The 140,332-nt window shown below is 44.8% G+C and overlaps 11 protein-coding genes, 1 long non-coding RNA gene and 1 other non-coding gene across 23 annotated transcripts in view; 6 read left to right on the plus strand and 7 right to left on the minus strand.

The window, feature by feature from the left end:
* Positions 1–2,593: 2,593 nt before the first annotated feature.
* LOC134068782 (zinc finger protein 185-like) lies at positions 2,594–12,164 on the minus strand. Of its 3 annotated transcripts, XM_062524541.1 has the most exons (33): positions 12,010–12,164; positions 10,608–10,655; positions 10,144–10,258; positions 9,830–9,934; positions 9,673–9,705; positions 9,528–9,581; positions 9,257–9,313; positions 9,064–9,144; positions 8,870–8,953; positions 8,482–8,541; positions 8,129–8,284; positions 7,932–8,015; positions 7,775–7,834; positions 7,568–7,630; positions 7,281–7,334; positions 6,761–6,832; positions 6,364–6,441; positions 6,193–6,276; positions 6,070–6,096; positions 5,933–5,986; positions 5,694–5,759; positions 5,470–5,520; positions 5,331–5,375; positions 5,051–5,095; positions 4,856–4,921; positions 4,682–4,744; positions 4,521–4,583; positions 4,071–4,142; positions 3,765–3,815; positions 3,626–3,664; positions 3,470–3,517; positions 3,271–3,370; positions 2,594–3,150 (listed from the first exon to the last, which is right to left on the minus strand). In XM_062524541.1, exons 2-33 carry the CDS (start codon positions 10,615–10,617, stop codon positions 3,052–3,054), a joined length of 2,139 nt encoding a protein of 712 aa, XP_062380525.1. In that variant the 5' UTR covers positions 10,618–10,655; positions 12,010–12,164; the 3' UTR covers positions 2,594–3,051. The 3 variants fall into 3 exon arrangements, with proteins under 3 accessions (XP_062380525.1, XP_062380526.1, XP_062380527.1); XM_062524542.1 differs by lacking the exon at positions 8,482–8,541; XM_062524543.1 differs by lacking the exon at positions 7,568–7,630.
* Positions 12,165–13,614: 1,450 nt separating this feature from the next.
* nsdhl (NAD(P) dependent steroid dehydrogenase-like) lies at positions 13,615–17,332 on the minus strand. Of its 2 annotated transcripts, none has more exons than XM_062525106.1 (8): positions 17,280–17,332; positions 17,050–17,103; positions 16,631–16,792; positions 16,354–16,500; positions 16,047–16,175; positions 15,354–15,496; positions 14,911–15,013; positions 13,615–14,588 (listed from the first exon to the last, which is right to left on the minus strand). In XM_062525106.1, exons 2-8 carry the CDS (start codon positions 17,068–17,070, stop codon positions 14,256–14,258), a joined length of 1,038 nt encoding a protein of 345 aa, XP_062381090.1. In that variant the 5' UTR covers positions 17,071–17,103; positions 17,280–17,332; the 3' UTR covers positions 13,615–14,255. The 2 variants fall into 2 exon arrangements, with proteins under 2 accessions (XP_062381090.1, XP_062381089.1); XM_062525105.1 differs by lacking the exon at positions 17,280–17,332 and adding an exon at positions 17,220–17,252.
* A 582-nt stretch (positions 17,333–17,914) lies between these two features.
* On the plus strand, positions 17,915–20,212 carry cetn2 (centrin, EF-hand protein, 2). Its single transcript, XM_062524927.1, has 5 exons — positions 17,915–18,165; positions 18,489–18,647; positions 18,729–18,857; positions 18,951–19,088; positions 19,224–20,212. Exons 1-5 carry the CDS (start codon positions 18,163–18,165, stop codon positions 19,311–19,313), a joined length of 519 nt encoding a protein of 172 aa, XP_062380911.1. The 5' UTR covers positions 17,915–18,162; the 3' UTR covers positions 19,314–20,212.
* Positions 20,213–21,243: 1,031 nt separating this feature from the next.
* Positions 21,244–22,047, minus strand: LOC134068610 (olfactory receptor 6T1-like). The gene has a single exon (XM_062524295.1). The coding sequence runs from the start codon at positions 22,045–22,047 to the stop codon at positions 21,244–21,246; it is 804 nt and encodes a 267-aa protein (XP_062380279.1).
* Positions 22,048–26,831: 4,784 nt separating this feature from the next.
* LOC134068611 (C5a anaphylatoxin chemotactic receptor 2-like) lies at positions 26,832–29,074 on the minus strand. The gene is made up of 2 exons (XM_062524296.1): positions 28,388–29,074; positions 26,832–26,996 (listed from the first exon to the last, which is right to left on the minus strand). Exons 1-2 carry the CDS (start codon positions 29,072–29,074, stop codon positions 26,832–26,834), a joined length of 852 nt encoding a protein of 283 aa, XP_062380280.1.
* Positions 29,075–32,846: 3,772 nt separating this feature from the next.
* LOC134068784 (germ cell nuclear acidic protein-like) lies at positions 32,847–42,109 on the minus strand. 2 transcript variants are annotated; one of them, XM_062524544.1, is made up of 15 exons: positions 42,096–42,109; positions 41,427–41,589; positions 41,234–41,300; positions 41,071–41,114; positions 40,872–40,935; positions 40,712–40,788; positions 37,782–37,997; positions 36,260–36,323; positions 36,077–36,153; positions 34,900–35,241; positions 34,601–34,760; positions 34,353–34,497; positions 33,925–34,060; positions 33,602–33,806; positions 32,847–33,444 (listed from the first exon to the last, which is right to left on the minus strand). In XM_062524544.1, exons 2-15 carry the CDS (start codon positions 41,581–41,583, stop codon positions 33,213–33,215), a joined length of 1,986 nt encoding a protein of 661 aa, XP_062380528.1. In that variant the 5' UTR covers positions 41,584–41,589; positions 42,096–42,109; the 3' UTR covers positions 32,847–33,212. The 2 variants fall into 2 exon arrangements, with proteins under 2 accessions (XP_062380528.1, XP_062380529.1); XM_062524545.1 differs by lacking the exon at positions 37,782–37,997.
* Positions 42,110–42,387: 278 nt separating this feature from the next.
* Positions 42,388–44,954, plus strand: mcts1 (MCTS1 re-initiation and release factor). Its single transcript, XM_062524369.1, has 6 exons — positions 42,388–42,556; positions 43,269–43,421; positions 43,577–43,674; positions 43,782–43,915; positions 44,571–44,638; positions 44,729–44,954. Exons 1-6 carry the CDS (start codon positions 42,546–42,548, stop codon positions 44,808–44,810), a joined length of 546 nt encoding a protein of 181 aa, XP_062380353.1. The 5' UTR covers positions 42,388–42,545; the 3' UTR covers positions 44,811–44,954.
* Positions 44,955–45,047: 93 nt separating this feature from the next.
* Positions 45,048–48,868, minus strand: c1galt1c1 (C1GALT1-specific chaperone 1). Of its 2 annotated transcripts, none has more exons than XM_062524367.1 (2): positions 48,589–48,868; positions 45,048–47,585 (listed from the first exon to the last, which is right to left on the minus strand). In XM_062524367.1, exon 2 carries the CDS (start codon positions 47,571–47,573, stop codon positions 46,611–46,613), a length of 963 nt encoding a protein of 320 aa, XP_062380351.1. In that variant the 5' UTR covers positions 47,574–47,585; positions 48,589–48,868; the 3' UTR covers positions 45,048–46,610. The 2 variants fall into 2 exon arrangements, with proteins under 2 accessions (XP_062380351.1, XP_062380352.1); XM_062524368.1 differs by having other exon boundaries at positions 45,048–47,590.
* A 1,671-nt stretch (positions 48,869–50,539) lies between these two features.
* Positions 50,540–52,696, plus strand: LOC134068781 (uncharacterized). The gene is made up of 3 exons (XR_009936719.1): positions 50,540–50,595; positions 51,348–51,404; positions 51,649–52,696. It is a non-coding gene; the product is annotated as an uncharacterized LOC134068781 (long non-coding RNA).
* On the plus strand, positions 51,066–51,268 carry LOC134069521 (small nucleolar RNA SNORA74). The gene has a single exon (XR_009936822.1). It is a non-coding gene; the product is annotated as a small nucleolar RNA SNORA74 (small nucleolar RNA).
* Positions 52,697–55,598: 2,902 nt separating the features above from the next.
* On the plus strand, positions 55,599–80,189 carry fgfrl1b (fibroblast growth factor receptor like 1b). Of its 2 annotated transcripts, none has more exons than XM_062525200.1 (7): positions 55,599–55,798; positions 55,921–56,004; positions 67,993–68,265; positions 76,757–76,846; positions 77,524–77,799; positions 78,030–78,395; positions 78,673–80,189. In XM_062525200.1, exons 2-7 carry the CDS (start codon positions 55,932–55,934, stop codon positions 79,056–79,058), a joined length of 1,464 nt encoding a protein of 487 aa, XP_062381184.1. In that variant the 5' UTR covers positions 55,599–55,798; positions 55,921–55,931; the 3' UTR covers positions 79,059–80,189. The 2 variants fall into 2 exon arrangements, with proteins under 2 accessions (XP_062381184.1, XP_062381185.1); XM_062525201.1 differs by having other exon boundaries at positions 78,030–78,383.
* A 1,925-nt stretch (positions 80,190–82,114) lies between these two features.
* fbxo38 (F-box protein 38) lies at positions 82,115–99,634 on the plus strand. The gene is made up of 21 exons (XM_062524298.1): positions 82,115–82,451; positions 83,007–83,241; positions 83,369–83,502; positions 83,691–83,854; positions 85,517–85,682; positions 85,819–86,094; positions 86,561–86,654; positions 86,781–86,911; positions 88,018–88,188; positions 89,331–89,473; positions 89,907–90,123; positions 90,562–90,699; positions 90,920–91,108; positions 91,275–91,730; positions 92,603–92,703; positions 92,854–92,956; positions 93,703–93,869; positions 94,249–94,394; positions 94,970–95,073; positions 95,453–95,566; positions 97,347–99,634. Exons 2-21 carry the CDS (start codon positions 83,111–83,113, stop codon positions 97,523–97,525), a joined length of 3,324 nt encoding a protein of 1,107 aa, XP_062380282.1. The 5' UTR covers positions 82,115–82,451; positions 83,007–83,110; the 3' UTR covers positions 97,526–99,634.
* Positions 99,635–122,242: 22,608 nt separating this feature from the next.
* Positions 122,243–140,332, minus strand: part of csnk1a1 (casein kinase 1, alpha 1) — a 22,890-nt gene continuing 4,800 nt past the window's right edge. The window contains exons 3-11 of one of the 5 annotated variants that reach the window (XM_062524077.1): positions 138,380–138,506; positions 138,173–138,271; positions 135,439–135,522; positions 132,721–132,860; positions 131,777–131,857; positions 130,799–130,880; positions 129,901–130,007; positions 129,257–129,369; positions 122,243–124,256 (exon numbers count right to left, since the gene is read on the minus strand). In XM_062524077.1, the coding sequence (XP_062380061.1) occupies positions 124,249–124,256; positions 129,257–129,369; positions 129,901–130,007; positions 130,799–130,880; positions 131,777–131,857; positions 132,721–132,860; positions 135,439–135,522; positions 138,173–138,271; positions 138,380–138,506 (841 nt within the window). In that variant the 3' untranslated portion in view covers positions 122,243–124,248. Of the gene's footprint in view, positions 124,257–129,220; positions 129,370–129,900; positions 130,008–130,798; positions 130,881–131,776; positions 131,858–132,720; positions 132,861–135,438; positions 135,523–138,172; positions 138,272–138,379; positions 138,507–140,332 lie in introns of all 5 variants that reach the window. The other 4 variants (XM_062524075.1, XM_062524076.1, XM_062524078.1 and 1 more) reach the window with 4 other exon arrangements.

The raw sequence follows: 140,332 nt of genomic DNA on the forward strand, positions 1-140,332 counted from the left end.
GCAACCAAACTCTCTTCTTTGCAGATAGTTTCGATCCCTCAAAAAAGCACAACTGACCCCGCTTGCAACTGATCAGACTGGATGAGTGAGTGGATGTTCGTCTTTCTCTAAGCAGCACTCCAAATACTTGTCTTCTGTGAGCATCAGCGATTTGAAGAATATTGCGCCGTCGCTTGGTTTGTACTATACAACCATAGCTTGCTACTATACTTTTCTTGATAACGGGGAATTTTCGATCAGATTGTGGTTGGGAGGGGGGTGGGGGCTGTAAACTATCCTTTCTCTTGTCTTTTCAGCTTTCCCCGTTAGAAGGCAACGCACGTCTCACTTGAGTGTTGAACGAAGCGTCACTGAGCAGGCAATGCAATCCATTTCTAATTTGAAAGGTCTAATGTACTTCAAATGAAATTAAGAAGCAAAAGCAAATATGCCACCTGGCTGAGTTCTTGGGAGTCGCTGGGGATGGGGAAACCTGCTCTGTTTTCTGTAGTTCTAGGCTCAACGGAAAGCCAATTCACCAGCATTGAACACCGGTATGGCACTTGGGTGTGGTTTGTATTTTCACATAATTGGTTCCAAATAAGTTATTTTTGACTTTGTATGGTTTGGGGGTGGGGGGGCATGTAAACTTTTTCTCTCTTTGCCGTTCACAGCTTTTAGGAACATGCCTCAAACCAAGGGAGCAATTCAAATCTTGCTGATGAAACAAACGCGATAAGTGGCATTTTGATAGATGACTCAAGAGTTCCTAATTTAACATGGGAGAAAAAAAAATCTGTCCTTACAGTACTGGAGAAGTAGATGTGTGGGTTGTGCAAGGGATGGGGAAACCTGCAGTCTTTCTGTTTATAGTTTCAGGCCACTCGGGGAGCCAAGGCGAGTAGAGCAGCAGGTGCCAGGTTTTTCTTTTCCTGGAGGAACAATCTTTGCTTGTTCCTCCAGGTTTTGCTTTTTGTCCTGGTTAACAAAAAAAGCAAAAGACTCCGGTGGTGGCACTCCTGTTCTACAGGATGGGGTTCAATTCCCTGCGGTGTCTTTGCTTTCTACCTGCTGCTTAGTGTAGGGAGTTTAACTGACAATTGGGTTACAGCCAGATCATGCAGAGTACACAAATGCAATTAAACTGCTTTGTGAATGTTCCACAAGATATCCATTAGCACAGGGATTAAAGTTCTTCGTCGCAACAACAAATCCATCAATTCGTTTTCCCTATAGAAGTCATATCTTTTTAGATCATAAAAATATGCGTGTTTTCCAGTGCATGTTGAAGAAAATAAACTTCAGCTTCTATTTTCAAACTTGGATCATTGTCATTCATTCTCTTGGCGAGTGCAAGTAGCCTCCATTCTCTGAACCAAATGCTCAGGTTATTGAAAACTTTTTATATAAATAAACTTTCATCTAGTAAAACACAGTTGTCAGATCTCATTGACTTTTTTTGTATATATATATGTTATATACTATTCTCATGAAAAGCCACAAGTGGCAAAAGGTAAACAAGGAAAGCACAAATATATGTTAAATGTAATGCATTGATTGATCACACTTGTTTCAAATAATGTGATGCCACCAATTTAGTTTAGTGTGCAGATAAGATTTAGTGTGTTGCTGGTCCATAATGGACAGAAACGGTCCAGTGAAGCATTTAGAATGCACTATAGGCTCTCATTGACAGTACTGAATTTTACCTTCCAGTGCCCCTTGAATTTAAGTGAATGTACTTGGATCATGAATGTGTTTAAGTTAAACTGAATGACAAGTGAATATTTTACAGTTTCAAGTTCAGGGTAACGGTTCATTCGATTCCACATTAAGTTTTGTAATCAAGTCTACATTGTTGTATTATCATTACGAATATTTTATTCTTTAATTCATGGTATGGTGGTGTTTTGCATTAGTCTGGCTATAAACTCAATCTGTTTAGATTGAGCATTAGACTGGGGAGTCTGAGGTTTGCCCAGCCTAGTTTTGGTAGTGCTCTGTAGGATCTACGTATTTATCGTATATTAATATTGTGGATTAGTTTGAATGTCAAAATACTTTATGTTGCTAATGTCATATACCGAAGAGGAAACGCCCCAGAAATGGGCCTTTCAACTAGACAACTAGGAGATCCAGGTGTTGAAGTAACTACCTATGGCAAGTTGCATTGCAAGTTAGCTCTGAGGTAACAAAAACCCTAAGTTTGCTGTCTTAACGTACTGAGGATCACAATACCTGCTCGAAGCCAGAAGACAATAGTGTGTTGAGCAAAAGGTCTACAATTCAAACTTGTGAGTTGTGAAATCCCCATGTTATTTTCCCAAAGGGTAAAATTACAAGATTTGCGAGATACCAGATCGCAGCTTTTTTGTAGACAAATTTCAGAGATTGATTGCCAGTTATCAGATATTGCAGAAAGCATTCTGTGTTGAAACTGCCATCAGACCAATAATTAAATTATTTTTGGAGAGCAGTGATCGGTTAACTGAAGCATTAGGATTAGCTGAATCCTATGAAAATAAATCGGTCTGCCCTTAATGTCCCGCACATTCTCAGCCTATGATTCTCACATACTCAATGGGGTTATGTCTTTAAACATCTTCACCATACATTTTAGGTAATCATGCAAGGTTTATTAAGACATTGAGAAAAGGCATTACAAACAGAACAGCACATTATGCAGGAAGAAGACACAGGCAATGGGGATGAACACAGAGCTCATGTTCTTGTAACAAAAATCCTCACTTTTATGCAGTGACAGTTTTCCAAAGCCTTGCTGATGTTGCAGATACACTCCCACAACACATTTATAGGTCCTTCATTTACGTCAAATATACAGTAAGATCAGTACAGTAATATTTCAGTATTCCTCTATTAGTATGGGAGAATAAAAGCTTCATGTCATAAAGGATATCTTAACTTCATTCAAATGGAGTTGGAAAGTATATTTTTTGCACTTTGATGTTCTTACTGAGTATCAGTATAACAACTGTAATGTATCATTTGAAAAGTATCAAACTGTCCGAGTCTTGTTAGGATGATGGGTAATATCTTTTGGGGGAGGGGGTATCAAATCACATTGGCATAGCAGGACTCACAGTGCACCATTCCGTTGTGCAAAAACATGCTGAAGAGCAAGTCTCCCATTGGCCTGCTACATATGGCACACTGTTGGGGGAACAACAAATCTCAGTTTTAAGTATTTCTGAGATGATTTTAAGTATTTATTCATCCCAACAAAATAAAGGGTTATGTCAATAAATGATTTTAAAATGCTTGGCCGGTTACCTTGAAACACGATGGATGGCATGAGATATTGAGATGTTCAATAGTGATCTTTGCATCGCTGCCAACAAGCTCTCCACAGTATGTACAGGCAGACATATTACTGAGAAAAAAAGTTCCACAGGTTTATTGTGATTAATTTTTCACAGTGTCGCTAATAGTATAATCCAGGATGGTTTGCTTCAGTGTAAACAAGACTTACCTGGCGCGGTCGTAGTCATATGGGGTGGAGCGTGTTGTCGAATAGTCACTGTGGGGGATTAACCATATCAACTTGTCAACCATAATACAAAATTGTGCATACTTAGTTACTAACATAAAATAACATTATTGGTGGTTACATTGTTCATAGGCTTACCTTTTGTCATCAACATATTCCTTGAAGAGCACAATCCCTCTGTGAAAGAAAGTATGTGATTAGGGGGTGCCAATATGTGACAATTGGAGCAGAACCATAGTATTTTAAAATCTACTTTACACTCCTTTCTGTTACTTACTTCTTTGCCTCTGAATCTGATGAGGTGCTCTCCTGGTCAGCATCAACTGGGCTAAAAGAAAAAAAGTCACAGAAATCATGAAGTGACATTACTCAGAGGTATGGGATAAGGCATGTTATATTCAGATCCAATAACAATAACGAATGTTGTTTTGTGTAGTATGAGCATATATGTTTGGTCTTGACATGTGCTGGCTTCCCTTTCCACAAAAGTTGTGATGTTGGTAACTGTGTGTTCCTTGATCATCAGGTCTACCTGAACACTGATTTAATACGCATGAGCATATGGTGTAACAGTGGTCCATACCTTTCCTCTGTTTTAGTGGCATCAACAGTGGGGGAGGTCCATCTATCCCACGGGGAATCGTTGTCTGTGGACCTAAATATAAATCATAGATTACTCAAACAAATGACCAAGAAGACAGATAAGAGTCAATTCAGCCCTGAGAAACTCCAGAGATTTCAGTTGTGAATGTTGAGTTTATGGTAAGGAATAAAGGGTGAAGAGTACCTGAAATCACACTAATGAAAAGTGAGTGATTCTGAATTTAAATGTGTTTGTATGTCACTAGCTTGAAGTCTCCATGCCTCACCGAAGCCAACAAGCAGCAGCAACACAACAGGCAAAGTGAAATTGAAATGACGATGCCCTGGTGCCCTTTCCAGCACTCTACTTCAGTCAAACAATCCAATGGATGGATTTAAAAAAATTCCACCACATCCACTGGAGATTTTCTTAGGAGATGCCAATACTCACTTCCTCTCATATCGAACTGGGACCAGATCATCACTGCTAGCAGGTTCGTCCTCCTCCTCCTCACTGTGGCACACACACACGCACACACACGTGGAACATACAGTTAGTCAAAAGGTTCAGATATGATCTTTCCATCAAACCTACTTTGTTTTCTTTCCTACCTTTCAGGTGTGGTGTCCTGAGTTTGGGTGTCAAAGCGTTCCCAATTTCTGTTAGTAATGAGTCTGTGAGGGGGAGACAGGAATAAAGTCAACCACAATAGTTGGACTGTCACACGTCTGTCCATGTAATAGGAATAGAGAGACAAGGCTGCTTTAAGATCGCTGTTCTCATACCTTGTGGTGTTTGTGTCAATAGGGATGATGTCGTCAGCTAGGTCCACAAGCGCATCAGTAGGCATGCTGTCATTTGGTGTAACAAGAAACAAAAATACATCAGCAAGCAGCCTATCGTCATCTACATTGATACCAAAAGAGTAACTTTCAAAAGGATCCCTATTGAAATGCACCCATGGACTAGATAGGTCTCACCTGTCATCAGGAATGGGACTAGGAGGGGCGACAGGATCTGTGGAACTGTAGAGATGTCACATATTAAGAATGAGCTTTAATTTCATGGGCTTATAGCAACAATAGCATCGGTAAAACCATATAGGCCACAGTAGTCAACATGATTCAAACATTATGGTTCAAACACATTAGTAACGGTACCCAAGTAACTGCATTTTTAATATCATGTCAGGATCAGTGCTTACATTGTTTTTTTTTTTGTTTTTTTTATCGTACAGATAAGATTAACAAAGTTTCTTACCTGGTTTTTGTGTTGAGTACAAGAGGATCAAATAGCTCCACAGGGCTAGAAATTGAACAATGTGTTATTGCTGCTGTCACAATATTTGTTACTGAATATTAGTCCCTCTAAACTGTTACAACAAAAAGAACATATTTACCTCTTAATGGGTGTGGTCACTTTTGGAAAAGGATCAAATGGATCAACAGAGCTAAAAAAAGAAAAAAAGAAACAATTTCACAGATATAGGTCAAATATATTGAAATGAACATCAATGGTCAGCCTTAGCTGAAGTAGTTGAAACAGTACAGGGAAAAGGCTGGTTGTTATGCCAATGCTTATATTGGCATGTAGGGAGCACTGTGCTGACAACTGGAACCTTACTTGTCCTCGACAACAGTGGTGGTGACTGTTTTTGTGGTGGTGGTCTTGGGGTCAGTCTCATCATCACTGAAAAAGAGCACAGTTAGTGTCAGTTGTTTATGACTGTTATTTAACAGTGTAATCAATATGAGTGACCCAACACTTTGTATGTGAAGCTAATTTGAAAAGTTATTGTACAAGACACTAAACATACACCCGCACGTACAGTATATCAGAAATAGAAGACTGCCGTGCCATACCTGTCTTCAGTAATGACTGTAGTTTTGGTAGTTATGGTGACAGTTTCTGTGGGACTGATTAACAAAAGAGTAAATGAGAATGAAATTCTGTCTCTGCAAATAGCTCATGAAATAGAAAGGCTGCACATGTATCATACCTCAGTAGATCGTCTGTGTCAGAGAGGCTAGAGAGAGAGAAATGAAGAGAGATGTATGTTACTTAAGATAGCTGTAAACAAAAGATGAATAGAGAAATACACACAATATCTCATTCATCTCACCTGGTGCGTTTTGTATCAATTGGGATGATATCATCAGCAAGTAGATCAAGTGTTCCAGTAGTCTTCTTTGTCTGGACAGGAAAGCTGTGGAAAGTCCATTTCATTCACATTCAATTTCACTCTTTCCTCATGTCTTGAGCATCAGTGAATCGTGTATGGTGAAGCTCTTACCTCTCGGGCCCTGTCAGGAGATCGTGACTAAACGCCGGGGGGCTGCTAGGAGGAGTGTCCACCTGCTCCACGTCTCCGCTGACAAAACAGGCATCAACACGAAAGAGTTACACAATAGGAAGGTGTCGGGAGGCACATCATCTTGGCTGTCCTTCACAAATATCTCATGACAATTGCGATTTTACGAAAATTCCGCTTTTAAGAATAGAAGGCAGAGTCTCTGGATTTAAGAGATTTTCCCACCATGTGGATATGTGAAGATTAGTGTTGTTAGAAAGACAAAATGACAGCTAACAGTAGTGTAGCCATAACCATGCATGCATGTACCATGAACTCAATCTACAAAGAGAATATTCAGAATATTCACACTAGGATAAACATTACTCATCACACCAACCTCTGTGCAAGGTCAACAAGGTCATCATTATGGAGGTCGCTACTTGGCTCAGGGATGGGTTCAGGATCAACACTACAAAATGAAGCAAATCAAAACAAATCATAAGAGATTATAAACTTATTTTAAAACTTATTCAGAACGATTTAAAACGCACAGAAAGACTTGTTAAAAAGGGGGGGGAATTGTTTATGAACAAATCCGGCGAGTTAATCATATTGATTCGAGTACTGTCTCGGTATAAAACAAAATGAAAACAATAGATTTGATCTAGCTCGAGTTGCTACAGCAGCAACTAACGCAGCCAAGCAGCTACAGCGCTACACTCACTGTGGGAATGTACATGAGGGCTCACATGCCCGAGGAGCTGGTTGACGCAACTTGAGCCAGGTAAAACCAAATGCTTTCAGGGTTTTTTATACCGACAGTACTCGGTGACCTCAAGAAATGGAGATCTATGTGAAAACTCGCCGGATTTCTCCTTCAAGCCATTGAATAAAATGGTCTTCTTGGTTTTAATTACCTGGTTTCCACTGTCTTTGTTTCTTCAAGCAATACTGGCTTTGTGTGTGTTACGCTGTAAAGAGAATAACGCTCATTTTTTATCAACATGTAATCATGGACAGTGAAAAAAACGTATATGAACTACTAGCAGGAGAGCCACGAGACAAGTGATATTATCAATTCAATGTGCCTGTTTATGAGCAGACTAAGGTGGTCTGCTGTAGTCAGCAGAGGTGTGCAAACCCACAGTATCACAGCACACGGAGAACACAGAGCCAGGAGGTGCTGAGTGATGACAGTGCCTACCGTTCTTTAACAGGGCTGGAGATCAGATCAACCACAGGAGTGGCTTCTTGCTTCTTTTTTGGACTGTGGAAGATGAGAGATAAAAAAAATGAGGCTCTGACAACTCAGATGAAACATCCACAACGATGTTATCTGTGTTGTGTTTGTGTCCTTTGTGTTCACGCTTTTGTTTTTGTAGTCGTGGGTGTGTCGTTAAGGAAGTTTTACCTGGTATCTTCCGTGTTGAAAGATAAGAGGGTGTCTGACAAAGCACTTAGAGTTTCAGCACTGGGGGGAGACAAAACGAGCCAGTCGTTAAATACTTACACTTATGAAATGTATTAAAACACAATGCAGTGAATATACATGTACTATAGTGTATGACCTTTGTTCAGCAGGAGGCTCAGGAACACTCTCTTGGGGCACCGGCTCAGGGGTCACGACCTCTGGGGGAGATTCTTTCTTCACCCTGGTGACACACAAACACAGACACATGACCGCGCCGTCCACTGGACATTTGCATGTGTGGGAGTTCGGAGCAGCGGCGGCTCAGGCGTGGGTGGGTGGGTCTGCCTGTCTCACCTGGCCGGTAGAGTGGGCCGCGGCGGAGTGGGCTCTGGCGCGGGGACGCGTTTAACGGGAGTCGGAGCGGGAAGCACCGGAGCGGGATATGCCGGAGCGGGAGGGGCCGAGACGGGCTCCTCTGGAGTATCGGTCTCATCGTCGCTGATCTCCACCCTGTCCAAGTTCATCCAGCAGTTTAGTCATTTATGTCCACATTAAATCATTAGAGTAGATTATTATCACTATGGTTAGTGCCTTAGTAACTTAGGGACGAAGTGCAGACAGAACAACCACAGAAAGAGAATATTGAGAGCAACACACAGACACACAGACACATACACACACAAGAATGGATAGTTTAGATGTTCTACCTTTTAGCCACAAATGATGTGGCAGTGCTCTCTGGAGGAGATTCTGGTTGGCTTGGGGATCTGATTGAATAGAATGTGGAAATACCAACATTTTTGGAAACAGCATGACAACCATAATAATGGAAAATGCCACTGATGTCCAACATCCTTTCTAATATCAATGGGCTGAAAATATGCCCTTGTAAACTCATCCACTGCTAAGAAGTAGATATGCCTTAAGTCCTATTTCAGTCTCAAAGGCTGTACAGCATGCAGTTGTAGGCTACTGTCTTGCACCTCTACATCTGTCGGATAGATTGTGTGATCTGTGTGACTGTCCTAGTGATTCCCCTCCCCTGTAAGCAGCTAGTGTTACTGCACTCTTGGTGCAGTGACACCAGGAACTTACTCATATTTCTTGGCTGCAGAGAGGACGTAGGATCGTTGCCGGGCAGCTTTCGTGTTTTGTAGGACACCACTGGCTGCCTCCGTACTGAAACACAGGAATGCATTTTTTTGTTCTTGTCAATCAATTACATAAAGTAAAGGACATATTCAATAGAACATCCAGAGAACATTCAGAGAACTCTCTCTCTCTCTCACCGTTTCTCCACCTCCTCGGGGGAAAGCTGCGGTTCTGTCTGGACTGTGGGCTCTGTGGAGGACCGCACCGTATGAGGGGCTCTGGAGACACAGAACAGGTTGTGGTGAAACCGAGCGCTCCATACGATTAGCTGAGATGACATGTGTTACGCTAGCTGTAGATAGATGTATATACTGTATGGATGGCACTCACATTTTCTTGTATGCCTCGGACGGCTTCTTGGTGAAGGTGGAGGTTGGCGCAGGAGTACTGTGTGATGTAGATACAGATTCTTATATACTGGGCAGATTGGAACTGCTGAAGTGCTAGAGCTCTACTAAATAACTCTGTTCTGTTATGCTCACATAGCTCATCACGTTATGTCCTCTTTAAAAGACACAGTTATTGGCATGCGCAGCAGGGACAAGGAATACCTTGTGAGCTGAGACTACCACTGGTACTATCTATGACGTCTATTTCTCACCTGATGCCATTGGTTGAGGAAGCGGGCTTGGTGTCCGTCTTTTTGAAAACCCCTCTGTAAGAGCAGATCACGTCATGAGGTTAATCTGTCAATCAACTAGTCTGCGTTCAGTTGACTTCATATTCACAAAAGCACTTGGCCTTACCTGATTAGATATCCTGATGCTGGTGATTTTGTACTGTGGAGGTCAAACAAATAGTGACATTATGCATGTGACCAAAGAGAAAGTCTGTTAGAATGGAAAAAATGTGATTCATTTCTATCACATGTGGGTGGCCTAATCAGCCCGGTGGAATGTTTACCTTTCTGTGGTATCTGTGGAAGCTGGCGCTTTGGTTGTAGGCGAAGAGACCGGACTGGTCTCTATTGGGGCTCCATTCAGGCGGTTTGCCCGGACCTCAGCCATCCTGTAAGTCACCAAAATAATGAATTGAGATGGGGGGAGGGGGGGTGTGCTCATTCATCGTAAGATATGCCCTGTGTTTGAAACATCCACTCATCCACTATATACAGTACAGTGCACTATAAGTGAGTAACCACCATATAGTTATTCAATACATGGTGAATGAGTGGATGTTCCAGACCTTCCACCTCGCTCCTCTCCCCTGGTCCTCACCATGGCTTCTCCTCCTCCTCCTCAGGCTCAGGATCTTTGCGCCTCTGGATCCAACTGCAATCTCCCTTGAGAGCCGTCCGAACCTTAGTGGTCCGCATAACACTTGTTCTCTCATCTTTAGGGATGAAACACAAATCCTTGTCAGTAAAGCTATTAAAAACAGGTACACGCAGCAGGCTTTCAGTACTTTTCTTTTTTCGACATAAACAAACCCATGAAAAAAAGGACTTGATCAAACTAAAGGGATGTTGTCACGCATGCTTACTAATCAGTTTTTCAGTGTGTGTGTGCAACAAACTGCTGATGAGTCAGCTGAAGTCTCAACAGTGTCAACAGTGTGGATGTGCGCTGAACATGACAGGAATGTCATCCAATTGTGGCAACAATCCAGCAGCATTAATTCTTCAATGAAGCTAGACGTGAAAAGGATCAAAGCAGATTGGCCGTTGACACGGTTAGCTCACCCTTTGACATTGTGCGTGGATCACGTGTTGCTTTCTTTGCAGTGTCACCTGTGTAGAAAAGAGGGGAGTCTGTGATTTAGATCATTATGTTGGATAAATGTTCCAATAGCACAGAATACAGAAGTGGCTGTAGTTTCTGCATCACCAAAACAACATTGGACCTTCTTTAAATGTTGTTTACTTCTCAATTCATACTGTGAAAGTAAACACGACCCAGTGCTAACTGGTCGTGTAAGCTGCTTACATAAGTGAAGATCAGTGATGTGAACTGGTATTTTAAATGCTTCCTACTGCTACCATTTGACTTATGGTAAACTTACATCAATGGGAACAAATTAGAGCAACCCCATTTCATGACATGGGCCCTGCATTCCGGACTCTCACCACTGAACCATGTGGAAAGGCCTGTCCTACCACTTTCTACACAACGCATACTCACACAACAGACTCTCTCTCTCTCTCTCTTCTTTCTTTCTTTTTTTTCTCTCTCTCTCTCTCTCTCTCTATCTCACACACACACATACAAACACACCCTCACATTTCTCTCTCTCTTAAGAAAAGAGTTAAAGAGTAACCACCAGATCGAGCAATACACTCATACAAAGCCATTGCATACTGAGGTGGTTACAGTTATCAGGGGCCACAAAGATAAGTGTTCAGGTGAGCTAACCCTGCGATCAAGATGACAGATCAAGACATTTCTCCCAATTGTGTTTCTTAGGGGCCTAAAAGTACGGCTTGATTGAAATTAGATCAATCAACAACTCACTAATGATTATATAAGTTTAAACAAAACACTATGCCCGAAGCTAGAAGGGGGTTAAAGTACAGAACAGTTACATTCAACCCCGGCCAGGGAAAAGTCAGGTTAGGAGCTTATGCAAAACAATGGAGGACTGCCAGTTTATTACACAAATCTGTTCAGCGTTACAGGAAATTCTTTGCCTACAGATAGTGCAGCACAAAAACTAAGGCTGTGAGTCGTGACCCTTTGACTGAAGTGAACCGATAGCTACAGTATATGGTGAACTTTCCACACACTAAGACATATTATGAGAGGGAGAGAGCGCAAACACAGTGGCTCAATACAAGATGAACGGGAAGGGAGAGTCTTTCACACAGCAGACTAAGAAGAGCAAATACACGGGCAGCTAAATGGTTTTATGTTTGGCAAACAGTCCCAACGTGTCAGGGAGTAAGGAAGTGAACACCTGAAAACTATCCCTGCTTAAGTTTCAAAAGCTTTCCCCATGTGTCAAACTCACAAGCCCTCACATCAGGCATACACACTTAACATCCAAAGAAAATAACTTTCCGACACATTTCCCCTACCTTCCTATCTACCATATAGAGCCTAGAATCGTAAACAAATAAAGCTGGGCAAGTCATTATCTCGACCTACCTGTGCTAGAAGTCCTGAACAACAGCTGCTCCTTCGATCGCTCTTAACAGCCAACTGATGGCAAAGCCCAGATAGTGAGGCGAGGAGAGGAGAGGACTGCCGCTGTCACTGAGAGTGGAAACAAAGTCTCCACCCTCTGACAGGTGTCTCCCCTGAGTGAACAGGTCCGGGCGTTGGCACTGACAAGCCCAGCCAGTCAGGGTGGCCAAGTTACCCATGGTGGGAGTGTATGTCTGTGCTTGTTCTCCTTTGTGTGTGTGTGTGTGTGTGTGTGTGAGCGCGCGCATTGAGATATGAAAACAGGGGGGACTGGGAGTTTCTATTTACTTCTTTTCCCATTGTTTCAGCAAGGACGTACATTAGTGCAAATATGGCTGACAGGTGAAAGACTAATGGGGCATGTGGCACAAACAGCCTCTGTGCTCCTGAGGGAGATCCGGTCCTTGGGCTCACTGCACGGGGAGGCCCAGCTCAACTTCTTATGCGTTTTAATGAGACGGTTCGTCAGCGGATCTTTAATCACACCACCACTTACTTGCATGGCAAGGTGCCTCAGAATGATGTCCACTACACGTGGTATGTACGTAGGGTTCGACTTCGGTGCTCGGCCAAGATGAACATACTGTGTTATTACAGGCACATGAGAACAATGGAAAAGAGAGAGAAAGGGAGAGACAGAAATGGCAACTTCAAGGAGCTGATAACAGATTAGATTAATTGATGACATGCTTTCTCTGGTCTGAACCAGGGAAGATGAGTGGCGTGTGAACACAGACAACAAAAACCCTGTCTGCCTCCAGCAGAGCCCTCTCCTGAAAGACACCGTGAGTGACACCCATCCCACCTCGTTGGCAACAAAAACAATCACGTCGACGTGCATACCGCACATACGTCTAAAATGCTGTGCCTTTTCACAGAAGTTGGGTGGGGAGAGCGATGTCGCAACTTCATCAGTTAGGTTGACTCTTAGTCATCTTGCATTTGCACACACGAGTGGATGGAATCAGGATACAGCAAAGTGACACACAAAAAAATGTGAATGTGGCAACCACATTGGCATGACTACAACTCTGCCAGGTGGATTGCCAAAATTCATCCATAGATACCAACCCCGCCCCCACCCCCACCCCCACCCCCCAAACACATACACACTTCCCCCTTGAAGCCATGGTATAAACCTGTCAGGCGACTTTGCCCACTTGAGTCACTGTCACGGTTTCTCCAGCCTCCTGGCTCTCAAGGTTGCTCAGAGAATGTCTGGAATCTCTCCACCCCTTCACCACACCAACAACTGGAATGAAAACAACGCAGGACTGAGCCACCTTTATCTCAGTATCAGGCCCAAGTCATTTTGATTCATGCTCAACCCAACATTTACGAAGTGAGGGGAGAATGTTCCAGAGTGCAGAGTATACCGGATGATGAGGCAGTGGCACATGCACATACTGAACCAGCAGTGCGGAGTGCTGAACTGCTCACCTTGCTATGCAAATCTATGTGCTTGACCTTTCATGCAAATACAGAATCACAGTGTAACTACATCAACTCCATCAGTTTGTTGAAAGCTAAAAATATACTGGAAGCATGACATAAAGCAAGTCGAAAGGGTTTTGGAAACATCTTCATTTGGGAAAAGTGAAATATGTTCACAAGTTAAGTCATTCCAAAGTGCTATGCATACAAAGTGGCATGGTTATCATCATAACTATAAAATGAACTGCTTTAACTGCTGATTTTTATCATTTAACTGTTAGACAAATATTGATTTCAACAACAAAACTTTCCAGTTCTCAGGAATGTTGGTCCCAGTAGATGAGCCATATTCAAGTGTAACCCATTAAGGCATGATGAGTGAATTTCAAATGGGAATCTAGTATGGGCTTTGACAAACAAGTGAATTCCTAAATATCAGTCAGGCCTTTTGTTGTGAATGGCACACACCTACCCTGCTGAAGGGGAGTTGACAACACCACACACTCACATAGGAAGGTAACCATAGTTACAGTACATGCCTGGGGACGAGGTATCAGATCAGATGAGGTGGTAGTTGAAATGCACTCATTTATGCATACTATGCATATTATAGAGGAGAACATATAGATTTCAAGTTCAACACATACAATGGCTCACAATTAGCAGTTGTGTCCACACGTTTAGGCAGTCTTTTTCAAAACACTCTTACAAACAGACACCCAACCAGGCAGCGCAAGTGAGCGACTCGTGAACTAAACATGTCAGCAGCCGCGCTAGGCTCCCTTCCGCAGGTGCGGGTAACTCTCCACCGTTCGGGTGACGGCGTCTTTCAGGCTGACGGGCGGCCGGTAGCCCATGTCCTGCTTCGCCCGCGAGCAGCTGTAGTAGTGGTGGGTGCCCGCCAGCGCCACGCGCATGGGCGTGAAGGTGGGCTTGATGCGGACCAGCGGCCGGAGCAGCAGGGCCAGCAGCCACAGCAGCAGGGCGATGGCGTACACCAGCTGGTAGGGGAGGTGGTAGCGCGGCGCGTCGTAGCCCAGCCCCACCAGCACCTGGGACATGAAGTCCCAGAAGCGCACCGGCTCGTCGTTGGTGATGTGGTAGGCCTGGAGGTCGAAGGGATTACACGGGGAGATTAAGTGTGATAACACGGTGTGTGACTTCCAGGCTCATTCATCAATGGATGCATGTACATTACATATGTCACGGAGAGGGCAAAGGGTGTGTGTATGTTTTTTTTGTGTGAATGCCCATGCAGGTGAGGAGAGAGTAGTAATGAAGGTGTGTACTAATGAGAGAGGATGGAAGATGGCTAGAGCAAGCCAGCGGGAGAGAGAGAATGTGTGACAGAAAGAGACAGAGAGAGAGTGACAGAGTGAAGGATGGGGGTGAATGATCATTTAAGTTAATCTGTTAGCTGGTTCTGACCTTGCCACAGAGTGGTGAGTCTGGCTTCAGGTGCTCCGCAGCCAGAATGTGCCCGTGAACAACATTTTCCACAAAAGTGAAATCCACTAGGTTAGAGCCGTCACTGCCAGGACACAAATACAGTACAGTATGCCAACATGAACGTGTGAGCAAAACCTGACCAACTTGACCAACAATGCCGCTTAAAATACCGATCTAACAAGATATGCTAGTTTCTGTATTCATGTCTGAAATAAGGAATGTGAGAGTGTCTCTGGAAATCAAGAGGAAATGAGAAACACTACCCTGCTTTCTGAAGCATGCTTGTTCTCACTGCTACATTTCTAAATCACATTCTTTGCACCTGTTCAGGTGTCAAAGCATTTCATCATTACATTACATCATACATTTAGTAGTGAGATCTGTAGTCTTAGTGATGCCAGTCCTTAATCATAATCACTCACCCGATGATAAACTTCATCTTTCCGCGGCGGGCAGTGTCCACCAAGATGGGCACAAGCTGAGGGTCTCTGGGGCCAAAGATGCCATGGGGCCGAATGGCGACCGTGATGAGGCCTTTCTCCTTATTACAGGCCTCAAGCACCAGCTGAGAGCAACAGCAGAAGAAACCTTTGACTGCTTGTCCTTTAGCTGATGATATATGGGGCAAATCTTAGAGCAACGTTGCCTGGCAATGTTCTTCAATATTGTGGTTCTGGCATGTTCCCATTGAGATTTGGCTTTCTCTTCTTTTTTTTAGAACTTTAAATCACTGATAGTGTCAAATCGTCACAATCGTCCAATCAGAATAAATGGAACTGGTTATGTGGTTGCTCAGCAACATTGCTCAAAAAGTTGTCCCATGTGTCACCACCTTCTTGAATTTCCCCTAGGTGATCAATAAAGTATCTATCTATCTATCTATCTATCTATCTTTCTTTACATTCTACTGTCGCACTGGCATACATGCTAAAAACGTTCAAGTCCTTAGTCAAATATATAGATTGGAGGCCAGGTCAAACATCTGACTTTCTGAGACAAATGAAGAATGTTCTGGTATACTTACAGACTTACAGTAAAGGCACATCTTTAAAATCCTTAATTGTCACCTACAAACAATATTTCCCCTCCCCCCATTTCTATTGAATCTCTGTTACCTTCTCCTGTTGAATCTTGGTCTCGGTGTAGTAATCAATGGGTTTTTTCGCATATGGAAGGTCCTCCTTTCCATCTTTAATGTCAGTGCCCTCAAACACCACACTGGCACTACTCGTCAAAACCAGTTTCTGAAACAGCCGCCAGACACACATATTTCCATCATCATCATCATGTGTCATCAAAGAAATCAGATGAGCTTGTAATTGTTATGTCTTTCAGGTGAGCCAAGTATCTGTGTGTATACAGTACAATTCTTACATTGAGATACATAAAGTGACGAATGCTCTATGACACAGTGCCTCCTACCTGTACTCCACTCTCTTGACAGGCCTGTATGACAGTGCGGGTGCCGTCAACATTGACTTTTTGGAATAGTGCACGATCATCACTGGCAGGGGCTGGAGAGGCGCAGTGAAACACCAGGGGAACGTCCTGAAAAGCTTTAAGTAAAGCCTAGAGAAAGAGAGAAAACCTTTGATGCCATTGCTGTATCCAAAAATTCAATGGAATGTCATTCTCTTTTTAAATGTTTCTATGTCTCTGGACAAAACTTGTTTTTTTTTATTGCCGCAAATAAGCTCACCTGTTTGTCGCAAAGGTCCCCCTCATGAAACGCCACTCCAGGGAGGTCATAACTCTGCCGAATGTCAAACACTGTGACTGTGTAGCCTCTTTCCAGCAACTTCTCCACCAGGTGTCTCCCAAGGAACCCTGACCCACCGATGACAGCACACCTTTTGCTGCTCTGTGCACAATAAAGTAAACAGGCTTTCACAGAGGAAAATGATTATTTAGCACTAACTGTAAGGTGTAAGACACAGTAAGGCTGACGTTAAAACACGTAACAGATCTACAGTAAAAGTAGAGTTACAGTAAAAATAAAACAAAGTTAGTAGCTTAAATATTCGGCATATCTAGCAAATTGGTGCATGTAATTATGTTTCACAAATTGGCTATTCTAGAAAACGACTCTACAGTCAATGACTTCTTTTCAAAACTTACTGGTCGAATGCGTGTGGCCATCCTGAGCAGGATATTCCGAACCTGAGAGATAGGCTACAACATACAGCACGTGTTAACCTTTAGTCCTACTCAGTATTTTAAAAAAAATACATTAAAATACATAGCCTACATGCACTAACTACACATAGGCCGATTTACAAGTAGCTTACACTTTACAATCCATCAAACAGGCTACATAAGCAACAGAATTTCTGAATTCAACAACTCACTTGAAAGATGCTCAAACGCCACTAGTCGAGACAAGTTACGATACAAATATGAGACTGCATCAGCTGATGAGTTGGAAATAATCTCATTGGTGGGTGAAAACCGCCGACATCAAATTGACAAGTAAGATAAGCCAATGATACAAAGTAACGCAAAAGAACGCCATGCTCAGACCAATCAATGGTTATTTGTATCAGTCATCCGTCCTACCCATCCAACGACCCGCCTCTTTCCTCTTTACTTAGCCTAGCCCAGAGCCATAGCCTATGTGGGTAAACGGCATAGGTAAACGGTTGTAGGGTGATAATATAGAATGTTGTAACAGTCCCTGGAGAGTTTAGAGCCTGAGCTTGTTATATGGCTTGCTAAATGTAGGCATGGTAGCCTATGGATTCCTTTATTTCAAGAGATTGACGCTTTTATTTTCGATATAAAAACTGAAAAGAAAAATGATAAGCCTAATGTAAAATGCAAAGGAAAAAGAAATGGCTAAAGTGTACTGCTGTAACAAGATGCAATCGTGCACTGATAACACTGTTACAGAATGATTTGTGTAGATCTAATGCACACTATGCGACGCAAAGATCAGCCAATGATAATGCTCAATCTAATGTCACATGTGGCATATATCCAATCGATGTTGAGAGTGTTGTAGCCTTGCCGACCGCGGACCACCAACAAAACTGGTCTGATCATAATTTCTGGGCCGACGATGACGACCCCTTGAGCGAACGTAAACAAAATTGGCAATCTGGAAATGCATTAAATATTACAGTTGTCACGTGCTTGATCGTGCACATTTACCAACCACACGTCGCGTGTACGTGATTGTTTCGGTAGCAGAGGATCAGCTGGCTTTTGCATCGGTAGCCATCTAGATACATAATGGTAAGAACGCAGGACAGTTACTAGTGCTAGCTACCTTACTGAAATTTCAGCCCCGTTGCATAGTATTGATTTCTAATGTGTGTCGGCCGGTGTGGCTAGGCCATTTATCACTGTCACGATTTGCGCGTAACAACTTATTTGTACGTTTTTTCGTATGTAGCATGTCGTGTGGAAAAATGTCGTGTGTAACATTTGCACATGTAGGCAAATAAACCATACCGTTGGATTTTACAGTAGGCCTAGCCTAGCTTTTTGGAATATGAGTGAAAGCACAAGGCTACAGTTACCTGATTTTACCCTCCCACTCAACCTGTTGTCCACAGGCCACCAGTGCCAAGAGGCCATCACTCGGGGCGGTAGCTCCACGCAAGAAAACTAGCCCCAAACCTGAACTGACAGAGGAACAGCGGCAGGAGATACGGGAGGCATTTGAGCTCTTTGATACAGAAGGCTCTGGTCACATTGATGTGAAGGAACTGAAGGTGAGCTATTAATCTCTGATAGCTGTATCAGTGTGTGTTTAATCTAGATAGACCATGATGAAGTGCTTTTTTTTGTGGCAGGTGGCCATGCGAGCACTGGGGTTTGAGCCCAAGAAGGAGGAGATCAAGAAGATGATCACAGAAGTGGATAAGGAAGGCACTGGAAAAATCTCTTTCAATGATTTTCTCTCGGTTATGACTCAGAAGATGGTGAGGCTTTGGTCTGTCTGGAAAATGCCTTTTTCTTTGAGTCGTCTGTAGACTAACATTTCTGTTCTCTTAACTAATTTGTCCATTTTATAGGCTGAGAAGGATTCTAAGGAGGAAATCCTTAAAGCTTTCCGATTGTTTGATGATGACGAGACGGGTAAAATATCATTCCGCAACCTCAAGAGAGTGGCCAAAGAACTGGGAGAGAACCTCACAGATGAGGAACTGCAGGTAGGCTACATAATATTGATTGGTTAGTTCAAATTAAAAATGTGAGAATCTGTAACAGCAATTTGATAAACATATTGCATTATGTATGTGCAATGCATTGTTGTAACAGCTGTGTGTGATTCATCGCTCTTGTAGGAAATGATTGATGAGGCAGACAGAGATGGAGATGGGGAGGTGAACCAGCAGGAGTTCTTTCGCATCATGAAGAAAACGAGCCTGTACTGATCAGCCGAGTCTCTATCTTCAGTGGCAGGGGCAGGGGGCATGTAGTGTCATTAGTCCCCTGTGGTCACTACTACACCTGTGCTGTGCACTGAGGTCGTTTACAATGATAACATTACAAATTGTATTAAATCTGACATTCCCATTCAAAACTCATCAGTTATACAGTATGTTTGCATTTAGCCCCATATACTGTTTGCCAAGTACTGTTATGGGAAGCTCTGGTTAAATACATTGCAAGTCAGTGTATAAAACCATTTGCTTAATATCATGCCAAGTGTTGGTAAACAATATGTGTCATGATCTGGTTTGCTCAATGGCTGATGTTTAAAATTGCAAAGCACAGCTGTGTCATTTTCAGTGGACTTCACTCCCAGAAACATTTTGGGGTATCCTACAGTGCCTACATCTGCTCTGGAACAAAAGAAAACCTGTCTGTTGGTCCTAAACACAAAGATCTCATGCCATTCCTGATGTTCACAAATATATCCCAGTCTTATAGTAACATGAAAGACGATAGTTATATGATAAGAGATACAATAGTACTTTTTTCCCTCACTGAATTCTGGCTGCTTGAATTTGTATTTTTGCTTGCCGTTGTGTGTTCAGGGAGTAAGCTCTGTATTTTTACAGCTGACCTCATCCTTGTGCCTAAATTGTGCCAGAGGGTGTCTGTAAGCTTCAGGGAGGCCCCCATATCTCCTGTCCCTTAGCACTGGCCTCTACATACTTTAATCTGTAATGTTAAGTGATGCTGTGTGTGTGTTTTCTTATATGTACTGGATATTCTTGCACCCTCTTTGTATTTGTACACCTTTGCCCTTGAGTACTGAATGTTTTGTATTTGACTGCATAAGCAGTTAGAATTCTAAGTATAAATATAGCAGTTACTTAAGCAGTTACTTTTGTCTGTGTCTTTGCTTGTGTCAGCTGCGTAGCAAGATAAAACAGCTATATGCTGTGCAAAAGATACTCACGTTATTCAGGACCAAACAGAGGGCTGGGTGTAGATGAATGGGTAGATATTGTTATTGAAACAGACGGGACTGCTTCCTCTTTTGTGTTTACTCTGTTCACACCTTATCAGCATGATGGTGACTGGAGCTGGTTTTATCCAGGTGTTACATGCTTTAGTTTACACACAAAATCAAACAAACTATAGAACAACTATTATGTTATGCACACATTATAATCCTTATCATGTTGATGATCAAATATACAGGTAATATCATAAGGTATCCAGATGTACTAGCCAACAAGTTTGTTTTTAAAGTGGCATGTTTATTTACACATATCTGATAAAAGCACTGATGAAAGTATGATTTCCTTCAAAGACTGATGCTGATTGTCAGGATATTGTAGCATCATTAACACGTCATATAAGTACATTTGTGCATTTGCTAAAACAAGGCCTGGCTTTGTCTACCATGTAACCTTCATGATTGGTTATGGCAGATCTGAGTCAGTGGCTCTGGGCAGATCCAGTACTTTTTAACATCAACAGAGTATTGCATTCAAGGAAGTCCACGCTTGGCAATGGAAAGTGGCCAGTCTCAGTACATTAATGTACTACAAGTGTTTGATAGGACCAGGCTATTTATTTGTATAATGCTTCCTATGAAACCCTGTTAGGTTGCACTGATTATAGTCTAGGAATATCTGCTGAAACTTGTATTTGATGATGCCGATAATGCAATTCTTTAGCGATTATGTTCCAATATTGATGTCCTACCGATAATATCATGCATCTCTTTTCAATCTTTGAAACCACAAAAAGATAAAATATGCTATTGAACATGTTATCTTTGTGACTCAGTAACGGCTCAGTGCAAGGAGCTTGTGCTGAGAGAACTTCTATGTGTCCCTTGACTATGTAAAAGGGCCAGCAGAGGATCCTGAGGTTGAGCACAATATAATTGCTGTGAAAAGTTCACTAGCTGGTGCTGACTTGACTGCACACAAGGTGTTTCAGCAGTCTGCACCGCAGCTCTTGAGAGCGGTAGCCATAGACCAGTGAGATGAGCGAGATGCCCAGAGTATAAATGGTGTTGATGGCTAGCGACCACTGTTCACTCTCCTTCTTGGTGAGGATTCTGATGATAAACAGCACCAGTGACAAGGCGTGGATGACCATCTGCACGGCCTGCAAGGCCAGCGTGACAACGGCCCGGCGCTGCGTGCAGATCCTCCCCCGCGTTTGCCAGCAGAGCAGTGCGAAGCAGCCGAGGATGGTGAGGAGGGAGACAGGCAGCAGCAAGACGCTGATGGCCATGAGGAAAATAAACACAGGTCTGTTGTCTGACAGACAGAGCCCCAGCACAAAAGGGAGGCAGAGTGGGATGGCCGCATTCTGCACGCGGTCCAGCATCATCCACAAGGCCCCTGTGCTCACCAGCAGGGGCAGTGTCCAGGCGAGCACCACCACCACCCGACACCGTCCAGGGCTCAGCAGCATCTCGTAGTGCAGGGGCAGCAAGATGGCCACGCAGCGGTCCACCGACAGGACGGCACGCAGGAGGAGGGCCACTGTGGCCAAGAACTGGTTGGCAGACATGTGAACCACGCAGTGGGTCACTGGCATGGTGCGGCGTGAGGTGAGGAAGGCGTACCTGGCCACCAAGATGACCAGCTGCAGAGCGTCACAGAAGAGCAGGTGGAAGAGGAAGAGGAATCGGGGCTTGCCGAGGAGGGAGGGAGACCTACAGATGGCCACCAGCAGAGGAATGCTCAGGAGCATGTTGCCCACGCAGAAAAAGCTCACAATGCTTAGGCTGACAACGTTATATAGGTGGGGGTCCATGGACAACGTTTTGGTGCCATTACATATCTTCATGATGCCTGTCAAGGACAAATTGTACACTGTGTTGCACACCAAAAAAGAGCCTGTGTGAATTGGTATCATCAAGAACACCACGTCACATATCACATCATCACATATCCTTCACATGCCAAGAGATTGGCATAATTTTATTTCAGTTAACCTTTAACCTATTAGCTGGTTTGATTTGCATTGAGCTCAATGATAATGAAACCAGCTATTTGGGTTTAATTCCAAAGGCCAAGGGGACTTTATCAGAGGGATCCATGAAATAACTGGCATCTGTGGGGAGCACTGTGGCACAGCAGGCTACAGCGCTCATACTACATACGGGTCCGAGTGCCCACGGGGACCCAGGTTCGAGTCCGCAGTCTGCGGTCATTTCCCAGTCCCACCCCATCTCTCTCTCCCACTTACTTCCTGTCTTACCCTTCACTGTCCTATACAAATAAAGGCAAAAAATATACTTAAAAAAAATAATAATAAATAACTGGCATTTGCCTGCTTCATAGAGTTAAAGGAACACTTCACCGTTTTTTCATATTAAATGTTATTCCCTTAACTAAGACGAGTTGATACATACCTCTCACGTTTCAATGCGTGCACTCACTGGCTCTGGCGCGCGGATCTACTTTGATAGCACTTGGCTAGCCCAGTTCATTCATTAGGATCCAAAGAGAGATTAAGTTAGAAGAAACCAAACACCTCCATGTTTTCCCTAAAATACGTTACATGATAGTCACACGACCAAGTATGGTGAGACAAAATCAAACATGGTGTATTTCTAAGCGGGTAAGAGGAATAACTATGTTGTGTGGCGGAATAACACTTGGGAGCACTTCGACTGGGCGCAGTAATATCATCACTCTTGCACTTTCAGCTTCACTTCGGAGTGAGGATATTACCGCGCAAAGTGCTATCAAAGTAGCACCGCACGCCAAAGCCAGTGAGTGCACGCATTGAAACGTGAGAGGTATGTATCAACTCGTCTTAGTTAAGGGAATGACGTGGTTTAATATAAAAAAAAAAACAGTGAAGTGTTCCTTTAACATAGGCATTCCAATACTTATGACCCCTGTATTTTAAGGAAAACATTTATTTATTTATGATACATTATTCATTCACAAAGAAAATGTATGTCCTAAAAGGTTGGATATTTCCTCATCTTTTCATTTAAGGCATTAAGATCAATTTCCAAAAGATGGTTTTATATTCCTCTTTATAGTCCACTTTAACATGTCGTTCCAATACTTATGGAGGGGACTGTATATTTAAGTAAAATATATTCACTCACCTTTTAATCAGCACAAATTCATTGACGGTCAGGTTTAATTTTGAAATGTAAGCAATTTATCTTCAACATATACCCATTGTGTTGTTGTCACACGGGACATCTGAACTGAAATGTGTTGCCAAATACAGCACCAGTGACTTTTCACAAATCGCACCAGTTCTGCCATGTGCTTTCGTTAATAGGGTCCTGTCCGCTCATTTTAATATAATCAATGATGCTATCACCTCCTGCTTGCTTTTGTGCAGAGGCAAATGTCTTGTGCTGCCACAAAGGCCTAAAGCAAATAATATCATCATTTTATCAACAGTAGCCTATCTACATTTTACAGTATTTGAAAAAGCATTGTATTCAGTGACAAACAATTCACCTTGTTGGTGCACAAAAAGTCTTTACTGAGAAAGACAACAAATAAAACTAGAGAATGTAATTCCAAGGAAATTACATGGAGTGCATGAAAATGCAAAAATGTACAGATAAATCATGTATATGGTTACTAAGGTGTTGCTAGGGTAGACATGGTGGTTTCATAGTTTTTGAAAGTTGATAGTGTGAAGATAGACAGTTTAAAATTAAATATGGATAGCTTAAAAGCTGTTGATAAAAAGATTTAATGAATGTTGTCAGACTGATAGTTTAATTTATGTTGGTTGGTAAATCATTTTAAATGGATGGCGATAGGTATAGTTTAATTGATGTTTAATGTTTTGCTAATGTTTGCTAGCAGTTATGTTAAAGGGATATTCCGCCATTTTTGGAAATACGCTCATTTTCCACCTTCCCTCGAGCAAAACAATCGATATTTACCTTGATTATTACGCCAGATGAGAGTGTAGTTCCATGTCAAATCAGCCTAGAAAAACACCAGGTTTAATTTTCAGTTGGTCTTATTGCACTTTCTAACTTGAGAGGAGACACGTTTTAAATGGGAAAATTACCAGAAATCTTAGTCACTTTTAAACATGAAGCTAGCAGGCGAGAAGCTAATGGTCTAATCCGATTCAATGATCTATGCTAGGCTGAAGCTAAAAGTTGTATCTCCAGACTCACAGAATGGCTGGATGAACGGGAACAAGGTAAATATCGATTGTTTTGCTCGAGGGGAGGTGGAAAATGAGCGTATTTCCAAAAATGGTGGAATATCCCTTTAATAATGTTAACCAAGGTGATTAGCTAACTTGGCTAATGATTTTTAGCAGTTATGTAAAAAATGCTAACTATGCTAACAATGCTACCTATGCTAACAATGCTAACCATGTTGATTAGCTAACTTAGTTGATGATTTCTAACAGTTATGCTAAAAATGCTAACAATGCTAACCAGGTTGATTAGCTAACTTAGCTAATGATTTCTAGCAGTTATGCTAAAAATGTTAACTATGCTAACTATGCTAACTAGCTAACTTGCTAGTGAGGACTTTTATTTTGAAATATTTGTTGCTAGGGTATCCATGGTGGCCGCTATCAGGAGTAAAGAAGTTACTGCAGTAATCATGTTGGTTGCTATGGAAACTGTCATAAATGCTTAATTTTAATGGTTGCTATGTTGGTTGCTAGGTACATGAAGGTTTCATATAGCCTAGTTGACTGGAGGCATAATTGATGATAACTGACAGTTGCAATGGCTGAACAGTAAAATAGTTGAGTAGTTTCAATGGGTAAACGATTTAATAGTGTTTGCAGTGAGGACTTTTATTTTGAAACAGTTGTGGACAGAGGAAACAGTTTAACAGGATATGTAGTCTTCACAGAGAGATTGTATGCTTAAAGCCTGAGAGAGAGAGAGCTGCTGCAGGTGGACTGGCCACCTGGCGTAAGATTCTAATTGCCCTATTATGATGTCATAATCACAATGTTAAGTCTATGGGGAAATGTTAATATTTTTTATTTAATAGTTCGAAAAGTATAAAAGTTACAAAGTTGAACTAGAAATGCAATTCCCGAGGAATTACACGAGGGGATGCAATCTGTTGGGTAGACTTTTATTTTGACACACAGGAAACACTTCAATAGGATGTGTAGTTCAGGGAGAGAGAGAGATGCTTAAAGCCAAACATTCTAAAGTGGAACTCTGTTCTAGAATCTTTGATTAAAAGTGACAGTTGGATTCACAGGGCAGTGTTCTAACTAGACTGGGAACTGAGAGTTCTGGCTCATTATGACATCACATTCTCCATTAAAGTCTATGGGGGAAAAATACACTTTTAATTACAAATATCTCAAAAAGTATAAACTTCTCAAAAATGTCAAATAGATTGTCTAGTAGATATTTGGAAGATCTACAGAACGGTGTTTCAACCAAGTTTGTACATTAAGCGGTTCGGGCTGAATAGCGCGCACAAAAAGGTAAAAAGAATAATAATAAGAAGAAGCGACCGGATTTCAATAGAGGGGATGCATCCCCTCTAATAACTAGAAATGCAATTCCCGAGGAATTACACGAGGGGATGCAATCTGTTGGGTAGACTTTTATTTTGACACACAGGAAACACTTCAATAGGATGTGTAGTTCAGGGAGAGCCAGATTGTATGCTTAAAGGCAAACATTCTAAAGTGGAACTCTGTTCTAGAATCTTTGATTAAAAGTGACAGTTGGATTCACAGGGCAGTGTTCTAACTAGACTGGGAACTGAGAGTTCTGGCCCATTATGACATCACATTCTCCATTAAAGTCTATGGGGGAAAAATACACTTTTAATTACAAATATCTCAAAAAGTATAAACTTCTCAAAGATGTCAAATAGATTGTCTAGTAGATATTTGGAAGATCTACGGAACAGTGTTTCAACCAAGTTTGTACGTTAAGCGGTTTGGGCTGAATAGCGCGCACAAAAAGGTAAAAAGAATAATAATAATAAGAAGCGACCGGATTTCAATAGAGGGGATGCATCCCCTCTAATAAGAAGCGACCGGATTTCAATAGAGGGGATGCATCCCCTCTAAAAATATATAGCTGAAGTCACCTAAGTAAGACCTACGCAGCGCAGTTTGAATGCAGTTTCTACGTTCAATGGTTGAAGCTGAATTAGACGCACAAAAAGCGTACGAGAAGCAATCGGATAACAGTAGAATGCACTCTAATAAATCAAAAGACACATCACTGAGCACAGAAATTCTCAGAAACAATTTAAAACATTAAGATGACACAAATCATGACTAGTGAACTTGTCATAAGTGTATTAATTTGCCCAATAGGACTTCTCTATTGCTGTCACATATTAGAACATTTTTCAGCAGATTCTATATTGTCCCACTCCCTCACTAGTTGAGATTCTGAGTCCCTTTTCAGCTAACAAATAGTATGGCTGATTTTGTTGAAGCTGCCAAATTATTTCATCAGTGAGGTATGGATTATTTATGCACGTAAGAACCACAAATCTCTTGTTTTGTCCCGACTTTCCTCCAGCAGGCGCTCAGCTCTCGAGACGCGTCTTGCTGGCAAAGTCCGCGCTGAGTTTGCGCATGACGTCCCCGTGACTCTGGCCAGTCAGCTGCTGCCGGATGGTCTTGTAGTTCTCCTTCACGTAGATTGCAAAGGGCGTGGGTCCGCGGGAATTGGAGGGCGTGAGCAGCACCAGCTAACCCGTGCACAGAGCGCACACAAACCTCTGGGTGTCCATGTTCATTGGAGTGCCGTCCAATGCTGGAAAGTAGAAACAGCTAAATTAACTTTATCACTAAAACCATCAATGTCTTTGTATCTTGTTCACATGTAATCATCTGTATTAGACTTTTCACCAGGACTCTAATAGATAAGACTTTTCACCGGGACTAATAGATAAGACATTTCACTAGAACAAATAAAGGCAGACAGACAGACAGACAGACAGAATACTTTTTATCAGGACTAATAGATAGATACGATTTCACTAGGACAGACAGACAGACATACGTACAGATAGACAGATAGATAGATAGATAGATAGATAGATAGATATGATAGATAAGACTTTTTACCAGGACTGACGGATAGATGGACAGATAGACAGACAGAGAGACAGATAGTCAGATAGATAGATAGACAGATAAGACTTCACCAACACTATAGATAAGACTTTTCACAGGAAACTCCACCCTTCTTAGTCTATTGACTGACTCACGTATTCTTGCAGCGGTTGCACTGGTATTGGAACTTGTACTTGACGTCGTAACTGTGGCAGCAGCTGACCATGGGCAGCTCGGGATGGGCCTGGACTGGGCTTAAGTGTGTTAAATGTTAGGGATGCACGATATTGGGATTCTGCCGATATTCAATATTCCGATATTTCTACACTCATTTTGGTTGATTGCTGATGGTGATTCTGATTTACACATGTTTTTTTCTGGGTCTCTCCTGTTAGAGAGTTCACTGTGAAGATCTAGGCCTACTTGCAGATATAACTAAATATATATTTTAAGACATATAGACATTCACTGAAAAATAAGGGAATCATTGCAACATGGAATAGACGTAAAGTCTGCAATTAGATATTTTCAAAATATGAATGTATCTCATCCAATTTTAATTTATTTGTATGATGCTTCCCTAACAGGTTCTGCCGACTATATTTATCTCCCAAGAAAATCAAAAATATTATATTTGCTGATTCCGATAATAAGTGACTATGTGGCGATATTGATGTTTTACAGATAATATCATGCATCCCTTTTAAATCTTTGAAGTCAAATAAGAATGACAGAGAAAAAAAATACTATTAAAATATGTTGTTGAACATGTTATCTTTGTGACTCAATAACTGCTCAGTGCAAGGAGCTTGAGCTGAGAGAACTTCTTCTGTGTCCCTTGCATGTAAAAGGGCCAGCAGAGGATCCTGTGGTTGAGCACAATATAATTGCTGTGAAAAGTTCACTGACTGCTGCTGACTTGACTGCACACAAGGGGTTTCAGCAATCTGCACCGCAGCTCTTGAGAGCGGTAGCCATAGACCAGTGAGATGAGTGAGATGCCCAGGTTATAAAAAGCGCTGACAGCGAGGGACAACGGCTCATTCCTCTCTCTGCTGAGGATGTAGGTGGTATTCAGCACCAGTGACAAGGCGTGGATGGCAATCTGCACGGCCTGCATGGCCAGCGTGACCCCGGCGCGGCGTTGCGTGCAGATCCTCCCCCGCGTTTGCCAGCAGAGCAGTGCGAAGCAGCCGAGGATGGTGAGGAGGTAGGCGGGCAGCAGCAAGACGCTGACGGCCGTGTAGAAAATGATCACAGTTCCCTGGTCCGACAGATAGCACCCGACCGTGTAAGGGAGGCAGAGCGGGATGGGTGCGTTCTTATGCACAAGGTCCAGCATCATCCACAAGGCCCCTATGCTCACCAGCAGGGGCAAAGTCCAGACGAATGCCACCACCACCCGACGTCGCACCCTGTTCAGCAGCGTCTCGTAGTGCAGGGGCAGCCAGATGGCCACGCAGCAGTCCACCGACAGGGCAGCTCGCAGGAGGAGGGACACTGTGGCCAAGAACTCGTTGGCAGACATGAGAACCACGCAGTGGGTCACTGGCATGGTGCGGTGTGAGGTGAGGAAGGCGTACCTGGCCACCAAGATGACCAGCTGCAGGGCATTGCAGAGGAGCAGGTGCAGGAGGAAGAGGAATCGGGGCTTGCCGAGGAGGGAGGGAGACCTACAGATGGCCACCAGCAGAGGAATGCTCAGGAGCATGTTGCCCACGCAGACGACGCTCACAATGCTTAGGCTGACAACGTTATGTAGGTGGGGGTCCATGGACAACGTTTTGGTGCCATTACATATCTTCATGATGTCTGTCAAGGACAAATAGACACCCAAAAGAGCCTGTATGAATTGATCATGTGAAAATAAAATGTGGAAAAGAAGCCAAGAAGAATGGACAAATGTTTATATGTTTCCAAAGTGTTCCATTTCCAGGTTTATCTATTGTCATAGATAGCAAATTTGAAAATGGAACTTTCTTGCCCTTTGCATCAATCTGAGATAAATTTATGATCATGCCACATCAAAAACTTAATTGCCTCACTACAGCTCAACATTCACTATGTATTATAGTATTAGATTAGTCACTGTATATGCATTATATGTGATGATTGAATTAATATGTATTTAACAAAAATATATTCACTCACCTTTGAATCAGTCATTGAAGGTCAGGTTATGGGGATAATTCATCTTCAACTCATAACTCTTTGTGCTGTCATATACGACAGATCTGAACTGAAATACTGCAGAGACTTTCCACAAAGCACACAAGCTCTGCCACCTTCGTTATCAGGGTCCTGTCAGTTCATTTTGATCAATGATCAACACTTATTAATTAGTCGCCATGGATACATTACCATAATGTTTATACTACCCCCTGCTTGCTTTTATGCAGAGGCAGATGTCTGCTGTCACAAAGGCCTTAAGCAAATAGCACACTACCAATAGCACTATCCACACTACTAGTTTATCTACAGTATATTTAAATTGCATTGTATTCAATGACTAACAGTTCACCTTGTTCGCACACAAAACGTCTTTATTGAGAAAGACACAAAATAAATTAGATCATAAGACACATTACTGAACACAGAAATTCACAGAAACAATTTTAAACATTAAAACATTAAAACAAACATTAAAAAGACACAAAGCACGACTAGTGAACTTGTCATAACTGTATTTGCCCAATAGGACTTATCTATCACTGCCACATATTAGACAGTTAATTTTTTTCTGCAGATGAGTTTCACTCCCTATATTGTCCCACTCCTTTACTACTTCTGATTCTGAGCGCCTTTTCAGCTAACAAATAGTATGGCTGATTTTGTTGAAGCTGCCAAATTATTTCATCAGTGAGGTTCCTAGAAGTTATGCAGGAACCACAAATCCCTTGTTTTATCCCCGACATTCCTTCAGAAGGTGCTCAGCTTTTGCTGAGATGTGTCCTGCTGGCAAAGCCCTTACGAAAAAGTATTATAGGTTAAAGGATTTTGGGACAAAATAGTGATCATATATAGGAATCTTATAGGAATACTATAGTATTTTGGGACATGCTATAATAGGCCTACTAAGACTATAGAAATGCTATGGCGGCTATAGAATATTCTAGAATTAATATAGAACATCATCACAGAAGTATATCTTATATGTTCTGTAAAACCTTTATAATATCCTATAGCCACTATAGTATTTCTATTTAGTCTTTCAGTACTTCTATAGTAGGCCTATGTCCCAACATACTATAGTATTCCTATAAGATTCCTATATGATTACTAATATTCTGTCCTAAAATACTTCAAGATTCCTAGTACTTTTTCATAAGGGAGTCCACGCTGAGCTTGTGCATGACGTCCCTGTGACTCTGGCCAGTCAGCTGCTGTCGGATGGTCTTGTAGTTCTCCTTCACGTAGATTGCAAAGGGCGTAGGTCCGTGGGAATTGGAGGGCGTGAGCAGCACCAGCTGCCCCGTGCACAGAGCGCACACAAACCTCTGGGTGTCCAGCGACTTGGAGTGTGTGACTCAGTAACTGCTCAGTGCAAGGAGCTTGTGCTGAGAGAACTTCTTCTGTGTCCCTTGCCCATGTCAAAGGGCCAGCAGAGGACCCTGAGGTGGAGCACAATATAATGTGAAAAGTTCACTGACTGCTGCTGACTTGAATGCACACAAGGTGTTTCAGCAGTCTGCACCGCAGCTCTTGAGAGCGGTAGCCATAGACCAGTGAGATGAGCGAGATGCCCAGGGTATAAACAGCATTGAGAGCCAAGGCCCACTGCTCATTCCTCTCTCTGCTGAGGATGTAGGTGGTATTCAGCACCAGTGACAAGGCGTGGATGACCATCTGCACGGCCTGCAAGGCCAGCGTGACCCCGGCGCGGCGCTGCGTGCAGATCCTCCCCCGCGTTTGCCAGCAGAGCAGCGCGAAGCAGCCGAGGATGGTGAGGAGGGAGGCGGGCAGCAGCAAGACGCTGACGGCCGTGAGGAAAATAAGCACAGGTCTGTTGTCTGACAGACAGAGCCCCACCACGTAAGGGAGGCAGAGCGGGATGGCCGCGTCCATTTGCACGAGGTCCAGCATCATCCACAAGATTCCTATACTCACCAACAGGGGCAGTGTCCAGCCGAGAGCCACCACCACCCGACACCGTCCAGGGCTCAGCAGCATCTCGTAGTGCAGGGGCAGCAAGATGGCCACGCAGCAGTCCACCGACAGGGCAGCGCGCAGGAGGAGGGCCACTATGCTCAAGAACTGGTTGGCAGACATGTGAACCACGCAGTGGGTCACTGGCATGGTGCGGCGTGAGGTGAGGAAGACACTCCTGGCCAGCAAGATGACCAGCTGCAGGGCGTCACAGAGGAGCAGGTGGAAGAGGAAGAGGAATCGGGGCTTGCCGAGGAGGGAGGGAGACCTGCAGATGGCCACCAGCAGAGGAATGCTCAGGAGCATGTTGCCCACACAGACGACGCTCACAATGCTTAGGCTGACAACGTTATATAGGTGGGGGTCCATGGACAATGTTTTGGTGCCATTACATATCTTCATGATGCCTGTCAAGGACAAATGATACACTGTGGTATCATCAGCTTGGGTGATGAAAGGCTGTTTCATATCATGACAATGATCATGTGAAAATAAAACGTGGAAAAGAAGCTAAATGGACAATTTTTTTAGAGGGAATAGTCAGAGACAACAAAATTTGAAAATTTAACTTTCCTGCCCTTCACAATTCACATCAATCTGAAATACATTTATGATTAAAGTCTCGATTACCTCACTACAGCTCAGCATTCACTATGTATTAGTATTACATTATTCACTATACTGTAAATTCATTACATTTAATGATTGAATTAATATATATTTAAGAAAAATATATTCACTCACCTTCACTAAACCGCCATAAATTCATTGAAGGTCAGGTTTAATTTTAAAATGTAGGAAATTTATCTTTGACACATAACCCATTGTGTTGTTGTCACACGAGACATCTGAACTGAAATGTGTTGCTAAATACAGCACCAGAGACTTTCCAAAGCACACCAGCTTTGTCATGTGCCTTTATTATCAGGGTCCGTACATTATAATATAATCAATGATCCACACTTAATTAGTTGCCATGGATACCCTACCATAATATTTATACAATCACCTCCTGCTTGCTTTTGTGCAGTGGCAAATGTCTTGTGCTGTCAAAGGCCTTGAGCAAAAAGCATCATCATTTTATCAACAATGTCTACAGTTTATCTTTAAGCACAACGCCAGAGAGGCCGTCATTACGCTGATTTTATAACAGCTAAGCGGAGTTTAACAATGGCATCGAACACCGAACACGATTCAGCCATGATCATTATCCTCATTATCAAGGACCGGAACTATCAGTTTTAGAAACAGTCAGAGCCTTAGAGAGATCTGTATATCCATAAGGCTCTGGAAACAGTATTCTAAAAAGCATTGTATTCAGTGACAAACAATTCACCTTGTTGGTACACAAAAAAGTCTTTATTGAGAAAGACACAAAAGAAAATAGATCATAAGACACATCACTGAACACAGAAATTCACAGAAACAATCTAAAACATCAAAGAGACAGAAACATGACTTGCAAACTTTGCAACTCTACTAGAGTCACATATTAGATAGTTAAAATATTTCCAGCATTTGTCAGCAGCTGAATTATACTCCCTATATTGTCCCACTCCTTCACAAGTTGAGATTCAACTTCTGAGTCCCTGAGACTGATTTTGTTGAAGCTGCCAAATGATTTCATCAGTGAGGTATGGATTATTTATGCATGTAAGAACCACAAATCTCTTGTTTTATCCCGACGTTCCTCCAGCAGGCACTCAGCTCTCGCTGAGACGCGTCTTGCTGGCAAAGTCCGCGCTGAGTTTGCGCATGACGTCCCCGTGACTCTGGCCAGTCAGCTGCTGCCGGATGGTCTTGTAGTTCTCCTTCACGTAGATAGCAAAGGGCGTGGGTCCGCGGGAATTGGAGGGCGTGAGCAGCACCAGCTGCCCTGTGCACAGAGCGCACACAAACCTCTGGGTGTCCAGCGACTTGGAGTGCCGTCCAATGCTGGAAAGCAGAAATAACAATATATAACATAACTTCATCACTAAAACCATCGATGCCTTTAATGTGAACAAGATACAATCATTGGTATTAGACTTTTTACCAGGACTAATGGATAAGATTTTGCACCAGGACAAATAGATAGATAAGACTGACTCACGTATTCTTGCAGCGGTTGCACTGGTATTGGAACTTGTACTTGATGTCGTAACTGTGGCAGCGGCTGACCATGGGCAGCTCGGGATGGGCCAGTGTGGCTTTCCGGGCAAACATTTTCCAGATGGGTCCATGGCCGTCCCGCACATTGTGGATAAGCCAAGGGGCGGCGTGGCACATTTCATGGACCAGGGTGTCCCTCAGACGATCTACAAGGAACAGTTGAGCCCAGTATTACAGTCTGTGACTAACATGTTCATGTTAACAGTCCTTACAGCAGTTAGCTAAATGGAAAAAATCTCAAAAGGGAAGGAGGGGACAATTTACCTGCAGAGTCACAGACTTTGGTAGACAGTCGTATACGTGCATAGCGAACGCCTGTGCCACGCTCCTGGCCTGTGATGCAGAATCCTGCAGTCTTCCTCATCTTATTGCACCAAGTGACAGACATGTCGGCCGGGAGCTGAACGTTTGGGATAACATCAATGCATACAGTATCAGCCTCTGTGGTGTCACATGGGTCACCTGGTCTAATACAGCATTAACGAAAGTGGCTTTGTAGATCAGTGCTATTCTCTAAGGCTGAAGACTGAAAACGTTGCTTCATTTAGAGTGGAGTGGAGTACAGCAGTTGGCATAGGAGATCAGTTTGGTATCTATTGTGCTTTTTTGCTCCTTGCCCGTTCCCCTTGTCCTGCAGGGAAAGCGTGCAATGTTCTCTAAAGTTTCCCAGGATCCCACAGAGAAGACTTTACCTTGCTCTCAAAAACACTGGTGTTGTATAGACGATACAGTTTGCTGGTAAGTTCTTCCTTTTTCTGTTTGAAACTTCGGCAGTAAGATGATGTAGGGTCCGACAGAGACTGCAGGAAACAGCCTGGGACTTTACAGGCATTCACCCTGGTATGGAAGAGTTTACAGAGACTCGTTTGTTGATTTTCAAACAGCATATTTCAAAACGTCAACATTTTGACTCCAGAATGACAGAGACTGACAGACATACCTGCTTCCGCTGGTGGCTCTGGGCTCCGTCTGACTGACCAGTGGGATTTTTGGAGGTTGCACGGGTGTGTGGTTACCCTCAGATCCCTTCTCACGTCTGTGTTTTGGTTGGATTTTCCCCTTTACAGATGAATCAGAGAGGCATGGCTTCTGTTTAGGCTCTGCAATGGAAAAATAGAACAATGATCATTTTTTAAAAGCCAAACTTTGGGGGGAAAAAAGAAAATAAAGTCAATGCATCAGTATAGATAATAATTAACATTATCGGAAGAGATGACAACAACAACAACAACAAAATACCTGGCTTATTTTTAGGAATTTGGGCACGGTCACTATTTAGCCTTAAGTTCTTCTTGAGGCGGTCCATTAAAGACTCAACCTCCTCCTCATCATCTGAGCTGACCCAGCCACTCAGTTTAGTCTGACTGGACTTTGGAGGAGCAGAGGATGGGGCGGGAGCGGCGACTGAGCGAGGGGTCCCTGAAGTATACTTGGTGTGGCGGCTCCTCCAAGTGCTTGTGATGGCGACTCCATCGTCGTCATCATCATCATCAGTGAGGAAGACAGGGGAGTCATAGTTTGAAAGGAGTCGTCTCTCAACTTGTGGTGAAACTTCAGGAGGAGGTTTAGACTTGGTGCTACCTATTAAACCAGATTAAAAAAAAATATGAGTCTACTTGAGATACAAGAGAGTACTTTATTACAGTGCATGCAAATGCACTGTTCTGTCATCCAAAGTCTTCTTCTTCTTCTTCCCCTAACCAAAATGTCTGCGTCTAATTCAGCTTCAACTGTTTCACATAAAAACTTTGTTCAAACTTTGTTACGTAGGTCTTGAAAAGAAGACTTATAGCCTTTCAGTTCTGTAAACGTTATACTTTTTGAAATACCGGTATTAACAAAAAACAAGATAATTTTCCCCTATGGACTTTGCATTGGCACTATGACATCACAATGGACAAATTAAGCTGATTTGCACCTGTGTCAACTGCCAGCTGCTCAACTAGGCCCTATGAAGTTCAATTGACAGTTAAATTGATTGCACCTGCATCAACTGCTCTCTGATCAACTAGGCCAGCTCTCTGCGTCTCTCTATTCTACAATGATATAAGGCACATTCCTTCCAACTTTCTATCCATTTCTCTTTTTCAATCCATTCACTTATCCACCAATTAAATCTATTAACAACCATTAAATAATCTGCCTATCAACATTAGTTACATTATCTACATTCAACTTTTAAACTATGTACTCTATCTCAGGCTTTAAGCATACAATCTAACTCTCTTAAGACTCCAAATTCTGTTCAACTTCCTCTGTCCACAACTGCTTCTAAATGAAAGTTTGTTTCACATTTTATGTTAGTGTATGTATTGCTTTTGCATGCACTGGTAATTTCCTCGAAATTACATTTTCTAGTTGAAATTGACTCCTCATTATGTTAAGGTTACAGAGAGTGAGGTAAAATTTTTTTTACCATTGTTGGCTGGAGGCTTTCTTGACTCAAAAACAAAGTCATCATCATCTGAAGAATCCACAATGAAATTTTTCAAACTGTAAAAAGAAAATACATTTTACAAACAACATTTTACTTTACCCTCTAATCATAGACTGTAAAAAATAATCTCTAATGCAAGAAAAAAAAAATCCGTCCTCTTACCTGTCTTCACTCCCACTGACTGATTTTCTTAGTTGTGCCTTTGGCGTCTTCACCCTGTTCAAAACTATTGCATTTAGAGAGAAAGCAATGAATAGTCAGACGTTAACACCAAGAGAGAGGAAGGTCTAAAAGGCCAATGTTTGATCCCCATCCGCAGGCAAATTTGCTGCAGCAGGTGTTATTAGCCCCATTACATTCAGTGCCTTTACATGCACACTAAAAAAATGATTACTGGGAATGATCGGTTATCTGGAATAAACCATTTAAAGGGATATTCCGCCATTTTTGGAAATACGCTCATTTTCCACCTCCCCTCGAGCAAAACAATCGATATTTACCTTGTTCCCGTTCATCCAGCCATTCTGTGAGTCTGGCGATACAACTTTTAGCTTCAGCCTAGCATAGATCATTGAATCTGATTAGACCATTAGCTTCTCGCCTGCTAGCTTCATGTTTAAAAGTGACTAAGATTTCTGGTAATTTTCCCATTTAAAACGTGTCTCCTCTCAAGTTAAAAAGTGCAGTAAGACCAACTGAAAATGAAACCTGCCGTTTTTCTAGGCTGATTTGACATGGAACTACACTTTCATCTGGCGTAATAATCAAGGCAACTTGCAGACTACTGGCACTACTACTGCTTGTTGTCTATGGGGACTATTTTCAGGTGCTGCGTACGATATTACTGCGCCTATGGTACGTTTGCAAGTTGCCTTGATTATTACGCCAGATGAGAGTGTAGTTCCATGTCAAATCAGCCTAGAAAAACGCCAGGTTTCATTTTCAGTTGGTCTTACTGCACTTTCTAACTTGAGAGGAGACACATTTTAAATGGGAAAATTACCAGAAATCCTTGTCACTTTTAAACATGAAGCTAGCAGGCGAGAAGCTAATGGTCTAATCCGATTCAATGATCTATGCTAGGCTGAAGCTAAAAGTTGTATCGCCAGACTCACAGAATGGCTGGATGAACGGGAACAAGGTAAATATCGATTGTTTTGCTCGAGGGGAGGTGGAAAATGAGCGTATTTCCAAAAATGGCGGAATATCCCTTTAAGGTGTATACATGTCTCGAAGAAATCAGAATATTGACAGAAACCTAGGTGTGTTAAACGGATTTTGTATGAACTGATGATATCGGTTTATTCCGTTAACAAGAGCCATATAACTACAAAACCCCAATAATAATCAGTTTTTAGTGTGCATGTAAACACACTTGCTGAGTGACTGTTTGTCTTTGCCTGAAGAATATTCTGGGGGAACGAAAAAACGCAATTTAAGGGGAAACAATGTGTGGAACCACTATGTCCTTTCAACATGTACTTTGTCTAGCACCTGAAAATCTTTCCCTGATTTTTAACTCGGAAGAGAGAAGCGCATACACTGCCATGATACCTTAAAGTGAAACATTAGCATATCACATACAAGCTGGTGCCTCAAAATTGAGTTAGTGTTACATCACAAATACTGTAAAAAAAGTATTTTTGTGTCAATTGTAGTTACTTTTACTTCTTGCCAAACTTACATTCCTCAAAGCTCCCATCACTGTCTGAACTCGCAGATGGTTGTCTAGAAATGTTTATCTTCGGAGGAGCAGATGATTGGATGGGAGTTGTAACTGACATAACAGGATCATCGCAACGCTGCTTTGGTGTGGGGTGTAAATAGGTAGTCTTGATGGCATTTGTGAATGGAGAGTTTAATTGATGTGAGACTTGAAAAGGCTTGAGGTTTGACTTGGCTGTTGAGAACATGAAGCAGCAAATTATGTATGATCAGAGTAAAGTATGGTTCGAAACCATTTTACTGTAAGTCACAAAGAACTACGGGCAACAATTGCAAGAGGATGGGTTTGAGTTACATAAATAACTATAGAACAACATTTACATTTATTCATTTGGAGGGCACATTTGTCTAAAGTGACTTACAGCAACAGAATAACATCTACAGCAGACTACCATATTACATTTAGGCATTTTTAGATTTAAGCTAATAGGCCAGTCAATCTAGCGTTTGACCCATAACTAATTGCAATAGTAATCATTCAAAGTTTTTTGTGATCCCTTGGTATATCTAATTAACATATAAAAAATCTACCCATTTATATTTAGTGGAACATACTTTTTTTCAAGGTCAAAGGTAGCAATTTCCAATGCATTTTTCCATTGGGATTTACTACTGGTGAAATGGGTAAAATTTTAAACTATAGATATCAAATTGAAACTTTCACAGTTGTTTACTCACATTAAGGCAAAGATTTTTTGTATTGCAAGTTTTCTGAAATGTGATGTTTAGATATGCAAATGAGACCAGTTTTACCTAAATATGCAATAATTTGCATATATTTCTAGAAAACTAAATCTGAACAATAGGTACAGTCTGCTTCGAAATAATTGCTGCAATTTGCTTCTATATTGGATACCAAAAGCCTATGCAAAGGGAATATTAGATATTACTTCATATCACCTCAGAAATGAGGAAATCAAGTCAAGTCAAAATCAATGCGTTTCAATGGAAGTACATTATAGAACAAATGATTGTCAATGATATGGTATGATGGAAGTATCTCAGTGCATGCCAACTCACTTGATATGTTTATGTCTAAAGGTCAATATCTTCCTTATGTGACTTGGCATGCATTGAGATACTTTCATCATACCATATTATTGACAATCATTTGTTCTATAATGTACTTCCATTGAAACGCATTGATTTTGACTTGACTTGATTTCCTCATTTCTGAGGTGAAATGAAGTAATATCTAATATTCCCTTTGCATAGGCTTTTGGTATCCAATATAGAAGCAAAATGCAGCAATTATTTTGAAGCTGACTGTACCTATTGTTCAGATTTAGTTTTCTAGAAATATATGCAAATTATTGCATATTTAGGTAAAACTGGTCTCATTTGCATATCTAAACATCACATTTCATAAAACTTGCAATACAAAAAATATTTGCCTTAATGTGAGTAAACAACTGTGACATTTTCAATTTTATATCTATAGTTTAAAATTTTACCCATTTCACCTGTAGTAAATCCCAATGGCAAAATGCATTGGAAATTGCTACCTTTGACCTTGAATAAAAGCATGTTCCACTAAATATAAATGAGTAGATTTTTAATATGTGATGCAGGAGGGTTTAAGGATCAATAAAAAGTATGAACCATTACTATTGCAATTAGTTACAGGTTTGGCCCTTTTTTGAGCTAGATTGACTGGCCTATAAAGCTAATAAAGCTACAGCAATAGAATCAAATTTAAGCTAATAACATTTCAACATCTCAACAAACTACAGGGCTACAGGCACAGCGTTAGAATAATGCAGCACGGCGCAGAGGAGAATATGGCTAAGAGTACAGCCGGTCAATACTACTACTAGAGGATAGGCATGGCTACATATTAAGCACTAATAGAAGTATGTAAGAGGAGAAGTGGTAGAACAGGACATAGAAGAGAAAAGAGGGAAGTGGAGTTGGAGGAAGGAAGAGGGAGAAGAGTGTGGTAAGTGCGTATTAGGTGTAAGAGGTTGTCAAAAGTGCTAGGAGAGGAGGAATTCTTGGAAGAGTTGTATTGTCAAGAGAATTTGAAGATAGAATGATGCGCCTGCTCTGATGGAGCTTGGCAGATCAAGAACAGTTGCAAAGGGGAAGAGGGTATCAGTGCCAGACAACGTTCCAAGGAGGAAGGCAGCGGCTGAGGGATAACACAAGTTTCTATGAGAGCACTTAAAAAAGTGGGTGCTGACCCAGCAATCACTTAGTATGCAAGCATCAGTGACTTGAATTTCATGCAGGCGGCTAGGAGAAGTCAGTGGGGCTCAGTGAACAGCAGGATTTTTGTTGATTGAAAACCAGACGCCGGGCTGCAGAGTTGTAGCCGTCTGTAGCGTTTTTACAGCACAAGCTGGAAGGCCAGGGAGGAGGGCGTTGCAGTGGTCAAGGCATGATATAACCATGGTCTGTACTAGGAGCTGAGCAGCATGTTGGGTTTAGGAACAATCCGATTATCCTTATATTGAATAGTACAAACCTACACGACCGGGCGACAGAGGCAACATGGTCGGAGAAGGTCAGTTGGTCATCAATCATGACAACTATGTTTATTGCCACCTTGGTAGGTGCAAGCGAGAGTATGTCAGTTTTGATGTTAATGCTGTGATGATATGGTTTGTTTGGCTGGGAAGACCAGTAATTTTAGAGAAGTTTAGCTGGAGGTGATGTTTTTTGAGGCAGACATATCAAAGACAATTCAAGATTCGCACAGAAACTGTAGCATCATCAGGCGGGAAAGATAGATAAAGTTGGGCATCATCTGCATAACAGTGATATGAGAAGCTGTGTGAGTGGGCGATTAGACAAAATGAGGTAGTGCACACAGCAAAAACAAGGGGCCCCAGCACTGAGCCTTGGGGCACCCCAGTGGCAAGGCAATGACATGTGATATTACAGCACCTTGGGGAACCGTAGGTTTCTTGGTCTCAAGGACAGAGTCATCATCAGAAGACGAGTCCACATTGATTGCTTTCAAACTGTAGAAAGATGGACACACTTGATGTCAGTAAAAAAAGACAACTAAAATGTATTTAAGTTCAAGACCAAATGGCATACTAACCCATCATGTCTACTGACAGAGCCTTTTCTGGTTGCTGACTTAGGAGTCTTGACACGGGTCAATACTGAAAACATTTAAGAAAGAACATGTTAAACGGACTCAAAGCAGGTAAGCAAATGGAGATTTCAGTGAATATCCACATAGAATAATTTACAGCCACTCTGTAAACAAAACAAATTACAGCCACTCAACTACTCACATGACTCAAAGCTGTCATCACTGCATGGGTTTGAAATCTGTTTACTAGTAAAGAAATGGAACAATTATAATTGAATTGGCAACATCCTCAAAAGAGAGGCCATAATGGCATGCAGAAATATGGTGATTACTATTAAACAATAGTGAAAACGTTTCATTCTGACCTGATTTTCTTAGCAGATGATCGGCACTTTTTGGGAATAGTTGTTCGTGTTTTTAGTTTTTCCAAAACTGGTAAGAGTATAAAATAATAAAAAAAACAGTTGCTTATATTTTATACGCATGAAATGCATTGCAGCACCGGTATGGTCAACATTTTCGTTTTATTCTTGAATAAGTCTGGCAACATCAACTTACTTTTATCAAATTCTCCATCACTTGAGTCGATTACAACGCGATCTGGATGCCCTCCTCCTTTCCCAAAGTAATTCTCTTTTCCTGAGCTGTCCTCGTCAGAGAGTTCGAGCACATGAACCTGTTTCCTTAGGCAAGTGGAAACAATCTGCCTGTTCATCTTAGCCTGTGCATTAAATAATAAAATATGAAGAAGTGTTTAGTACGCAAAGTATTTGCAAATGTATATATATGCATGTTATGATGATGAAACTGTCCGTCAGTCAATGTCGAAACGAATGAACCGCACGCTATTCTGGATGCACGCTACCGTTAGTTGCACTTCGCCTCACAGGACTTCACTCGTTTAATGACATTATGTGAGTTCACTTGTTTAATAACATTATGTACTAAAAAATAAATGACACTATTGTTGACTGACACAGACTCTGATTGTATTTGGAGAGTGTGTGTAGCACAGACTCAATCGCGCAAGCCTGGCTGCAAATGCTATCAAGTTAGTCAGAGCTTCTTTTTTCGCTATGTTTTCTTACACCACTTACTTCCTCATCCATTTACTGCTTTCCCCTATTAAACGCGTGGCTGCTTCGAGAACAAGGTGCAAAAATGCTCAAATTTAGTCCTATTGTATTCATTATTTGTCAATTACATAATGGTTTAAAATACACCAACCTTTCTTCTTCCTTTCACACAGCAGAATTCAAATTTGGCAACGTGACCCTAACATGTATTACTTCCTTTGTTGTTATCGTTTAGCATATTTCAAAATAAAAGTTGTACCGTAAACATCATAATTGTTGATTTTGGAAAACAAATCTCGGTCTTGCATCATTTAACTTTTTTCACATAAAAATAGTTTTCATAAATCTACACCAAGAACTAGATTTATTTGTAATTTCAAACCAGCAAAATGTTTTAGTTCCACTATTTTGGTATCGAATAAAAAAACAAACCGGTAGTTGCATTGTACTTTGCCAGTCACTACCTACGAAGGGAGGAACATCGCATGCTTTTGAACATTTGCTAGTTTTTGTGATTTTTCTGGTTAGTGACAAAGGACAACAATACGAAATTGGATTGCCAAGTGAAAGAAAGACACAGATTTGACCATTATCTACAAGAATGTTTAAAAAGTAAGTTACAGATCGGTTGTTTTTACAATCGTCCATTCAGCTTGTTAGCCAACCAGCCTGGGCTAGCTAGCTAAGTTATACCGACGTTATACTTCACTTCCCAAAATAAACCAGCGTGCAGCCAGCTGCGAAACATCTGCTGAAATAACTGTATATGATAATATAATTACGTGACCAGATGAATGTGCCTGTACAAAAAGCTGCTCCCATGCCGTCAGAGTGACTAGCAATATCCCAGTTGAGCATGGTTGACAAGTTGACTTAAACGCTGCAACATAACGTTACAATCTGCTAGGATAGCTCGTTGTTTTGATAGCTGACAGCTTTACTCAGTCCACACACTAATGCAAATAGGCAAGCAAGGAGGAAGTCACCCACATATTTTAACTTCAGCTTGATAACATAATGTTGTGTTGGGGAACTTGCTGGGGAACTTATCATACCGTGTATGACTGCCTCCGTCGGTATTTGATGCATCGGCCTAGTCCTGTCACTGAAACCAGGGAATAAGCCTGTCTGATTCTGTCCATTCATTTGTGGTTGATTTATTGACATAATATGGCATCATTGCAACATTTTGGTTGTGCAAAACATCACATTTTGAAATGAATATACCAATGACATTTTAGTATGCTTGTTCAATCTTAAAATAAGTAAAGAGATAGCAGGAAGGAAATAACATTTGATTCATATTGTCTTTTTATTCTTGCAGATTTGATGAAAAGGAAAATGTTTCCAACTGCATTCAGCTGAAGACATCAGTCATCAAGGGAATCAAAAATCAGCTGTTGGACCAGTTTCCTGACATTGACGCATGGCTCAATCAAATCATGCCAAAAAAAGACCCGGTTAAAATCGTGAGATGGTATGTGATAGTTAATTTATCCCTCTCGAATGAAGGGCAAATAATGAATAATGATTTCCTTGTGGTGGAAGGAAGGTTCTAGGGCAGATACTCATTAACATAATATATCTGTTTTCTGTCTCCTTCCGGCTCGTGACAACATTCACCTGATGAAGTCATGAACATATTGAAATCCTCACAGTAAACGGAGAGCTCCTCTTCTTTAGACAAAGAGAGGGACCATTTTACCCAACTCTCAGACTGCTGCACAAATGTAAGACTTGTTCTGCTATTGGTTGCCGACTGCTATATATTGTACTTGAATGTACGGAAACATATATTGTTCTGTATCTTAATTTGCTTTAATGTGTATTTTTCTAGTTCCCTTTATTCTTCCTCATCAACAAGTTGACAAAGGGGCTATTAAGTTTGTCCTGAGTGGAGCTAATATCATGTGCCCAGGACTGACGTCTCCCGGAGCCAAACTTTACCCTGCTGATTCAGACAAAGTAGTTGTATCCTTTACATTTCTGGCTTTTACTCTTATGTTTGTGTGAATACTATTGTTTGAATATTTCTGTTTTCAGAGACGAGGGGCCACCATCAAAAGCAAGGTGTACACCACATATAGATTTGAAGAACCTTATTTACATTCTTTCTTTTATCTACGCCATTCTGTTTGTTTGCGATTTGTGATATGGATTTTGAATATCAATGAACTGATTCAGTTTAGTATTCCAAAAAGGCTCTAAGTTGTGCCACTTCTAGTTGATGAGCATGTCTAGTACAGCGCTCCTGATCGACTGTGAAACTCACCAGGCAGAAGTGCTGTGTTCTCATGTACCAGGCATGCACACTGTGCACAATTTGCGTAGTTAAGGAAGATGACGTGCATATAAAAAACCTTCAATGTGACCAGATTAACTGTGCATGATTATTTGTAACCTGTGCGATAACAGATAATTGCACTGGTTCATATTGTTATTGTCATAGTTGTGCAGCCCCAACTGATTTAGTATACCCTTTTGTCATAATACAGCCATAGATGCTGATATAGCATTAAACTACTGCTACTACTACCAATACTCAAAGCTGGTTGAGTGTGCCAAGTGTGTCTTGTGTGAGTGTGCATTGAGATCAAATTTGCCCTTGACCCTTTTAACCTCTAAGGCAATAATGGCAGAAGGCAAGCAGCATGCACTATGTGTTGGAGTGATGAAGATGTCTGCAGATGACATGTAAGTACAGCAGGAGGTTGGAGGGTGGGGCTTGTTACATATTCAACACTACTGTCCATCATGAATGTATCTTGCATCATTCCATTTCAGAGAACGAGTGAACAAAGGGATCGGAATTGAGAACGTTCACTATCTCAACGATGGACTGTGGCACATGAAGACGTATAAGTGACAACCCAATCAGACGAATGACACACACCCCTGAACCGTGAGCACCAGGCAACGCAAATACTGTCAAACCAATGGACTCTACCAAGCTGGAAGCTTTGAAACAAACCCTCACCGTCATGTACAAATAAAGCCTACATTCAAGTTATTTTAAATCTTCCTATATTTTGTTCTTGACATTGACACTGATTCTGGCATTTATGAAAATACCAGAATCAAATGTTATGAAATAGAAATTCAGAAGCCGCAAAATCAAGAAACACTTGAATTATCACAGGGTTTATTATCAAACTTTGTACAGATACTGCAGTAAGTGTGACCATATTTCTCTTTCTGTAGCACATACTTTAAAAACCATAAGAAAGTCATTATAAATAATCCCTCACATTTACTGTTCGACCAATGATTTTTCTTTTCCAGGAAGGGTTAGGTTTTGTGTAAGAGCTGGTGATGGGTGCACAGTCTTTGGTCTATGGGACTTTTTCCACAGCACAACCTTGCACTTATTACTTACATTCTGCAATTTCACAGCATGTGCCTCTGAATTATGTGTATTTAGCTTGACCTATGTGGTGATGCAACAGGTAATGTATGTGCCATTATCACTGGAAAGTTATGGTCAGATGTGACTACAAAACCCAATTACCCTACTTTAGAAAAACAGCTTGGTGACATGCACAATGTTTGGGAAAGAGTGGCTCATGATAATGAAAATATAACTGTCAATGAACAACAAAGTCAAGACTCCTATTGATTGTAAACTCATCCCACTGCTGTAAGTTACATTGATCAAGTAATTCCAGTTTAAAAAGGCGTTCATTTCACTCAATCATTGTTAAGGTAATGTTCAAAAAACACTAGAATATTTGTACATCTAAATGTATCTGAACAGCCTAGTTCAGCAATTTTGTTGGGACTATGTGTTTTGTTATGAGAGTGACTGGTGACTAGCAACAGGTGATCATTATGCAGAACACTGTACACCCCTAATGCGTTGTTGTTGTTTTTAAGTCATAGCAGTTTAAATATCTGCCTGTTGGTGAGTTCTATCCCTTTTACATACCACCAAACTATATTGCGTATTAAAAGGGAAACTTGACAATAAGACGAGTGACATTATGTAAAAAAAAAAAAAACAATCAATATGTTTGGAATAAACAAAATATATAATTCATTATTATCAACATTATGGTAACCTGGAAAGGTCTTCATTGTCCTGACATATTCTCATTTAACAATACTTCCTTGTGTAAATATTAAAGATCAAGTTGTGCAGTTTCAGGTAATTATAATTGTTGTAATTTGTCTCTCTACAAATAATTTATCAAATCACAGGTGATATCACAGACCTTGTTACAGTGTCATGAATGCTGAAAAGTTCACAGGTTTTGCACATATAAATGACAAGGGTTATGTGCCTCAGTTTCAGTACTAAGGGTGCTGAGTAAGCCTTAATGAAGTCGTTTCAAAGGGCAATATGAAAACGCGCTGATGATAAAATAATTACAGAAATAAAAGTACTTTAGATATAGGATTTGCCCACTCCCGACCCATTCTCATATTGGTCCCTTTAATTTGGTATGAAGAACTCCATTTTTTTCCCCAACCTCCAAATGTTACAATATTATACATTCCCCAAACAATCCCACCAGTTGATCAGTGTGGGTGCAACACTCAATCTGCAATCTGACTGCATCCCATCACGATGTGTGTAACAATCCCTCATGGCTCTACAGCATTCAGGCCTAATGTCACAGGGCCTGTCTTATTTTCTATCACACGTCTGAAGATAAAATAACATGAATCAGTCATTATCTGAGCCCTTGGGAGGCAGAAATATCATCGAGTCGTGGAAGTCGTGTCCATACGGCCGGAGCCTGTAGACGCCGTACATCATGACCTGCATCTGGCTGGGCGACATGCCGCTGAAGCTGACGGCCATGTCTGAGCAGCAGCTCTCCAGCACTTTTTCGGGGTGCTGCGCGATGCTCTCCGTGATGAGGGCGTTGATGCTCTGGCTGTTGAAGAGGCTCACGCCGTGGGCGTCCTCCCCGTTCTCGGCGAACACGCCGGCGTACTTGAGGCAGATGGCCAGCTGCTTCTCCTCGCTGACCTTCCAGAGGGCGCGACCCCGCTCTGGGCAGAGGTCGTCGTTCTTCAACACCTCCATCAGCCGCCGCAGCGCCTCGTAGCTGAACGCGATGCCGCTCTCGTACTCCACGTACTCCAGCTCCCCGGAGTTCTGCGAGCGCCCCAGGTAGAACGGCTGAGAGGGGTCCTTGTCAAGAATCAGATATTTCAGGTTCTCGATGATGGCAAATGTGGTAGGGCGAGCCATGAAGAACCAGCGCAGATTCCCAGCATTCTCGTACGCGTGCCTCAGGGCCTTTCGGATCCTTGCCCACTCATCCTGCTCCTGAAGATCAATGGCCTCCAGCGCTTTGGAGGATTCTGAGCTGTAGTAGGCCGTCTTATCACAATGCTTCGCCCAGGTCTCATTGGCTGCCGCCCAGTGAACCAGGACCTTGGGTGTGACCATGATGACACAGTACACCCGCACCTTCTGGCTGAGTTCCAGCATCTGTGCATCGCTCAGCAGCTGCATGTCCTTGTTGCTCGGGGCGATGACGTGGTGGTGGTGGTGCTCCTCTTCAGCATCTGGAGAGCTGGGCTGAATCGGGCTGAAGCTCCCCATTATGGCAAGCAACAAGCAAAATACAGCTCCCAGCACCATGCCCTTTATGAAGGAACTGCCTTCTGATATCATTGTGATAAAGTGCTGTACTAAAACAAAAACAAAAGGATTTTAACACAAGTTATCATGTGTAAAACCAGTTAAACTAGGTTATACAAGCCAGCCTTGACAGTTTTACAAAGTCCTTAATCTTTGCACGTCCTTGACCTTATAGTAGTACAGCCATTGTATAGATGAATGAGAGATGTTTTACTTGGTCTGCTAGTGTAAATTGCCATTCTGACTATTAATGTGAGTTGCCTATGGATAGAGATTCATAAGGTTGTAGGCCAGTATACTTGAACTTGTCCTACTTTTGGCCAAATGATTCTGAGACCACTTATTTCAAATCCCTCACCTTAACCATCCTTCTCCAGAGACACACACTGCATGAATGCACATGTAAAATTAACTTCAAGTTTAAGAAGACCACCTATCAATGCTGGCCAAACTGTAGTTTGAATCGTCGTAGTTCAAAGAAATAATTCAGTCAACTCAAATAATGTCAGTTATGCTTAATCCATCACAACTATTCCCACAATTACAGATTGAGACAAACTCAGAATGCTACTGTAAGATCATCAACCACACATTCAGAGGGATGTCACAGTTAAGTTCACAACTAGTCTAATCTTTAGCTCTTTAAAATATGGCACAGATATTTCTTTCTCTATATAAAAAGAAAGACGAAAAGTTAGGAATCAGCCAGTTTTAATTAGTCACTCAGTTATACACCTGTATCTGGAATTCTTCCCAGTGCACGGTAGAGTGCGATGTGTGTATCACGGTATCACTGCACGTGATTTTGTACAAGACGTTTCAAAGCTGTGTAATAATAGTCCGATTTTGGATTATGTCATGCAATTATTTAGGTATGTAAAGTAGACTACTATTTCCAAAGGATCACTCTAATAGCAAAACACATAGAGAAGAAGAAAAACGAAAAGTTGGAAAGAGTTCCTCGGACATTCGTCTTAACGACTATGAATAAACGAAGAAACACAAACAAAACAGTGCATGGACGTCTGATGGCGAGTAGCAACGTTACCTTATTTGAAGAAAGTAGAGAGAAACGCACAAACGTCCGATATAGCTGTCGGTGGTAGGTTGATGTTATGCTATCTAGCTGGCTAAATAGACTGCGAGATTACAACCATATGTCTAAGGTTAAATCAGCCAAAGCCAACGTCGTTTTACAAGTCATGTCATTATCACCGTGAAAGTACAATAACGCATTTATCTGATATATTCAGGAACAAACTGTCGTATTAATCTGCATAGAACCAAAAGTCCACCTCTCCTAGTTCAGTCGAGTTCAGTACTGTCACTTCCGGGTATCAATCCTTCTTGCTTTCCGTCAGCATGCTGCTCGTGAGAGACACGCGCCCCCTTGTGGTAGCATAATGCAAATGAATGAAACCGCAAATAGGTTGGCTTCTCCTTGTTCATAAACGGGCATTGCCCCTAGCCATAGTGTTAAATTAGCATGCCTATGGCATTAAATGGCTTTCTTCACATATGCATACTCTACAACGGTCATCTCCACCAATCAAACATTTCAGGATTTGGGTCATCTCATAATCCTATAGCCTATAGCCTACATTACCTGGAATTGTTACAACCAGTGCAGAGCCCGTAGATGTGGCATTTTTTGTTCGTATAACATAAAATTGGCCACTGCACACACTCGTGCCATTTGGATGACACCCACTAAATTGAGAGCAGTCGGATGAGTGGTTCGAGAGTTATGCGTGGAACAGACAGACAGAGTGGCACACAGACAGACGTTCCATGCATTAATAGATAGGCTGGATGAATAACACTTAATCCAAAAAAGAAACCAGATGATTGCGTTCTGTATAGTTAATATGTTATTCATTCATTAGGTTATGATGAGGTGTTTCTTTAATCCCTTCTGAAAATGAGAAATTGGACTGAAATTGTAGGATACTGTTTTTGTCATGTCCTGTCATGTTTAGGCCTACATAAAATGTCTAATGCACCTTTCAGGGGAGGAATCATTTGAGAAAAGTGACGGCCTAATGATTCTGTCTGAATGCTGGTTGAGTTCTGCCATGGAATTGTATTAATCTATTTATGGTCTTATTTTTTTTTTTGCATTTTCATATGAGCTAAAGAGTTAGGTTCTGTCACTCCTACTGATGTAAAAAAAAAAAAAAAAGTCAGATTTTTATAAGACAACACAAATCAGTTAAAAAGCTAAAATGGCTAACTGTCTGGCACCCTCACATCAAGCCCTGCCACTGCTGTATGTGACAGGGCCTGATAACCTATGATACAGCCAGACAAGTTGTTTTTACAACACAAAACAAGCTTCTTTAAAAAAGGGATTTCACATCATTGAAAGTCCTGCCAGAACGTTATGACGAATGGTAGGTTACTTAATCAACTGTATGTATCCATATCTCCTTTTGCATCAATCTGATCTCCTATATCTCCTTTTGCAACAACCTGATGATTATCCTTTCAAGATAGGCTAATCAAACTACTGGCTTATCATCTAATACATTTTCTTGTTAAATGTCTTATAGCAAGATGTGATCATAGTGTTTGTATCACAGATATTCATTAGGAAATCCAACATGGAATTGGCTCACCTTTTTAGGGTTAAATATGTCTAAAAAAAACCCTTAATGCAAGCTAAACACATCCTGAGATGGCACGATATGTTTCAGGTCAGTGTTCAGATTCAAGAATAAAAATGATTTCACAAAATATTTTTAGAGGTGATGTGAAATGTAGCTTACGAAACTGCCCCATTTGTAGTAATAGGCTAGTGCTACGTGCATCTGAAAGCAAAACGTGAAATTATTAAGTAAAAAAAAAACAATTTGAAGACTTGGGCGGACTAAGGGCTATACCGACATGCATTGCTTCTAATGCAGGATAGGAAGTAGCCCTTCATGGTACAGGTTGCACTCTATGGTATTTCCATCCATATAAATATCCTCGTGGCGCAGACAAGACATTCTCGTTGTGTCGTGGTCGAGCCTATGGGTCGAGCTGGAAAGGCTTCTTGTCGGCCTTACAAATGGTAAGACAATTCTTTCGTCCTTAGTCTTTTTATTACTGTTGCTATTTTAATGTCTTAAGTCCTGTGTCGTTTATCTTATTGACTAGGCAAAAACACGGTTAAGAACCATAGTGTTACCAAATGTGGGGTTCTGCTCCGTAGCACCTAGCAAAGTAAAAACGTTAACAATAGGCTAATATGATGCTTAATCAAAACCATACTCCAGTCTGGTATAACAAGCAGTTTTGTGTCTTAATGCTGAATGTTAGTCTCTCTTGGGGATTTAGTTTGGAGCATGTTAACCTACATTGAAGGACTGAAGACCACGTGGTGGATTGAGACCTAGTGAGGTTAGCTAGCCTAAACTGCTGCAGGGCGGGGGAGGACTTGTGGAGTGATTTGCACTCTATATGTAATCTGTTAAATATAATTGCGGTTGAATGGGTTGTGACTGCGTTTTATTTAAAACCTTAACACTTGACTTCGTGTCACCCAGCTATAGTCAGCTGTCCAGGCCTATACCATGCCTGAACCAGTGTTACTCTGCTGGGATAGGAAGGCACTGCCAGTTTGACTCTTCTTAGTTGCCACTGTTTTAGTGGTTTCTGATGTTGAGTTATGGCAGTGCTATGTCCCCTCTGAGAGTGGAGTGTCCTACATACACTGGGACTTTCCTAGTCTGGGGCCAAACATTAATTTATCTCACATCTGTAGCCTACTTTGATTAGTTCTGGTTGTGAATACATATTGATGTGTTTATATTTGTATTTCAGGAATCTGGTTGCAGGTTTACAATCACAGAACACATTCCTGCTCAGGACTTGTAACAGGTATGTTTTAACGGCACCCCATCTAGCCATAGAAGTTTGACCCAAGTTGATACAATCATGGCAACCGGTGATCTTCCTTGCTGTGATCTTTAAATCTTGGAACAATAAATCAGGGCTGGCACAGGTTGAAGCAAACTGTTTGCAATAATCTGACTTCAAGCGCTGAAACATTTAAACTGTTGATTAATGGCTTTGTATAGATATTCTACAGGCTCTGTCTTAAACTTCTTTTGTTCCTTCTTAGGTTTGTATTGGAAGCTTCTCGCTTGAAGTCATGGCGACTGCATCACTTGGAACAAGTATCATAATCTCAAATTACACTCAAAATTAGGGATATCTAGCTTTTGGGTGAAATACAGGAAGTGCTGAAGTACTTAAGCATTGAACTGTTGGACAGAAAGGTGTTTAGATGTCCAAGGTGTTTAGAGACAGTCACATTAATTTAACCTGTGAAGGTTATGGTTTTACTTAAGGTTAATCCTGAGATTTCACTGGAAAGCTAAATATCCCTGACTTTTGTGAGTAGTGTATGTAGTTTTGGATTAGTGGTGTAAGTTCTGCTGTTCTAACTGAATGCATTTAAATGGGTGTCTAGACAAGGTAGTTGACCAGTAATTGAGACATGATTATTTCAGTCAGGGAGATGTCAATTATGTAAATGTGAGCGGGTACCAGGGGTCAGGATTTAGAGGGTTAGCTACAGCCAGTTACCATTTCCACCTTAAAAATATGGTGTTGACAAGCGCTTCAGTAACCATATTCAAATACACCAATTACATGCCACGTTTCCGATGACTACAAATGATGCTATCTGTGTGGATTGGTGGTTGAGCTGGTAGCTTCCTTCTGGGAGGATCAACCAGTTCACATGGACGACATAAATTGCACAATTGTCCACAAATTATATTGTCCATGTGGATTGTCTTATCCTCCCTGAAGGAAATTCTCAGCTCAACCACCAATTTACTGCAACATACTGCGGTCTCCATCTGTAACTTGGCACTGAACTAACTCTAGATGGTGCTGTGAAGGAGGCCTGTGAAATGCCATTCTGAAAGACAGCTGAGGTGAATTGAGCTAAGATCAAGTGGTTAGTCTAGCATGGCCCAATCGAATTCATGGGGGTGGTTGTCCAATTCTGTATATTCCTCCATGGTGAACAGTTAGTGTTAGTTCAGTGCCTTCTGGAGTACAGGGAAGCGGTGGCAATTTAAACTTTTTTTTGTGTTGGGGCATCTGATCCATGTTGAATGTGCTTTGTTTTATGTTTTCCAATAAAAGGAGGAAATGTATGACTTGTGTGACCTTTACTTCTATTTACAAGTTCGTGAATGCTGAGTAAAATGCCACATGTTCTTGGTACATTCAGTTCATTTTTTGTTCAGACAAATTCTCATGTGGTATGTGTAGCTGTTGGTCAATATTTCAAATTTAACACATTTTTAGGCACACCGTGCAATCCAGGGTGCTCTCCACAGACAAAGTAAAAAATAAGACTTTGTTGGTACAAAAGTAGCATACGCCTCAATGCAGCCCTTTCAGAACACTTCAGAAGTGAAAAGGCTGATTTATGACCTTTGATTTACTTTGATCTTAATGTTTGCTGTTACTACTTATGAACCTGACCTTTCTGTCAATCTAAGCTCTACCACTACCACTACAGCAAGTGCGTGTGCTATTTTCCCAAAGCTATGCATTACACTTGAATTGCTGCTATTCTGATTCAATGGTTGTTCAAAAGTGGTCACTGAACTGTCTAGAAACAGTCAGCAAGTGCAGTTGTGGCTGAACTAATCTGTGTACAGTAATACTGCATTATAAGTCAGATGCTCTTGGTGAGCAGCTTACATGAACCTAACCCATTTACCATTAGTGATGCGCAAACCTACAGATCAATTTTTTTCCCTTGTCAGGGCAACTTCTCAAAATAACTGCAGGTGGATAGGATATGCTACAGATTCAAAGTGAGGGATATTTGCACTGTATATGTGAAGTTTGTTTAATTTGAAGACACTGCTTTACCATTAAATGATTACCTCACTCATTTTGATGGTACACACTGTAGAAAGGTGTATTTTTTCCTCCACACAACCTTGGTGTACTGTGAAGGAAAGTGACCCTGTTCATGATCTGTACAGTCTGATGTCAAAGTATGCAGAGGTAAGCCAAATACTATACTACCAATACTGTACTGCAATGTTGGTGGCGCATGCCACTCGCCTATCGTCTCATGCTACTTTGCCTACCGTTCCATGCCACGTGTTTACTGCCCTGCACCACTTGCCAACTGCTGGGTTAGAGCGAGGGTTATAGGATTGGAATAGAACAGTAGGCAAGTGGCTTAGTACCGTGGGCAAATGCTGTGGGTCTAGTTGAGTGGTGCAGGCCACCGACAGCAGGAGGCAGAGGAGTCATTGGGCAACCAGTAGATTGCTGGTCCGAGCCTGGCTCCTTGTGACCCTGTGAAAGTGCCTTTGAGCAAGACACTGAATCCCAAATTATGCAGGTTGGCCCTTTGTATGGTAGCCTTTGCCAGCACTGTATTTTGTGTTTGTGTCAATTGGTGAATGTAAAGCATGAAACTGTAAAGTGCCTTGAATGCTCGGAGGAGTAGAAACATTTTAATTTGGTCCAGTTACTATTTAGCATTGGGGGAAAAAAAAACGTTTTTGTTTATTTTTCAAGTTGGTCATGCGCACAAGATACCTTTGTTTGTGTGCACCAAAAACTTTTTTTGCTCGTCTCTTCAGGAGCTTTGTAAATTAACACTCTGGATATCAGTAACAGAATTCTAAAGACTTCTATTTCTGCAATCTGTCTCTTTTCTCATGATATCCAATATCCAGCTATACAAAGTAAAAAGCTAATATATTAGTAATGTAATTCTCAAAGCACTTATAAGAAATGTTTCAGACCCAGTGGATTTAAAAGCAACGGCTATAGCTCTCCTTCCCAACCTCAATAAAACTTTCATGAAAGAACAAAAACAAACAAAAACATGCGTAAGCTCTCAAGTTCATTAGGTGTACCATGACTTTGGTTTTTGCTGCTCATATCTTTCAGGCTTGTGATATACCTTAAAAGTTGTACATTTTGTGCAATAACTTTTAATAAGTGATGATTTTTACTGCTGATAATTTATTCAGGATTTGTGAGTCTACAATGTTATTTTACCTTTTGAGTATAGGGGGTTCTATGAGTTTTTGGGGAATGTGCAATACCAAGGGAAATGTGCAATATCAATATCAAGGGAGAGAGAGGGACTGTGCAATAGTGGAGATAAGGGAAATTATAAGAAGTGATGTTTTTTTACTGATGATAATTTATTCAGGATTCGTGATGAATTTGAAATGTTATTTTACTTTTTGAGTATAGGGGGTTCTATGAGTGTCTGTGGAATTATGCAATACAAAGGGAAATGTGCAATACCAATATCATTGAAGAAAGAGGGATTGCAATATGGTGGGAAAAAATGAAATTATGTCAAGTGTTTTTTTTATTGGTAAATTTAATTTAATTTATTTTTTTTTTACTTGAGTAGGGGGTTCTATGAGCTTTTGTGGAAATGTGCCATATCAGTGGCTTAGGTGTGTTTCCCTGCTTAGAGTTTGAGATAAGCTACTGATTACTAGGCTACAGTGCTCACTGTACTCTATTCTTGCTGTCGTTTATATGGAAGTACATGCGTTGAATTCGTAGGCCTACTGTGTTTTGTAGGGTAAGCAGCTGAAGGCTATAGCACTGTAATGTCCCATCTGGAACAATAAAGTTAATCTAATCTAATTTGAGGTGATTTAATAAAAATAAAATAAAAATTAAGATAAAATTATATGAATAAATTGAGTTGTAGATTCTGACCAGGGATTTTTGCCAAGTAGCGAATTGTATTGCCTTCTCATAGTTTTCTTTTCATGTCTGGCACACTAGAAGTGAAGTAGGCGTGAGGTGAACAACTGATTTATGTTGGCATTCTTTGTTGATTGTGTGTCATGCATCTATTGTCCTGATAAAAAAAGAGGACAATTCTGCAGTGTTAGCCAGATACCATAGGGGGGCGCTAGTACTTCAGTGGTTTTAGTACTTGGAGTCGAACAGCCATGGAACTTGCACGACTTTTTGATTGGCTATCACAGATGTCGAACTCCGTTTTTAAGGATGCTGAGACCATACTACGACGTAAAGGGATGAGGCGGACCGAAAGTCATTCTGGTGATGAACAGTTACATTACTTTTGAGAAGTTTTGCGTGTGGGCTGCTATTTCGACGAATTCTACAATCGTTTCCAAAGACGCACGGCTTTAAACGAACTGGTCTATACCCTACCCCTGTCTGGAAAATAATTTTGTCTTTTTCTGATTTCATTGGATTCCCGGACTTCCAGTTGCCATCAACACGTGAGTCGTAAACTACGAGGAAATACTGTTTAATACTGTAAAACCAAATAAGAGCTACTTATAGAACGGCTGTCAAATTCTGACCGGCACTTCATTTTTATCATTTTAACTGTTGCCGACAGGGTTTGAGGAAATGTACGCCACAGTGGACAGAGTGATATGTTACCTAGGAGTCCTGGTGCTTTTAATGTCATGTGAAGCAAGAGGTAAGCAAAACAACTGAATGGCATTTTACTGTGTGAATATGGTTATCATTACAGTAGCGTATCGGACTTTGACTGAAGTAACAAGAACATTTAAAATATCTTGCTCAGCAGTTGGCTGATAGTGAAACTCATTGAGAGGGCATTGCCTATGCTATTTTCGACGTTTGTGGAGATTATTTCTATAGTTTTTAATTACTGTGATGTTTTGTCGGCTATTAGTCTATACTATTTTGGGGGTTGACTAGTCTGAGACGACTCGTTTGAAGAACGTTTGTGCTTTGCATTGCACTTTAGTATTGCGACAGTTTAACGTGGAATAATTAATTTGCCCTATGCGCTATCGAACCATTTGGAGAGGTACGCTACTGCTTGGGTTAGAAGCTCGTAGAGCATCCACACTCCGCTTGACCTGAATGCCTGCAATGTTAAACCTGAGCTACGTTGCATGCAATACAGTCAATATTTGTTTGTACAGTCGTGAAAACCTTTTGCTAGACATCAGTCCTTCCAGAGTTAAACGGACCACCAACATTATACAGCATTCATTGTTTAATAGAAAGGAATGGTCAGCCGGTTTTAATGGTTGGTGTTAGGTCAAATGCAACCAAATGCAAGTAAATTTGCTTATCAAAGTACCTCTATGTGCCTGAAAGACTAGCCTGGTGTTGTGGTTACTGACAAAGCAGACAAACTGTCGGCAGCACATAAAAGTGGGTCCTTTCAGGGCATTTCTGTTGGCTTTTGCAGTCTGCAGACAAACAAGAGGGTCTTTTTCCCTGAGTGGCGACTGAAATTTAGAGGTTCACAAGTCTGAGTCTCCTGCCAAGTTTAAAAGTAATTTATTAAAATCAAAGCAGAGCTCATGACACCTACTGGGCTGTTAGCGTAAATCAGTGGACCGCTCTTGCTTTCTTCTGAGGAGAGCTCGTGCACCCGGGCCCCTCTGTCCCACCACCCCGCTGGCTTGGGCCATTGGAGATGCTGTAATGTCCCCGTGCAAAAGAAAGAAAACAATGTATTCAAAGCAACACACCAAGTTCAAAGTGAACGTGAAGAAAAGGGCCCTGTTTTACATTCAGCAGTTGCGCAACCTCGGCCTATCGGCCCTTCATCGTACACTATTTTGTTTGGCCCCTCTTTGAAAGTGTAAGAAATCAGGTTATGCAAATGAGGGGGATAAACGTCTAGCACAAAAACAACCTTAAATAGCCTCATCTCGGAGACCCTAACTTTTCTTGTGAATCACTACACTCAATGATGGCCAGTGAGTCAACACAGTTGATTATATGAGCGGCAATCAATCAGTGAGGTCAGGTGTGGAGCCGGTCACTGAATCACGTTAGAGTGCTGCGCAAACATGACTCACACACATGGACCTCTCCTTAAACAGTCCATTGTCTCCCTCTGTTGATTGAAACATCTGCTGCTCTCTCACATTGTGTGGTAAACTCGGTTTGTGTGTGTGTGTGTGTGTGTGTGTGTGTGTGTGTGTGTGTGTGTGTGTGTGTGTGTGTGTGTGAGTGTGTGTGTGTGTGTGTGTGTGCGCGCTTGTGCGTCTGTGTGGTGGCCTGGCTCGGAGCAGGAAGCGTACACATGCTTTGTTGTCCTTGGATTGCTCTTTTCCTCCCTGCCTCATCATAGTCATCCTTGGAATGCTGGAACCTAGGGCTCTTCCGCATGTGCAGGAAAATCCAGATAGGCAACGAGTGTGAGGCTTCCAAGACTTGGAATGGAAGGATGTTCATCTGACAACATCGCTTGGCATGTTATATTGAAGGGATGCAGAGCCCTTTGAATTCACGCAGGGCTAGGTGCCCTGGAATGTTATGTGGTCAGAATGCTCATACTGTATGTAACACCTGATACACAAGCTTCAGTTTAGTCTTACCCAGAGAAAGACAATGTGAAGACACTTGTGTCAACATCACAGTTATGGATTGCTATAATTGGATAATTCTCACAAGGTTTTTCCCCTGACTGGCTTGCCTCTCTCCCTCTCATGGGTAGACATGACTTTCACATAATGTGTGGCCAAGTCATCTAATTAAGTACTTTAATTCACCTTGTACACATCAAAAAAGTACCCCTAAGGACGTGGATTTCCCTGAGGTTTCACCGTCTCGATATGAGTGACAGGACAGAAGGTTTTGGCTTAATTCACCGAGGGTTTAGGTGAGGTTAAGTGTCTCCACTGTCACAGGAATGCTTCATGACCTGCGGTTAAACAATTACTGGATACTCTCACAATGGCAAGTCTGACACTCAGGATTTGATGGCACCATTCAGACTACTGTGTTTTGAAGTGCAAAAAAAACAAAAAAAACTGTCTATGTTAGCATGTCATGATTTGTGCTGCTTGGCACCGCAATCGAGGAGCAAGACGTAGAGAACACCAGGCAGATATCGGGACATGATCTGGAGATACACGCTCGCGCTGGGCTGGCGCACACCCTTGGAGATAAAATGCAAAGGCAGACAAAATGTTTTGGCTCTGCGCTCCGTGGTGTGGTCGGATGTTTCCTGTTTCGAGCTGTCGCTCGTCACCGCTGGCATGCCGTGGCCCGCATCTCTGCGGGTCTCCTTCCTGGGAGCGCGCCCCCCCGCTTCAGTCTGCCAGCTCTCAGCCTCCATGGGGCTGCTATCAGCCGCTCAGAGATACAGGGCCAGCTGCCCACCGGACATGCTTAGATCTGGCAGGAGATTGGGTTCAGGGCTCGTATTTAAACTCGGAGAGAAGCAGACCATACCCAAGCTAATAAACAGAGCTCTTTTGATTTATGTACTCCACTCTCCACAGAACCGCCCGAAAAAACAGCAATGGGATCACGGTCACAGCAGTCGGCACATGTTTTCCGAATGGCACACACATCAAAGCATTGCTCCAGGATTGAGCCGTGCTCTCTCTCTCTCTCTCTCTGTCTCTCTCTCTCTCCCTCACTCTCCCTATCAAAGAGTTTTGAAAAAAATCTATTTGGTTTTTAAGTGATACAGCATAACAAACTGGAGTCACAACAAATGCCTTGTCTCTCCGAGGACCTCTGTGATCCCAGCACAGTGACTTAAGGGTGAGGAAAAGGTCAGCGCCATATCTGTGATAGCTCTGTGATGCGTGCCACGGCATTGTCTGCCCAATCGGATGGATAGGTGAACTCCACACCGCTGAGCAAACAGGGTGGAAGGAGATAGCGCAGCTGCTGGAGTCCCGCCTGTTTGCTCAACTCAGCAGGTGTCAGACTCCTCCAGTCCATTAGGCAGATCATGTGACTCTACAGGTCATCACACCGCTTATCTGCTTATCACCCACACACAGAACTGGAGCCTGCGAAGGATTTGGGCTATACAAGCGTAGTGTTGGCACTATGTTGGGGTTGGGGCTTCCAAGCCATAAAATACGCTGGAGCACAATTTGAGCTTGGTATGGGCGCATGTTAAAGACATGCCTATAAATGACAGTAAAAGGCTGACCTGCGTCAGAAGAGAGCCTGATGCAACATCTGGACATCTCATGTCTTTTCTCTGGCGAATCTTTTGAAGGTACCTCTTTGACCTGTTAAAATATCTTCAAGCTGCTTTGTGTTTGGCAGGCCCGAGCCCATACGCATGCACACAGGGTTAAACAATGTCAGGTGCCCAAGCGTCACGTCGAAGAACTGACAATGCCTGAAGACAAAAAAAAAAAAAAAAACGCTGAAACCTGAGCTTCCCCAATAGCCTCTTCTGACTCGTTCAGGTCTCTGGCAGGGTTTGACCCAATCCCAGTGGCTAGAGGTACTCTGCCACATCCCGTCTCTTATAGCGTTCTAAAGACACTCTTCTAATTTCCAATGGAGGAAGGATTGTCAGATTCAAGAGACTTTTGATAGTGTTGTAAACATACATCTGTATTTTACTTGATTTATTACGGGATTACTCCAGCCGATTGTTAAAAGTATCCATGCAACAGTGGGATCTTTGCCAGAGTCAAGGGAAGCGAACATCTGGCCTGATACTCCGCATGAACAAAGGAAGTTCACCTATGCTCATGCCCGTGCTGAAGCTCTAGTTTTCCCTCTTATTTTTAGCCAAGGAACAGATTACTTGGCAGATGTGTCTGCCTGTGTGTGTTCCCTGGCATTGTAAACATAGTGCTAGTTAACAAACACATTTTCTATGGGAAATAACATTGTTTTTAGATTTGAACATGATGTTCGCAATGGCAGATCCCACAGTCTTTTCGAGCACGCGGGCTACAATCTTCCTGACCTTTGCAAGCCTGCACACATTAAATCTGGCACGTCTCACGCTGCATCTCAGGCCATATTTCTAATTGCAGATGAAAAACAGAAACTTGCTGTTTGAAGGTCCAAGAGCGTGTATGCCTTTGTAATTTTGTAACTGTGATCTATGTTGCACGTGCTCAAACTATGAAGCCCATAGATTTGGGGGGGGGGGGGGGGTGTTGGTGTGGGTAAAGAGCGGTTTACGTAAATAAGGCAGTTAATGAGCAACATTTGGTCGCATAGCTCCAGCACTACTATTTGCAAAGTGTTGGTATTTATAGAGGAGACATTAAAACACAAAGGAAGCCGCCTGCCCTTTGAACATTTTTTTTTCCCCTCCTTCCTTCCATCGTGGCTTAGTCAAAGATTCCCATGGTGAATGGCTCTCTGAGTTCACTGGTATGTCATTCTCCGTGCATCCTCATTGTCTTTCTACCTGTGTGAGCCGCCAGCCGGTGTGTTTGCACAGGTGGGAGCGAGGCCAGCGCCGAGTGAATGAGAGATTGAGGGCTGCCATGTCTTCCATTGTTCGCCGTCATTCCGGTGGACTGAGTCTGTCAGAGCGGCGCTCTCACACAAGACCGGGCGCACCTTTCGTCATGTGCAATTTGTCCTGTATAGCCAGGCCTCTCCCCTAGCTGGAGCAGGGCTTTTGTGGCGTTTTCTTTATCCTCCCATTTAAAGGTGGGATTACACAGCATTTCACTTGAGGGATTACAGGTGTCCCGTCTAACCAGCGCCCATCTCTTTACAACATCACCTTTTGAAAGACCACTTCTGCTTTTTAACGTGCCTCCCAAAGAGCTCTGAATACTTCTCTGCTCTGTGAATCCCACCCCCCACCCCAAAAAAAACCCTTTCCCGCCATCTGACTGAGGAGCGGAGGTCTTTTCTTTTAGAATCCTGCGGTTTTCCCTGAACACCGACATTCCAGGCATTTAGAACCTGTGGCTCAGCGGAAGGGCCTCCTTAATGGCTTTCATTCTCAAGTGCTCTACTGTTCAATGGAGGTTGGAAAGCGAGGGCCCACTTCTCCCCGGTTCACTACTACGGGTCAGTGGCGGGAGAGGCTCGGTAAACACCACAATGAACAAGTGACCCCTTCAGGCCTGGTGTCCTATGGGGGGGATGGGGGCAGTGAGGGACTACTGGTGGCGCACATCCTGTCTTAAAGACTCGCGGGCGGCCTCTGCTTTCAGGCTGGCGTGTTTGTTTTGAAGCGGCGGGGCGGGTGGGTGAGTGAGTGGGTGGGGGAGGGAGGCAGTGCAGGCGCAGAGTCGCTGATCGGTATCAGCACCTGCGTGGGCTGCTGCGCGGTCTTGTCTGGGCCTCTTGTGAAGGGCCGCCCTTCGCCCGTGCTCTGGCACGCACATCCGTCAGCGACAAAGCAGCAGCAGTAGCAGCGGCGGGCGGCGGGCGGCGGGCGGCGGCGGTAGCTGGCGCGCGAGACACAGCTGAAACACGTAAACACGCGGCAGTGCCCCATGCCAAAGCGGGATTACGCCGTTTGCGTGAGATAGTCTGTCGGCCCGGGCTGTTGACACAAAGGCGGCACGTAATAGGCAGGTGCTCATTATCTTGATGGGGCCCAGGTTACACAACATTAGCCCGAACCCCGTGGAGCTGCAGCTGCCTTTATGAGGCCGGAGTTGGCATCGCTGCCCCTCTCTGTGGTCTGAACCACTGGTGGTCCACACAATGAGGATACACACACTGGGGGTGGGGGAGCAGCCTAGTGTTGGGTGGTTCAGGAGCGCCTGCACTCCCAAGCCAGTGTGTCAGAAATATACAATCGGGCATTTAGAAAAATACAGCGAGAGAGGCAGATGGGAACCTGAGCCGCAGTGACTCCAGCCTGAACGCGGACACAAGAGGGCTGCTCCCCGCTGGGAGTTGTGAAGCCATGCCGACACTGAAATCAGATCTTTGGGGGTCTGCCGCCAAAGCATTTAGGAGCAAGGAGCTTGATCACTGACTTTGAGAGCCCTTGAAATGCCATATGTCCTGTCCATATAGTCCCCCCCCCCCCACACACACACACACTCAGTCACACACATACACACACAACACCCTACATCACAAAAACCTGACATCCCATGAAGCAGACCAGCAGCTGCAATAGGGAATGCCTGGCCGGTGTAAAGTTTTACACTAACATAATTGAGGAAGGATGGTGACCAGGGTGTGAAACTAAACATAAACAAGTGTGAATTTTCAGAACATACTGTTTCCCAACATGTCAGACCCGCAGGAGGATGTTTTAGTTATCTCAAGGTTAAGCTAACGAGAACATTTCACGTTGAATTACATTTAAAGTCACATTTAGTTTGACGACTCAGATCAGAAATTATAATTAGCAGAGCACAGATGTGTATTACAATGTAATGCCTAAAAGATTGTTTGTCAGTATATCTGTAGGTAAATCTCTTGTCGAGGAAAGTTTCCCCTCACACACACACACACACACACACACACACATACCAGCCCCACTACCACAAACACATACACTCATCACGTGGTGGCATTGCTCTCCATTCAGCATGTGGGTTTGTAAGACAGCTGTGTGACGGGCCGCCTCAAAGGCGACCGGCCGACCGCCAGGCAGCGGGACGGAGGACGCGGGGCGGAGCGGAGCAGAGGGCCAGCGTTAAAAGGCGAGCATGTCAGTGCGATGACAGACGCAGACACTCTGCGGAGCGTTTACTGCCACGGCTGCTGCCTGTATCTCATCTCCGGGCCTCTCAAAATATCCCCCCACTGAGTGGGGGCCTGGCCAGGGGTGGGGAGGGCTGGGGTGGGGTGGGGTGGGGTGGGGTGGGGTGAGGCCCAGCAGCCCAGGCAGGCAGAGAGGCACAGGGAGCAAATGCCAGACCAGCTGCTCCCCAAGATTACAACGCCACCTGAAACCGTCGGTCGGCTCGTCTCAAGTCCTGAAGTATGGTTAATTGGCCGGGCACAGGCCATGGCAGGCTTTTAAAAAAGTGTGTGGGTGTGGGGGGGAGAGTTGGAGAGATGAGAGCTGTATGCGGTGGGGGAGGAGAAGTGGGTCTCTTCACTGCTGTCCCTGATTATTCTCTTGGTGGTGGTGGTGATTGCGTTCAGCAGAGCCAGGTGCTGTCTGTCCACCACAGTCCAGCAGCTGGAGCCACACAGGGCAACAGGGCAGGGGGACAGCAGCCTGGGATGACCAGACATGGGACGAATGTGTGGGAAGCAAGCCCGCTTTGAAGGGCTGCGCTATGGAAGAGGAAACTCAAAATCTCTGAACAACAACAAGCATGGAGTTGGAGACTGTGATGGTACCACTGGTGCCACAGTGAGCCGACTTAAATGGAGCACAAAGAAGTAGATGAAAGATAGAGTGAGGGGGGGAGGGAGGGAGGGAGGGAGGGAGGGAGAGAGCCAGAGAGCCAGAGAGAGAGAGAGAGAGAGGGAGGGGGAGATGTGTACACAAACCCTCCTCCTTCTACCCAGCATGGGGTTTGGTACAGATCACATCAGAGGAGCATCCATCTGTGGCACTATTTCTCCCCCGTGATAAGAGACTAAATTCCACAGCAATGAACAAGGACCAGCAGTGTTTGGTCTAACGACCATATCAGTGAAAGTAAACAGTCATACAATAAGACTCCTCACAGTTCACATCTCCTATGGCAGGATATGGAGGGAGGGAGATAAGAGTTGCAAGTTGCTCCTCAAATCAGGCCATCAACCTCAGGAGACAGAAAGACTTGGTATGGATTACCTTGAGATTTGTTTTTGGTTTTCGGTTTATGGCATCTGTTTCAGAAGTATTTAAGTCTCCTGTCTTTTTAAGGGGAGGTAGTTTGCACCCAGCCAAGAACAACAAAATGTAAGCCCCACTCTTATTAACAAAGTGAGGTGTCAGATGTAGAGCTTAATGAAATGTTTCATCAAAGGGGTGGGGACTATTATTACTCATGACATGTGTTTTGAGACGATCCTTGAGATGGTTTCAGAAAAGGGCCAGGCCATGAGGTTTCCATCAGCCCTGTCTGGTGGCACAAGCGGGAATCCCAAGTTCTGCTCAACACATTTCAGCAGCTGCTCTGTGGATTTACTGCAGGGTTTCCCCCATAGCGCTCTTATGCTAACATGTGCTCCATGGGCTCGGTGGCGAGTGTAGAAAGCTCAACCGTGAGCTTACTGTTCTGGGACAAATGCTCTCCATCGCACTGAGCTTCATCAGTGTCCCACCTTTTCTCTGTCACTTTATTTCTCTTTTTTTTAATAGCTTTCTGCCTCCCGCCCCCTCCACTCACCCCTCTGTCCATCAAACCCTCCTGGCCTGTCTTTCTGTCCATCACTTCCTGCGTCATTCTTTTTAAAAGCCATGCCACTTCCTCGAGCATAATATCTTATCCATGTGGAGCACGGCAGAGGTTTGTTTGAAGCTCTCCCTGTGACACCAGCGCTGTTCATCTGATTCAGCCGTGGCAGCGCGAGCTTCAAAGCGCGTTCGGCGACTGCGGTCTGTGAGGCCCCTAACCCATAAATCCTCCCCCTCGAAATCAAAAACCTGTATCAAGATGTCTAAAACAAAGCAGGGCCAGAGGGGGACAAGTATGCGCTGTAGCTTTTAAGTGATCCCCCGGTAATCCATATGTCACAGACCCCCTGTCTTACACCACTCAGATCTATGGCGCAGGCCGAGCCACGCTTCGTCTCTCCTGACGGCACACAAATTCACAGCTCTCGGGCCACGCCGCTACCTTATGACTGGCGGCACGCAGTGTTCCGTCACTCGCCGTGGTGGACGTAGATTAAGTAGACGGTCATAACACTGAATCATAGGACTTCTGTGAGGCTGTGTGCTGTAGGTCTCGCTGACTTCTTTTTTCGTTCGTGCCGGGTCCCATGTGCACTGCGAATGTGGCCCCACTTCTGTTCTCTGTGTGCAGCATTTCTAGCGTGGGGCTGTCTGTGGCCGGGCCCGGGGGGATAAAAGCAGCGACTTCGAAGAAATGAGCGCGCCACACGATCAGTGACAGAGCAAAAAAAAATAACATTGAAAGAAAAAATCTGCCATTCATTTGGTACTGGCACGAGGAGCACATCTGCGTCCCTTGACTGTGTGTTTTGTGTCTGTGTGGGTGTGCGTATCTTGTGTAGCGGGCTAATGTGTGACTTATTCATCCTGTCTGCCTCTTCCGTGTCGCACGGACCCAGAGACACCCCCTCAGTGAGCCCTGGAAACTACTGAGGCGCGTTGCCTCTTTGAGGTTGCCTTTTATCTAACATCAGTGAGGGACAGAAGAGTCAGGGAGGGTCTGGTGAAAAGAGGACAGCGGAAACACCTCAGTGGGTCCAGCAATCCATGTCCGCTCCGAGCGTCTGGTTTGGTGTTGTCGGTAATGCGTGAAGGTAAGCAGACGGTTTTTTAACAGCGCTGGAAAGCAGGCAGCAGACACAGGCCAGTCAGAGAAACATCTGGAGCCTCATGTGGTGACTGACTGCCTGCCCCGCGCTCCGCACGGCCCTGCTCTCTGTCATTGCACCTCTCCCTGACCCTGAAACAGACACATACTGCAGACTCAACAGCGCCTGAAGTTCTCACTCCCCTGCGTCTCTCTCTCTCTCTCTCAGTCTCGCTCAGTACCCGACGGTCGGTGTCTGATAAAGGCTTCGTCACGGCCCTCTCTCCGGGCCATACTTCCTTCGGTATGACACACCGAAGCGTGGTCTGCCTGGCGCCTCGTCTGCCAACAGATCCACTCGTGCCGGGCGGGCAGGCGGGCGGGTAGCTGGCGCTGGGGTTTTCGGAGAGATGGGGGCGGGTAGAGGCGAGGTGAGGGGTGGCAGCGGAGGCGGAGGAGGAGGGCGGGGAGGCGGCGGCATGTGTTTGCCTCATCCTTCCAGCTCGTCTCTGCGCCGGCCCGGCGCGTCTGTCAGCACCCCTGCGTGGCCAAGAGCAGCACTCCCCGCACCACTTCAAAGGGCCGCGCTGTCGGCGTGCGGAGCGCTCGCGTGACAAATACACACCTCACGCTAGGGGGGGGGGCGGACAGGCTGACTGACTGACAGGCTCACATCTCTTCTCTCACACTCTCCTCCTGTCTCTGTCTCTCATTCGACCGGCGCAGGCTGTTTTGATGTGAACAAGGCATGGCATGTGCTCAGGAGCACGCAACTGCATAGAGGGGGGCCATTACTTACTCCAGCCCAGTGCACAGGTTGTTTTAATACACTCCGCTCCGTAAGCGGGGGAAAAAACCCACCGTTGTAAATCCATAACCCAACAAAGTCATGCAGTCCTTGTACCGGTCCATTCTAGGAAATGATGCCTCCCATCAATACTGGCTTTGTCCAGAGGTGTCTCTGTTAAAGAAGCAGTCTTTCACACACAGTTAAGTCGGCCTTGTCGTGTTTTTTTTATTTTATTATTTTGCTCCAACACGTCTTTATCCTCCACCCCCTGTTCATTTCGAGTGTGGTAGGAGGAAGTTCTAAGTTCTAAGGGTAGTTGGTATGGTGAGGTATATTCTCATGACATTGAGGAATGCACTGTAATTCAATTCCTGTACCAAAACAGCTTTTACTTTTTCATTCCCTCTGTTCTCCTGGCACTTTCCTGGATGGCAACCAGCAATTCCAGGTGAAAACACTTCACTCCAACAGAGAGATGTGAGGGTGACTGCAAAAGAGTGAGAGAGAAAGAGTGAGAGAAAGAGAGAGAGAGAGAGAAAGAGAGAGAGAGAGAGAGAGAGAAGGGGGATACATTTTGGGGGTAGTTTCATTTTTCAATTTCCATATTCTTGGCAGTTCTCACAGCAGCTGCTGGTACAGCAACAGGATGTTACAGTACCAGGCATGAATGAGAGGTACCTTCCAACACATACACTCTCCAGTGCTGAAACAGCTCAAGAGGGCCAAAGGAAATGGAAAGGGAGCTCTCATGGGAGTCTCCTTTGCTAAACGCAGCGGATGAAAAGGACCTTGTGCACGCAAGGAGGACCAGGGGGGGAGTGAGAGGGAAAAATGTCCCGTAAATACTTGAGCGAAAAATGCCCACCCTTCTCATTCCTTGTGAATAGCAGTATTTTTGTGAGCGTGAGAGGTGAACCTTGAGCAGCCAGGGCTTCTGATAGTACGTGTTGAGTTCTTTTCAAGTGTGTTCAACTCCCGACTCCCGTTCACCAGGGGGGTGAATTTCATTACTGGAAAGCTGGGTGGGTCTTGTGTGGAGAGGTACCAGCTCAGGGGTTGCAGACGTGGAAAGTCTGAGACTTGGTGACACTGAAGGGTCCTCCTCACTAGGACCGACCAACTGGCCAGAGTTTGAAAGCCACAAAATCCTAATTCTATTAAGTTTTCCACGGATTGTTTACCTGCCAAAAGGCCCACGGATAGCTGTCACCTGGTTTCCAGGAGGATGAATTAAGAGCCTTAAGCAAAACCTGTGAAGGAAAACGTCCCATTTGCCAACGTTTGAATAATTAGTTTACTCCAAGCAAATGATAAATACGGTCCATTAGTCGTGTATGAAAAGTGCAATTCATCTCTTTTACGTAACTGCCTACCTCTGTTCCCGTAAACAGGTACTAGGAAATTTAAAAATTCTGTTGTTGGGAACTGCTATGTTTGGCTATGTCAAGCGCCTGGTGTGGATTTGGTTTGGAACTCATGGCGAGTCCCAGTATGTGTCAGTGAAAAACTCTGGAGAAGTCGGTGAATAGCTTAACAGAACTGTTGCTGCTGTGTCTTCCAGGCCCTCCGTTCATGAGCCGGCAGGTGGAGGAGAGGCAGACGGCGAGGCTGGGGCGGACGGTGCGCCTGCCCTGTCCCGTGGAGGGCGACCCTCCGCCCCTCATCCTCTGGGTGAAGGACGGGCGGAACGTGAACCAGGGCTACAGCCGGTACCGGGTGCTGAAGCAGAGCCTGAAGATCAAGGAGGTCGAGCTGGAGGACGCCGGGGTCTACATCTGCCGTGTCACAAACGGCTTCGGCAGCATTGCACTAAATTTCACCCTCATCGTCATCGGTAAGCACGGCCCTGATCTCACGGATTACGGTTCAGATGCCATTTCATACACGCACTTGTGTTTCCTTCCCACTTATTATTTCTCTATATTCCTCTGGATGTTTTTACGGCTTCGCCTCTTCACCTCTGTCCCATCTATCACCTCCTGTATCATACACCTCCATTCCTGGGTCAATATAGCGTTCATGCTGTTTTACTGTTGTCAGCGGAAAGCCTGCCTCACATCAAACACGCCGGGTAAGGTAGGCTTTAACGCTAAGCTGGCCAGCGCTTGACAGATGACGTCCTAGCATCCAAAAAATTCGTCAACAGACGGGGAGCTTTCAAGCCCCATCCAACAGCAGCATTTGCAACAGCTCTTCACAAAAGAGGGATTGTGGGACAGGAAGAACTCTGGTTTCTTGTTAAACACGGCAGACAGAATTACATTCGACTTGACTGACATGACTGGCAGGCAACACACTATTAAATGAGCATGGTTTCATTTACGCCACATGAAATGAGCAAGCACAAGCGAGCATTGTGCTGATGGAAATTTATAACCTGTTAGCATGGAAGTGCTCTGCTCCAGCACCGGGTTGCATATCAAATCAAGAGAACAAAGGGGGGCTTCTTTACCTCGCACTTCTGTCACAGTATACACGCCGTTGTTTATGAACCCTGTAATCCAATACAGCGTTTCTCATTTTGCAGAAAATGTGAAAGGGAGGGATTGGAGTTAACCGAGCACTGACAGACGGGCTAAATGAATGACACAGACCTGAAATGCGAGTGAACTTTGGAAACATGTGTTTGGTGTAAGGGTGATTTGCACATTTGGGAGGTTGGGGGGCACGCTTTGGGGGCAGGTTTTTTTTCTCTCGTGCGAGGCTGCTGTTTGGAATGTGCGGTGCTCCTGATGAGTGTTTGGGGAGTGTGTACTGGGCATTTTCCGCCCAAGCTCTCCGCGCGGACAGCAGTGGCTGGAAGACCTGCCGCCTCGACCGCCATAAATCTGTGCCGGTTCAGTGCAACCGAAAAAGCCCGGGGAGCTCAGAGAACCTCAGAGCCTCGGGCTGTTCCTGTGTGCCTTGCTGCTCAGCGGCCCCAAGGAAGTCAGCAAGTCCGCGAGGAGAGGTGTGTGTTGATTACTCCACAGATTACATGATACGTGTGATTGGGTCTCCAGTCTCCTGGTCTTAAAGCCCCCCCTTCCTCCTTTCCCTTCCTCCACCTTAGTGTTTGCTCAGGGCCTCCAGAATGGGGAGTGAAGGTAGCCCTCTGTTTTCCTGATTCGGTGCTGGAGAGTTTGTGTGGAGCTTGTGAGTTATGGTGCATGGTTCCCTGTGGAATACACAGTAAAGGCTTACTGAAGTCATTAGCTGCAATGGCAAACAGTCCTCGTCCAAAAGGAACAGCAGATTTTTAGCTATGATGGTTGGTGCCATTGGCAGTTTCTCCTTTGCTAATAAGAGATAGTCTACATGTATAACAGTCTATTTAACCACATTTTCCTATAAACATTCCGTGCAGTTTATACATTTTTTGGGGAAACTGAACACTTTTCGGAGCTTCACGGTCTTATTATCAGTTTTTCTTGAGGGGTCCTTTGCTTTCGGAGACACCTTATGGAGTTACATAGCCACCCAGCAGGGAAACTCCAGCCAGACTTAATTAAGTCAGAGGAGAGGAATTTGGGTGACATTCAATAGCACCTGTTGTCGTCAAAACCCAGACCTAATCTGAATAGCTCCTCTCAGAGCAAGCATGGGCAAAGCTGCATGTCTAACCTCAAGTTCAGACCCCGTCTAATGGCTGCCACAACATTCCCCTCAAAACAGTACGCTTGTCATAAAATGGTAATTTTAGCTTTTAGATGATGTTCTATTCCTCATGCATGATGGCGTGGTGTAATCAGCCTGTAAACCTGAGTGAGGTAAGGTTGTAATTTAAGTCCCCTGTGTTTTGATTCGACTGCAGTCCACAGTGAACATTTTCTCCTGTTTTTCTGCGTAAGAATAAATACATGTCTGTATTTGGAAATCTCTTCCCACTCATACGCTCTAAACGGAAACTGATATTTGATCATTTTGGAAGCTGTCTGCTGTATTTTCATAATAGTATGAACTTGGGATTCTGTTGTGAACTCACTTCAGTGTGTGCACATGCATCTTGTGCAAAATAGGGCTTTTTTAACATGGGCCTTTTTCAACCACATACTAGTAAAAATGGTATTTAATGAGGGGATGTTTATGACATTTGGAGGCTGTCGAGGGCTTTGCAGAAAGACTGCTGTGACCTCCAAATCCCATGTTAACCCCCTCAACACTCAGTCTCAACTTCCTCTCTGGCATAAGGACAAGTCAGTCACCACATCATTAACTCTCACAGCCCCGGAGTCTCACAGCGCCGTGGCCTCTCTGCAACACCCTCCTCCCTTCCTTCAGCGCCCCCAATCACCCCCCCCCCCCCCCCCCAGCTGTATCCCTGGTGGTCCCTAAGTTCCCCAAAGTTTCCCCGAGAACGGTTACCCCTGCTGTTATAATTGTGTGCTGCATGCAGCCAACATTCTTACAGCCCAGCACTACCTAGCATGAGACCACCATTGTCACGAGAAAAGCGCTGGAGTCAGAGCTTCCATTGACTCTCTTAAAAAATAAATAAATAAATAATGATAATAAAAAAAAAAAACATTATTTTATATGTCCTTCCCCCAAACTGCAAGAATGCAGCATTACTAGCGCAGGGTCTGAGTCATGAATACCTGAGGGCAGAAGGCGTGGGCTGGCCCGAGCTCGGCTGGCCCAATAAGCACACATGGCCAGACGTGACCTTGGCCCAGTGTCCACGCTCATTCATCCAGCAGCGCGCTGCTCAGCGCTGGAATTTATAACCACCATCGGGTCATGAGCCTTCTATTCTTAGCATGTCCCAGTCGCTGGCATCCATACGGCTCCATCCGTCGCCACTCCCTCTCGTCTTCGCGGCCGCACACCTACAGCGACTCGCAGGGCTGTGCATGTACACCGCCCCCCATCACCACCACCACCACCCGACCCCCCCTCCCCAGTGTCACTGTGGGAGAGACTGTGGCTTCTGGTCAGACGGCGGTTTGGGCAGGCTGTTTTATGGAGGGACTGGTGGACCTGTTCCAGCGATTGCTTTTTGTTCTTTGTTTGCGAGCGGAGGGCTACATATGTTGCAGTTTAGCACACGTCCTCCTCACCTAAATGGATAATTGTATCAAAATTACACTAGCAGGCCAATTTGAGCCTGCTGAGGGACACAGGAGAGTATCGGAGAGGGCGGGGGGGGGGGAGCCAGAGGCCTGAGGAGGCCGGGGGCCCAGGCTGGAGCCACAGGAGTCCCCCCGTCCTGCAGGTCCTGTTTGGACTAAAGCACACATACCAGGGGGTGAGGAGCTGGCAGGAGTGGAGGCAGCACAGCTAATAAAAATAAATGATTCAGTGTGGTCAATGCCTTAGCAGCTCAAACCCTCCCTGCCCCCCCGCGCGCCCTCCTTACCATTACCCACCCACCCACGCACGCACCCATCCACCCACCCCCTTCCCAGACAGCACAGAACAGCACCTCCACACCTACCTGTGCACTTTCTCAGAAACGCTGCCTTGGAACGAGTGGCAACCGATGTTAGGGGAAACATGGTTCAGGTTTCCAGCTCTCTGTCTTCCCATGAAGGAAGCCAGTGTTTGTATTTAGTCTAACTCACACACTCTCTCTCTCTCTCTCTCTCTCTCACACACACACACTGGAACACAGATGCTTTTTATTTGATTAATATTTTTCTTAGTACCAGTTTTTGCTATCGGTAAAGCAGTATAAATGGGATATATAGGGGCTTGATATACCGCAAGAGCAACAAATATGTTATTTGCCCTGTTGATATTGGAGACATCACCTTGAAACGGCTATGAATGCTGAAGTATACAGAACATACAGAAGGAACTAGGCTTTGATCACATTTTTGTGGACTTGACGGCGATCTAATTTTTTAATGCTGATCACTGGTAGTGTGACATATTTCCTCTGTGAAGGCTCTTCCAAACATGTTTGTTTTTTTTCCGCTCGTCATAGAGAAATAAGCAGGGGCGAGTTCAAAGCGCACACACATATGGACACAAATGAATCCATGCCTGTGAGTAGAAGAAAGGCCTTTGTTGCAAAAGAGGGGTAAGATGAAAGGATACTAGATGGAATTGAAACCATTCTGGTCTCACATGAAATGAAGCTGAACCAAGAGACATATAGAGGGAGAAGCCCAAAGTTGTAAATAAGCAGCTCACAGAATGGGCGAGAGGAGCATTAGGCAGCAAATTCTGCCCTCCAGTTACAGTTACAGTGTCAGGGCTCGCAGAAATGCAGCTTAGTGACGGGATAAAGGTATAAGGCCGAGAAAACGTTTAGGTTTACATTCGATGACTGGAGCAGATTAGAGGGAAATCGTTTGAACAGAACGCGGATTTGTCAGCAGTTGGTGGAAATATTCTTGCCTGTAACAAAATGTTATTAGACTTACAGGACGCACTAGAACCTCACATTAAGTGCATGGTGAACTAGCCTTTTGCATCAGTAGCATGTACAAAGCACAAAGTGCCAAATAACCAAAAACGTTTCAAATTAAAAAAAAAATCTGACTAGAACTGAAATCTGACACTTTCAAGACATATTTTAATCAGAAAATGGTGAGAAAACAACTACTTCCCACATAAATGATCAGAACCAAGAGTGATGGCTGAAACTATGTCCATTTTCCCTCTTAAAGTCCTCCTCTCCTCCTTTTCCCTCCTTCCTCACCCGTTGCCGGTAAGAGCCTCTGCTCCACTGCCCCACCCCACCCCATGCTCCAGGTGGCGGCGCTCACTGCTGGGCCCTGTCTCCACTGCCCAGGGTTTTAATTACAACCGGAGGGATGCAAATTACCCACCTTCGTCGCCGTGCCACATTAAAGGACTCCTTTCATCCGCCTCATTAGAGGGGCCAGTGGCTGCGCCAGGTCCCTTTCGGATGCACCGACCGAAGCCCTGCCTGCCTTCCCGCCTGCCTGCCTCGCGGTGCTCGACGGAGAGGAGAAGAAAAGGGGGCAGATTAGGCCGTGGCAATTTCCTCCCTGTCGCCATACGCCTGTTGCTGCAAACCGCTTATGGCTCTATAAAAGATATGAGGAGACTTCTAATTACCCTTTCTTTAGCGCCGCGCTGTGTCTACCATGCTCTGTGTGTGTACACAAACGCTCTTTAATTTGGCTCCCTGGCTTCAATCGACCAACGGCTCGCGCTGACACCAAGTAGGAAGAAGCCAAATATATCTGTCAGATCGTTTTGTCACAAAACCCATCAAAGTGTCTCAGATTTGTGAGGAGAGTGAAAATTTGTGAGAAGAGTAAAAAGCTTTAAATGAAGTGGTGAAAATGTCGGTTGACCGATCCCTTTAATGTACGTAAATTAAGCTTTTTTTTCTCTCCAGAATTTACATAGGGGATCTATTTTTGGCATTTTGTACCAGACAAAGAACAATCATTTAAAAGAATCTTGGCGGTGTTCTTTAATCGTTCAACTATGGGCAGAGTTTTCATGAAGGGTTCAGTCAATACTACAGCTGCTTCCCGAGCCAAGTTTAGAACCCTTTGATGGCCATAATATTACAAGCCAAGGGATAAGCACCTTCACTTTGTTTTTCTTTGATTTACAGTAATATACATGGTTTGAGTTAGGAGTAAATTGTTGCCTTGGATTTGTGGCACCACTACTATCATATCAACAGAACTGATTTGCCTTGTTCTGTAATCTTCATCTCGATGATGGCATCTTTAAAAAAGAAGAATGAGTAATCTTGGTGTATTTTTCCTCCCAACATTGTTTATTTTATTCAGATGTGCCCCGACTGATGAAAATCATGGCTTGGAATTCCAGCCTGCTCATAAGACTGTGTTTGTTTTGCTTTTGATTTCGACCTTGGTTTGAAATCAAGGGAGCCGGGCGACATGACAGACATGCCTGGGACGTATGTTTGTGCCCAGGTATGAATGGAGAATAAGCCTTTTTCAGGATCGTGCTTTTTAAGTCCTCCTGGTAGGAAAAAATAATATGGGGGCCATATAAACACCACCTCCACATGAAGAGTGTTTGTAATGGGAGCTGCAGGCTGCCCTCAGCCCTCTGTGCCCCAGACCCGCCGTCTCCACACACGCTCACACACACACGCACACACACACACACACACACACACACACACACACATATACCACCACCTCTCACACCAATGTCCCTCTGTATGCCTCTCTATGAGCCTAGAGGAGAGGAAAGGAAAGGGGCCCCCCTGTCCCTCATTCTGCAGCTTCTCGGACGCCATTTTTCCACTGCCTCCCTCTATAACACAGCCAAGATGCCATTCCAGCTGCACTGAACTGAAACCCCCCGTCACCCGGATGGGCTTACTTGCGCAAGGTCGGCTATCCTGTCGTGCAGACCGACCCTGGCTTCGCCGGTCGCCGGGGCCTGTCTGAAGTGATCAGCGTTTGAGCGCACAGATGCCGGCCGTTTGTCCTGGAGATGAAACGCGGAGCCCAGAGACCCTTCAGGCGGAGATCTGAGCGTGGGATAACTGCTGCGTGAGCGGAAAACCAGGAAATCCATGGCGTCCTGCTGGACACCTGTTTTTGCGAAGACATCCCCGTGCTCCGGCGGCGGCGGCGAGGGAAGGAATGAGCCCTCACTAAGGCCGCTGTAGGCCCCGCTAAAGCCCCTGGCTGATTCCACTCTGGTGGCGCTGAATAGGCCTCTCATGAGCTCTGGCGGCTTTGCCTCTGCGCCCGGATCCCCGGGCCAACGCTAACAATGGGGCCGTGACTAGTAAAAACACTTTGGCCTCAACCGCTCCCCCCCACCTTCCCCCTACCTTCACCCCCACCCCCACCCCCACCCCGACCCTCTGTGAGCTGCTGAGGTTGGGAAGCAGGGCGCGTCCCCTCCGGTAGTGTTGCCCTGGCTGAGCGCACAGGGATTAGCCGGACTAAGGTGGGCCACTCGCTCCGAGGGCAGCGCACACAGCCCAAGGGCAGAGCCGGCACATGGACCCGACTGCGCTCGCCTTCACAGTTGACCCGCCGCACCTGGTCTTCGGGACCCGTCACCTCCGTGCGGTGCCGAGCCCTGGGACAGGAAGGGCAGTCGGTGTGTGCCGTGTGACTGATCGAGCCTGACTTGCCGTGCCAAAACAATATCTTTGGGTGGTGATTTTTGGTCTCGAGTTACCGCGCAGACGCCAGTGTTCACAGCCGTAGATGAACTCAGGCATGGGAAGAATGCAGCAGGGAATTAATTTGGTAGCTTTTCACCTACACATGTGAGAATAATTTGTCCTTTTGGACGCCTGGCTTGACACCGGATTTGTTGACTCGGGGTTGCCGGAATAAGGTTGTGTACACTACAGTGTTGCGGAGTGTGTCTGCCAGCGTGTCAGTGAGAGGGTATATGTGTGGTTATACGCGTGTGTGTGTGTGTGTGTGAGAGAGCTCCGTCAGCAGTAAGGTTAGAATAGGTTCTCTGTGCATTCCTGTGAGCCTTGCCAGATAGACGTCCCAAACAAAGCAGGCCTCTCAGCTCCGTCTACGCAGTCGAGGTTAAAGTCAGTTAATTGGTTTCCTGCTCCGGGTTAGATCAACACGGCATCGTGTTTTAAACAGTGTGGAAATCTGAGAGAAGAAACAATATGGCAGTGTTTGCTCACCCCCAGCTCACAAACCCCAGTTAGAATAATACGCGAGTTTAGCCTGGTTATCGTTCCCATAGAGCTGTAAAACTTCATAGACCCCAAAGCAAAACACACTGTGCAGTGCACACCTCACACTCCACTGGTCTCCAAGCAGTATCACTCAATTTCTCGCACAGAGGGGTTCTATTGGCTCTCAAAGCACAGCAAATAAATCTTGGCCAGTGTTATGCCTTTGCATCGACCCAAAGACCCAAAGCCCCTACATGATTTACATGGCACCATTTTAAGACATTAATTCTGAGTTCAAGGATGAAAGGACTCACATCACTAAAATAACAACCAAGCATAGATTTACGGGCCCCAATCTCAATGATACTTTCTCCTCATAGCATAGAGAATTTTGGGTTATCAGTTGAAGCTGACTTTTTTTTCCCCACAAGAATGTGGTTTATGGTTGCTTAAATCATTGAATAAAAGTGTTACAGAGCATTGAACTCCACTGATCCTCTTCCCAACCTCCCTAACAAACTTTCTTTCCCAGCTTTTGTAGCATTTACGTGCTTTTTCGCAGGAAATGCAGCTTTCGCCCCACTATTAACAAAGGAAAACCAGCAGGCTCGCACATGCCCTTTCCTCTATGGGCTGTTGTTATTGCAAAGCATGTCTGTAAAGACATAATACCTGAACACACCTTGAAATCCTACATCCCCTACCCCCACCCCCCCCCCCCCCAACCCCCCCATGTCTGTCCTTGCTGGACTAACTCCCCGGTTCCTTTCAGATGACGCGGCCGTGACTCAGAACAAGCCTCCTCCTGTGGTGGAGCCCAACGCTGAAAGCATCCTGCAGGACCCAACAGGGCAACCATGGGGTCAGTTTGCTCATGCGCCACACAGTCTACCCTCAGTACTCTCTCTGATGATATTAGCATTTTAGTTTGTTAACATTTGTCGCATGTGACGTTTATTTTTAGGTGGTGGTTTTACTTGATAGTGCTCTCTTGTCTTTTTCAAAGAACACTAGAGTCTTTGAATACCTATTTGTAGTAAATTTCCCTCGTTAAGGCCAAAATTGTTCCTTAAGGCTAAACAGAGATGACAAACAAAGTTACAACACTAGTGTGTTTTACAAAAAGATTAACACAGGTAGACTCACATAGGGAACACACATAGGGAAAAATACTTCAAAAGAAAGTATGAATGTAATATCATAAGAATGTCATTCCTTATTTTTGTAAGTCACTCACTTTGGATAAAAGTGTCTTCTAAATGAATAAATATGTAAAAACATAAAACATGATAAGAACATGAAAAGAAATGTATCATATAGAATACTAAATACCATTTTAAATAAAATACCACAAATGGTAGAAAAGTAAACATTCATGTTTACTCCTCACATTATTTAACGGCTCAGAAGACTTTTTATAGTGTTGGGTGGTGTTAAAGGTTACGTTTGTGAGTTTAAGGTGTTTTTAATATTGGTACTCTGGGTGTTTTCAGTCCTTAACTTACACCGTGACTTAAAATGGGCCCCGTCTTCCTGCAGTGAAACCGCGCTTCAGCCAGCCCACCAAGATGCGTCGGCGAGTGCTGGAGCAGCCGGTGGGCAGCTCGGTGCGTCTCAAGTGCCAGGCCAGCGGTAACCCCCCGCCCGCCATCACCTGGTGGAAGGACCACACCCGCCTGCAGCCCCCGCGCCAGGGCAAGCGCCAGTGGACCCTCACGCTGAAGAACCTGCAGCCGCAGGACAGCGCCAAGTACACCTGCCACGTGTCCAGCGCCGCAGGACACATCAACGCCACGTACAAGGTGGACGTTATCGGTAAGATTGATGGATCTCGAAACCCTAGGACCAGATCGTTTGACCGCAGGGAATAGAACATAGTTACTTTTAGTGCTTGTTTCTCAGACAGTGCTGAAGAATGATTTAAATCACTCTATCTTTGAAAAGGGATTCAGTCCAGGACAACAGCGAGCTCCTGCCAGTGAAAACCTACTAAAGTATTTGATGTTTTTGTGATTGTTTTTTGATTGGGTCTTTATATTCCGCAGAGCGCACCAACTCCAAGCCCATTCTCACTGGGACTCACCCCGTCAACACCACGGTGGAGTTTGGCGGCACCGCTTCGTTCCAGTGTAAAGTTCACAGCGACGTGAAGCCCGTCATCCAGTGGCTGAAGCGGGTGGACCCGGGCACGGAGGGGCGCTACAACTCCACCCTGGAGGTCGGAGGGCAGCATTTCGTCGTGCTTCCCACCGGCGACGTCTGGTCGCGACCGGACGGCTCGTACCTCAACAAACTAGCCATCATCAAGGCCCGGGAGGAGGACGCTGGCATGTACATCTGCCTGGGCGCCAACACCATGGGATACAGCTTCCGCAGCGCCTACCTCACTGTGCTGCCTGGTAAGCTGAGGGGTGAGGACCACGCTGTTCTGACAACACATGATTAGATCATCTCCCGCCATTAAAATCAAAATGAATAATTAATTAATCATTTCATTAAGCTGTTAACATCTATTTTAGAGATATACTAGACATACTAATGCTATGCTCGAATGTTGTTCTTGGTAGTTTAATATCCCTAATAACATCATGGCCTAGTTAGTTAGTTAGTTAGTTAGTTAGTTAGTTAATGTTAAAGTTTGTTATGCATCCCGCCCCCTGCTCATGCTCCGCTCTCCTCATTTTACAGACCCTCAGGTGGAGAAGACTGTCACTCCTCCACACCTGAACTCCGGGCTTCCATGGCCTCTCATCATTGGCATTCCAGCGGCAGCGCTCCTTATTGTGGGCACCATCGTGCTCTGGTTGTGCCACAGCCGCCGCCGTCAGGGCGGCCTGCCGCCCCGAACTGTTGTCCACCGCGAGCACCACTCCGCGGACAAAGACCTGGTCACGCCGAGCAGCGTCACTCCCGACTTCCCCAACCAGAGACTTATGGGCATGGCAGCCCCGGCTTTAAACGGCGCGCCCAAAATCTACTCCAAGGTCTACACGGACACTCACACCCACACACACACACACTCCCATGCCCATGTGGAGGGCAAGGTTCATCAGCACTTCCACTACCAGTGCTGAAGAGCCGCTGTTGGCCACGTGTGTTTCAAGACGCTGCTGCTGCTGCTGCTCTAACTCAACCATGCTATGAGTGAGGAGCCTCTCTCTCCCCCCCTCCACCCCATGGACTAGCACACCGCTACTGGACTAAAGAGGACCGACCGACAGCTCACCAGAGGTTCAATTCCCCATTACCAGTGGTGGTGGTAGCATCACTAGCCATAGCAGTCACATTAGAACTGCACCCATGAACAAAGCGCAGGTACCAGCTTTGGTGGAATACATTCACCCAGAAATGACTCAAAGGCTCAGGGCTGGATTTAAGACTTATACATGTTTTTTTTGTGTTTGTTTTTTTTTTATTTGTTTTTGAATCCAATTGAACCTATACATCATAAAGGGACAAGAAAACATTTGGTACATTTTTTTAAATTCTGTGATACGCATGAAATGACAAAATATAATTTTACCAAATGCTGAAATGATCACAATATGAGTTGTCTTGAAACATTCGTAAATAAGAAATTGCGGCTGTGACAAAACTGCTAATTGTGCCAGCAATACTGTTTACAAACTGCTCTGTTTTTTTTGTGCAGTAGCTAACAAAACTGTGGTTCATATTTTTGTTGTTGACATTTTGTTCATTTGTTGTGAAAAAGTTTAAAGCAAGAAAATTGAAAGCTTTTCTGGGAAATGTGATAAAAGAATATGGTAGGTTACGTGATATAGACTTGTTATATTTGTATGAAAAGATATTTTATATATATATTCAACTTTGAGGCAGTATTACTATTATTTACCTGATGTGTGTCAAAGGAGACATTTCAAATTCATAAACACAGCACAAAACCAAAAGGATACAGAATATGTTTGGTACTGTTGGAATACAATTTGGAGTAAATTAATACTTTGAATGTTGTACTGTACTTTGTCACACCACACAAACAAGTTACTATGACAGTTAAGCATTATGTCATACATACTCCCCTCAGGTTTTGTTTAACTCCCAAACTTTATGTTGTACTCCACATGCTCATAAACATATGCAGTTCTTTCAAGAAATATTGCATGCCGCGGTTTATCCTGGTGCTCATGTACATGTACTATAATGATATTTTTGTAATAAAAGAACATTTTTTCTATTTCATCCTACCAATGTTCATTCCATTCCTGTTTGTGAAAACTGTATGAATCAGCTCTAAGCTACACAGATCAAAATGTCCAGCAGAAACAGCAGTGAACTGTACTTCTTCAGGTTGGTGTTGAGCTCCCTCTCCTCTCCCTCCCCAGAATGGCCTCAGTCCACTGTTAGTTTAACATCCCGTGGAATGCAATGGGAAAATCAAGTTGTGCTTTTCAACACTGAGCAACAAGATAAATATTCCCAATAGGATTTGATGGATATTAATATTGGGGTAGGGTTACGCAGGGTAGGCAGCGGTGCTTACTACCATTTCCCCCTCATTCCCCAGTGGAGGAGTCCAACTGCAAATCAGCACTGACAGTAGACATCGGGGAGTGAGTAACTGCTCCTCGGTTTTAGACGTCTGACCTTTTTTCAAACAGAAAAAAAGACTGCCTAATTCCCTGGATGACGTACCCCTGTGCAAAACAATAAATTACAAAGCAGTTCAATTCTAGCAAACATGTGCATGGTCAAGGCACAACTCTCACAGGCATCTGCTTACTTCTTAAGGAATTGCGCCATCTAGTGAAAGGCAAAGCCAAGGAAGTTTTTTGGGTTGGTGTCAGTTTTCTCCTTTGACCGAATGGCAATGGAACCAGCCAAGCACAGTTAATCTATGGAATTCCATAAGAAATCGCAAGAATACACAAAACAATGACTGTAAATAGACCAAACAAAAATGGAATGAAGTGACTGACACCCTAGGAGGTTACCAGTAAAAATAAAATAAAAACAAAACATATATCTGACGCAGATGCAGGGAAATCGGTTTGGAACAGGCTGCTTGATGTAAGAACCATATTTTCATCTGCTAAATTATAGAGGCATGTTTTAAAGACATCTTTGAAGCTGAACACTCAAGCGTGGAATGAAAAAGCTCCAGTCTCATTTGCCATGTTGATTTTGGCCTAATATTAAGGGTCATTATGTGCCATGCCGGATTTTGCTATGACTGTTAATGTTGAATCAAGTCCCAAAGCAGAATTCTTCCAAAAAAGCAGAGTCCTTCCAAAAGGCAATTGTGTCTGGACAAGTGTTGGCTGTTTGTGCTCCACTCTGACTCTTATTTGCACAGCAGGGTTGTCTTCATGAATAATTTGTCATAATGTCATCATTTGATTTATGAAGCATGTAAGTGTTCTAAGTTGTGTTTCTCATTAAAAGTATTCAGAATAATGGTGCTTTTGTTCATGTGCAGGTGCATAGGCTACCTAAATGTGTCAGAATTCAGTATGTCTTTGTAGGCCTATATGAGTTCGGGCAAAGATTTGAACTGCTAATGGAAGACGATTGATTTACATTACCCATATCACCTGAAATGCTTTTATGCAATGCAGGCCTAAAATTGGAAAAGTAGGTGTGGGCCAACCAAGCCAATTGCCAACCAAGCCAACCAAGCCTACCTGGTTTGAAGTTTCCTGGGGGAAATGTTGCTGCTGTGCGTGCTGAGAGGGATCTAACCGGTGTGAATCTCAGGTCTACCCCCAGAGGAATGAGGTAAAGAGATATCAAGCTCCTCACTTTCTGTGATCCTAAAAAGTCTCAAGAACAATGTAGGCCTCTCACTGAGTGTTGGCCATCCCATCTCCAACGCATCCCTAGTTGTTAAACAAAATAATGAACAGCTTTTGCTCTCTACAGCAATATTATAGGGTATTTCCGGAATATGGATGAGAAGACCAAATAGTATTTTTTTTTTAACCACCTGGTAGGAAAACTTTTTCTTACCTGCAGGTTGAACCCTTGACTTTATGGATTAAACAACAAACTGTCAGCAAACTCTTTAAACAAGCGTGTTGTGCCTGGCCCCTCCCACCACAGGCACAACGTAACGTAAGGGGTGGGGGAAACTAGCTAATGGAGGAAGTGCGTCTGAAAGCTGCAGCTGGAACACAGGGAGGCAGATTTCAGGCTGTTATTTACAGTGGACACACTCTGTGCATACCTATTAGACTCATCACAAAGGGTGTGAGAGGGTAGTGCTGACAGTCCCAAGATCAAAGAACATAGATATTATCTCATTGGGTGTTAAGGACTTTGTTTTATACTTGTCTTAGAAAGGCCTGTGTTGGGGATGTAGCTGGCTAGCTCGCTGGCTAGTTATGAAGCTAGCTGGCTAGCTAACAACTCAGAAGTGTCAAGTAGCTGACCACGGAGATTATTGTGAATTGGTGAAGAAACTAATGCATCTCCACATCATCGTCATGCACTGCCAGTAAAACAAAGAGGTGAAGGCTGTCTTACTTTGTCTTAATGACTACGTGCATGTAACTTCCATCTGTGTACTGTGTAATGCTATGTCACGGAGAAACGTTTACGTTTTTAAAAGAGGTGGTCAAAGCGTTGTTGCTGCTTCAGTTTTGCTAACTTGCCTCCAGCTAGCCTCAGACTTATTTAACTGTTTGGATTATTTTCTGTCCAATTGAATATTTTTTCTCGTCGATTATTCATGGCATTCAGTTTGGTCATGATGTAGCATCTTATTTAGTTTGTTACATCGTTAGGTCAGTGTCTGCATCACTTCTTAAACATCCAGTAGTTGTTAGCATCATAGCTCTTGAGCTAGCTCGTTGTCATCATTGTTGTTGCTAGCTAAGTTAGTGAGAGAGCAAGCAAGCTAAACGAATACCCACTAGTAGTATCATTTCTCCAGTGCTGAGTGTCTTGTCAACTTAAGGTGTTCTAAAATGCTACTTTTGGTGGAATCCTATAGGATACTGATGGAATTTGACATAAGTGTAAATTATGTACTTCCACTAAACCACTTTTGTTTTGTTATACAGACTTGAGACCCAGAGTGTGTGTGTTGCATGCCTGAAAAATAGAGTCTAGTGGCTGGGGAGGGAGTTGGTTGTCTTCCCCAAGAGAAGATATCACCACCCTGGACATGATGGGCCCGCGGCGGAAGTCCACCAAGATTCAGAACTTGGATGAGGGCCTTCATGACCCTCTTAGTCAAGAGGAGCCCAAGGATTACATGAATGAGCTCTCACATGAAGTACTTTGCCACATATTCAGGTCAGTCACCAAAGGCCAAACATCATCTTCTTGTGTATGGCCATCGTACTCCCTCACAAACATTTTGATGGTTCAATGTAAAGAAGCCTATGTGTCTTTAAACATAAGCTGTCACATCCCTCTGCAGGTACTTGCCCATGCAAGATATCATGTGCATGGAGTGTTTGTCTCGAAAGCTTCGGGAAGCCGTGACCCTGTACTTGCGTGTTGTGAAGGTGGTAGACCTGTGTGCAAGCCGTTGGTGGGAATACATGCCATCAGGTAAGCAGAATGTCCGACCTTCCTTGTGCAACACAAACTTTAGTGGTTATCTCATGGACACGTATAAACAGCACTAAGTAACTTTCAGTAAACACTCATGTGCAGTCACAACCACAGCCAATGTGCATCATCATTAAGACACTCTCTGACCATTCAATAACAATGGACTGTATATGTGGTGTTCCCAGGATTCACAGACTCCAGTTTCCTCATGTTGCTGAAGAAAATGCCTGACTTGGAGCAGCTGTACGGGCTGCATCCCCGCTACCTGGAGCGACGGAGAGTCCGAGGATATGAGGCGTTCAGCATCCCTGGAGTTCTAGAAGCTCTGCAGGCCTGCCCCAATTTGATAGTGAGTCAGTGCGGCTAGGCTCAGACTAGCTGATTTAGGAGGCCAGTTCACATCAGGAATGATCACTATAACGATAGCCGTAATAATGAAAGTGTCCACACTGATAAAATAAGTCTCCCTTTGTGTTGATGAATGTGATGGCTAAGATTTGATGGATTCTTTTAAACTTTTTATTTATGAACATAGCACTGTATACTGACCTACAGAACATTCCTGTGAACCTACAAGAATATTACAGAAGGCGTGTGAGCGTCTACGAGAAAAACCATGGACAGCACAGTGCTAGTATAGTTTTTCACAAAAGCAGTAAAGGGTTAAACAAGGAAAGAAAATGCTACAAAGGGAAAAACAGAAAATACTAAAAATAATGCTAAAATGCTATTCCTGTAGAAAACCTGTAGCCCAATTATATGCCCACAAGTAGACCTGCTTTAAATATAGGATGATGGGGAAGAACATTATTCCAGCTAAGCATTCAATAATGAATACTGAATATTATATCAGAATATAATAAATGTGCCGTGATCAGAATTTAAACATGGCTGCATGTGGCATTTTTTACAGATTAAAATGACATAAGCCTAACAGCTGTATTAGTCAAGGCTATACTGTATGTTCAGCCTATTGAATAATTTGATGATAAAGACAAACCATTTTATGGACTGAAGCATTATCATATGAAATTTACAATGATGTGACTTAAAAGCAATCTCTGGTCGCTTAAAAGGGACATCAAGCTCTGTCTGCTACTCATTTTCTGTAGCTGATCAAAATGACATAAGCCTTAAGCTTTCAGTTAAGACAATGTTTAGCCTATTGAATATCTTGATGATCGAGAAGGCAAATTATTTTTTGGAATGATGAATGAATGTGCAACGATGTGACACAAAAACGGTTGCCAATAAGTGACGTCATATCTGCCATTTGTTGCCTGTAGCTGCTTTGCATGTGGAAATGTCCTTAAATTCGGGACTATCAGCACTCGTTTCAATTTGGGACCTTGCAGTCTGAATTGTTGTTTGTTAATTCAAAGTCTAAAGACAGTCCAAAGTAGCCTGTGCTATTTGAAGTGTCAGTTTCTTTCACATCAATTTTACGGCGTTTTGAATAGCCACCTCATACCTGTGTTTGTTGGGGTGTTGTCTGCGTAATCATCTGCTAGCAAATCGCGGGGGGCTTTGCTGTTGAGGTCAGACATGATAATCATCCACACATCTTGCACTCGTTTAACTTTTTACCCGTGTATATTCAGTTCTACCAAAGCCCTGCTCCTGTCCTCTCTGGTGGCCTACAGCGCTGTATGAGAGGGGGAGTGGCTTCTTTAGAGCAGCGAGAGCCGGTATGTGCTTAGCACGGCACCTACTCTCCTGTAGCAAGACACTTGCCAAGTTTGAAATCAATCAGACGAACTATTCGACAGATATGCAACACACACACACACACACACACACACACACACATGCACAGATGTGTTGCTGTGATTTATAGATAGATGTGTGGACGTGGTTATTCATATTAGCTACAGTGATATCTTTTGCCGTTACAGTCATTCCTCTTGGTGTGAACAGCCCTTTAGTCATGTGTACAGCTTTATTTAAGTCATGCATCAATACCTTAGGTGATCCTTGCTAGTGTAACATTTCTTCCCCCCCCTCTGCCCAGGGAGTTGAAACGTCTCACTTGGAGCTTGTGGAGGCCATCTGGAATTACATGCCCCAGGTGCACATCCTGGGAAAGTTTCGCAACCGCAATGGAGCCTTTCCTATACCCCCCGAGAACAAGCTCACCATTCCAGCCGCCGCCAAAATCCAGACCCTACACCTTGTTGGTAGGTGTTTTCTTAATATCGCAGTTGTGGGTCTCTGCCATTGCAATTCCCAGCAGATATCCGTTATTACTTGGCTGTTCACTGCCATGTTGATGAAGTTGTAATCCCAAAGCGTGTTTGGTGTTTTGCCTCGAAGGGGTCAATGTGCCAGAGATCCCCTGTGTGTCCATGCTGAGACACCTGTACCTGAAGTGGGTGCGCCTCACCAAGCCTCAGCCTTTCAAAGACTTCCTGTGCGTGAGCCTCCGCACCTTCGTCATGAGGAACTGCGCCGGGCCCACCAACTCCTTGAAGTACGTGCCCCTGGTGACCGGCTTGGCCTCGGCCCGCAACCTGGAGCACCTGGAGCTCGTGCGGGTGCCCTTCCTGGGGGGGCTCATTCAGCACGTGGTGGAGGACAGCTGGCGGTCGGGTGAGGAACAGACCGGTGCTGACCGGCAAGGGGGTGGTTCTATGCTGACCGGCAAGGGGGTGGTTCTGTGCTGACCGGCAAGGGGGTGGTTCTATGCAGACCCAGAGTGTAGTTCAGGGGTTGACCCAGAGTGTGGTTCAGGGTTGACCCACGGGGTGGTTGACATAAGCCTAACAGCTGTTTTAGTCAAGGCTTTTATGTTCAGCCTATTGAAGAATTTGATGATAAAGAAGACAAATAATTTTATGGAATTTAGCATCATCATATGAAATGTACAATGATGTTATGATACAGGGGATGGATCTGGTTCTGGTTCTGATGAAGCTCTGAGTTTTTTTGTGTTAAAGTGAAATGACGTTTACTTTACTCTTGATCTGTTTGCTATCCAGCACACAATGATGGATTTTCTTGCTTTGACCGCCTCTGTTGAAGTTTGCCATGCTGACTGCGAATTCTCTTGTTTCAGGAGGGTTTCGTAATTTGCACACTATAGTATTTGGAGCCTGTAAGAATGCACTTGAAGTTGACCTGGGCTACCTCATAATTACTGCCGCACGCCGGTAAGATCGAACCCCATCAGTTTGGTGCACTTGGTCAGTGGACTATGTGGACTATGTGGACCACAGGTCACAGCACAGGACACAAGAGAGCCATTCTGAGTAGTGTGGGTGTTGTGTGTCCCTTAGGCTCCATGAAGTTCGAATCCAACCCTCCCTAACCAAAGATGGAGTGTTCTCTGCACTGAAGATGGCTGAACTGGAGTTTCCCCAGTTTGAGACTTTGCACCTGGGATATGTCGACGAGTTCCTGTTGCAATGTAAGTCGTTTTCACAATCATTTTTGTTTGACAGGATTATCGCATAAAATGGGAATATTTTTTAACAAAGCTTATTTTCAAGTGCTCACTTCTGATGATGGACTCTTACTCCTTAAGTAGAAAAATAACCAATTTAATCATATTTGTCTCTCTGTTGCAAAGCTCCCTTGACTTTTGAGTTTTAGTAATGACTTGAATGTAATCTCTTTCGTGATGGATGGATTAGTTATCTGTAGACACTGGGAAATAGCTTGACAAAACATGTGTTTGCGGGTGTAAGCAGACATAAGGGTTGTCATCAAGACCTAGAAAAATAATCCTTCAAGTAGGCCATCAGTCAATTCTATAAGTATACCAGAGCATACTTGCGTTAAATTACCCATCTATTTAGAATCTCACTCGGCCTAATTTCGTCCAGTCCCTGCTTGTTAAAATGCGACCTGCTGTGTGTGGTCGTGTGCTGTTCTTAAGCAAACGGCACTAATGCATTCATCATGTCAGATCACAGATTGCTGGTTCGTCGCCGCTTAGTTCTGCATTCAAAGCAGAAGAGCGTGTCAGGCATGAGCCAACACGAGCACGTATGTTAAATCCCAGTGAAAGAGGGAGGAATAAACAGGAACTTGCATCTAAAAAAAGATCCTGTGTTGTTTTGCCATGTTTTCCTTTCAGCGAAGACGATAGACATCAGACTCATCCTCTGTGAGAATGCAGTAAAATGTAAAATGAAAGTCTGCACATTTAGACTGTAGACTCGTTTTGTAGTATTTACAGATAGGCAGCATGCAACCCATTTCTTTTTTGTGTAATTTCTGCATGATGCCACCGATATTTTAGTTGACCATGTCTGCAGTTGGACTATTTCAGTGCAGGTTGGGATGTGTCTGCCTATCCCTTCCCCTACTGTTATCATATTTTGGGTGTGTTGCAACAGCATGCAACCTTGTTGTTGTGACATTTAAAGTTATTTGTCTGGTCATCCAGGCACCTCGGCTATCCATTCTGCTTTGTTGTCAGAAACAAGTCATTTGTGAACTGTGATTGTGCGATAAGTGTGAATACAATGACTTCTACTATGTGGTCTGAATCTCTGCTTTCCCCTTCAGGTAAAATGAGCCACAATGAGTTGGTGAAATACGGTCTGGCCGACGTGATCGAGAACCCAGGGATAATCACTGACATCGGAATGAAAGCTGTCAACGAGGTGTTCACCTCCATAAAGTACCTTGTTATTTACAACTGCCCTCATCTACACAACCCTCACAACTGGATAACAGGTACAGAACAAAGCCTCATTATCATAACGTGTTCACCCTGAACGGTTATTTGCTATTTGTGTCCGCCATTAGCAGTTATTGCGCAGTGTTGGTGTCTACTCCTAAACATGTCAGGTCTCTCCTTGCTCTAGCACAGTCGTCCTCTCCAGCCGCATTCAAAAGGACGGGCAGTTAGCATTTGATTTAAATTACATCAGTGCTGTCTGTCCAAACCCAATCCATAGCTCAGACAGGCTAGACCACTGCTGAGTCACAGTAGGCTGTCCCGTTCACGAGGATCTGCAACGTGCAGCAGCCTCACAAGCACGGGCGCTGCACAGTGTGTGCATGCACTTGTGTGTTTTCCTTTTTGTCAAACGCAGAGATCTGTACTGTAGGTCTGGCGCTGGGTGACCATTTTGACATGTTTCCCCTTCATTCAGAATCCTGAACTGAGTAATTGCTGACCATTGTTGGTAATTAATGTGTTTAGGAGAAGGGGTGTGATCGGACATGTTGAGGCTGTCATCGTAATGGCTTACAGTTAGTGTTTGTGTTCAGATACAGTGTCCTAGGTTACGGTTTATGTTGGCACGTGGGGATGTTGAAGAAAACGGCAAATAGCATAGCCAAAAACCATTAGTTTTAGTGGTATTGTTGCATAGTCACTGGACGTGGCAGAACAGTCCAACCAATCAACATTTCAACAGTGAATGTGCTGAGGGACAGTTTTGGAATTGGAGTTGGAATTCTACCGTGAGCGTACAAAAACCAGGTGGCCTTGCCAAGGTAGCAATTTCACTGCATCTGCTTAAATCTATCTAACCATAGCAGTGGCTGTCTTAATCTGTTTAAATAATTTTACAACATTTCTATGACGTTCTCACAAAGCTTGGCTATTCATGGGTTTCATCAGGTCCCTTTCCACAGGTGAATTAATCAAGCACCATGCAGTCTGCATTCATAATCAAGGTGCTTGATTGTATACACCTGTGGAAAGGAACTGGATGAAACCCATGAATAGCTTACATTTAAAAACAATTTGTGGGGTAGAAACGATGACCAATGTCTACAAGCAATGCTACATATGTCTTGTCTGTGTATCTACTACTTTTCTGTTCATATGGGGGTGACTTGTTTGTGTTTGTGTGTTTCGTGTGCAGACCACTCGCGCTGGAGCCGGCTGGTGGACCTCACACTGGTGCGCTGTCATGCGGTCAAGCTGGACTCCTTCTGCCAATTCATCGAGTTGCTGCCCAGCCTGGAGTTCATCTCTCTGGACCAGATGTTCCGGGAGCCTCCCAAGGTTAGTCCAGCGTAGTCCCCACTATCGTACCGTACCCTGTGCGTTTTGCATTGATCCCTGACCACAAGAGAGCTTCTGTTAATTGCACTCCAGCCACAAATTACATTCTCTATAGACAGACTATGAGATCAGTTACCCACTAAGCTTGAATTACATCTCAGGCCTGATATAAAATATTATGAAAACATCTCCATTTGCACCCATCCCCATGCCTGCACTCTCCTCCTCTGAGTATGTTTGTGATCCAATGTCTCTCAAGCTTTTTCATTAACCCTTCAAAGCACTGCTATCTAACTGAAGCAAACAGCTCTCTTGAGCAGGTGAACTGGGTGAATTGCGACCGCGGTGACCTCTGTCCATACAGGACTGTTTGCTCACCTGCCTGATCACTCCAGATCGCTCCAGTACTGATCTGAGGCCTGTCTCCTCACAGGGCTGTGCGCGGGTGGGCCTGAGCGCAGGCACCGGCATCGGCGTCTCCTCGGCGCTGGTGAGCAACCAGAACTCCAACAACGACAACGACAACAACAACAATAACAACAACCACCAGAACAACAACAACAACGACGCCGCCGCCAACATTCCACCGCACAACGACGAGGAAGCAGCGGCGCCCGTCCCCCATCAGCCGCCGCCGCAGCGACCTGAAGGTAGCTCCCCCGACAACGGTGCCCTCTCACCGGCACCGGCAGAGGACAGGATTTAGAACAGACCGGAACTTAACGATGGCCTTATGGGAGATGGCCCACAGTTACTTTGAGTGTGGGAGTGTGTGTGTATGAGTCATATTTGTATGTATCCTGCTCTAGGGTGTACAGCCTAACCCTTGGTCTTCAGAATGTTGACCATATATGCTAATTTATGTTGTTTAGAAATGTATTTTATTTGTTTATTTAAAAGGGATAATGCACATCAATTAACATTCTTTGTTTACACTCAAAATGTAAATGTGCCAGAGTTAGCAAAAGAGCTAAGTAGTATTACCTAGATGAGACGGATCAAATCGTCATCTGCTGTGCTTGCACATTAGTGCACATGTGTGATGTTACATGTTAGATGTGTACATGTGTGTGTTTGTTGCTGTGCAGACATCCGAGGGATGGATGGGGTGGTGCAGGACAATGCTGTCCCGGACCCGGTGGTGATGGAGGTGGCTGATGCGGAGCACAGTGCCTCTGGCCCCAGCCAGCCCGCTCGGCCAGCAGAGGGGGACGAGGAGCAAGCAGGTCTGAGGGAAATGCCACTTGAACACTGCATACAGTTTCAAAATGATCAGAGCATGTCCTGACACACACAGACACACACAGACACACACAGACACACACAGACACACACAGACACACACAGACACACACAGACACACACAGACACACACAGACACACACACAGACACACACTTTGAGCACTAGGTGTGTTTTCTCATCTTTGCCACCGTGTCTGCTGCAGGGCCCAGCGGGGTGCAGTCCTCCGTGAAGAAGCAGCCGGTGGTGGTGCTGGACTCGGACAGTGAGGATGAGGAGGAGCAGGAGAAGGCTCGGGTGCGGGCTCAGCCTCCTGGCCCGTCGAAGCCCTCGTACGCAGAGCCAGACACCAGGCCCAAGAGCTCCAGCTCCGAGGTCCCCGCCCCACACAGCAGTGAGTACAGCTAACGTCCTGCACGTCAACATTCCTCATCTCCGCTGTAGTGTTTAGGCTGACACGCCATAGGTCATTTGTTGAAGTGGAGGTTTGGGAGACCCGTGATTGGCTAGCTCTGGTGTTGTGTAGTCTTTGCTGATTGGCTGCCCCGTGCTCGTTCCAGGTAAAGGAAAGACGCCGCTGCGGCGGCGAGGCCCGCCCCCTCAGGAGCCCAGCTGCGAGAAGGGTTGCCAGGTGACCAGCGAGCAGATCAAAGCGGACATGAAGGCCGCCACGGAGGCCCCCGAGCGCAGCGCGGGCAACAGCGGAGGTGGAGGTGGAGGTGGAGGTGGTGGGCAGGTGCCAGGGGCGGGGGCCTACGTGGGCTCCATCCGCTGGAGGGAGGACGCCGACAGCCAGGAGGAGGGCGGGCAGGGCGGCGGCACGGAGGGAGGGCCGGGGCGGGCGGAGGGCACCGGGGATCATGCGGGGGGAACCCCGGCCAACGGCCTGGACTACGACGAAGACGAGGAGGAAGAGGAGGAGCAGCAGCACAGGTGTCTGCCGGGCGAGATCCCCCGGCGGCCAATCACACGCTCCCGCAGTCGGCTTTCGGCAGTGCCCCTGGTCTCCGAGTCAGGTGAGCTCTTACGGGTCATCGTCACGGTCGCTAAGCTCTTGCAGACAATTTACACCAAGATTTGCAACGAGACGAAACCATTGCAGTGACGAGTTTCAGTGGGAGGAGTTAAACAATGCACCTCATAGTGTTTGGGACATGTTGTTGTCATTCAGTCAGTCCAGCAGTGGCAGAGAAGGCAGAGAAATACTTATAAACTCAGGTTTGAAAAACGCTAGTGTCTGCATAGCATCAGTCAAAACCGGTATGCTAATAAAGTCATAAAAAAGTAATTTTACTGACCATTTGCTTATCAGATAGTTGGTTAACTGGTAGTTCATATCTGGATACGAGTGTTGTAACAAAAGCGTTATGGAAAAATGTTTGTTATTGCAAGTAGTTGCACTGGTTTGAACCCCTCATTTGTTTGTTGTAGCTCGTCTCATCACAAATGTTGCAAATGTTTCTGATGTGAATTGGGTTTATGAATTGAGGTCACCCTCTCTGCCTCTGCAGAATAGAAAGAAACGGTAACAAGGACCATAGAGTTCACAACACCGAGAACTGCTAGTGGATTTTCTATTAAACATCTCTGTTGAATGTCTGAAGAGCAGCAGCATGTAGGTTTTACCTGTGCTGTTGATGATTGAAGTCTGCTGGTTCTAGACTAGACAGAGGTTTTTAATCTAAAACTAGATAACTACTAGAACTTCTAGCTATCTAGTTTTAGATTAAAAACCTCTGTAATGGTTAAGCTGAGGACTCCAACCATGTTTGTAAGCCAAAATATTGTTGAACTAAACAGTGGCGCAAGGTATTATAATAGGAGTTAGGATGCTCAGTTTAGAGCTTCCGTATGCTCCTAAATATGGGTACTCTTCCCTGTTGCTTAGAGCTGTCCAAACCAAAGCCTCGGGTCACAGTGAAGAGGAAACGCACAGCGGACAAGTCCACCAGCACCAGTGACCCAGTGACCGAAGATGACCACGTACAGGCAAGTGCCTTCCTCATCCTCCTCTTCATCACTATCCTCATTTCCGCTGATAAAAAAGGAGATTCACACATTAGAGCCTAATTTTGTGTGTGTGCGTGTGTGCGTGTGCGTGTGTGTGTGTGTGCGCGCTCTACTTTTTCTGTCCTGAAGGTGCTAACACTAAAGTCCAAAAACCTGGTTGGAATCACCCTCACAAACTGTGGCATCACAGACCTGGTGCTGAGAGACTGCCCCAAAATGATGTTTGTCCACGGTGAGTAAGCCTCTGAGTCACATATTGAACGAATAATGACTGACCATTCAGACGTGCGAAAAATAGCCCTCACCTTGGGTGGTATAGTATTTTCCATGAAGTACAGCACTATTATCTCCCCAGGAGTGAATTGTGAAGCATTTGATTATTCCACTGCTATTGCTTCTGCCCTACAAAGCAAAAAGGCAGTAACTGCCAACTGAACTTTAAAGTTATCCTGCTGTCCAGCCTAAGTAGTTGTAGGTGAATTATTGGACATGTGGAGGTTTTGTTACTTTACATTAACTTATTTTTGGTAAACATCAATCTTAATAACAAGTTGAATGTCATGAAAATTATAATAAAAAAAATAGACCAAAAACGCAGTTACTGCTTTCTTGCTTTGTAGGGCAGTATTGAGAAGAGAACAGAAAATTGCCTCTCTATTTTCAGTTTCAGCCATTACAACCAGTCAAATAGTTCCATGATGAGCATTTTTCTATGACTATGTTGATGCTTGCCAGACTTGCCACTCTGAGAAGTAAAATGATAACAAATGTTGTTAGGCTTTTCAAAAACTAAGTGAAAATATGCAGTGAAATAAGTAGTGGTAGAGCTTCTATAGTCCTATAGTATAGTGCATGTGTCCGCAGTGAAGCCCAAACCTGTGGTTTAATATTATTTATAAAAAGCTGTTGCCGTGTAGGTTTCCGTGGTTACCCATTCACTGTGTGTTCCGTCCTGCCGTTGTCCGCTTGCGTCTCCAGCCACCCGCTGCCGAGTGCTGAAGTACCTGAAGGTGGAGAACGCCCCCATCGTCAACCGCTTCGACTACGCCCAGTGCAAGAAGCTGGACATGGAGCAGGTCCTGGATCAGATCCTGCGCATGCCCCCGGAGCGCAACCGCATCATCTACATGAGGCCCATGCAGCAGGTCAGACCTGCTCCGCAGCACCGGCGACCCCTCACGACCTTTAACCTTTAACTACTCACACCATAGCATAGTGGTTTGGCTGGGTTGGTTTAAATGATACTGTAAGTGGGATAGAGGTTTTTTTTTGAGCTGAACAGAAAATTGAGTCATAAATACGCTGTGTATTTGTGGAATGTAATGGGAGGGACTGTGTTGGGAAAGTATTAAAAGAGGTGCAGGTTGAACTGCCTGTTTTGGAGGGGTCCACTTTTCCAGTGAAAATCTAGCTCTTCCAACCCCAGTGATGGAGAGAGATAAATGTTGTCCTTGGTGCATCACTCTAAAGCTCCTGGGTCAGCAGGAGCCCAGGCAGACTCCGATGACCGTGTTGTCCCCGCAGATCAACTCTCTGGCGCTGGAGAAGATGCTGTTCAGCGGCCCGTACCCCTACCACATCGCCATCATCCACGAGTTCAGCAACCCGCCCAACGTCAGGAACAAGGTGCGCGTGCGGAGCTGGATGGACACCATCGCCAACATCAGCCAGTGAGTGTCGGCCGCCTCGGCCCCTCGGCTCCCAGCAGCTGCACAGGAAACACGCTGTTTACTGACCGCACGGTTCACTCACTCACTCCGCTGGACACTCACACATCCCCAGCACAGCGCCAGATTAGCCTTCCCTCAGACATTGTGTGATCAAGAAAAACACACACACACGCGCACACACACACACATGAATTCAAATGGATTAGATTTATTTGGTGTCTGTGATTCAGTCAGTTATATGTGAGGAAATTGCGTTTGTTTGGGTTTGAACGCTTCCAAGTTGATTGTCATGTCCCTCCCAGCAAAGGTGGCTGACGTTACGCTTCAAGGACCATGAGCAGGGGAGTATAAGGGAGTAAAGTAAACCAAACCAAACCAAACCAAACCAATTATTGTGTTTTCAGTGAAGAACTCAATGTGCAAGTCACAGAGTGGCCACCAGGTGGTACTACTGTCCCCACGCTGGATATTTTAATGATTAGCTGAGGATCAGGACAGCAGAACACAATCCTGGGCCAAAGACACTGCATTTCATCACCCAACCCCTAGTGAATTTATTTTCATTTTGTCAACAGGGAACTCATCAAGTACGAGTTTTTCCCGGAGGCCACGCGAACGGAAGAGGATGTGAAGAAGTATCCCAACTACCCCTGGGGGCGAGACATCTACACCTTGGAGGGTGAGCGGAAGTGGGGTCCAGCCCCTCAGAGACGCAGGGTCTCCGTGCTCCACACATCCTGTGAAATATAAATAGAACCCTCCACACGCATCTGACCTCGGGGCCTTCTCCACCCCCCACCCCCACCCCCCTCTCCACCTCCCTAAAGCTAATGTCATAACAGTGAGATGGATTCAGTTTGGGAGGCTTTGGGTCACACACACCCCTCCCCACTCCCCCATCTAAGCACCCCCAGTTTATCATATAGAGATTTCCCATGACCACTGGTCGCCCCCACTGCTGTGTTGTGTGTGATTATAAACTTGACCCTTTCCCTCGGAAACCCTCCTCACGTCTCCTCCTCCTCCTCCTCCATCTCTCACTGTTCTGGGGCCTGTAGGTGCGGTGGATGGCGCGCCGTACACCATGATCACTGACTTCCCCTGGCTACGGACGCTGCGCGCGGCGGAGCCCAACAGCTACGCGCGCTACGACTTTGAAGATGATGAAAGCAGTGAGTCACTGCCTTTGATTGTGTTGTTTTGCCTGTTTGTTGCGTGATGTACAGTACGCCCCAGTGACATGAGAACTTTTAAACTTCTCCATGACCCTCATCACTTTACTGATAGAGCAAAGATATTTATTAATATTAGCATTACATTATCCATATGAGATGCTAGTATGGGTAATGTAATATGAAACATTATCCACATGAGAGTTAGTGAAGCGCAGTCAATCACTACTAGTGATATTTGACATTAGCTGTTAGCGTGTATTCTCATATCAGGCGCATTCATGATCTGATCTTGTACACTTCTTCCACATTCAGGGAATTGCTCCTCATGATCCTCTAGCTGTCAGTTCAATGTTTTTATTAAAGAATTCCAGCCAATCATCATGTTGCTTCAGCATCTAGTAGTCATCTGGGCTTCTACTGTATATATTTTTGTCTTGTGCCTCTAAAACATCCTGTTCACAAAGCTACAGAGTCTCTTGAGAGAAAAAGCTACAAATCTTAGGACCAGAAAAAGATTCCATTGCTATGGCTGACCTCAGTTGTCATGCACAAGCTTGCTTTGTAATTGGTTGTTGAGAGACAGGTTTGTGCCAGTGAGGAAACATTGACTTAATAAATGTGACGGGCTACAAATGAAAAAGTAAAGGAATAAGCTGCCTATAAGCAATGCTTTGTGCGATTGGAAAGGAAAGTGACATAATGTAAGATAATGTTCATACTCTCATATAACTTAAGGCCTGAGCACATTGCCTGCATGGCATCTACGGAACGGCTGTTGAATTTAATTTCGGCACCAATGTTAACAGGTTACAGCAACCAGCAGGCTTGAACCGTGCTGCAACCGTGACCTAGCTAGAATGTACAAGGGATGCCTATTTTTTCCACTTCATGCGACCAATTTTGTACAAAAACTACACTAAAAACACCAGTTGGTGGTGATCATTTCTGTTGAAAAGGGCAAGTGGAAGCTACATGTGTGCTGTAAAGTAGCAGATATAAAAGTGAGGGCAAATCGGCCAAAATGAAGATCAATATTTTGTTTTCCGTTATTTAATGTTAAAGTAGTTATCAGCCGTTATGAATGCTGATACCGATAGTTTAGCAACTAGCTAACATCAGCCAGTTATATCGGCGACCAATTTATCGGTCAGGCTCTAGTTTCTATTCTCAAATCACTCCCAATGTCACTGTTGTTATAGCACACTGTGTACTCATACCCATACCTGATAGCCATAGCTTAAAACTATAATTTCACTATACCATAACTATAATCCAATTTACCATTGCGTAAAGCTATAAACCATCATTGTGTGTCAGTGTGGATGAGTCTGTATTGCTTCCCGTACAAGTTTTATGTGCCCTCAGTATGTATAATAATAATAATAAAGACTTTATTAGTCCACAGATGTGGAAATTTGTCTTTGGCTCCACAGGTAGTTGTTAAAACATAAATTAAAACATAAATACAATAAATACATCAAAGACACAGTTAATAAATACACAGACAACTCACAGTCACAATACAGAAGCAGCAGAGTATACAAATATGAAAAAGCCTATTTTGAATTTAGAAGTGTTATTGCAGTTGGTATGAATGATTTTTTGTAAATGTTTTTTGTTGCAGTTGCAGCTCTGAAACGTCTACCTGAGGGCATTTTAATGAACTCCCTAGACAAGGGATGCATAGAGTCAGAAACTATTTGTTGAGCTTTTTGTTTAACTTATGTATATGGTTCTATCCCGCGGCTAACATTCCTCCTCTCCCTGCTCCACGTAGCCACCATCTACGCTCCGCGGCGAAAGGGCCAGCTGTCGGCCGACATCTGCATGGAGACCATCGGCGAGGAGATCTCGGAGCGCCGGCAGGCGCGGCGCGGCGTCTTCCAGCGGCTGGTGGTGGTCTTCATCCACTACTGCGATGCCCGCGGCCAGCCCATCGACGACGACTACATCTAGTGCCTCGGCTCTCCTGCCCGTCCCCTGCCCACCGTCCTGCCCCCACAGGCGAGGGTGGTAGCAGGGCGGTGGGATGGGGTATAGAGACTCATTTGAAGAGGAAAGGGGTGAAGGGGAGGTGGAGGTGAAGGTGGAGGTGCTCCAGAGGAGATCCTCCACACTGACGACCTCTCGTCTCACCTCCGCACGTTGGTCTGTGCTACAGTCTACGGGGGTGGGGGTGCAAGAAGACCTTTAGGAGAGGGAGAGGTGTAAGAGCATAGAAGATGCTGCCCTGTCTCTTACCACAAGCACCATGACCAGAGGACTGAAGAGGAGAGAGCGAAAGAGAGCGTGAAAGAGAGAGAGAAATGATGAGTGTCTGTTTCTTAAAAGAAGTATGTTTATGTCAGATGAAGCGTCAGGCTTTCCCTCAGTTTCTTTTCAGGTGTCCAACCCCAGAGTGTTGTCATGTGTGTGAGTTGGCCTCCCCCCTCCCCCCCCTCCCCCCAGGACTCCCTCTGTGGCTGTGCTGCTGCAGGAGGAGGACGACGATGAGATGTAGACTCGCCTTACGCTGCTGCTCCCAAGGAGCGCTCAGCCCCGTGAGCAGAGTGCAGAGTGCACACCGTGGGTTTCTTTAGAGGTTGGTTTCCAGTAGAGGAACGTGCTGTGCTTGGTGAACATTCACTAGGTTGTGGTTGGTTGATTGGTTGGTTGATTTGTTGGTTGGTCTTTCAGTTGCGTATGAAGTGATGCGATCAAACAGAAATAGTTTTCTGTTCCCTGTTGTGTTGGTTGATCCCCCCCCCCCCAAAAGTGTCTACAAGCCCTCTTTTTTTTGCTTGTGTGGAAGATTTATACTGCTAGCTGGCGAAGTACCAAGTTTTTATTATTTTTTGTTTGCTTTGTTTTTTTTGTTGTTGTTTTCTTTTGTTTTCTTTTGTTTTGAAAGTTCTGTTCTCTCACCTACCTCCAGTGCTGAGAGAGGAGGAAGCACGCTTTCCAAGAGCACCCACCGGCAAGGCTAGAAGTGCCCTTAGAAATATCTCAATCTGTAACCTCTGTCTCTTTCTTTTTATTATTGTTATTATTATTATTATTTTATTTATTTTTGCTTTATTTTAATTTACCTCTTTCCTGTGCTCTTTACTCTTACTTCACTTGGCTCTACTCTTGAGATCTGACACGGGGTTGGGGTCTTTTGGGTGAACATTTTTGGAGGCCCCTTGCACACCTGTGGAAGTATCAGAATCCTTGGTTACCTTTTCTCCCTCTTTAGTTCTGTTTTTCTAAGGATTAAAAAAAGGGATCGCGATTTCATAGAGCTATCAAAGTTTTTGGGTTTTTTTCTTGTTACCGTTACTGAAGAGCGTGAGAGGTGAGCGGGTCATGGCTGAACTCATCCCTTCATATGACCCACAACTAAGTGGCCGAATGTCCACCCCTCAAACCCAGTCCTTGACCAACCTGTAGTCATGGCAGCATCTTTAGTTATCGTCCCCCGCACTGCCACCACTCTGCTGGTGACCAGAGGTGGAAAATGAGAAACTCCAGGAATGTGTGTTAGAGGGAGAGCCTGCGGGGAAGGGCGCTCCGGATCTGGGATGAGGGGGTTGCACCCCGTTTTGTTTTGTTTTTTTGGAGAGAGTTTTCCACAGGAAGCTCAACAGGTGAAGAGATTGGTGCATGTCTGGTGTTTGTGTGCATCAACGAATGACACGAGAAGAAGGCGAAAGAACGGGGAGGAAGGGAGAAAAAAAAAAAAACACGTTTTGTCTTAACTTCGCACGCAATGCTGAATACATTTACTGTGAAAGAACTCTGTGTTCCAGGAGTTAACATGATAACAAAGTCTCGTCAAGAGTGAAAAAAAAAGCCATTAAAAAGCGTCATCAGCCCTCCCTGTTTTCCTGCTGCTGCTGTTCTTTCTACTCGAGCGACTGACTCTCCCTCTCAAGGCCAAGCTAACAATCGCTGGTGGGTTTCGACTGAGAACCATGCTAAGCACTGCAGAAACCTGTGCACAAAAAACCTTGTACAGATAAGCTGTATTTAAAGGATCTTCCAGATTTGTTTTATAAGTTTATATATAAAAAAAGACCTATTTCACATAATAAAAAAGGGAGAATACAAGACTGAGTTTTTCATCTTTGTGTCTCTGTGTGTGTGTGTGTGTGTGTGTGTGTGTGTGTGTTAGGGATGGTGAGAGAGGTGACATCAACCTCAGGTGTGCGTGTTTATGTGATTGACTCATAAAGGGAACGAGCTGGAGTCCACATCGCTGACGTGTGAGTGGGGCATCTGTAAAAACATACACAGGCTGTGCCTATAGACAAGCTTAAGACACAGTGCCGCGCTGACTACGTGTTAAGTGATGAGCGAAACTAATCATCAGCGTTACTCAAGTTTTGGGATTTCAAAATAGTGCACTCTAGTCTTAAGTTTTTGCTCAAATTGTTGCCTCAGTTTGCCCTCTTCTATTGAAATTCACCATTACTCAAATTCATGCTTATGTAAGAGGCCCATTCAGACCCAGCACACACCTGCTGTAAAGTCCACAGCCCACAGCATACCCCAGGCTCTCCGGGCTCAGAACAGGCCCAACCCTGGCCTCTGCCAGACACCTGGTTTACAAGAAGCACACAGCTGCTTGTTGCTGAGAGACAGAGAAGGGAGAATGGACGGTTTTCCATCAGGCCAGCACACTGTAAAAAGCACTGCTCCTGCTGCAACCTTTTGCCCAAATGACTAGGACAGACATGGCTGTCTGAAGCCCGTCGTTGTCTTGACCTGCATGTGTGGAGAGTGGTGAGATGAGCTGGCCGGGTGTAGGTGTCGTGGGGAGAGGGGGGGGGGGCGGCGGACCTGGACGTGAGCGTGCGCACACCACTGATCTGGAGTTAGTCTCGTTGCTCTGTTTACTCTGCGCTCCCTGACACTGAATAGGTGTTTAATGTTAAAAGCCATTTGTCGCTTAACTCTTGTCCCGAGCAGGAAGGCGGAAAGATTTGTGGCAGGAGCACAGTTATCCTCTCCGAGCCGAGTTCCTGTCTGAAGGGGCTCTTGAAACCTGTAATGTCTCTCCACCACGCACGCAAGGTCTGCCAAAGTTTGGAGACGCTAGGTAGGAAAAATCTCTGCTGGGCCGTGAGATGTGTTCCTCCTGTACCAAACCTAATGGCTTCACAAGATTTGAAGATAGCTGCTGGCCTTAGATGAAGTCTTTTTGGCCTTGGTCCTCTCTCTCATTCTGTAAATTATTTATTCCTTAAAGGCAAATATAGAGATTCTTGAACAGTGTCTAACATAATCTTCATGGTCTGTTATTCAGACCTTCCCATCATGGTGTACTTTCCTCATTTTTTTCACCTATAGTCCTTCGGGGAAACTGCCCTAGATTGTCGGGTGAATACCATGTGAATAGTGGTGTTTCACAGTCACGGTCTCGAATTGAAGAGTTGACAGCTGTTTCTTTGTCTAATTCCACAAACTTCTGCCCACCACATTAATCTACTACTTTCCTGTTGGTCTTATCATGAATATGTGTGTTTGGGGGTGGATGCGCTTGAGGCAGAGGCAGGCAGGCAGACAACACTTGACACCTGTTTGGGCCACGAAGATGGACATTATTTTCTGTCTTAGCTGTCTTGGATTCATTTCTACTGTGGCCCTAAACAGCCTTGGGATTTCAGATGCCCTTTCATTGTCCTCACTGTTACTGTAAATATAATTTCCTCCAGTTGATAGTATCCAGACACACACACACACACACACACACTCAGTATAAATAATGATAATCATATCGGTGAGGATTTACATGACATGGCTGCTTGGACAAGGTGCTGCTTTTTTCACTTCGTATGGCTTAGTGTTCCCCACTCCGTGCATGAGGAAATGGAGGGGAAGTCCAGTTTGATGGCAGTGAAACACAGCCAATGAACCCCTTCTCGATGAGCGCAATTTCCTGAGTTTCCCACTCAGTCCCATTCCAGTTAATTAAGTAAAAAATAATCATCCGTCCACTGTTTGATTTCATTTCCCTGCAAATCCTTCCTGTGAAGCTGACTGAGGCGGACACAATTGCAGTCCTGCCAACTATGGTGTGAAATTACCAATTCATTTCTTTACAAATATGACAGCAGAAATAATACTATGCTGGAGGATGATTGTAAATGAAAGGCACTATTACCCATTTCATTGTCTCACTAGATATCAAAATGTAAGAGGAAAATGTTCTAATGGGAATTGGTTTTAATTGCCAGAGAGGAACAGCACAGCACCCCACCCCACAGGACAGTGGAGGCCCCAGCGTCCTGCTCATTCCTCCGTGATCCCCCTTCTCACTCTCACTGCAGCAGACACACGGCTGTCAGCGGAGCAGGATCCAGTGCTCTTCACTTTTGCTGCTACATCCTGCCGGTGGAGCATGTATGGCTTTTGTCATCCACCCCCCCCCCCACCCACCCACACCTCTACCCCCACCCCACCCCACCCCGGCCGAGGGGCGCTGGCTGTTTCATGGTGCTGAGCAGAGCCAGCCCAGTCCGATGTGACAGGAGGGCTAAATTAAACACCCTGGCTGGGCGCGCGTTCTCCTCAGGACAGGCAAAAGGTAAAGCACATGAATCTTCATTTGGGAAGCCAGACAAGAATCTGTCTCCATCAATCTGGCCTGAGCCGCGCGGTGCGCTGGAAAAACTGTTTTTCCTGTAATGAAAGATAAAAAAAAAAAAAGGCAACGTTTTTCTTCTCAGAGCCAGCACATCTCAGCTATCAGTGTCTTTTTGAGCCATTTTTTTTTTTTTTAGTAATTCTGTCTTTTTTCAGGCAATCTAAAATGCATTTAATTTAAGACATTTAAGCTCAGATCAACATCAGTGTGCAATAGTATTTACAGCGATTCAACTTTTCCCTGAAACAAATCGGCAGCTTTTCCTTTTTCTTTTCCTTAAAAATCAGCAGCCTGGGAAAAAGTGGTCATGTGATGTGACGCTGCAGTGAGAATGTGTATGCAACGTTATTCACTTCCCATGGCCAAACCAATACCTCTGGTTTAGATTTAGTATTTAGATTAGTGTGTGTTCGACCCCGGAGCATTGCAGAGGGTTGTTGGAATTTCTCTCATTAAGAGCACCATCACCCAGCAGTCGTGCGTATATCCTCATAAAGTGAGTCAGCAAAACCTCAGTTTTTCACTGAACAAAAATTTTGCAAATGTTTTCCGGAATTTTAAGAGAAGCTACAAAAAATACTACTTGTGTTATGTAACAAGAAAAAAAAATGTATGTCAAATTTGTTTGGTTTCAGGAATGTTGCCTTCTATGCCAAGTAACCTCATTGGTGATGCTGTGGATCTGAAGCAAAAGTCTGAGTAGTCCCACACACAGTAATTCAGTAGCAAGTAGATCATCTCGGTATCTGTGGGTATAAAGAATGATATACTGTATTAAACTGCATAGTCTGCCCAGGCTTCATAATAGACCAAGGGTCCAGCGGAATCACAGAAACGGGTTTACCGAGCTGGAGCCAGGCTTGGTTGACGTCAGCCCTCTGATAAGAGGAATCCTTCTTTTATTTACATTTTTCTCGCTCTTGTTTATCTCTCTGTTTTTGGGTACACAACAGAGCCTCACTGGCTCGTTTCTCACCGAGGCTTAACAAGGAGCTCGGCTGCATCTAGCTCCCAATGAAATATGGCTGTTTAATTGTTGCATGACTGTGTCTCCACAGCACATTACTCCTCCTAGTCGCCCAAATATTCCCTTTCCAACTGGGTGGCCTTCTAAAGGTCCTTCAGTGCCACGACTTCACCCAAAGAGGACTTTTGGATTTCACCAGAAAGAGGACAAGAAAACGTGCATTCCCTTTAAAGGAGTTCCCTATAGGTCCTTGCTGGTAATAAACTATATAAACATGATGGTAATCCAGATATCGCAGTGCATGTAAACCGTAAATGAGGACCAAAAGGCATACGTCTTTTCCATAAGAGGGAAAAGAAGTGTGTGAGTGCACACACACACACACACACACACACACACTTTTTGGAGGTACAAAAAAAACATGCCTATCAGCCCGGGCTATTAGCCCTGAGAGCTGCCAAGCAGTGAGGCACTGGTTGGCTGCTGACTTTAATAGCCCCTCGTTTCTGCAGATGTAAACAGAGAATCTTCCCCAAACATTGCCTTTTTAAGGCTTCTCGGGGAGGGCGCGAGGCTGACCTCCTCCTCAGTTCATTGCGCTAACGAAGGGCCTGCCCGGGCTCGGCTGGAGCGGGAGAGCCCCCGCACTCCTCCGTTTTGTTTTACTGTTGTGTTTTCTTTTTGTTCCCCTCCATACGCTGGAACCCTCCCACTCGCCTGGCCGCCCCCAAGGCCCCTGTCTAAATTTAGTCTTTCCAAGCCCAACGTCTGGCAGCCCACCTCAGGAGGAGACAGCACCTCCAAACACTAGCAGGGGCTTATACAGCCAGAGGTGCAGGAGGAGGGCCTCTCTCTCTCCCTCTCTCTCTCTCACTCTGTGTGTGTGTGTGTGTGTGTGTGTGTGTGTTCGTGTGGAGGGGGGGCCTCACCCTGACTGACATTTCACAGGCATCACACAGTGCCCCTCCTCGCTCCGGACCCGTATCCAATCTGTCTGTTTGACCCCTGAGTCTCCCGATCCGGGGGATGTTGAGGAAGAGAAGTCATCTGGCCGTATATGCAGTTCAAGGTCAAGGCTTTGTTCCGGCCCCCTTTTTATAATAGGCCCTTATCTGTCTTCAAGGCAGATGTCTTTGTCTGTTGGTTACCAAAACTGTCCACATGCGCTGGATGGTAGACAGAGGGGATGTTTAATGATAAATGATAACATGGACAAACCATAAACTCTGTTGATTTCATTGTAAACATTTAAGTCTTACTCTTTCAGAGTTATGAAGTTACCTCAGAAACCATCAGATCAGAGATATGTCAGTCAAATACTTAGCAGTAGCTGAAATCTGTTTTGCTATGCCTTGATCGTATAAATTCAATTGTAGGTATTATACTTTTGACATTCTATCTGACACTAAAACCTGTTCTGTCTGATCTCTGAGAGTTGAAACAAGATTCCATCTGTTCAAATACCAGGAGAAGACACCAGAGACTGGGACTACAAAAGAATGTGGCATCTCATGTTTACGATAAGTGTTCCAACAATTATCATTCTTTACTAAACCTGACTAAGACAGATCATGCCAACATTTCCACAAAACTGTGATAACTTTGACACACTTTTCTACAATGAACCTCTCCATAACAGACAGACTTGTGTTTCATTCACCCCAGTGGACTTGCAATGTTTTGATTGCGAGTAGTGGAATTACTGTGGCCGATATAATCTTTACAGTAATGAGGTCGCAAGAGAGAGCCGAGGATGTTTGTGTGCGTGTTTACTTTGGTGGGTGGGTAAGAAAATGCCCAGTGCCAACGTTTGGGTCATGTCTTCATGTCCCTCTTTTTCCAAAGAAAAAGAAAGAAAAGAAGTAAATAAATACGATAAACACAATGCGTCTCTTGCCCACCTGCGGCTTCGTTTGAAGTCTCTGTGACATGACTGTATACGATTCCCAGTGCGCCCTGCGTAAATGCTTTCCCATATGGAGCCATGAGAGCCTTCTGAGAGGAAGTTAATTATTCTAAATAACTGTGTCTGAGCAGCACACTCATGTTCCCAGGCTGCGATGGCAGCGAGCCCTCTGTTGTTAATGGTTTCCACATGGAGCCGGAGCGAGGGCGGCCAAGACTCCAGCACGGGGCAGAAATCTCCAAATTTAGAAGAAATATGAAAATTGTCAAATGCAGCTTCCTTCGAAAGGGAGACAGGCCCCGCCCCCCCTACCTCCCCCCCCCGTCCCCATCCCCCGACTCGCCTCCCCCTTTTTTCCCCTCCTCCTCCCCCGACAGGATCCCTCCTTCCCAAAGAGCTCTCCTCCTCAGACGCCGCAGGTCACGGACTGGGGTCACGGGGGCCCTCCCGCCAGCCAATCGTGCGGCTCGGGGGGTTTTCCCTCCTCGTGGCGCTGCGGTGCAGGGCCGGCCCCTCTCCTCATATAAGGTAAAACAAAAGTCTTTGCTCGGCGAGCCGGCCACGCTTCAAAAGGGAGCGTGGAGCCGGGAACCCCCTCCAGACAGTCCGCGTCTCCTCCGGCAGCCATGGTGACCCCCCCCCTCGGCCTTCGGCCACCTCGGGCCACCTCCTGCGACCGCCACCAGGCCGGGGCCGCCCGGGCCCCACCTATCCGGACCAGGACTGGACCAGGACGGCGTCCAGCGGCACACCTTCCCCGAAAGAGCCAGCGCTGGGAGGTAAGTCCACCTCACCATCACACGCCAGCACTCAATTGCAACCAGATGCTGCATGAGCTAGTGTATGATGTATTTCCTGTCTGGGGGAAATGGTGTCCGTATGAAGTCGTTATGGCACTTTCTCCTCAAACCATCAACTCTGTGGTTAGAGGAATGTGTGGCAAGCTGGTGGGCAAGGTTCTTTTTTTCTTCCTCTAGTCACTGGGGGACAGATGGCATGCATCTCTGCCATGGGCCGACACATGTTATTGTGGCGCATTTTGGCACCTCATCTGTCGTGGCAGTGGTTATGTGGTCATTCTGAGTTAACGACAGAGGCTGGCTGATGTTGCAGGACATGTGTGTGTGTGTGTGTGTGTGTGTGTGTGTGTGTGTTGAGGGGTTGTGAAACTTCCTTCACTTCCCCTCCTGATGCAGATAACAGTGCCTCGGAGTCTGGAAGAAATTGCGCTCTCTGGAACAGGGCACGCTGTGATAGTTACCGGCATGGGCAATTGGGTGTGCGATTTGTTTGAAAAAGACAGCCTGATAAGATTCCACAGAGCCGACTTCAGGAGAGGGGCACTGCCAGACTTTCCAAACCCATACAGAGAGGGCCGAGTCTTTTAACTTCTCACTAGTAAAGGTTCATCTAGGGTAAGATCTGATGCTATACATAATGAAAAATAACAGAATAGTTTCAAGAAAAAAAGCACACTTTACCTCAGCCACATCTTAAAAGCTAAATTAATGTTTCATGAATGTTTCCTGACTGATATGTGCTGGCCTTAATGGGCTACAGTGCGATGTGAAAGTAAGAGGGCAGTGGGTTATTCCTGTCACTCTTATCACAGGAGAGAGGCCACACTGACATTGCACAGACAGTGGAGTGTTACCAAGAGCTGCAGTCTTTCGCTGAGCCGCTTTAGCAGCTGAAATACGAAGCCAGTATCCAACAGTGTGTCGTCAAACAATGATGTAATACACCAAAATGCATGTGAGGTAGACTGAGCCTTTCATTTTACACATACACTTGTGACAGACAATTACTCACATGTTTTAAGTCCTACTTTGTGAACTTTGACATGACAGTAGATGCATGATACCAGATGGTAATGCTGAAGTGATCTTATATCTCTATATAAGGCATACTTCATTTCTCCCTGTCTTTTCCCCGCTTGTCTCTTTGTGTGAGGAGTCAAGAGTTAGCTTAAGACTTGCCATGGGAGGAGAGTAGGAGAGCAGCCAAGCAGATGAACGCAGCTGTTGGTGGACGTTTTGAGGAGGTTTGTGTAGGAGGCTGCTAGATGCCACTGTGATGACCTAGACACGGGGAACATACCAGCCCCCCTGACATTCCAACACATTTCATGCAGAATCAGCCATTACAGTTAGTGCGCTTTAACGGCAAGTGCCACTAGAAGCAGGGAGGTTGAATTACCCGAAATCCAGCCTTGATCTTATTCTTCACATTATTTTGCCATTGTCAGTTCCACCTTGAGTGTCCTTTTCACTGTCAATTAACTTCATTTAATTTAATTTGGCTATAACTAAGTTGTTGATAGGCATATAGGCTGCTAATCCCTAAGACATGAATCAGTGAGGATCTACAGTATATCCAGCAGCTGGCCCAGAGCATGTTGTGCGTGCCCTGCTCCATCTACCACAAAACCAGACTGACGAAAGACACGCTGCAGACCCACACATAGTTGGTAGCTCTGTAAGGGCCGTGGAGTGTTTTTACTGCAGTCTGTCTGCCTGTGATTTTCCATTCGCATCTCATGGATTTATGAATGTATGGGAAGGATGGAGGGAGGGAGGGAGGGAGGGATGGAGGGATGATAGGTGGATGGATGGATGGATGGATGGATGGATGGATGTGTCAGATATGGGAGAGGTGTAGTGGTGGTCAGAGGGATGGAGACATGGAGGGAGGGAGAGGAAGTGCGTTATTTGTTTTCCGAGGAGTCAAAAGTCTGGAAGCCATCACAGCAGAGCAGTTTCACATGACCTCTGGCTCGCCCCTCTCCTCTGGTCCATCCCGCGTGTCACTCGCTCCCTCCCCAGGCCTCTGGGGACCCCCGTTCCCAGGGTCACTTTCACATGGGGTGGGGGGGCTGGGGATGGACGGGCGGTGGGGGGTGGGGGGGTGCAACACTCCCCGGAGACTGTCCGAGGTCTCTCTCTTTAAAAAAAAAAAAAAAAAAAGCCCTTATCATGGCTCCTGGCCAAGATCCTCACAGCACCAGCCCAACACCAACACCGTCCTCTGTGATTTCGGTTCCACCGCATCAACTCGCACACATATATGTCATTGCCTCTGGGACTTCAAACCCCTTGGCCATAAGAGGATGTCCATTTCTGTCTCCCTCTCCTCCCTCAGGCCAGACTGCTCTCCATATGCTCCACTGCTCCAGTGCAGCGCGCTCAAGGAATGCTTTGTGGCGTCCGTCAGCGCCTTTTCAGGTTATAAAAAAGGCCGTGTCAATGCCCTGTGATACAAAAGAATGTGTGATTAGATCATATTTGCGTATACTCTGGTTATTCCGCTTATACACAAAATCCTCCAGCTATGTTTAGTTTAGATCACAATGTGTTTATACTAGGAAGAAGCCACCTGAAGAGTTTGTAATCACCACAGTATGAAGTTGTTCAACACAGCACTTCACCAAGAGCTATCAGTTTGTTCAGTTTTAGTGGAGTTGTAAACAGCTCATTTAACTGTTAGTTTATTAACTCTAATGTCAACAGACTATTGGCTGCATTAGCTGTATTATGGGAACTGTTGTGTATTGTGTAGTGTTTTGATGTTAAAGCCTCTTTTGATTTGCCACCACTAGTCACGGCTACTGCTATATAAACACTCATGCACAAAGCTACATACAAACAGTGTCGAGCAGTATATACTAACAGTTTTCGGAGAATTTGGGACCGTGCTCTCCAGCACTGAGAATCCTGTGTTTACCAGTGGCATCATGGGGGTTTTTCAGATCAGCCTCGAGGAGCCGGCGGGATTCATGGGTCCCCTAGTGTCTCTCGTGAGGGATATAAGAAGCTTTCCAGACAACATGCAGCAACACAGACATTTTGTAGCCTACATGTAGCGCATTTTGATCCCGAGGAAATGGGCAAGCATTCGCTCAGACAGACATTCTTTACATGACAAAGAGAATTTACATTAGACTACACCAAGCCCATTTTCTCTTCTCTTTTTTTTTTGTGTGTTGGTCTCGGTTAGTAATTGAACTGAGGGAATTACAGAGGCTGCCTAATGGGCCCATTTTGTTGGGCTGGCTGGCGGGTTCAGAGCTCCTCTGTGTCCTTCACAGCCCAATTAGAGTTTCCTCTCGGCGTGAGCGGTCAGGAGCAGAGGTGAGGGGGAGAGAGAGAGCGAGAGCGAGAGCCAGCGTCCAGGCTTTGGATCAGATTAGGTCCCTTAATCTAGACCTAGACTGTCAGGGGAGGAGAGGGGGGAACTAACAAGGGAGGCCTTCCCCGCCATACCTCCCTCCCTCCCTCCCTCCTTCTCTCCTTCTCTCTCTCTCTCCCTCCCTCTCTCCTTCTCTCGCTCTCCCTCCCTCCTTCCCTCACGTTTCCTGTTGAGATGATTTAAGTAGATGGGGAGAAATGAGAAGGGGCCTTAAAAGGCAATGTTTGGGCGTGCGGGAGCATTTGCTCGCTCCATTATCAGGGCCCAGAGCCTGTGTCTGTGTCTGTGTAAACAGAGCGTCTGCCTGCCGCGCAGAGCTGCGCTGCGCTACGCTGGGCTGTGGAGGTGAGCGCTCTGCCACTGGCCTGGCCCGGATCCGCCGCACAGTCCTTATACCGTCACAGTGTCTCTCTATGGCCAGCTCTCTTAGAATCCTGATTCTCCATGTCTTTCTCTCTGTACACTTTCTCTCTCTCTCTCTCCCTCTCTCTCTTTCTCTCTCTCTCGCTCTCTCTTTCGCTCTCTCTCTCACTATAGCTTTATTACAATTTTCTCTCTCTGCTGTTCTCTCTGTATCCTTTCTTTCTTTTTTTCTCTCTCTCTCTATTGCTAACACTCTTACATTCCTCATTCCTGCTGTCTTTCTCTCTGTATACTGAACACTCTCCCTCTCTCTCTCTCTGTCTCTCTCTCTCTCTCTGTCCCTCTCTCTCTCTCTCTCTCTCTCTTTCTCTCTCTCTCAACTGTGAAATGCTAGCATAAACAGTCGCCCAGACGTCAGGCCCCCCTCTCACACAACTGATGGCTTCCTCGCTGAGTGGCTCCAAACAGAGTGTAAATGTTTGGCCCTCGCCCACGTCACCGCCACCTGAACCAGCGCACAGTCATGTACATTTATGGCCAATTCAGGGGCGCACGTCCACTTGCATCTCCACGCTTTTGTTTTGGACATCTGCTGGAACGGTTAAGACTTCACGAGAGCAGCCAAGGCCCTGTGTCCTGTGCGAGCAAAGCTGGTAGTGTTTAGGTAATCAGTCGATAAGGTCAGATGGGCTCCCCCTCTATCAGGCTAACGCCGCGTATACACACTCCTTTCATGATCAGCTGTTTACCATTAGGCCTCTTCATCTCGGCCTCTGCAGTCAGACTTGCAGTTCTTGACATTTCGAAGTATTCGGTAATTCTTTTGACATAACAGTTTGTTGGCCCCTGACTCCGCCGGGGCCTCTTTGATCTGCTGATCACCTTACAGTTTTATGTTCACATTCCACTTGATCTGGACAAATTACCCCGGTGCGTTTCATTGTATAGCATACCAAAGCATAGCGAAGCAATTACTATAGTATCAGTACACCCTAAACCCTTCACTTAAATCACAGAAAAACATGCAGAAACACACACACACACACACACACAGATGCTCTCTCTCTTATTCTCACTCACTCTCTCACTCACTCACACACAGATGCTCTCTTTCTCACTCACTGTCTCACTCACTCACTCTCTCTCTCTCTCACACACACACACACACACACACTCTCACTCACACACAGAGAGATGCTCACTCACTCTCTCTCTCTCTCTCTCTCACACACACACACACACACCCCAGTGTGTCCCCTCTTATTTAGGGACGTGCCTCCCCGTGACCCCATAAGTAGGTGTGGTGCTGAGAGAGCCCCAGAGATGTTGATTGGTGTGTGTGTGGGAAGCAGTGTCCCCTGCAGCGCTGCTCCTGGGGGACGGCAGGCACGCCGCTCACGCCACTGTGACCCCGACTCTGGGAGGATGCGCCTCCCGCTGCTCTAATGAAAGCCGCCTCTCCCCACTGCTGCGCCTCCTCTCTGCTGCGCCTCCTCTCCTCTCCTCTCCGCTCCTCTCCTCGCTCGACGTGGGAAACTCAGGCATGGGAAATGGGATTTAGAGTGTAGGGAGAGATGTTTATTATTGGGTCTCGCTTATTAAACATGCACGCTGGTATCAGTAACGTTTACGCACGCACGCAGGGATACACATACACTACACACAACCACACACACACACACACACACACAAGTGCGTTTGTTGAATCTACCCTTTGTGGAGAAAATGAGAGAGAATTCCTGTGCTTCCGCAAAGGGCTGCTACACAAGTACACACACAAACACACACACACACACACACACACACTCAGCATCCCAGAATTTCACTGGGAGTTTATGGCCTTTGTGTGAAAACAAACTGTCAAAGCCGAAAAGAGTTTGAACTCCAAACGGTTTCTCAAACAATAGGTGGTAAACATTGTCCATACCGCCATGCACTCCAGTTAAAGTAGTCTGTGGAGACGGAGAGTGGCTTTTTCCAGGAGCCGCTGCAGACTTTTCTGGCTTCTTCTTCACCTAGTCTCCCTTTTCCCTTTTAAGTCTGTCAGTGGCAGACTGTGACTAGAAAAGGGAATGTATGCAGGCTTGGGTGAGGAGAGGGGGTGGGGGGTGGGGGAGGGGGGTCTGGAGTGGGGAGGGGCAAGTGTGCACAGAGCAGTGACAAACTATCTGCTTCCACAATCACTGGCCGTAAGAGGCTGAACGAGTGAATGTTTATCAAAAGCGCAGCTACATTTTCCATTATCCCAAAATAAAATCCTTTCGAAACTCCTTATAAGGTCGCGGGGGGGTGGGGAGGGTATGAGGGGGACTAGTGGTGGGAGATTCCAAGAGAGGGATTTGAGACAACCTAAAGCTCTCACTTCTTGGAAAAGGCTCAAAATGACTTGGGAATTTTCACGTTCTTCCTTTTTTTTCCACCCCGTTTCCCCTCCCCCTAGCATCATATCTGTTTTGCTTTCCTTCTATGGGATGAGTGCCTCTGCCAAAATTAAATTTGAGGGATTTATTCTGTTTATCATTGTGCTTATCGCACAATACTGTGTGCGAGACACTGGAAATTTGACAGCAATAATTGATAAGCTTAGTGGACATTATTGATAGAGAATGAGAGCAAGTATTCAAGTCCAATAAACAACACACAGCTTGGGTTTCAGTTTGTCATTGTCTGTGTGAAGGGAGGAAAGTAGACCAAAGTTACTGTACAGTCTGAATGGACTAAATAACTTTCTCTCTCCCTCCCTCTCTCTTTCCATCTCTCTCCCCATCCATCTCTCCCTCCCTCCCTCCCTCTCTCTCTCTCTCTCTCTGCTCACCCACTCACAGGGGGTTACAGAAGAGTGGCAGCCCCATGGGACCAGGACCAACTGGAGCAGCCGGCACGCCCCAGGCCAGAGGTGAGCAACGCTCTAACAGGGTGCGCACACACACACACACACACACAGAGAGAGAGAGAGAGAGAGAGAGACACACACACACACACACACACTGATAGACACACACACACACACACACACAGAGAGAGACAGAAAAACACAGACACACACACACACACACACACACACACATACAGACAGACACACACACACTCACTCACACATGCACACACACACCTCCCCCAGAGCAGAGCAGAGAGGGGTGCCTGGACACACGGGCAGCTGGCCCAGCTCAGAGGAGATAGGGACGCTTTTAACGGGAACAGGACAGGACAGGACAGAGTGGCCCCGAGCGCCGGCCATTAGACGCCCATTCAGCGCCGGCCATTTCAGGCCCCCATCTCCGCCGGGTCACCAGGAGACCAAAATACGCCGCCACCGCGGTGGCATCAGAAGAAGGCGGCACAGTGTTATCTGAAAGCAGGGGCGCTCTTAAGTGCTTCACCAGGCCTGTCTGTTAACCTGCCAGCTGGGTTGCTGTTTTCTCTATGTCTGTTTGTGTGTGTGCGTGTGTGTGCGTGTGTGTGTGTATGTGCGCGCACAATGCGGCTGAGCTTGGTCAGGCACTCCTCCTGCGAGTCATGGCTGCACCGCCGCATTCAGCTGTGAATGCCATTAGAATCTGCGGAGTTAAGTTGGAGTAGCCGATCCCGAGCACCGGGCCCCTCTCTCTCTCCCTGGATTAGCCCGCAGCATTAGCACCCAGACCATACGCCCCCCTTGAGCCACTCTGACTAGTTACGCTCCGTGGTGTATTCTCAGTGTTGTATATTATTTTGTGGTTTTCGAGACACCACAGCGTCATTTGCACCACGCGGGGCAGAGTGGGTCTCACCGAGCCTGGCAGCCCCCCGATATTTTTCAGCCGAAGTGCCACTTATGTGGAATTAACCGACTGGAAATGTGTTTATAATTTTCCTTAAACCATCAGATCCAAGTCATTTCCTGACTGAGTCAGATACCACAAGCATGACTCTGAACGGTTTATGGCTTTGAGTGGCACACGGCTTTTTCCTTGTGTCGTTAATGCGCCGTCTTTTAAATATCTTTGGCTGAAGGCAATAGTTAAATGTGGCTCCCTGAATGTGAATGAAAGCTAAAGCCCCTCGTCGCCTGATGCAGTGCTGTGGGAGAGAGAGTGAACGGTGTCCTGATTTACTTTCTGCCTTCATCGCCGATGCTGTTTGATTTCAGGAGGCAGGATGTCCCATTACTTCTCTCCCCCACAGGGACCCGGCTGCCCTAAATTCCTACTAAATGACCCGCTGCAAAGAGGCGTGGCCCCTAGCATTCTGCGGCGAGTCGTGCGGAGTGACGCGGCGAGGGCAGAGAGGCATGTGTGGACCTCACAACCCCTCTCGGTGTCTCTCCGGTCCGAAAATGACCCGTCGGGCCACGGTGAGAGTATCGCTGTCCGCCCTTTGAGTCCTTCTGTGCCACTGGCTGAGTGTTAGGCCCTGAAGGGCAGATGAATGACTTTGTCAGGGCCCTGTGAGCTGTAAAGGAAGCTTGCTGGTAGACTGTGGAGCTTTAGTCTGTGGATGGTATTCCTAAGCTAGTATAGTCTGAGGTCTGCGGCTTTCCGTGGGGAGATCCCTGACTGATCCGAGGGGAAGCGTGAGCTAGTTGAGCTGTTCCGAGGCCCCCGAGCGCTCTTTGGAAGTCGGTCGGGTGCGCAGTCGGGGGCACGGCCGCGCGGTTTGTTTGTTCAGTGGAATCTGGCGTCCCGCAGTTCGGGGGTTTCGCCTGGCCGATGCCACTGGCTCTGGTCCGGCGCGCTGCGGCCCGCCGAGGCTGGTGAGAGAGGGCGAGGAACCCGAGCCAACGCGGCGCGGCGCAGGCGGCCTTGGGGAGAGCATCTCTGTGTCTCAGCAGGACAGGCAGCTGTCCAGCACACACACACACACACACACACACACACACACACACACACACACACACAGGGAGCCCATTAGGCCTCTCACATGTCCCACTGTGAGAAATGTCCACAGTTACAGTTCCCGCTGGGCCTGGGGGAATTAAGAATGTCATGTTAAGAAACACCATGACGACAACTGTAATACAGTGTTTTTTGTTCAACAGCTAGCTTTTTTTTAGCTATGCTGTTGTGCTGTTAATATCTAATCTAATCTAACTTGAATACCTTTATTCTGGTTGCCTGGTTAAGACTTAAGAGCTTTATACACGGTTACAAGAGCTTTATACTACATACAAAGGAGAGCCAGGTGCTGCTGGCTGTGTGTGTGTGAGAGAGAGAGAGAGAGAGAGAGAGAGAGAACAGGGAGAGAGAGAGAGAGAGAGAGAGAGAGAAAGAGGGGGGAAAGTGAGAGAGCTGGAATGAAGTGAAGGGGAGGGATGAGAGGAGCGGGGGCGTCAGGAGAAGAGGAGTGTGAGAATGGCGAGCGGGGAGGAATGTTTGTGGGGAGCTGGGGGCACGGGCAACAGGAAGTGAGCAGTGCTTAAACATACAGGCAAACAGGGGTCAAAGCCATTTCCTGTCCTGGCTCACAATGTTTACAACTCCCTCCTCCCTCCACCAATGACAGCTCCCACTCTTTAAGGTGGCTCAACTTCCTCTGTAAACATCGCTGGTCTTCTTTGTATATTTATGGTCAGCTCTGACCAATGCTTAGCAGTGGTCACACAACCATATCATCTCTTGAAAATGTCATGTTACCATGCAAAAGTAGACATTACATCTATTTTGTCTTTGTTCTTTACCAGGAAGTCCAAATGCCCTGGGGTTGGCCGGGATGAAACAGGTGTGAAGTGAAATGAGTGTGAGAGGATCAAAGCCAAGCCCTGGCTACGTCCAAAGTCGAGGAGATCCTGGTGTCCGGAGGGCAAGAAGAGACACAGGTAGGTTTGGACAGTCCAAGAAATGTCGGAAGATGTGGAACGGATGGATATATGGCGACCCGTTCCCTGGTCGTCCGGCCCAAGGTGCAGTGCTGCATCTCTGGTCAATTGGGAGTCTGAGATGAAGCACTGTAGCTCGGGAGGGAGGGCAGCCGCTGCAGACACACACACACACACGCACACACACACACGCACACACGCACACACGCACACACGCACACACGCACACACACACACACTCACACACACACACACACACCAGGACCCTGATCAAGGCCAAAGTCAGTTCCCACGTTTTTGTTGGGACAAAACCACATGCTCAGTGCAGTTACAATGAGTATTGGTTAGAAGGCAATGAAGTGTGTTTGTTGTTAATTGTCTTGACACAAAAAAATATTTGTACCCTGTCCTTATACTTTGCTTTGCTCTCTGGAGTATTTTATGTTCCCAGCCTCATATATCTCTATTTATGGAATTGTGTAGAGTATACATTTTCCCTGTCCCCGGGGTCCAGTTTTCCCAGGAATCCCTTGGGCAATAAACAAGGGGGATTCCTGGAAATACTGTTCTTGGGGTTGGGGCCTGTCATCATGTCTGTATACACCATATAGTCTACTTTTATTTATTACAGGCTATTAGCCTATATGTTGTATGTATATATTATTTATTGAATTCATTGTAAAAATTACAATAAATGATCCCCAAAGCTTTGTTAAGTCTTGCATTTCAATCTTTATGGCTCTTGTTCAAACATGAGCATGACCAGTACATTTTCTTCATTGGTTCAAAAAAAAGTGACAAAACAGCGCCACCTAGGTGATAGGAGAATATCACAACCGGGCATGTTCAAATGTCGTCCACAGGGTGGCATAGTGAGGTTTCCTCCATACTACATTAGGGAAGTCCAACAGCTTCTGACACGTGCTAGGCCAGATGACTGGAATTCAGGATTGGTATAGCTGGAGGGCTTGAAATGCTTCCCCTCTCTTATGGTCATGGTGGCTATCCTATAGCCTACTATGCACAGAGGAAACCATATATGTAGTCTGTGTAAACACTGAAGACTCAACAGGATGTGGTTGTCTGCTCATAGCCACAGCTCGTCATGACTCACGTGAACAGAATGAAGAAAATATCTTTGTGTGAACATACACACACACACACACATACAATATGTTTTCAAAAGGCTTAGGCAAATGTGGCGGACATTTCCACCAAGCACTCTCCACTATAGAGTGGTGAGACAGAGAAGCTCGCCCGATTCCCCTGCTGTGAAAAGTAAAAATAGCTGCCTAGCTTCTCCCTACAGATGTTCCATATGCACATGCAAAATGAGTCAGAGAGGCGAGTGAGAGGGAGGATGTGCACATTCTTGAGAGCCCCTCTACAATCAATACCCGCCATTGAGTGTGTAGTGGCGCTGGAGCTGCATGCGTGGGCAGCGGACAGCTGAATATTTCAGCCCAGTGTGAACAGTTTGAGTAGATCTGTGAGCGTTCCCTTTGGAATTTTGTAGTAAAAGAAGGATTCTGGGCATGCAGTGGGAAGGAGGGATAGACAGAGAGAGAGAGAGAGAGAGAGAGAGAGAGAGAGAGAGAGAGAGAGAGGGAGATGGATAGACAAAGAGAAGTAGTGAGAGAGAGAGAGAGAATGTAGCACACAGACTCCCACCCACCCCCACACACACACATACACACTCAAGCAGACAGATAGATGGACTTTTCCAGAGTAAGGAGCAGTCACACTGTCCCTGTCCCACATGCTCCTCACAAGACCGGCCCGAGGCTCCTCACTGGCAGCCACTGTTTGGAGCGTGAAATCCCATTCCTCAGCGCAGGCAGGTGGGGAATGGGAGATGGAACACGAGGTCCCCCTCCCCAACCCCTCCCCACCCATCTCCACCCCCTCACGTTTACCTCAAGCACCCGATACTGGATTCCTCTGCTGTTGATTCTCAACGTTCTCAGGAGCCAGCTGACCTCCGGGCGCACACAAAGAGTGTCTCTGTGCACGCTGCCCTCACCGACAGGAGAACGGTTAATAAACACAAACAAGCTGGCAGATTACAAGCGGGGGTCATGTTCTTAGTGTGTGTGTGTGTGTGTGTGTGTTTGTGTGTGTGTAGTAATGGTGCTTGAATAACCAACACGTTTACAAATAGTTAAAGAGCAAATGTATGTTTGTTTATCTGATCTCATTTCAATCTCATTTGGACACAAACACATATCAGATAGGACCAAGAAGAGGCTATTTTCCAAACAAAGGGTAAGAACTAGGCCTGTATCTAGTTAACAGAAGCCATAGTCAAACATAATACAGGAGTTCCCCATTGCTATGACCAAACTAAATGATGCAGTTCATTTACTGTATACAACTCTACAAAGAGAAAATTAGATTTCCAGGGATAGTATAGTACACAAAGATGTTCATAATGTGATATCAGATTGAGAACAGCAAGCGACAACAACTAACGGCTGAAGTTTAAACAACAACAATCAACGGCTGAAGTTTAAACTTCATTGGTGGTGGCGGTGGTAGTGGTGAGCATAAGGTATAGTCTCTCACATACCAAGTGAACAGGCTTTTCCAGCTAAATGTCAGCTGAAAGAACAGCATGGGCATGGACACGTCTCTCACTCAAGACAAATCCTCTGGTGGAGAGATCTGATCAGACATGACCAGATGACGCACAGGAAGGGTGGGGCCAGCCGGGAAGGAGTCACAGAGGATCACGGAAATTCAAAAGAGCCAATCATCTCTCTCTTACTCTCTCACACGCACACACACTTACCTGAATTCTTCAGTGCACCTTGCCCTGGGTGTGTCCAATGCTGTGGTGTGATATAAATCTTACCTTGTGACTCAGTTTACCACTGTCTGTATCAGTGCCTTTGGCCAAAGAGACCAAGCCTTTTCAGGTGTGTGTGTGTGTGTGTGTGTGTGTGTGTGTGTGTGTGTGTGTGTGAGAGAGAGAGAGAGAGAGAGCTCATGTCTCTGTGTTCTATCAGTCATAAATTAGAAGGACATACATGATATGAGTGCACTGTCTGTCTAAAGCTCATTCCCAGAAATCCAAGAAATTGCCCGACTAAAATACAACTACTAAAATCACAGGAAAACAAGATAAAGAGGGGTTCCCCAAAGCTGGATGTCATACAGTGTCCATTTCAGACCAGAGCCATGTTTTACATCACAGTTTGTGTCTGGTCTGTGTTGGTCTTACTTAATCTCTGCCTTTAAAGTAGTTCGAAGAGCTGAGTTTCTGTTTCTCAAGGATTTCCTCAACTTGTGTGGACACGTGCGTGTCTTTTTTGAGTCATGTTGACTGAGGCGTGAATCAGATGTACATTAACTTCTTAAAATGACATTGCTTCAGTTATTTCTTCTTCTGAATAGTCGATACAAACGCTACACTAAGGGGTGGCAGGGTTCGGTACTTCACTGGGGCTGAAATTTGAAATGTACAGCATTCTTAAATCGACAGACACTAAAGCTGTAACGGGAAAAACTTCACCGTCCAGAAAAGGTGTCACTCAACTCAGTAGAAGACACTAATCTGACACACTATGCAGACTGAAAGCAAAAGGTCACGAATCCTCCCACACACCCTGACTGACTCATAAAGGGATTGTACCTTGTATCTGTAATAACATATTTTCTCCTATGCAGACAATAGCTTTTCCCGGCATGAATAGTAATTTGGCAGAACATACATGGCAGTAGGCTACATACAGGTCTGAAACAACGTAGCTGTTGCCTTAACAGGGCGTGCCGAAGTTTAAACATGTGCCTGAAGTCTTCTTTTTTTCAGTTAGTTTCACGTGGACTGGGTTTGCTCAGTGCTACACAGCCCATTCTAATCAAGTTGTCAGGACATAATCCTGTCTACTCATTTGGTAAGGATTCGAAGACTGTCTAACAACAGTGTGCAGCTTTTGAATGAAACCTCGTCTCTGTGGTGTTTACGTAGGTCTAGCCCTCGGTAGATGTATGATGTCAGACTGGGGTCCTCACCTTCTTGTAGCCTCTCCTGAAACTATTCCTAATGAGAGCACTTTCAAAAAGGGCAAGATAGCACTACTTGGTCTATACTTGGATGTAGGCCGGGGTAGGCCTATTTGAAGCCGAAGCATTAGGGGAAATCACTCTGGCCTTCTATGAACAGACTTTGAGTTGCATTTAAAGTATGAACCACAGCAGGACTGTATATTATAGCCACCCTCAAATAACAGGACAGTATAAAGATTACCCTGCTTCACTTTTAAGAATAAAGAGTAGGCCTGTTAGGTCTACTAGGTCATGCAATACTATCTCCCACCTACGTGCTATGATGAGGCTTATGTATAATTTAGAGTGGATTTCCTTGCCAGCTTTCATTTGGCCGGCTTATTATGCATCTAATTTTATGGCTGTGAATACTGTATTGAGGTCATCCACCAGCTGACGGAAAGACAACGGCACGAAACTCGATAGTTTTGTCTGTTACAGCTGCAACAAAGCCGCTGTAGTGTCCAATCTGCGCCACACTGGGGCGCGGTCAACGGCAGGCGAAAGGTTTTGCTCGGTTCAGGTGAGTGAGTTCAGCATCAAATGGTCACAGTTTAAAAGGGAAACCGCCGGTCATATGCCTCTATCATGGGCTACCAGCACTCCTCACTAAACCCACGCATGAATATTTTAATAGTCATCATACGCATGTGAACGAATTGCGTTTAGATGCTTATAAACGTGCCGTAGCATACCCGTAGCCGAGTCAAATCTAGAGCATTGCAAAGTCTGAGGCTACTGCATAGTTACTCAAATGCTATCTTGCCCTAGCTCATTTCTAGGCGGACTGGAATCCGTCTTATTTAGACACCGCCATATAGCCACGGCATCACAAAATACTAGTTGTGTTGATAGCAATAGACTGGCAGGCCTGCTGATCTAGTAGTTCTTCGCGTACTTTTAAGTAACGAAACAGTCTGTTCTTTCTGACAAACATCGATGCCACCTTCCTGGGAGAAACAGCTGGTAAACCATATGATTGATAGGCTGTGCTACACCCTAACTGTGCTTTCACTTAACATTCTTGGTTGATGTGATTTGACGTGGAGGAGCATATGCTGAAAAATTAGCTACGATGCTGTCGCATATAGTTCCTGACAGATAGCCTAAGCATAATCCACAACAGAAATGCACGTGAAGGTATGCAATCGGTAAACAGTTGACCAATGACGTGCCGTATATTCTGTTGTCCAGCCTTGTAGTGTCTGCAGGCAACCAGAGGCGACGCAACCATTTTTGTCACTAACGTGTGGTCAGTTGGAGAGTGCTTTCAGCTGATCCCACCTCCTGTCACAGCTCCCCTCCCCCACCCAGCACAGCTGAGCAGCCTGCGTGCATCGACACTTCACACATTACCAATCACAGGATTTACTTCAATCTCCCCCAACAACGACCACTGAATAAATCTAGTAAATGGTGTGGACGCACTATGTGAAATGAGTGTGAGGCAGGGTGTGCCCTATAGGCCTAGTGTGCTGCTTAGAGTAAAATAGATGGGGGTTGGGGCCAGGCGAGCTAAAGCTTAGGAATAGGATTACATTACGCAGTAACAGCAGCGGCCTCACCAGCAGCCGACTGGAAGCTTGCTGGGCACGTGATGCCTCACTCAAATGTGCTACCACTGGGATGCACTTCTCAGAGTCAACTCTGAGACTGGCATTCTACATTGCAGCCAGGGCCGTGAACTCAAGATTATCCCGCGTCAAGATAGACCCATATGATGATAATTAAGCTGTTGGGTTTACAGTAATTACCAAGTGAAGAACAGTGGCTATGGCGTTCCTGTTGTGGAGAGGTACCGGAGTGTCACTTTGTGAAACGTGCAGCCACCTGCTCTAGAAGTGCACACAGGGCGGAAAAGCTCTAGAAGTGCATGCGCGGGGAGGGATGTGTTTTTCCTCCAGACGCCGATTGTCTCAGTGGTCACTATTGTCCAGCTGGTAAGCTGTCTGGGGGCCTCCCTCTCGTCTTTGCTGGCAGCTGCTTCCCCATAGGTTGACCTCACAATAGATGAAAGGAGCATTCAGGAACCCTTTCACCCTCCAACGGCCAGAGTTCTGCCCAGTCATGGCCCTCACCCTCCCCACTCCCAAGGGATGCACTCTACGCACGGCTCTAGCCTGCTGGGGGATGACAAAGCCTTAGCCATATTAGGCTCCCGAATTAGACACCCATGGATTGTGACACTTGTGACATCCTGTTGCTGCCTTTTGCTTAAAAGTGCCTAGTCGGATAAATGTTGGGTCATCTTTCCAAATGGTTAGCAAAGGTTCTTGCCCAAAGACCCAGATATATTTTTTTTACTCCCTGTGTCTAACGGTTGTTGGTGGTGCCCTTTTTGCACCATGAGTTCAAATGATGGGTTTGTGATGGCTGCAGCCGACTAAACAATACAACTGAAAAGGTGAATTGTAGTTCACAGGAAGGTGGAAAGCACAACACAACAAATGCTCTGGGACAACACAGCATTCATGCGTGTGTGTGTGTGTGTATATGTATGTGTGTTACACAAATTCCTTGTATAACCCCACTCTACATCCATTGTTCCACAAATTCCCTAAGGGGAGCATGTCTATGCCATTGTACTCACTGCATATCCATATGCAAGCATGTATCATACTTTGCTACCAAATGGGGAATCCCCGGCTAGCAGCCTCTTGAACACCAGTGAAAGCGCATCTGTGCACTTTTTCTTTTCTTTCTTTTTTTTAAGACATGAATGACCATTTGTCCTTGCTGCAACCTGGGAGGTTAAATATATAAATGTGGTATAATTAATTGAACCAATTACCACGATAGCCACTTGAAGCCTTTTTAATATTTACAGATATAAATCCCATAAGATTAAAACATCACCACAAGCACCTAACAACTACCCACCACCCCTACAATCAGTGTACAGGAACTGATCTAGTTAACAGCAACACCTTTAGACCTTTTCCAAAATCCCCTCTGTATCGCTGGCAACCAAAACCTCATGGGGGGGAGGGGGTAAAAAGAAAATACATTTTTCAGGTCAAAGCATTAGCTCTCTGCGTGGCGAGGCCCAAAATTCTCTCATTCAGTTGGTACAGGCGCTACAACGCCCGGGGCTGTGTTGTGGTTTGAGAGGTAAACATATCAAGACTGGAACAAATGGAGTAAGAAAAATAAAAACAAAAACAAAAATGCTGTTCGGGCTTAAGGTGAGAATTCTGGGTTCTCTTCAAATTACAGAGACTGGGACAGTGGTTCTGAGAAGTCATTTTTAATTTATTCTGACATGCTAAAAGGGAATAAATTACACTTTTATAGAATGTCCAGCAGTAGATGCCTTAAGCTGGGTCAGAGGGGTAATAAGGAGAAAAAGAAGACAGCCAAGTGTGCATCTGGTTGTGACTAAAGGCTGAGAAACTCAAAATGGATCTTCCTTCTTTTTGCAAGATCCCCAAAATATATAGAAAAGAAACCCTCAACTTTTTCTTGCAATAAAAAAAAAGACTAACAGAAAAGAGCAAAAGGTCGCTACTCTAAACAGCAGCGAGAGAAAACAAATTTAGTTTAGCAGAGAAAGTCCCAGAGATATTTTACAAGAGGATCTGCTTCACTGCAGGAAGAAGCAACAAAAACACCCTTTCCCCAAATTATCAATTCAAAACAGGGAAAGACAACTCTATAAAACTGAAAAAGTAATTTTTCCTCTGATAAAAAAGTGTATATATATGCATATAAAAATGATAACGGGAAGGGGTGACGTGAGCACATCTGTGTCTCAAAACAGAATATGGAGGCCATTGTTGCAACTCAAATGAACAGGATGATGGTTATGCGCATCAATTAAACACCCATACTTCCAAATGACAGGGGAGAAAAGAAGATCAATGCATACAATTTTCATCTAAGCAATTAACATACAGGTTTAGTTGAGATGCCTAATTTGTAATGAATATCCTTTTGTGGAGTTTATTTTTTTATTCTTTTTTTTCTTTTTTAGACTTCAGAATACCAAGTACAATATAGTTAATGCAGCGTTCTAAAGAGAAACCTAGTAGTCACTAGAATTTTTTTTCTTCACATTAGAAGCTTTTCTAGCACATATCAGCAGGCAAAATGTAATTACCTCATTTTTTAATTAAGAAAACAGAAACCCAATGTTTTGCTTAGTAATACCCAGGATTCATTTGTGACAGAAACAGGTTTAAGTTTACATGTTCTCATTTTACTTGAGGATGTAGGGAAACAAAACAAAACCAAAAAAAAAAAAAAGAATTAAGGAAGAAAAATTAAATCTCAGATGTATAAGTGTTTGGGTGGAGCCACACGGCGTGACTACGGGGGGGAAAGGGGGGGCGCCGTGATGTGCAGCTGACAGGTGAGGAAAGCCCCGCTTCCGCCTCCCACCAGCCGCATCCTGAAGGAGAGAGCTCGGGGAAAACATTGGCATGTGCACAATTATATCCTCTGTGAGTCAACCATTTTCTAAGTTTTTTTTCCTTTGCAAGTTTTGATAAAACACAAGAAAAAAAAGAAGTCTTCAGGGACAGGACAATAGAAAAGGCTACAGCTTTGAACTCCATACCAAGCCTGCTCTCTCTGTGTGAATATAGTATATACATACCAATATATAGATATATGCTGAGCATGTTATCTATATATAACGATTACATATATAGTATATGGAACAACAATGTTCATTTTTAACAGGAAAGGGTTGCCCACAATGCCTGGCAGGGTCTGGTGAATTTGATCCTAGATGCCGGGGTGTGATTGGAAGGCAAATCCTGCTACGACCTCTCTGCTCTGCTTCAATACATTGTCTTAATGCTCAGAAACCTGCAAAATAAGAACAAGAACGGAGAAAGACAGAAAGAGAGAGAGAGAGAAAGGGAGGACAAGGGTAAGTGTCAGGCGATCACAAGCGTCTTTAACAGGGTTGAGCCTCTCTTATTGGCGAGGGCCAAACCCCTCCCAGTAGAGCATTGTTTGCTCCTGTAATAAAAAAAAGAAAAAGTGCAGAGTCATCAGTCCCACTCTGCAGCAAAGCCTGGGAGTCTGCTGCAGAGCGGCCGCTGGGGAGGATCAAACATTTACACGGTCAAGTTAGGCCCACAATGTCCATGACATGGCTCACCAGGCAAGCTCAATGATTGGTTAAAATCCAACAATCCACCCGGGCAAGTTTAACAAAGAAAACCATAATGAATAACTACGTCGGAGCAGAGACATACCAGAGAAACTCCATGTCCACGGACACAACCTGCTCAAGAAGCTACACGGAAGAACGGACAAACAAGCAACACACAGGTCTAAGCCAGAATTCTACAAATGGTGCACTCTCCATGAACTACCGCAGTGAAGAGGTCACCTTGTCCAGTGGAGCCAGTACCATGAGTGGGAGGTCTCCATTACCATTCCACACTCTCCAGCACATCCACCAAGCGCGCTAATGGCCCACACGTCTTCAGGCGTCAGCAGAGACAATTCATGGCTGGACGGACTCAGGGTCACATGACTTAGTTTAATCAAGTGAGACGGTTTGTATGAAACTGACAGGATATATTACTATTATGGCCATAAAAAGTACATAGACCTTTAGGACAATATTAGCCTTGTACACTAAGGTGTATAAGTAGATATGTCCACATTTTCAAGCCATCACCCATCCTGCTCTTCAGTGGGAGTGGGTTAAGTAGGCTTTAAATGGGAGCTTTTCCTTCTGCCAGAAACTCTGTGCTTGCTTTAGGGGGTTCTACAAACAGCCTTGGAACAATGTTCCAATCTGGGGGAGAGGAATTGAGGCTCAAAAGGGATCACACTCCGCGGCCCCATACTGACATTAATTTGTCTGTAGTGTGTAGACAAAGCATTAGCACAGAGGGCTTCTAATCATTGGGAAGGTAAGTCAGTAAGTAAAAGAAAAGTCAAACAAACCATGTCAACTGATATGTATTCTCAAACTCTTTCAAGTCCCATAAACAGTAAAACACTAATGGTAAAACCTATGCATTTCGGTTCACAGCAAAACCAAGCGGAATGCATTTTTCACAGAAACACAGCCTCGCAAATTGACCAGCCTTATAAAGTCAATGGGGCAGATAAGCCTTAGCAGGCTGTGCTCGTGGAGCGACTCACGTGTGAGATAAGAGCTTTACAGCCGATATTAATACACAAGTAGTGCTGCTGCAGTTTCCTTTTTTTCTCCCCATAACTCTCCAGTTCCTCCTACATGCTGGCACTTCAGAGGGAAGAAACATTCAGCTATGCCCCCCCTCCGGCCCAGTCAAGCCCGAGCATGACAGCATCTACGCCGGGGTGCTTTAATGACGAGATCGCTCCTCTATGCTGTTCCAGCAACCACAAAGGCAGTAGCAGCAGTAGCAGTAGCAGCTCCCTCAAATGTGGTGAAATTTCAAAGGAGCTCCTTTTCTTTTCCTTTCTTTTTTTTGCTGCAGGCAAAGACTGTGCAAAGTCAACAAAAAAGCAGAAGCACTGAAAGCCTAGCCAATGACAGAGCTAAGCCTGATGTATGAGATAGAGCAGAGCCTTCAAAGGGGAGGGTGGCTTGTTAAGGGTTCAGGCGAATCATTCTCACAAGGCCGCATTTGCTCGGGAGACTTGTGTGCCAACGTGGATCATGCACTTGGATACTCCCCTTCACTACGTCAAGAGGAGGCTTTTCCCTCGGCCACCAGATCCTGGACGTTTCAAGTGTCTGGGTTCCATTTCATGGGTGAGGAGAGCCCTTCTGATGTAATAGTCCCGACATTCTGAAGGAGGTAAAAGGCCACCTAAGCGCGCCATGTTGGTTTATTATTAGCTTCCGGCAGGCAATTTAGCAAATTGACTTTGGCAGCATTCAAAAGGTAAATACAACTTGTTGGATGACAAAAAAAAAAAAAAAAAAACTGCCTTTCAGTTTGAAAAATCTAAACTTGTCGAATGCTTAATTGATAATATATCTAAGTGCAGTGAGTTAGTCTGTGCACAGGCAGTGATCTCTGTCCCTGAATTCCAAATCAAATGAAAAGCATTTTCAAAAGGCTGCCCAATCACACACAGAAAGGTCAGGGGATATCAATTCACTGTGTCAGGCAGCACGTAACCATGGTGTCTCTGCAAGACTCCGCCGATACATGATGTTGAAAGAGGGCAGGGAAATCCATTATACTGAAGCAAGCGTACTCTGGGCCCTCAACTGGCCTTGCCAAATAATGCTGATGTGGCCAACTCCAAACAAATATAATTTAAATGCCTGGTAATTGTGTAACGCAGAGGGGGCTGAAACGCGAGCTCACATCAACAATGTCTCCATTGTTAACAGACTCACAGAATGGCCAAGCCAAATTGGTATCCAAGAAACCAGCAATCCCCTGCAAATAAAATTCTTTCAAGCTCCAGTACTCAAGAGCTTTGCCACTTCAACTCCTGACTGCTCTGGCTCTAAAGGCTGCAAAATGCCCTCAGTGTTGCGCACAAGCTACCAACAAAACAAGGTGCTCAGGTTTTGTTTACTAGCCACCTAAAATGTCTCAAAAACATAAAAAAAGCCTTCCTATGGCTGGCTATATATTCTGCACTAACGAGACAAGATGCTAAGCAAGCCTTTGCTTCAGTGTGCACATGGGGGCCATGGACTCAAACAGAGGCAGTGTATACAAAGGATTAGACTTCATACCACGTCATCAGCCAATCCTATTTATAGACAAGCCTCTCCTCACTGCACTTGTGCGCTGCCATCAATTGGGATGAGTCTTAGGAGGACAGGGGAGGGGGAGGGGGTAGTGACCTCTCCATTTGGATCCCACATTCATATTTCATGCTTCTCAAAGCCTTTCTCTGGAGGTGACAGCACTGGCTGATATGCAAAATGGATTTAGGGTCTAATCACCTACAGATATAATTTAATGTGGAAACCTTCTCTCAGTGAAGTCACCCCACCAGATCATAGATGTCTTTGCTAGCTTTAGCTGTGCCTACTGGATAAGGAATTCAGTGACTGTCTGACATCATATTGTCAGGGGTTATCATCATTCCTCTGGGGAAAAGCAGAGTCCCCCCTACTCCCTTGTGACACACAGGGGGATTAACATACCCAGTCAACACACGGTAGGCTGCTTTAATTCAGACGAGATTAAGCCATTTTAATCAGCCCAACAGACGTGACATTAAAAGGTGCTATGTACAAGAATCACAGTTTAAAATGTTAAAAATGTAACCACAAATGGCAAAAGCGAGAACAACCATTTTGATGTAATGTCAACGCCTATGCCGCACACCTGTGTAACGTCTTGCAGAGATACCTACTTAAGTTAGCTGCCAGAGACGAGCAAGGCTGCAATAATGGTAGTCTAAATATCTTAATCATATCAATGTTTGCATGCTATATGTAGACTATGGCCTCAATCACCATAGCCAAACATCCTGTACTACAGTGAAGGGAGAGGGGGTAAGTGCAGACAACCAAGACCGTGAATGGTCACTGATCTCCTTGGAGTGGGGAAAATAATCAAATCACTGCAATTGCTCGGCAGACTTGCATATGCTGCAGCTCCTTTAGGATGACCACAGCCTCTATTGTTGCCTCAGCCACCCCTTCACCCACTGTATGCAGAGCAACACGGGCAGGTGCTGAATGTCCTGAATTCTCGCTCACCCAAACACAGTGCGTAGGACTTCAACCTTTTGCATGAGGGGAGACAGTCATGCATAGGTAAAGCCCATTTAGCCCACTGAAAAAATATGTCTGCCTAAGCGTTTCGGCATGGCTGCTTCGGGTTAGCTACGGGTTTTGCTCTGAGATGTTAAAATGAAGACATTATGAGGCAGATTGTGGGCAGAACCATAAGGTCTTAAGAGGAATGCAACAAAGCTGTTCACAGGATAATCTTCAAGATTATTCTTTAGCTGTAAAAAGTAATTAAACCGTTGTCCATAAGAGACTTCTCTGTGTGCAGAAGTGTTACGAGGAAAAGCACAATTTGATGTAATCCAATTCACATTTATATTACAGTCCCGAAAATGGCTCCATAACGGTTTACCCAGGACTCTCCTTCCAGCTTGCTCTTACAACACAAGCACCTGAGACTGCAATCAAAAAACACATCACATGATGAAACACAAATCACAACAGCATCTCGGACATAACGGTTGAAGACAGAACTGATGAAGACCCCATAGCCAGACATGAGAAGATTAACGAGAGACAAACAAACCAACCAACCAACCAACAAACAAACAGATGAGTGTTAAGAGTAGTTAGAATTTCACTATAATTTTTAAAGCAAAAAAATGATTTGCCATGGCAGAAAGCAACAAAAAAAGCAGATTAACAAGTGTTAGATCCAGAAACAATGGTTGCCAGAAATCTCAAGTCAAATCGCATATCCCATTTGGAAAGGGGTTAATTCACAGAGGGGATCGTTATATGATTATTTTACATCCACATAAGAAGGTTGATGAAGTCACCCCATTGGCCCAGAGAAGAATAGACACTTTGGCACAAAGTTAGTAGTCAAATTTCCCAAGGACGTCATTGCATTTGCAAGACAGACCAATTGAATGTTTCTTTCTTTTTTTTTTAGGGTGCCTTCTTAGAACACCACGTCTTATAACTTAAGGTACTCTCTCTCTTTTTTTTTTTTGGATGTGGGTGTTTCCGAATCCCCATTTATACTTTTTTTTTTTAAATTATTAATATTTTTTTTTCTCTGCATTTAACCTCTTTGCGCAAACAAATGAAAGCAATTGGTGTCTTCTGTTTTTGCACTCAAAACGTCGCTTGGCTGTTTGCTACTAACCTTTCATGTTACTCTTGGGTTTGTCAGTTTGCTTGCCTGTGGGGGTTTGTGCCTGCTGCCCCTGTCCCCCTGAAGACGCCGCCTGCTGGGCCGCTTTCTGCTTCAGCATGGTCCAGTCGAATGTGTAGTCATACTGGTGGTTCAGAGTCCTGCAGGACCACAGCAACACACACACACACCCGTTGAGACGGAAAGTCGATACGTTGGATACACACAGAAGGAAATCAAGAATGTTAACACAAATAGAACGCAATATCCAAAATGCCCATCAAAGGGGGAGAGAAGACAAAAAAAAAAAAACTTTTTGTAACACTGGTGCAGAGAGACATTCAAAAATTAATTTCATGTTCACAAATGCACCTTTTGCCCTGTGGTGTTTGTGTGGTCTAAAATGTGTCAGTGACTAAAAAGCTAAGATAATTTAAAGCACAAAGGTGGGTGGGGAAGGTGCGTCAACTCAACGAGTCAGGAAAGCTGAGTAGAGACCACACACACACACACACACACACACACACACATATTCAGTTGAATGACTACTTTTTCAGTTCTCTGTTGAGTTCTTTATTCCCCTTCATAAAGAATTCATCCTTTTCCCACACTAGTGAGCTGTGTCAAATGCTAAATGCGTGTTGGAGCATGGCCCTAGAATCGGGCCTGGAAGGGCAGGAGATGATGAGCACCTGAAGAGAATGCGGAAGAGCTGACGCAGGTACATGTAGTCCGGCGCCTCCTCGAACCGCAACCCACGGCAGTAGTTCAGGTACATGGCAAATTCCGCTGGGAAACCCTGTGAACCAGACAAAGACGCATTTTGTTTCCTCTGCTTTTGGTCTGTAAAACATCGCCAAAATAAACTTTGGTTTCAGCTCTCAGGAAAATACTCCTTCGTGGTCTTGGTGTTGGGTTCAACTGAGTGGACAACATTTTCCCTTGGCACGTTGTGAAACGCTGAGTAAGAATAACGCAACTCCATTCTTAACAGTATTATACTGGATTAGTGAACCCAGAGAGCCACTATCCGCAGAGCGAGGGAAAGTGAACCAGATTACGCAAGGTGTCCCTGCCTGGGGCCGGGAGCTGTTGGCTTGGGCGGCTACACACGTACAGGCGTGCATGTTCACAGAGGAGAGGGAGCCTCGGCGAAAGTGCTTTGCAGGTCATGGCTGCCATGTTTTAACTAGAAGGCCCTCGAGAAACCCTAAAGCCTATTTACAGCCTGGATTAGGCTGACATTTATACCCTCCATTTTTAACTGTCATGCAGGAATGGCCTTCGACTTCTCAGGGGTTTAGAGCAACCCCCTTTGGGCCATCCCTCGTCTGATCCCTTTACACACACTGGTCCTCACATCTCTCACATTGTCACAAGTTCTCACATTCCCTTCCACTCATTGACATTTCTAAGTCAGTCCATTCCGAAAGAGCAAAAACTACACTGTAATCACTGAGCGTGGGCAAAATTCAGGAGGCTTCCAAAGGTCTGTTCCCTTCTGTCGGTCACGGTGACGGGCCATTGTAATCGGCTCTCGGGATTGGAGTCGTCAACAACGGGGGTGGGCTCAAGGCCTGCGGTCCTTACCTTACACAACACCTCCACAGGGGTTGACATCTTTTTCTCGCTAATCTTCTCGTACTTCTGTTTCTTTGTGGCAGCCTGTGGAACATATGGGCGAGAAATGAATGTGTTTACCAGGACAGTCTGGGAGCACCAGTGGAGCAGCACAGCATTAGCAATATGGAAACAGCATTTGGGACCAGGGCAAAATGCTAAGTACGGCAACCCCAAATAAACCAACTCAAATCACCACCCGCTGGGGCGATCTCGATTCCTGGAAACCTAGAGGCAAACTGCTATTGTAATTTGGTCCCCTCCCCCCCCCCCCTCTCTCTCCACCTTAATTCTGTGCTCAATGTTGGCTATGTGGGCTTAAGCACTCTGTTTTACAACCACAGCCTTTCCTTCCACCACCCCAGCTCTGCTGAATATGACCTTCCTCCAGCTCTGAATATGAGGCCAGGATATGCAGGCTAGCTGATGTTCCATTTAATTACATTAAGACAGTGCGGGGCTCTACTGCGCCATTATTTAACCTTGCCTGTGCTAAATGGAGGCACCCCCCACCACCATCAGGACGATTTCACAGCACAGCGCGTGCAAAGCCGGAAAACTGGAAAGCATGTCTCGGGTTACAATTTCAGCACTGATCATGAAAAATGGCTAAATATTACAACTTAGTTACACAACACTATAATAAACCAAAGTCCTGCTGCTATCTACTGATCATCTCTATGATGATCAGTTACAGCCTAATTCTTACCTGCAGGCATGACTATTAATTTACCCTAACTGCTTAATTAAGGACAATTACACACACACACATTCAAAAGAGCAAGAGCAATTAATCCTCTGAAAAAGGCATGTGGCCTCAAAAATGTTTTGTGTTCTAACAATCTTCAACCACACACACACACACACACACACACACACAGTGACGGTAAGATCTCCAGTGGTCTCCTCTTATAATGGACAGGAAGCCCTGGAGTACCGGCCTGACATACCTTCAGTCCCTGCCAGGGCAGACTGGTTCTGTTGAAGTACATCAGCACATATCCTAGCGACTCCATGTCATCCCGGCGACTGTTGGAAACATATACCATTAATGAAGCACCTCACCACACATACACAAACACGCACAATGAACAACATGGGCCAGGCTGAAGGGCAAGGCATTTGAAATGTGTTTAACAACATCCCATTGAACTATAACTGATAACACACAGGGTGACGGTCGGGCAAAGAGGCTGCAGCAGTGCAGCTCAGAGCCCTAAATTAACTTGCTGATCAGTGACATGCCACTCTGCTGGTAAAGGGCATGCCATCCCCCTCTTGCCCATAAATCACAGAAACGCTCACAAGGAGCCCTGGTCTGCGGAATTGGGAGTCAATGCCTTCTGCCAGAGCATCAAGCCATGACACTGCTGACCTAACGCTGTGGCATCAGATCATCACAGAGTGCTGGGACAGGAGTACATCAAATAGAGGATTGAGAGCAATGGGATGAGCTGCTGTCTGCTGCAGCAATGGCCTCTAAGTGAGATTGGTCATAAGAACATCAGACAGAACACCAGATGTGTGCCATCAATGTTTGATTAACAATTTCAGTCAGCGTCTGTATAGGAAACACATTCGTTATGACTAAAATAGGCATGTCTTGGTGCTGAGTAGGATTTCCTTTGTGAGGGATTCAGTATTGTCACTACCGGAGGGAAAATACTCCATACAGTATCACTCTGAGGCAAGGCAAACTTTTGAGCCGTATTGCTGAGCAACTTTCCTGAGAATGGTTAGTCATGTTGTGACATGTTACTTTAAAATCACCAGTAGGAAAATTACAATGATCAGATCATCCAATCGCAACACATGGAACCATTTACGTAGTTGCCCAGCAACATCGCTGCAAAATCCCCGACGGACCATCACCTTAAGAAAATGGTGTTTACCTCTGCTCAATGCCCAGATGTGCGTTGATGCTGGCATAGCGAGCTGTGCCTGTGAGATTTTTGTCTTCTCTGTAGGGTATGTGCTGTCGCGTCCGGTTGTCCCGGTATTTTTTGGCCAAACCAAAGTCGATGAGGAACAACTGTAACAAAAGCAACATAATATCTGATGTTTAAGAGATGGAGCTCGACCTCAAAAGGGAAAAACAAACAAAATAATTGTATTTCTAGAAATGGGGTCAAGCTGAGAGAGTCTCCTCCTCTCTAGGCTTTCTGCCCTGCAGGGCCCTGAACCAAGTTCACTGACAGCCAGGCCCCCCAATCCCAATCTGTTCGCATACCACTCAGGCACATAATGGTTTCATAACGTCAGTCCTGGGGTCTTACAACACAGAATTAGGTTAATAGTAGACACCACCTAGATTCTATGCAAATCCATCTCAGTGTTGAACTGGCATTCATCAGCAATGGATGTCTACAGGTCACAATTTAAACGTTCCATCAGGCCACAGGCCCTTGGGAGAGGACACCTTGGCCCCGCTTGAAAAAAAAAAAAGAACCTTGATTGGGCCAACACATTCATTTCCACAGAGACAGCAGTGGGGGCCGCTACCGTATTGAAATGGACTCAGTCAGCCGTGCTGTGCTTGCTCCGCTCAGCCAGGGGGATTCAGACCTTATTTCCTCTTGTCAAGAAAATTAGTTACGCCATCCGTGAAATTCCATTTGGGTGCTTCTATCGAAGTGGGGTGGGGCGGAGGGTATACATAAAAAAATAAAAAGGTCCTAACACGCTTAAGTGTGCCACAAGCCACCACCAGACATGAAATGCACATTTTATTCACTCCTGCTCCAGTGTCACCTGCGTTTGCCTTGTTTTCAACAATTCTCTCATAGAAACACAAATGAAGTATGGAGCCTCTCTGCATCTAAAAATAATAGTGTTACAAGGGCAACCAAAATAGCACTTTCCAGGCAGGACAGAACATGAGAGTTGGGGTGGAGGAGTTTGCATTTAAGGCTTTAAGGTCCACTATTGAAATGGGTCAAATACAGAAAGATCTCTTAAGACAGTGCTTGAACACTGAGCCTGCAAACTGGTTTGTCCTCATTCAGATAAAGCTCTAAAAGAAAAAAAAAACAGTTTGTAAATCTAGGCAGAGAAAAAGGTCAATGTGCTGCGTAAAAAAAGGGACTCACAAAGATCTCCAGTTGTGAGGCTAGTAGTTTAGATAAGCTTAAGTATGTGATAAGTATGTGAAATGGGTTCAGCTGTAACAAGGAGTTTCACTTCCGGCAAAAAGGCCTTCAGGGAAGCAGCCGAAAGAAACTGCTCGTAAAACAACTTCTGAAAGCTAAAAGAAAAACTAGATGGAAGTGGTTTGCATTAGAAACTTCGGAAACCTATCAGAATGGAGCCAAATACCAACAGAGCATTCACAGTTGCTAATAAACAGTGTTGTAGCAGTGGTGAGTCTTTCTCAGAAGAATCCAAAAACCCTGTAGAAAAAAAAAACATCACAAGAACCCCCGGTCTTTAAAAATCTGTTATAAAAGGAGTAATATGACTTTAGTTTAAAAGAGGGAAAAAAAACACGGCGAGAAAGAAAATCTTTTGAGGCCATGTAATCAGGAAACAAGCGCAAACCTCACCACACCCTTTAGCCAGTGCCCATTCTGACTTTTCAGGCCTGTGTTTTCCAAACACACTCCATTTTCTGCTCTTTGAGCCTCTGGCCACAGGCCAGCGGCAGACAATGACGTCAGTGTGCTCACTCACTCACTCGCCCGCCCGCCCGCCTCTCCCTCTCTGGCACTCAGCAGCTGGCTCAGACCAGCTCCACTGCACTCGTTCCCTATTGGGGGGTTTGGGGAGGTGGGCGAGAAGGATCACCTCAAAGCAGACCCCCCCCCCCACCACCAACCCACACACACACACCCCACGCCCATCCACTCGCCTCCTCTTGCACCCACCGGAGGACCCAATGCGCAAGTCATGGCGAGGTCTTTTTTTGAACGGCTCGGCCCAGTTCTGTTTGTGCTCTACAGGTACTGGAGAGAAAACAGCCCATGCCACCCGGATTATTGGTTTAAGGGGCTTCTTCAGCCTGGCTGGGCTCATAGGGGGATGACATTTTTATCAGCCTTTCAACAGATGGGACTCTGCTGCTTGCATGTGTGCTGGTGCCCGGTTCCCCCTCTCTCTTGTTCATGTACAGTTATAACCTACTGTTCTAGGGGTAACAGTGATCACCATGTTCTGCTTTTACAGAACATCCAACCCTAGAACTAACTGGATATGGTGACATCCCAGTGACATTGATGTGCATGGACAAGTACAAACAAATGAAGTAGTGCTTCTAACATGAAAAACTTGTCACTCATAAAAACGGAAAACAAAAATGCAATAAAACAAAATATATATATAAAAACCCCTTAACCTTTTCTGTACACAAGGCACAACGCTCTGCCTCTGCAGACTCCCTTCAATCTGGATTAGGAGTTAATCTCTATTTTGGTTTAGCATGTGTGTCTGGTTTAATGCCAACAAGTGTTAATGGTTACAGATCAAATGAAGGAAAAAAAACAAAACAAAAAAAAACGGAAAAAAAATAAAACACTGCTATGATGTAGAAGGAAGGGGGGATTCCAAAAAAGGAAACCAAAAGAATAGAAAAGACTTTGGTGGGGTTGTATTAGGAGGCGGTGGAGGGTTCAGACCTGGTTTAATCCTGAGAAAGATGGGTCCTGAGAAGAACTAACAGCCAAGCTTCTTTTCCTCTTCCCCACTGGAGTTTCTAAACACTGAACAAACAATAGAGGGTGCAGTGCATCAAAACAGTATTGCTGACAACCCCACACGGCCAGCGCAGACAGGCAACACCAAGGCTCAGAAAAAGAACGGGAGAAGGAGCAGCAGAAGGGCGTAGGGAGGAGGGGAAGAGAAAGCCCACGGCCATCCTTCGTCCACCAGCTAGGGATACTGACTACAGATTCGAGAGGGAGAGAGCGCTCTGCTCCACTACCGAACCCCTTCCTGGAAGTCGGCCTTGGCTGAGTTACAGCCCTGGCTTAGCCAGCATGTAGGCTAGGGAGCGAGAGGGAGGGAGGGAGGGGAAGTGGGGGAAGAGATGCCCTGCAACAAATGCGAGCCCCCACCCCCATTTGCCTCGTTGGGTTTATTTTTCCCCCCCAAAGCCATAGTGGCACATGTGTTATTTATGGTTACCCAACCTCCCACCCCCCCTCCAATGCTGTTCTATCTGACAAACTGTTTCCAAGCCTGATTCACTTTTTTGACTTTGCGGACTTTAACACTAGCCATGCCACATATGACAAAACTAAAAGGGACCATCACTTCAGGTGTAGAGCAAAAGTGTAGATGGCCTGAGAGAAAGATGGCATGAGGTCCACTTTGCTGGTACAACTAGGGTTAAAACAGGGCAAATTCTACAGCCATTTCCTCTATTAGTCACTATTTCTTTTAAGGCATGAGAAGCTTTAACAGAAACCAAACCAAAAACAACAAAAGAAGAAAATTGTGGCCATCAACAAACTTGCTTTTGCCCGACCATGTCCCCGTGACGACAGAGGAAGCAAATGGGGTCAAATGAAAGCTTTTCATGGGCCATGGGCTAGAGACACACCTTCAGTAAGGAAGAGGCTAGAATACTGCTGGCATTTGGCAAGGCCAAATCGGGAAGGGAGAAGCTTGACAGAAAATAAAGACAGGAGTAGGGTGAGGAGTATGGAGAAGGGGAGGGAGAGAGAGAGGGAGAGAGAGATAGAGAGAGGAAGCAAAGCGTGCAGTAGCCGTCGATATGCTCTGTGGATTTAGTACAGCTGTGCAAGACATATGAGGACAGCTTTTAAAATTGCGGCTTTGCGTTTGGGGGTGGGGTGGGGAAATGTTCCTACAGAGCGGCCCTGGGTAAAGCAACACAACAAGCAAAGTTAGTCTAATGATGCCAAGCTGGGTGCCCTTATCAAAGTCAAACCAGACAACGTTGGCAGAAGTGGGTAAGAAGGGTGAAAAGCTAGGCGTGTTCACTAGAGGAACTCCATACTACTCCATAGAGTATCAACCCTGGGCTGAAGATGCTGAGTAAACATTGGATCATTAGCAATGCCACATACCATTAATATTACCAAATTGTATAACGTACTAGCAGCTGTCACAATTACTTGAAATTAGAGAAAAAATGGTGGTTCTGGCTCTAATTTGGCAATCTGTGAATCTAAGGATTGTATAACCCCAAACAGCCACCATTAAGATGAATCTATGAATCTTGATTACGTTTAAGTAGATCTGTCCACAGAAACTACACACATCTTTCTGGGAGACACGTAGGCTATGGTAGGCACCAATGTGAGGGACAGCAGGTAAAAGCAGAGAGGGTTGGAGTGAGCTTGAGCGAAAGGCCTTTGACTTCAGAAGATAGTGTGTGGGATTTTACACAAAAAGACAGACATAAAAAGAGAAAGCCTAAGTCTAATCAGGTCCCCCCTGTCTGCGGCATCCAGAGCATTGCCTGCTCAAGGCTTCAGTGGAGCCACGACCAAGGCCTTCCTACCAGGTGATGTGAGAGAGGGGGTGTGGGGGTGTGTGTGTGTGTGTGTGTGTGAGTGTGTGTGTGCGTGCTTCTTCTCTGACCAGTGATTTTTTAGTGTGACAAAGGGGTGAGATACATAAGTGTATGCAATAAATAATAAAAAAAAGATCGAACAAATTAACAAAAATAAAAAAAGCTTGAGGCTGGCATTCACACAGACACACAATGGTAAACACTTACTCCAGACAGCACTGCCAAAAATGGTAATACAGGCTTCACTGCTTTGGTACGAAAAGAGTACCAGTGCGTTTCATTTCATACTAAGAGACCCACAGGGTGACCACCAGAGATGGTGCTGGTATGCCACATTTAAATGTGCATCATCATGCTTTAACTTTGCCAAATGTTGCCTGTCTGCAAGGGCTCAAAGTAATGAGTAACAAAATACAAATCAGGCAACCTCAGGTACATTCGGAACAAAACAACTTCGAGAGGGAGAACAAATAAAATGACAGTCACATGCAAAAGCCTTCTTGTTTAATCCCACTGCAACCTGTTTGTTTCCAGAGAAGCCTCTGTTGAAGCGCAGGACATCACACGGACACTTGCCGAAACCTTGGATAACCGCAAACTGGGTATCACGGTGAACCTTTATGATTCAAAGTGCTTGATTTTAATCCTGGTGGTATGCTTTGGCTCTGAAGCATGTTCAAGTGTAAGGTTAAAGGGACTTGAACCCGTGAACAACAATAAAGGAAACGGTTTACAGTAATGTCCCGATGCCTTAATTGTGATCCTATAGGTGATCACGATAGTCAGCTGAAAATAGTGACTATCCTGATCAGAGACTGGTCCTTGTGTAGCTGAACGGTTGAAGGGGTGAAAGTTGGGTCTTATTTTACCTTATTACAGTGGCGGCCGATGCCCATTAAAAAGTTGTCTGGCTTGATATCTCTGTGGATGAAGTTTTTTGTGTGCACATATTCAATTCTGCTGATCATCTGTGGAGACACAAGAGGACATAAAGATTTACGTTTCAAACCAAAATGTGTGCCTGGACACCAGCTGTCCGAGCCAGTGTTACCCCCCGCACCAGAAGTGTCACTTACCTGATCTGCGAGCATTAGAACAGTTTTCATTGTGAACCTGCGGGAGCAGAAGTTGAAGAGATCCTCCAGGCTGGGCCCCAGCAGGTCCATCACTAGGACATTGTAGTCCTTCTCTTGCCCATACCACCTGCAACACACCAGCACCACGGTCATTTCCCCAATACCATCACTCTCCTGGACAGCTGCATCCAATTAAAACACTCTATTGATCCTATGATGACCAGCACTAAAAATACATTCACTTTGTCGCACACCGGCTTATTGGTATGGTGAACCGGCTAGGATACCAGTCCCAGCAAGGCTAAAAATTTAGCCTTTCTTTGACCAGAGTGTGACAGTTTGCCTTAATTTTATAAATGTTAAAATAGCATACGGACTGAAAATACATCAGGTTATAGAAATGGACAGTATGTGTCATAATGTATAGAATCAGATTAAGTGTCAAGTCATACACGCAGTTATAATGCAGCACTGAAGTGGAAATTCTTGAGCGTAGCCCCAAGAAACGAAAACCTGTCCAACTGACCCCTCAGGAAAGAATGTGAGAGGGCTCAAGAATACCACACCTCGCTCTTCTTCCCACAATACTCAGCTAACATGCCAGTCTAGCCATCAAGTGTACACAGCACCGAGCAGAAGTGCCCCCTCCACCCCCCCCCACAAAAAAACCTGTCTGTTGAGTTGTGTTCTCCTGTGCTAGCGTGCTGACAGCAGTGTGCTGATGTAGCAGGTTTATGGGAGAGGCAGTGCAGCTGAGGGGTGGAGCAGGGGCCGGGACTCATTCATCATTAACCAAAAGGTTTTAGTTTCCAGGCGCCCTGGCCGCGCCGCGCCGCTCCTCCGCTAAGCACTGCTTCTAGAGGTCAGCGCTAGTCCCCACGCCTCCCGTCGCACGCAGTGCCAGCGCGGTCGCCAGGCAACCAGCAAGGCCTCGCAGGCAAAAGCATGATTATGGGGGGGGGGGGAGGAGGAGCCGGGGTGGACAAGGTAACATAATGGCAACAAGTCTCTACCGTCAGGTCCTCGATACACATTTCATTAACCAAACTGAAAGAGCATCAGTGGCCATCTCATGTCTGCACTGGTAATGCAGGAAACTGACAGTACTTTGACCGGGCAAACAGACGCTCCCAACCGACTGGCTCTCCTTCACTTGCATTCCCAGGACCACACCTTTCACACTGAAGCTCAAAGACAAACATCAAAAGGCTAAGCTTACATGTAAAATGCCTCAAAGTCCATTAGCAACAGAGCGGTGAGCATTCACACAAATGTCATCAATCAACAGAGCACAATGTAACATTTCACTTTTAATTCCCGACTATACAACCATGATTGAATTCAATCTTTCCAGTCATACTTTCAACATACAAATGTATTTCATAGAATTTGTTAAGACGGTCTTTTATTCTCCTTATAGCCTAGATGTAGTCTGTAAATGTTAACCCAGTGATGGGAAGAACATTAACCAAATGCCTAGAATAGTCATTAAGCCAGACCTAGTAACTGGGTAACATGGCCGTCAACTTAGGCAATACTGACAGAATCTCAGACAAAATGGAGATGTGAATAACCTTCTGTTCTGTAACTCAAACAGCTCATGACGATTTTGTATTAAATCATTAGGACAAGAGTTTAGTTTTTGCCATTTTTATTTTAACTCTGAAATATGACATGGAATCATGGAAAATAGTTTTAAAAATCCAAACTTGGAATGGAGACCAAGCGTTGAGGACCACCATGCAATAATGTCCATGCCACTGGACAATTAACAATTGCCTGAGAGTAAACAAACTGAGTAGTTTTAACTTGAAAAGATTTTTCTGGAGGAAACAGCAGACCTCTCTGTGGGACACTCATTTCCTTCAACGTCTCCCTCCTCCCACCGAAAAAAAAAAAGAAGAAGAAAAGGCCACCAACTATCAAGCCTACCAGGGAGAAAACGAAAGAAAG

Source organism: Sardina pilchardus, chromosome 21 (genome assembly GCF_963854185.1).
Source record: "Sardina pilchardus chromosome 21, fSarPil1.1, whole genome shotgun sequence".
NCBI lineage: Eukaryota > Metazoa > Chordata > Actinopteri > Clupeiformes > Clupeidae > Sardina > Sardina pilchardus.

Excerpts from the sequence above, each read along its gene's own strand:
- LOC134068611 (XM_062524296.1), bottom strand. The coding sequence starts at position 29,074 with ATGCTCCTGAGCATTCCTCTGCTGGTGGCCATCTGTAGGTCTCCCTCC. Across the intron at positions 26,997-28,387 it reads ATGAGCCGTTGTCCCTCGCT|CTGGTGCTGCTCACGCCCTC; the intron begins GTCAGCGCTTTT and ends TGCACGGGTTAG.
- c1galt1c1 (XM_062524367.1), bottom strand. The coding sequence starts at position 47,573 with ATGATATCAGAAGGCAGTTCCTTCATAAAGGGCATGGTGCTGGGAGCT.
- fbxo38 (XM_062524298.1), top strand. The coding sequence starts at position 83,111 with ATGATGGGCCCGCGGCGGAAGTCCACCAAGATTCAGAACTTGGATGAG. Across the intron at positions 91,731-92,602 it reads GCCCCTGGTCTCCGAGTCAG|AGCTGTCCAAACCAAAGCCT; the intron begins GTGAGCTCTTAC and ends CCTGTTGCTTAG. Across the intron at positions 94,395-94,969 it reads ACCATCGCCAACATCAGCCA|GGAACTCATCAAGTACGAGT; the intron begins GTGAGTGTCGGC and ends TTTTGTCAACAG.
- mcts1 (XM_062524369.1), top strand. Across the intron at positions 43,675-43,781 it reads TCTCAGACTGCTGCACAAAT|TTCCCTTTATTCTTCCTCAT; the intron begins GTAAGACTTGTT and ends GTATTTTTCTAG. Across the intron at positions 44,639-44,728 it reads AAGATGTCTGCAGATGACAT|AGAACGAGTGAACAAAGGGA; the intron begins GTAAGTACAGCA and ends ATTCCATTTCAG.
- cetn2 (XM_062524927.1), top strand. Across the intron at positions 18,858-18,950 it reads CGGTTATGACTCAGAAGATG|GCTGAGAAGGATTCTAAGGA; the intron begins GTGAGGCTTTGG and ends TCCATTTTATAG. Across the intron at positions 19,089-19,223 it reads TCACAGATGAGGAACTGCAG|GAAATGATTGATGAGGCAGA; the intron begins GTAGGCTACATA and ends TCGCTCTTGTAG.
- LOC134068610 (XM_062524295.1), bottom strand. The coding sequence starts at position 22,047 with ATGCTCCTGAGCATTCCTCTGCTGGTGGCCATCTGTAGGTCTCCCTCC.
- fgfrl1b (XM_062525200.1), top strand. The coding sequence starts at position 55,932 with ATGTACGCCACAGTGGACAGAGTGATATGTTACCTAGGAGTCCTGGTG. Across the intron at positions 77,800-78,029 it reads GTACAAGGTGGACGTTATCG|AGCGCACCAACTCCAAGCCC; the intron begins GTAAGATTGATG and ends TATATTCCGCAG. Across the intron at positions 78,396-78,672 it reads GCTGCCTGGTAAGCTGAGGG|ACCCTCAGGTGGAGAAGACT; the intron begins GTGAGGACCACG and ends CTCATTTTACAG.
- nsdhl (XM_062525106.1), bottom strand. The coding sequence starts at position 17,070 with ATGGCCACACGCATTCGACCA. Across the intron at positions 16,501-16,630 it reads GGGACCTTTGCGACAAACAG|GCTTTACTTAAAGCTTTTCA; the intron begins GTGAGCTTATTT and ends CTCTTTCTCTAG. Across the intron at positions 14,589-14,910 it reads ACTCACCACTCTGTGGCAAG|GCCTACCACATCACCAACGA; the intron begins GTCAGAACCAGC and ends TTCGACCTCCAG.
- LOC134068784 (XM_062524544.1), bottom strand. The coding sequence starts at position 41,583 with ATGAACAGGCAGATTGTTTCCACTTGCCTAAGGAAACAGGTTCATGTG. Across the intron at positions 41,115-41,233 it reads TCATCTGCTAAGAAAATCAG|TAAACAGATTTCAAACCCAT; the intron begins GTCAGAATGAAA and ends TTTCTTTACTAG. Across the intron at positions 35,242-36,076 it reads AAAGCCTCCAGCCAACAATG|GTAGCACCAAGTCTAAACCT; the intron begins GTAAAAAAAATT and ends CTGGTTTAATAG.
- LOC134068782 (XM_062524541.1), bottom strand. Across the intron at positions 9,145-9,256 it reads TCCGAGGCATACAAGAAAAT|AGCCCCTCATACGGTGCGGT; the intron begins GTGAGTGCCATC and ends CTGTGTCTCCAG. Across the intron at positions 4,922-5,050 it reads AGTCCCATTCCTGATGACAG|CATGCCTACTGATGCGCTTG; the intron begins GTGAGACCTATC and ends ACCAAATGACAG.